General features: G+C 47.7%; 6 protein-coding genes, 2 long non-coding RNA genes and 1 other non-coding gene across 16 annotated transcripts; 4 read left to right on the top strand and 5 right to left on the bottom strand.

The window, feature by feature from the left end:
- The first annotated feature begins 18,391 nt into the window (after positions 1-18,391).
- On the top strand, positions 18,392-20,186 carry LOC123632720. The gene is made up of 3 exons (XR_006733449.1): positions 18,392-18,407; positions 19,084-19,167; positions 20,146-20,186. It is a non-coding gene; the product is annotated as an uncharacterized LOC123632720 (long non-coding RNA).
- A 3,265-nt stretch (positions 20,187-23,451) lies between these two features.
- On the top strand, positions 23,452-32,677 carry LOC123632719. The gene is made up of 3 exons (XR_006733448.1): positions 23,452-23,576; positions 29,801-29,892; positions 32,268-32,677. It is a non-coding gene; the product is annotated as an uncharacterized LOC123632719 (long non-coding RNA).
- Positions 29,205-59,458, bottom strand: RNF40 (ring finger protein 40). 5 transcript variants are annotated; one of them, XR_006733445.1, is made up of 21 exons: positions 59,356-59,458; positions 59,065-59,267; positions 58,476-58,643; positions 58,202-58,343; positions 57,360-57,566; positions 56,679-56,800; positions 56,414-56,560; positions 56,244-56,318; positions 55,487-55,606; positions 55,212-55,391; positions 54,911-55,046; positions 53,948-54,069; positions 53,436-53,860; positions 53,231-53,348; positions 52,966-53,115; positions 52,556-52,768; positions 52,353-52,478; positions 51,016-51,156; positions 50,800-50,901; positions 42,380-42,476; positions 29,205-30,734 (listed from the first exon to the last, which is right to left on the bottom strand). XR_006733445.1 is itself a non-coding variant. In XM_045543304.1 (20 exons), the coding sequence occupies exons 2-20, from the start codon at positions 59,194-59,196 to the stop codon at positions 42,465-42,467; spliced, it is 2,838 nt and encodes a 945-aa protein (XP_045399260.1). In that variant the 5' UTR covers positions 59,197-59,267; positions 59,356-59,458; the 3' UTR covers positions 42,203-42,464. The 5 variants fall into 5 exon arrangements, 3 of the variants coding, with proteins under 3 accessions (XP_045399260.1, XP_045399259.1, XP_045399262.1); XR_006733444.1 differs by lacking the exon at positions 29,205-30,734 and adding an exon at positions 41,617-42,177; XM_045543304.1 differs by lacking the exon at positions 29,205-30,734 and having other exon boundaries at positions 42,203-42,476.
- ZNF629 (zinc finger protein 629) lies at positions 35,379-44,124 on the top strand. Its single transcript, XM_045543307.1, has 3 exons — positions 35,379-35,565; positions 38,064-38,171; positions 38,321-44,124. The coding sequence occupies exons 2-3, from the start codon at positions 38,099-38,101 to the stop codon at positions 40,837-40,839; spliced, it is 2,592 nt and encodes an 863-aa protein (XP_045399263.1). The 5' UTR covers positions 35,379-35,565; positions 38,064-38,098; the 3' UTR covers positions 40,840-44,124.
- Positions 59,459-59,587: 129 nt separating the features above from the next.
- CFAP119 (cilia and flagella associated protein 119) lies at positions 59,588-64,056 on the top strand. The gene is made up of 9 exons (XM_045543315.1): positions 59,588-60,107; positions 60,438-60,469; positions 61,017-61,082; positions 61,237-61,406; positions 61,992-62,062; positions 62,266-62,382; positions 62,473-62,533; positions 62,615-62,704; positions 63,630-64,056. The coding sequence occupies exons 1-9, from the start codon at positions 59,898-59,900 to the stop codon at positions 63,806-63,808; spliced, it is 996 nt and encodes a 331-aa protein (XP_045399271.1). The 5' UTR covers positions 59,588-59,897; the 3' UTR covers positions 63,809-64,056.
- On the bottom strand, positions 63,927-85,104 carry PHKG2 (phosphorylase kinase catalytic subunit gamma 2). 2 transcript variants are annotated; one of them, XM_045543314.1, is made up of 11 exons: positions 85,016-85,104; positions 75,718-75,991; positions 75,202-75,314; positions 68,922-69,097; positions 68,593-68,647; positions 67,187-67,252; positions 66,937-67,100; positions 65,047-65,137; positions 64,796-64,949; positions 64,597-64,722; positions 63,927-64,496 (listed from the first exon to the last, which is right to left on the bottom strand). In XM_045543314.1, exons 3-11 carry the CDS (start codon positions 75,294-75,296, stop codon positions 64,203-64,205), a joined length of 1,221 nt encoding a protein of 406 aa, XP_045399270.1. In that variant the 5' UTR covers positions 75,297-75,314; positions 75,718-75,991; positions 85,016-85,104; the 3' UTR covers positions 63,927-64,202. The 2 variants fall into 2 exon arrangements, with proteins under 2 accessions (XP_045399270.1, XP_045399269.1); XM_045543313.1 differs by having other exon boundaries at positions 75,642-75,991.
- Positions 83,375-86,748, bottom strand: TMEM265 (transmembrane protein 265). Its single transcript, XM_045543322.1, has 3 exons — positions 86,222-86,748; positions 85,016-85,186; positions 83,375-83,873 (listed from the first exon to the last, which is right to left on the bottom strand). The coding sequence occupies exons 2-3, from the start codon at positions 85,181-85,183 to the stop codon at positions 83,712-83,714; spliced, it is 330 nt and encodes a 109-aa protein (XP_045399278.1). The 5' UTR covers positions 85,184-85,186; positions 86,222-86,748; the 3' UTR covers positions 83,375-83,711.
- Positions 86,749-86,796: 48 nt separating this feature from the next.
- On the bottom strand, positions 86,797-120,705 carry LOC123632705 (Snf2 related CREBBP activator protein). Of its 3 annotated transcripts, XM_045543298.1 has the most exons (34): positions 120,433-120,705; positions 118,870-118,943; positions 117,973-118,235; positions 116,531-116,782; positions 115,158-115,343; positions 114,794-114,934; positions 113,484-113,706; positions 113,100-113,368; positions 112,344-112,437; positions 112,110-112,199; positions 111,415-111,606; positions 110,997-111,325; positions 110,716-110,893; positions 110,305-110,441; positions 109,911-110,080; positions 109,577-109,769; positions 107,763-107,899; positions 107,486-107,672; positions 104,930-105,099; positions 104,321-104,586; positions 103,823-104,110; positions 103,151-103,315; positions 102,655-102,840; positions 102,173-102,439; positions 100,321-101,810; positions 96,291-96,556; positions 95,948-96,150; positions 93,125-93,294; positions 92,779-92,975; positions 92,571-92,685; positions 92,233-92,352; positions 90,231-90,425; positions 89,994-90,077; positions 86,797-89,885 (listed from the first exon to the last, which is right to left on the bottom strand). In XM_045543298.1, the coding sequence occupies exons 3-34, from the start codon at positions 118,024-118,026 to the stop codon at positions 87,213-87,215; spliced, it is 9,687 nt and encodes a 3,228-aa protein (XP_045399254.1). In that variant the 5' UTR covers positions 118,027-118,235; positions 118,870-118,943; positions 120,433-120,705; the 3' UTR covers positions 86,797-87,212. The 3 variants fall into 3 exon arrangements, with proteins under 3 accessions (XP_045399254.1, XP_045399252.1, XP_045399253.1); XM_045543296.1 differs by lacking the exon at positions 102,655-102,840 and having other exon boundaries at positions 120,433-120,704; XM_045543297.1 differs by lacking the exons at positions 102,655-102,840; positions 120,433-120,705 and adding an exon at positions 120,144-120,291.
- Positions 112,532-112,660, bottom strand: LOC123633770. Its single transcript, XR_006733775.1, has one exon. It is a non-coding gene; the product is annotated as a small nucleolar RNA SNORA30/SNORA37 family (small nucleolar RNA).
- Positions 120,706-137,981: the final 17,276 nt, after the last annotated feature.

Raw genomic sequence — 137,981 nt, forward strand, 5'->3', positions numbered from 1 at the left:
CTGGACGCGGTGCCCCCAACCTGCCTCTCCAAGGGGGACTTCCACCCAGGGCGGGGTGTGGACGTACAGAAGGCTCCTTCGCTCTCAAGCAGCACAAACGCCAAGGTGGCGTCTATATTCCAGAGCTCCTCCCAGGATGCGGCTGAGGCTGGGACTTTGGCTGAGGCCGCACAGGTGCAGGGCTCCTTCTCGGGCTTGCTGTCCTGCCTACTTCACTCCCTGACTGGTTTTTCTGGACAGACTTCTTTAATAAATCACGTCCACACTAATCCTTGGCCCAGGGTCAGTTTCAGGGAGAATCCAAGCTAAAACAGTCCATTTCGCTGTCTCCTGACTAGGAAGAATTCTGGTGTGGAGTTTGGTAGTCAGGACTGTTTCGGTTGCAGGGACATAAACCCCAAAAGGACTTGCTTAGATAAGAACTCAGGGGGTGGGGATGGGGGCTAGAAGGATGCTGGAGTATCTCAAGTAATCACAGGAAGGAAAGGAGTACACTGGGGCCACACAGAGGCATCTAGAACGAGGCCCTTAAGCAGAACCTGTACTTTGTGCTTTACTCATGTCTGCTGCATGCCCTGAGAGTGGTACCTCCACGTGGCTGGAAACAAGGCTCCAGACAGCATCTCCACTTCACTTTCCTCAGCTCTGCCCTGGACTCGTTCAGTGTAGGACCAGATGGCCACAATGAGGGCACGGGAGCCATATGGCACAATTGGGGCCCCCATGAGCCTCTTGCATTCTTAGTGAAGGAGAGGCTGTGGCAAGCAGAAAGGAGAAGTGCTGGACACAGACAAACTAGATGCCCACCACATCATTCTTTTGGTGAAAAGGGCAGTGAACTTAAAAAGCCCTGGTTACTTGTACACACATGCTCACAGCGGCACTATTCGCAACAGCCAAAAGGCGGAAACATGTAAATGTCCATCAGCAGATGAGTGAATGAACAAAATGTGGTAATCATATAAATAGAATATTATTCAGCCTTTTTTTAAAGTTATGTTTACACTATGCTGTAGTCTATTAAGTATGAAATAGCAGTATGTCTAAAAAGACAATGTATAAACCTTAATTTAAAAATACCTATTGCCAAAAAATGCTAACAATTATCTGAGCCTTCAGTGAGTCATAATCTTTTTGCTGGTGGAGGGTCTTCCCTCAATGGTGATGGCTTCTGAATGATCAGGGTGGTGGTTGCCAAAGGTTGGGGTGGGCATGGCAATTTCTTAACATAAGACAACACGCTGGGTGCAGCTCACACCTGTAAACTCCAGCACCTTGGGAGGCCAAGGTAGGAGAATTGCTTGGGACCAAGAGTTTGAGAGCAACCTAGGCAACATAGCGAGGACCTTCTTTCTACAAAAAATTTAAAAATTAGCTGGGCATGTTGGCACACAGGTGTAGTCCCAGTTACTCAGGAGGCTGAGACAGGAGGATGGATTGCTTGAGCCCAGGAATTTACGGTTGCAGTAAGCTATGATGATGCCACTGTACTCTAGCTTAGGCAACAGAAGAAGACCTTGTCTCAGAAAAGAAAAAAAAAACCCCACTATCTTTACTCACCCATAAGAAACAATTCCTCATCCATTAAAGTTTTATCATGAGATTGCAGCAAATCAGTCACATCTTCAGGCTCCACTTCTAGTTCTCTCTTTCTACCGCATCTGTAGTTGTTTCCTCCACTGAAGTCTTGAACCCCCCCCAAAGTCATCCATAAGAGTCGGAATCAACTTCTTCCAGTGTCAACTCCTGTTAACATTGATATGTTGACCCGTTCCCATGAATCATGAATGTTTTTTATTTTATTTTTTTTTTTTTGAGACAGAGTCTCACACTGTTGCCCGGGCTAGAGTGCCATGGCATCAGCCTAGCTCACAGCAACCTCAAACTCTGGGCTCAAGCAATCCTCCTGCCTCAGCCTCCCAAGTAGCTGGGACTACAGGCATGCGCCACCATGCCTGGCTAATTTTTTCTATACATATTTTTAGCTGTCCATATAATTTCTTTCTATTTTTAGTAGAGACGAGGTCTTGCTGTTGCTCAGGCTGGTCTCAAATTCCTGAGCTCAAACGATCCTCCCACCTCAGCCTCCCAGAGTGCTAGGATTACAGGTGTGAGCCACTGCGCCTGGCCATGAATGTTCTTAATGGCATCTAGAATGTTGAATCCTTTCCAGAAGGTTTTCAATTTACTTTGCCCACATTCATCAGAGGAATCATTATCTATGGCAGCTATAGCCCCACAAAATGTATTTCTTAAATAATAAGACTTGAAAGTTGAAATTACTGCTTGATCCATGGACTGCAGAATGGATGTCATGTTGGCAAGCATGAAAACACATTAATCTCCTTGTACATCTCCATCAGAGCTCTTGAGTGATGAGATGTATTGTCAGTGAGCTGTAATATTTTGAAAGGAATCTTTTTTCCTGAGCAGTAAGTCTCAACAATGGGCTTAAGATATTCAGTAAACCACGGTGTAAATAGATGTGCTGTCATTCAGGATTTGTTGTTCTATTTATAGAGCACAAGCAGAGCAGAATTAGCATAATTCTTAAGAGTTCTAGGATTTTCAGAATAGTAAATGAGCATAGGCTTTTTTCTAATTTTCTAATTTTTTCTAATTTTCATTATATTAGTAATTTCTTCTTTGATCCATTGGTTATTTAAGAGTGTGTGGGCCGGGCACGATGGCTCACGCCTGTAATCCTAGCACTCTGGGAGGCCAAGGTGGGTGGATTGTTTAAGCTCAGGAGTTCGAGACCAGCCTGAGCAACAGCGAGACCCCCGTGTCTACTAAAAAATAGAAAGCAATTAACTGGACAACTAAAAGTATATATAAAAACAATTAGCTGGGCATGGTGGTGCATGCCTGTAGTCCCAGCTACTCGGGAGGCTGAGGCAGGAGGATTGCTTGAGCCCAGGAGTTTGAGGTTGCTGTGAGCTAGGCTGACGCCGCAGCACTCTAGCCTGGGCAACAGAGTGAGACTCTGTCTCAAAAAATAAAAGAGCGTGTGGCTTAATTTCCACATATTTTTGAATTTCTCAAGTTTTTCAAATTTCCTTATGTTATTTATATTTAATTTCATTTTTTGTTGTAAAGTTATACAAATTTAATCCTTTTAAATTTACTAAGACATGTTTTATGGTCCAACACATAGTCTGGTTGCTTTATCGTGAGTAAGTTTTTTATTTCCTTGTTGATCTTCTTTCTAGTAGGTCTACCTATTACTGATAGTGGGGTATTGAAATCTACAACTATTATGGTTGAATTGTCTATTTGTCCCTTCATTTTGTCAAAAAAAAAACCTATCAACCAAGAATTCTATATCTGACAAAAGTATCCTTCTTCAAGAATGAAAAAATTGAGACATGTCCACATAAACAAAAGCTCAAGGAGTTCACTACCAATAGACCTGCTCTTCAAGAAATGCTAAAGGGAATCCTTTGGATTGCAATGAAAAGACACTAGACAGTAACTTGAAACCATAAGAAAAAAATAAAGAACACTAGTAAAGGTAATTACATAGGTAAATATAAAGCCAGTATCATTGTGCTTTTGGTTTGGTTTGTAACTTCTCTCTTTTTCCTATATGATCTAAAAGGAAAATGCATTACAAAATGATAAATCTATGTCATGGAAATACAATGCATAAATATATAAACTGTGACAACAGCAGTATAAAGACAGAGGAATAAAGAGCTATGGGAGTAGAGTATGTGTATAGTATTAAAACTAAGTTGGTATTTTTTAAATGAGATTGTTATGATTTTGAGATGGTAATTGTAACCCCAAGTTAACCACTAAGAAAATAACCAAAAAATATACATGAAAGAAAACAAAATGGCATACCACAAAAAAAAAACTAAATGCACAAAAAATAGTAATAAAGGAACAAAAAACATATAAGATACACATAAAACAAACAGCAAAATGGTAGAAGTAAATCCTTTTTCAGCAATCACATTAAATGTAAGTGGACTAAACTCTCTTATTAAAAGGAAGAGATGGGCAGATTGGCAAAAAACCAGAACAACCAGAATCTCTCCATATGCTGTCTACAAGAGATTCACTTTAGATGTAAAGATACAAAGAGGCCTGGCATGGTAGCTCACACCTGTAATCTGAGCACTTTTGAAGGCTGATGTGGAAGGATCACTTGAGGCCAGGAGGTCAAGACCAGCCTTGGCAACATAATGAGAGCCCATCTCCACAAAAAATTTTAAAAGTTAGCCAGGTACAGTGGCTACCACCTGTAATCCTAGCTACTTGGGAGGCTGAAGCAGGAGGATCACTTGAGCCAAGAGTTCAAGGCTGCAGTGAGTTATGCACACACCATTGCACTCCAGCCTGGGTGACAGAGCAAGACCCTGTCTCAATAAAAACCCAAAAAACAAATAACAAAACAAGACAAAACAAAAAACAAAGAGGTTGAAAGTAAAAGGGTGGATAAAGGTATTCCATGAAAATAGTAAAAACAGAGCTAGAGTGACTGTCTTCCTTCCTTCCTTCTTCCTTCCTTCTTCCCTTCCTTTCTTTTAGAGATGGGGTCTTGCTATGTTACCCAGGCTGGTCTCAAACTCCTGGGCTCAAGGGATCCTCCTACCTCAGCCTCCCAAGCAGTTGGGACTACAGGTGCAGACCACCACACTTGGCCTGAAATGGCTATATTATTATCAAACAACATAGACTTTAAATTTTAAAATGTAGCACGGCCAAGCATGGTGGCTCATGCCTGTAGTCCTAGCACTTTGAGAGGCCACAGTGGGAGGATAGCTTGAGACCAAGAGTTCAAGACCAGCCTGAGCAAAAGCAAGACCACATCTCTACAAAAGAAAGAAAGAAAGAAAGAAAGAAAGAAAGAAAGGAAGGAAGGAAGGAAGGAAGGAAGGAAGGAAGGAAGGAAGGAAGGAAGGAAGGAAGGAAGGAAGGAAGGAAGGAAGGAAGGAAGGAAGGAAGGAAGGAAGGAAGGAAGGAAAGAAAGAAAGAAAGAAAGAAAGAAAGAAAGAAAGAAAGAAAGAAAGAAAGAAAGAAAGAAAGAAAGAAAGAAAGAAAGAAATTAGCCAGGTGTGGTGGCGCATGCCTGTAGTCTCAGCTACTCGGAAGGCTGAGGCAGGAGGATTGCTTGAGCCCAGGAACTTGAGGTTGCAGTGAGCTATGATGTTGCACTCTAGCCTAGGTAACAGAGTGAGATCCTGTCTCAAAAAAAAATGTATAAAGGCAACAAGAGACAAAGAAGTACATTACATATTGGTAAAGGTTCAATACAATAAGAAGATAAAGCAATTATAAACATATACATACCTAACAAAAGAGCCCCAAAATATATGAAGCAAATATTGGTAGAATTAAAGGGTGAAACACAGTTGTACAATAATAGTTGGAGATATTAATATCCCACTTTCAATAATGAATACAAATATAGAAGATCAACAGAGAAATAGAGGACTTAGCACTATACACTAGGTAGACCTAATAGACATATAGAGAACACTACACCCAACAACAGCAGAATACATATTTTTGTCAAGTGCACATGGACATCCTGCAGTTAGATCATATGATAGGCCACAAAACAGTCTTCACAAATTAAATCTTTGTAATATTTAAATCTTACAAAGTAACTCTTCTGAAAAGTAGATATGAATAACAGAAGTAATATGGGAAAAGTCATAAATATGTGGAAATTAAAGAACACACTCTTAAATAACTGATGTGTCAAAGAAAAAAATTACAAGGGAAATTAGAAAATAACACAAATACCAAAACTATGGGATGCAGTGAAAGCAATGCTTGGGGAAATTTATAGCTATAAATGGATACATTACAAAAGAAGAAAAATCTCAAATCAATAACCTAACTATATATGTAAAGGAACTAGAGAATTGGCCAGGCTCAGTGGCTTATTCTCAGCATTTTGGGAGGCCAAGGCGGTAGGATCACTTGAGGTCAGGTGTTCAAATCCAGCCTGGGCAACATAGCGAGACCCCATCGCCATAAAAAAAAAATTTAAAAACTAGCTGGGCATAGTGGCATGCATCTGTATAGTCCTAACTACTGGGGAGGCTGAGGTGGGAGGATTGCTTGAGTCCAGGACTTTGAGGTTGCAATGCGCTATGATTGCACCACTGCACTCCAAAAAAAAAAAAAAAAAAGGGAACTAGAGAAACAAGAGTAAACGAGACTTAGATGCAACAAAGGGAAGAAAATAACAGAGATTAGAGTGAAAATAAATAAAATAGAGAATAGAAAACTACAGGCAGGGCACAGTGGCTCATGCCTGTAATCCTAGCACTCTGGAAGGCTGAGGCAGGAGGATTGCTTGAGGTCAGGAATTTGAGACCAGCCTGAGCAACAGCAAGACCCCATTTCTACTAAAAATAGAGAAATTAGCCAGGCGTGGTGGCATGCACTTGTAATCCCAGCTACTCAGGAGGCTGAGGCAGGAGGATTGCTTGAGCCCAGGAGTTTGAGGTTGCTGTGAGCTAGGCTGATGCCACGGCACTCTAGCCCATGTGACAGAGCAAGACTGTCTCAAAAAAAAAAAAAAGGAAAAGCTATAGAGAAAACAAACAAACCCAAAAGTTGATCTTCAAAAAGATCAACAAAATTGACAAAACTTTAGCTAACTACAAAAAAAAGAAAGGGCTGAAATTAATAAAATGAGAATGGAGACATCACTACTGATTTTACAGAAATAAAAGAGGATTATAACTATGAACAATTGTACTCCAACAAATTTTATAACCTAAATGAAATGGAAAAATACACAATTTACCAAAACTGACTCAGGAAGAAATAGAAAAATCTGAAATATACCTATAACTAGTAAGAAGATTGCATCATCAAAAAGTCAGTCACCAAAAAGAAAAACCCAGGGCCAAATAGCTTCACTGGTGAATTCTACTGAACATTTAAAGAAATTAATACCAATTCTTCTCAAACTCTTCCAAAGGATTTGAAGTTGAGGGACACTTTCTAGTCCATTCTATGAAGACAGCGTTACCCTGATAACAATGCCAAACAAAGACTCTGCAAGAAAAGAAAACTACAGGCCAATTCCCTTGTGAATGTACATGCAAAAATTATCAACAAAACACTAGCTAATTCAGTAGCTATTAAAAGTATTAGAAATCGTGACCAAGTGGCATTTGTTCTTGGAATGCAAGAATTGTTCAAGTTGTGAAATCAATGAATGTAATTAATAGAATGAATTAATATTATATATTTATAAAATTACAATAAAATTAGCATTAATAGAGTGAAGAAAAATAACATGAACATCTCATTGATGTTGAAAAAGCATTTAACATAATTCAGAACTCTTTTATGATAAAAAAACACTCAGCACACTAGGAATATAAGGGACTTTTCTATATGATAAAGCTCATTTATGAAAAGCCTGCAGCTAACATCATCCTAAATGGTGAAAGACTGAGAGCTTTTCCTCTAAGATCACAAATAAGACAAGAATGCCTGCTTTCACTACTTTTATTCAACAGAGTACTGGGAGTTTTAGCCAGAGCAAATAGGCAAGAAAAAAATAAATGACATCCAAATTGGAAAGTAAGAAGTAAAATTCTCTCTTCACAGAAGACATCTTTTATGTAGAAAACTCTAAAGAATCCACCCAAAAAAATTGTCAAGTATTAAAAGGTGAATTGGGCAAAGTTACAGGATACAAAATCAATACAAAAAACTCAGTTGTATTTCTATACATTTTCAGTGAACAATCCAAAAAAGGGAAATTTAAAAACAATTCCAACTATGGTAGCATGAAAGAGAATAAAATACTAAGAAATAAATTTAGATAAGGAGGCAAAAGACTTGTACATTGAAATCTCCAAAACATTACTAAATCAAAATAAAGACAGTCTAAATAAATGGAAAGACATTTCATGTTTATGGATGGGAAGACTTAATATTATTAAGGTGACAGTACTACCTGAAGCAATCTACAGATGATTCAATACAACTGCTATCAAAATCCCTATGATGTTTTTTTTAATTCAGGATATTTTGGGGGTACAAACATTTTGGTTACATGTAATGCATCTGTCTCACCCAAACCAAGGCTACAAGCATGTCCTTCCCCCATACAGTATGCTCTGCTTCCATTAGCTGTGGGTTTATCCCCTACTCCACCACCCCACCTGACCGGTCCCCAGTGGGTATTACTACCATGTGAGCACCTTAGTGTTGATCAGTTAGTACCAATTTGATGGCGAGTACATGTGGTGCATGTTTGTCCATGCTTGTGATACCTCACTTCGAAGGATGGGCTCAATCTCTATCCAGGATAATATGAGAGGTGCTAGTTCACCATTGTTTTTTGTAGTTGAGTGGTATTCCATGGTATACATATATCACATTTTATTAATCCACTCATGTATTGATGGGCACTTGGGTTGTTTCTACATCTTTGCAATTGTGAACTGTGCTGCTATAAACATTCTAGTGCAGATGTCTTTATTATAGAATGTCTTTTTTCCCTTTGGATGGATGCCTAGTAGTGGCATTGCTGGATTAAATGGTGTTTCTATTTTTAGCTCTTTGAGGTATCTCCAAATTACATTCTTTACAGATTTAGAAAAAATAATTCTACCCTTCCTCTGGAACCAGAGAAGGTCTCGTATAGCCAAAACAACAAATTGGGAGGCATCAGTCTGCCAGACTTCAAACTTTGCTACAAGGCTATAGTAACCAAAACAGCATGGTACTGGCACAAGAACAGAGATATAGACCTTTGGAATAGAACAGAGATCCCAGATATAAAACCATCCTCATATTGTTATCTAATCTTTGACAAAGCAGACAAAAGTATACATTGGGGAAAAGAATCTCTATTCAATAAGTGGTGCTGGCAAAACTGGATATCCACATGCAGAAGATTGAAACTGGGTACCCACCTCTCACAAAAATCAACTCATGATGGATAGCAGACTTAAACCTAAGGCATGAAACCTTAAGAATTCTGGAAGAAAATGATGGGAAGACTCTTTCAGACATCAACCTAGGTAAAGAATTTATGAGGAAGACCCCCAAAGCAATCACAGCAGCAACAAAAATAAACAAATGAGACCTGATCAAATTAAAAAACTTCTGCACAGCCAAGGGAACTATCATTAGAGCGAATAGACAACCTACAGAATGGGAGAAAATATTTGTTTGTACACATCCGATAAAGGGTTGATAACAAGAATCTATATAGAACTTAACAAAATCAACAAGAAAAAATCAAACAACTCAATGATGTTTTTTATAGAAATAGAAAAACCCACCCTAAAATTTATATGGAATTTTAATAATCCCAAATAGCCAAAACTATCTCAGAGAAGAACAAAGTTAGAGGACTCACACTTCCTGATTTCAAATCTTACTACACAAAGCTACAGTAATCAAAACCGTGTGATACAGTTAAAAGGACAGACATATAGACCAATTAAACAAAAAGGAGAACCTAGATATAAGTCCTCATTTATATGTTCAATTGACTTTGACAAGGGTGCTATAATCATTCAATGCAGAAAGGACAGTATTTTCAACAAATGGTGCTTGGAAAACTGGACATTCACATGTGAAAGAATGAAGTTGGACCCTTGTCTTAAACCATATTCAAAATGGATCAAAGACCTAAATGTAAGAGCTAAAAATATAAAACTCTTGGAAGAAAATGAGAGGAAATCTTCATGACATTCGATTTTGCAATGATTTTTTGATATGACACTAAAAGCACAGTCAAAAGCAATAAAAAAGACAAGATAGATAAACTGTATTTCATCAAAATTAAAAACTTTTGTGGCTGGGCGTTGTGGCTCACACCTGTAATCCTAGCACTGGGAGGCCGAGGTGGGAGGATCGCTTGAGATCAGGTGTTCGAGACCAGCCTGAGCAAGAGCAAGACCCCGTCTTTACTAAAAATAGAAAGAAAGTAACTGGACAACTAAAAATATATAGAAAAAATTAGCTGGGCATGGTGGCGCATGCCTGTAGTCCCAGCAACTCAGGAGGCTGAGGCAGAAGGATTGCTTGAGCCCAGCAGTTTGAGGTTGCTGTGAGCTAGGCTGATGCCACGGCACTCTAGCCCGTGCAACAGAGCGAGACTCTGTCTCAAAAAAAAAAAAAAAAAAAAAAAACCCAAAAAAGTTTTGTGCATCAAAGGACACTACCAAGAGATTGAAAACCCAACTCACTAAATGGGAGAAAATATTTTTCAAATCATATATCTGGTAAGGGATTAATGTCCACAATGTATATATTTTTAAAAAACTCCTACAACTCAATAACCATGAAACAAACAACCCAGTTTAAACATGGGCAAAGAATTTGAATAGACACCATCTCTCCCAAGAGGTTATACAAATGTCCAATAAGCACACAAAAAGATACTCAACATCACTAGTCATTGGAGGAATGCAAATAAAAACCACAGTGAGCTACCAATTCACACACTATTATAAAAAAAAAAAAACAAAAACCAAAACCAAAAATACAAAAGTAAGTGTTAGCAAGGATAGGGATAAACTGAAACCTTCATACATTGCTGGTGGGAATGTAAAATGGTGCAGCCACTATGGAAAGCGGTTTGGTGGTTCCTCAAAAAAATAAATATCCATATGATCCAAAAATTCCACTCCAAGGGGATTGAAAACAAGGACTTGAACAGATAAACATATGCCAATGTACATGTAGCATTATTCACAATAGCCAAAGGGTGGAAACAACCCAATTGTTCATCAACAGATGAACGGATAAACAATATGTGGTATATACAGTACACACAATGGGATATTTTTTTCATAAAAGTAACGAAGTTCTGATACATGCTTGTGATATTTTGAGGTATGTATATTGGTTTTCTTTCTTTCTTTCTTTCTTTCTTTTTGTTTTTTGAGACAGAGTCTCGCTCTGTTGCCCAGGCTAGAGTGAGTGCCGTGGCATCAGCCTAGCTCACAGCAACCTCAAACTCCTGAGCTTAAGCAATCCTACTGCCTCAGCCTCTCGAGTAGCTGGGACTACAGGCATGCGCCACCATGCCCGGCTAATTTTTTCTATATATATTTTTAGTTGGCCAGATAATTTCTTTCTATTTTTAGTAGAGACGAAGTCTTGCTCTTGCTCAGGCTGGTCTCGAACTCCTGACCTTGAGTGATCCACCCACCTCGGCCTCCCAGAGTGCTACGATTATAGGCGTGAGCCACTGCGCCTGGCCATATATTGGTTTTCTTCTGTGGTTCCTGGCTCATAATGCCCATAGCCCTTGTTGAGGCACAGCCTCAAAAAAACAGAATCTCTCTGACCTTCTCCTGTCCCTTCATTGACTCATTTTTCTCACCAAGGCAGGAATCTTCCCCTGCCTCTCTGTCTTGAAGCTAACCATAAAGCAAAATTCTTTGATCTACCCTGTCTGGTTGTAGGTCGTTAAGATCCCCCATTTCAAGAGGAGTCCTGCCCCATACCAAAGAGGAAGGAATGCTGCACAGAGAGGCCAAAAAGAATCTCAACAGACAGGCCTTGCTGGGTTTCCCCACTTAGCCTGTTAGTATTAGATCATACCCTTTTTGTCCAATCACATTTCTACGTGGTTGCCCATGCTTCAATCATGCCTAACTAATGAAGTCTCCAAGGCCTGCAAGGACACGGTGTGGAGAGCTTCCAGACAGTTGAACACATGGAGGACCCCGGAGGGTGGTGCACCTGGAGAGGGCATGGAAGCTCCACATCCCTTCTCACATGCCTTGATCACGCATCTCTTCATCTGTATCTTTTGTAATATTCTTTATGATAAATTGTAAATGTGTTTCCGAGTTCGGGGAGCCATCCTAGCAAATAAATCAAGCCCAAGGAGGGGGTTGTGGGAGCCCCGATTTATAGCCAGTGAGTCAGAAGCACAGGCAAAACAACCTGGGGCTTCTGATTGACATCAGAAGTCGGGGGTAGTCTTGTGGGACTGAGGCCTCAACCCGTGGGATCTGATGTTATCTCTGGGTAGATGGTGTCAGAACTGAGTTGGGGGACACCCAGCTGGTGTCCCTGCAGAATTTATTGCTTGCTTGATGTGTGAGAGAAACTCCCCACATACTGTGATGTGAGAGCACAGAAAAAAACTCTTTTTTCTACACAATGCTATAACATGGATGAACCTTGAAATCATGTTGCTCAGTGAAATAAGTCAGACGTAAAAGCTGTCTGTATGTTTTGACTTATACGAGGTACCTAGAATAAGTAAATTCATAGAGACAGAAAGTATTGATAGTTTAGAGGTCACCAGCGGGTAAGCTATTCCCAGGGGCAGGGGAAAATGGGAGTTTTTGCTTAATGGTTACAGATTGTCTTAATCCATTTGTGCTGCTATAACAGAATACTTACGGCTGTGTAATTTATAAAGAACAGAAATTTATTTATCACAGTTCTGGAGGCTGGGAAGTCCAAGATTAAGGCAGCAGCAACTGGTGAGAGCTGCTTCTAAGACAGTGCCTTGAGCTGCGTCCTTCGGAGGGGAGGAGCAGATTATCCTCACGTAGTAGGAGGCGGAAGGGCAGACAGGGAGGAGCTCCTCCCATCAAGTGCTTTCACAGGGACACCCAGTGCCATTCACAAGGGGAGGAGCCCTCATGACCTAATCGCCTCTTACAGGTTCCACCTTTTAATACCATCTTATTGACCATTCAGTTTCAATACCTGAAATTGGGAGGAGAGATATTCGAACTCTAGCACAGAGTTTCCGTCTGGGATGATGAAAAAGTTTTGGAAATAGATAGTGGTGATGGTTGCACAACATTGTGAATGTAATTAATGATATCGAATTGTACACTTAAAAATAGTTAAAATGGCAAACTTTGTTTTATTTTATGACAACTTTTAAAAATCAATAATATATTATAACCATTGAACTGTACACTTCAGATGGATAAATTATATGGTATGTGAATTATATCTCAATAAAACTGTTTTTAAGGTTTCTAATTTTTAGCCTGAGCAAAAGTGAAACCCTGTCTCCACAAAAAAATTAAAAAATTAGCCAGGCATGGTGAGGCTCGCCTGTAGTCCCAGCTACTTGAGGGCTGAGGCAGGAGGATCACTGGAGTGCAGGAGTTTGAAGTTGCAGTGAGCTGATATGACGGTTCTGCACTCTAACCTGGGTGACATAGAGAGACCATCTCAAAAAAAGTTTCTAGTTTTGATTAAGTTTACTGTATGATTTTTTCTTTTATGAATTGTGTTTCATGTGCCAAGTCTAAGAACTCTTTGTCTACCCTTAGATCCTGAACATTTTCCTGTTTTTTTTCTAAAAGTTTTATAGTTTTTACATTTTACATCTGTAATTCATTTTGAGTTAATTTTTGTATAAAGTTGGGCGTTTTTGTTTTTGCTTTTGTTTTTGCCTATGGTTGTCTAATTACTCCAATACCATCTGTTGAAAAAGCACCATTGACTTGCTTTTGCAACTTTGTAAAAAATGGTAATATTTGCATGGATCTACTGCTAGGTTCTCTATTCTGTTCCATTGATCTATTCTTCTGCCAATACAGTCTTCATTACTCTAGCTATATAACAAATCTTGAAGTCTAGTGATTGATTCCTTCCAGTTTATTATTCTTTTTCAAAATTGTTTTAGCTATTCTAGTTCCTTTGTCTTTTCATATAAATTTTAGAATGATCTTCTCTATATCTACAAAAAAATCTTGCTTGGATTTTGGTAGGAATTCTATTAAACCTATATATCAATTTAGGGAGAAGTGATATCTTTATTATGTTGAGTCTTTTGATCCATGAACTCCATTTCTCTCCATTTTTATAAATTCTCTTTGATTTCTTTCATCAGTATTGTGTAGTTTTTAGCATAGAAGTCTTGTACATGTTTTGTTAGATTTACACTTACATATTTCTTTTTCTTGTTTTGAGAGATTATAAATGATATTATATTTTTAATTTCAGTGTCCACATATTCATTGTTAGTATATAGAAGTACAACCCATTTTTTTGAATGTTTACCTTTTATCCTGAGATCTTGCTGAACTCACTTATTAGTTCCAGGAGTTCTTTGGTAGGTTCTTTCATATTTTCTCTGTAGACAATCATGTCATCTACAAGTAGTGACAGTTTAGTTTCTTCCTTTCCATTCTGCATACATTTATTTTCTTGCACTATTTCACTAAAACTTGAGCACTTTGTTGAATAAGAGTAGTAAGAATAGACATCCTTTAAATTTTATTTTCCAATTGTTGCTAATAGTATACAAAATTTACAACTGGAAAGAATATAACTTATTTTTGTATATTGACCTTGAATCCTAGACAGAGCTAAATTCATTTATTAGTTGTTTTATATATTCCTTAGTATTTTTCTATGTAAGTAATCCTGTCACATGCAAATGGAGACAATTTTGCTTCTTCCTTTCTGATCTTTATTCCTTTCCTTTTTATTGCCTTATTGCTCTGGCTAAGAACTCCTTTATAATGTTGAATAAGAGTAGTGAGAGGGGACATCCTTGACTTGTTTACAATCTTAGAATGAAAGTATTCAACAATTAAGAATGATCCAGGCTGTAGTTTTTTTGTATATACCTTTTATCAGATAAAGAAGTTCCATTCCGTTGAGTTTTTAATTTCAGTTATTGTATTTTTAATTTCTAAAAGTTTTATTTGGTTCTTTTTGAATGGAATTTTTTTTTTTTTTTTGAGACAGAGTCTTGCTCTGTTGCCCAGGCTAGAGTGCCATGGCATCAGCCTAGCTCACAGCAATCTGAAACTCTTGGGCTCAAGCGATCCTTCTGCCTCAGCCTCCCTGGGACTATAGGCATGTGCCACCATGCCTGGCTAATTTTTTCTATAGTTGTCCAGCTAATTTCTTTCTATTTTTAGTAGAAACAGGCGTCTTGCTCTTGCTCAGGCTGGTCTCAAACTCCTGAGCTCAAACAATGCACCCACCTCGGCCTCCCAGAGTGCTAGGATTACAGGCATGAGCCACCACGCGCGGCATCTTTTTGGATCTGATAGGTCATTTGTTGCTTCCTGCTCCTTGCAAATATTTTTCAAGCCCATGTTTTATTTCTTTAAACATATACTCAGAGATATTTTATAATTTTGGTATGATAATTCCAATATATCATTTGGGTTTCTGCTTTCTTTTATTCCTCTGTGTACTTGGATATTTTTGATTGTATATTCTCCTTGAAAATTTATTTGAGGAGATTTGTGTTTGCTTCTTCCAGTTTCTGCAGATTAAAAAGGCACTTTTTAAGGCACTTTAAACTAAATTTACAGCTTAAAGATATTTTTCAACCACACAAGTGATATAATTTGAAGCTACATGTCCACCCCAGGGCTGGTTTGCCATCACAACATCTCAAACAATTTCTTCCCTATGCTCTGCTTAGCACCAAGAAACTTTCTTTGCAATCCCTTAGGGTGGCAAGGAGCCTGGGCCAGGTTACTCCTGGTTTACTCCCTTTGGGTAAACTCCTGGTTTACCCACCTTGGTCAGGGGACATCTCTTCTTAATCACTGGGCAGACCCAGGGCTTGGATTTTGTTCTGTGAGGTCTGTTCACATTTACCTGGTTTAGCAAATGCTCTGAGGGTAAAAACAGCTTCAATGCTCAGGTTCCTCTCTGGGTTTACATTTTCCCCTAGATTTAGCCTGATAATTCCTTACTACTTGCTTGCTCTTCAGTAATTTTAAGATGTTTTAAAATATGTATATATGTCTATATGTATATGTGCATATATATACATGCATGTATGTATATACATGTATATTTTTTATCCTGCAGTTTTATTGTTTTCAGTGAGTGGATACCATATTTACCAGAAAGGATTCTCTGCTTTCAAGCTTCAACAATATTATTTATCTCTTGTGAGTTCCCATTTCCTCTCTACTTCTCTTTGTGTACTTAAGCCTGTTAAAAAATTCCTTTACTCTCATTCTAAAGGAGTTTCAAAAAAGTTAGAGATAAATAACTGATTGCAAACCAACATATTTAACCAGAAGTCTCCTGTTAATATCATTTTTACAAATAAAAATGTGATTAAAAGAACAAGTCTGGAAGCTGAATAAGACACTTCCCTAGGCTGGGCATGGTGGCTCCCGCCTATAATCCTAGCATTTTGGAAGGCCAAGGTGGGAGGATCAGTTGAGCCCAGGAATTCAAAACCAGGCTTGGCAACATAGACTTTTCTACAGAAAAATTTTAAAATTAGCTGGGTGTGGTGGTGCAGGCCTGTAGTCCCAGCTACTTAGGAGGCTGAGGCAGGAAGATCGCTTGAGCCCAGGAGTTCAAGGCTACAGTGAGTTATGATCCGGCCACTGCAAGACAGAGCAAGATCCTGTCTCTTAAAAAAAAGAAAAAGAAAAAAAAACCAAAAACCATTTCTCTCTTGTCCTGTCACTTGATGGCTGATTTCCAACTTGGAGAAAATAGTTGTTCCACAAGATAAGCCCTTTACTAGAGAGGACATACGCTTCCTTCCCTCCTTACCAACCTCAGTCTTCCTTGCTGCCCTGACTGCAGCACAGTGCGGCAGCCAGAGCTCTCACCACCCCCTTCCCTTACCCCCTGCCATAATCAAGATCTGGGAGAATAGAGATTGCCTCGGTGGTTCAGACTGAAGACATCTCCCAAGTGATTCCACTGTGCCTGTCCCTCATTAGAGAATCACTGAGGTAGCTCTTCACCCTTGGTTGGGGGGTGGTGAGAAAGCCTACTCGACCCTGAAGTTAACAGATCATGTTATGTGCTCTGGTCCCATCTGTGCTTCTCTGACTGAAACATTCTATTTGTAAAGATTGTAAATATTGATTTTCCGGAGACCCCAAACTAGCTCCACCTCTAGCCTTTTCCACCTCAGTTGATGGCAACTCCCCCTTCAGCTGCTCAGGCCAAAAATCTTACACAGATTCTTATCTCCTCTCTTTATCTCATACCCCATTCCCAATATCTTTGGGGAAATCCTGTGGGCTCTACCTTCAAAATATATCCAGAACCTAACCACTTTCCACCACTTCCACCGCCACCACCCTTGTCCAAACTACCATCGCCTCCTGCACACTGTGGCATGTATGACTGCAATAACCTTCCAGCCCGCCTCCCTGCTTCCATCTTGCCCCCTGCCATTAGTTCTCAACACAGCAGCACGAGTGACTACTTTAAAACAGAAGTCAGATGGTGTCACTTTTCTGCTCAAAACCCTGCAGTGGCTCCTCATTTCTGAGTGAAAGCCAAGCATGCAAGCCCCTACAAGATCTGCATTCTTCCCCACATCCTGAACACTCTCTCCTTTCTCCTGATGATCTGACCGCCCTCCCCTAATGTTCTTCATTAACATCAGTCAGCTGTTCCCTCTGCCTGGAATGCTCTTTTCCTAGATGTCCCATTGACGTCTTGCCTCTTTCAATTCTTTATTCCACTCTCACTTTCTCAATGGTGTCTAACCTATTTAATGATGTAACTTGCTCTCCTTTTTAATCATTTTTTTTAGAGACTGGGTCTCGCTCTGTTGTCCAGACTGGAGTGCAGTGGCATCATCAGAGCTCACTGCAGCCTCAAACTCCTGGGCTCAAACGACTCTCCCACCTCAGACTCTGGAGTAGCTGGGACTACAGGCATGCGCCACCACGCCCGGCTCTCTACTCTCCCCTCTCCCCATAGCTTTGTAACAACCTTCTAACACACTACATAATGTAGTGTCTCCCCTTGTTAGATTATAAGCTCCAAGCAGGCAGGAATCTTTGTTCATTGAGTCCAGGCACTTAGAATAATGTCTGGCACACGGCTGGCGCTCAATAAATGTTAAACGCATGCATAATTAACAATATTGGGTGGTGAGACCTGGACGCTTGGGACTCTCATAGCTTCACCCGCACGTCGGAGAGCAGCTGCTTTGAATTGGAAACACCGAATTTTCTGCCCGCCTAAGCCGGTTTACCTGCTGAGCTTGAACGTTTGCGTTCCATGCTCACCACACCCAATCTGGGCAAGGCCCCATCCAACCAACCAATCAAAATCCACGTCCTTTTTGCCCCTTAAGGGACCTTCGCTTTCAGAACAGTTGTGCCCAGAGGCAGGTCGCAGCGGATTTATCCGCTGGGCGGTAGAGCTGTGACGGTTGCCTAGGTCACCGCACAACTTCCGCCGCGGAGAGCAAAAGGGGAGGGGCGGGCAAGCGGACGTCCCGCCCCTAGCCACGGTGCGGCGTGGGATTGGCTCGCCACTGTAAGGCCACGCCCCCAACCGCGGCTCGCGCCGCCGGCCTAGCGGTTGGTTGCGCCCGCGAGGTTCCGACCAGGACCAAGACCGGGAGGGGGCGGCTTGCGGGTCCAGGCCGTTGCTCCTGCCTGGGAAGGGGAGCTCAATAGTCCGGACACTTAAATTCCGCCCCGAGTAATCGTCCAGGCCTGGCGCGGGGAGAGGTGCTTCTGCCCCTGGGGACTCTTGCGACCACAGGTTCCCCGGTGGTTTATTCGGGCTGCAGTGCGAGCCCTGAGGTCTGGATCCAGGACCCGCAAATTCCAAGAAACCTCAGCCCAGGGCCGGGCCCTCGTTTAAGCCACAGGGATTAGGAGGGATTGGACTCACTATATGATCTCCAAGGAGCCTGTCCCGTCTGACAGGCCCTATTTCTCATGCAAGTCCCTGGGCTTCTCTGGGTTTTGGCTTCCTCAAGGGTAAATGAATAGGCACGAAGATCAGAACTGGCCCTGGCTCTGGCATTCACTCACTGGGTGGCCTTGAGCAAGTCACATCCTATTTCTGGGCTTGTTTCCTCATCTTACTGTGAAGGAATTGGACTAGATGTCCTCAGAGGTCGCTTCTAGTTCTTAGCTATGAAACAGCCTGATAATATGTGCAGAGGTTCTTGGTAAATCTTTGGCATGATATACAAACTGTAAGCAATTCACATTGCTGTCTTCGCAGCCACCTTCACTCTGTACCCCAAAGTTCTAGGAAAGGGGGGGAAAGTCTGTGTTGGCACCTAAAAATAAAATAGGGACTGGCAACAGATACCTGAAAGTCGGAGTGCCTCAGGGGATGATGCTGGAGAGGATAGTGGAGTGTGGACTACACTTTAATCCCCTCATTTTACAGAACAGGAAACTTTGAGAGCAGCTAAGTCACACTGCAAGGGAGAACCCGGGTTTTCCCACTTTTCCATCAGTTCCTTTACAGAAGGTTAGCAAATAGAAGGCATAAATATGTAAAAACAGGAAAAGAAAATTGTCCACAGAAATAAAAGGAAACAATTTATAGCACTTCCTACTTTCATTTACTTAGGGTTTCTATCCTGCCTACATTTGCAGTGACTTACAAAGCAAAAAGAGAGCAATAAAAAATAAAACAGAAGCAAGTTATCTCTCTTCTGCTTTTCTATTCTGTCACCCTTATCCCCTCCAGAAAAGCTTCTCAAGTTCTAATGTTCCAAACCCACCTTTGGGCCGGGCTTGGTGGCTCATGCCTGTAATCCTAGCACTCTGGGAGGCCGAGGCAGGAGGATCACTTGAGGTCAGGAGTTCAAAACCAGCCTGAGCAAGAGTGAGACCCTGTCTATACTGAAAATAGAAAAAAATTAGCTAGGCCTGGTAGCAAGCACTTGTAGTCCCAGCTACTCGGGAGGCTGAGGCAGGAGGATCGCTGGGAGCCCAGGAGTTTGAGGTTGCTGTGAGCTAGGCTGATGCCACGGCACTCTAGCCCGGGAGACAGAGTGAGACTCTGTCTCAAAAAAACAAAACAAAACACCTTTGCAGTCTTCTTCAGTTGTCATCTATCCACCTTCCAAAAAAAGAAAAGAAAAAGCAACTAATACCAAAAAAAAAAGTGTCATTTATGTGAAATGTCCAGACTAGGCAAATCCATAGAGACAGAAAGTACATTAGCGGTTGCCTGGGGCTGTGGGGTTGTGGGGTGGCAGGTTTAGGGGAAACAAGAATTAACTGCTAATAGATACAAAGTTTATTTTGGGATGATGAAAATCTTCTAAAATTGATTATAGTGATAGTTGCACAATTCTGTGAATATACTAAAAATCACTGAATTGTACATTTTAAGTAGATGAAGTGCATGGTATGTGAATATCTCAACAAAGCTGTTATATCAAAAGAGACATACCAGAAAGCAAATACAAAATAACATGTGCCTTTGTTTCTCCCATAGGTTCTCTGCATTTACATCTTCTTACTCTTGGGAGATCTGGGGTGCTGTTCTGGGCCATCTGCTGCTTCCAGCATTTTGTGACTCTCCCAGTATGTCACCCCAGGGTCCCCATCTCCTGTTCAGCCACCACTTTACACTCCACCTGGCTCCATGAAATTGAAGGAAGCATGCTAGTTCCCCTGATCACCTGGTTGCCTGCCTCGGCTGCTGCCACATTTCTTGGCTACCCTGGACGGAACTGGGATGGAGAAGGGAAGAACAGAAATGGCAGAAGAGAGGTGAGTCTTTCAGGAGTCTGTTGAGGTGAGAAACTTGCCATGGCAAAATTGGAAAGAACAAAGGGAATGTTGAAAAGGAAAGAACCTTAATCTGTTGTGATTTTTCCCTTTCTGGACTGCTTCAAGGGTGGCATATAGTGTTTGAGTAGCGTTCTTTGTGGCTTCTTCTGGAGGTGTTCTTGGAGGGAGTATCATTTTAATAGTTTATTTATGCAACTGGGTATTAAACATCTACTTCCTTTATGTCTTTACTAAAAGTCCACCTCTTAGGGAAGTCTCCCCTGGCAACCTATCCAAAATTTCAACATCTTCCCCGACCCCAACACTTCCGATTCCCCTTCCATGCTTTATTTTTCTCATTATTCTCTTCATTATCTGTCATCCTTAGTAGAATTTAATCTCTGTAAGGGCAGGAATTTTTGTGTTTTTAAAAATTTTTATCTGTTTTGTTCACAACTGTATCTACAATGCCTAGGAGAGCCCAGAATAAGCACCCAGTATTTATTGAATGAATGAGCAAATGAATGAATGAACAAACCTACTATGTGCTGGGCACTGCTGTGATAAAGGAAAGTCTCAAAAGAGTATTTTGTAAACCTGACAGATCTGTGGCTGGGAGGCAGGGGAGATAAAGAAGCCTTCTTTTACCCTCATGCAGACCCACATAAAAGAACTCTGGAGTACAAGGAGAGAAAGTCTAGAATGACATTTGGGCAGTGAGGGCTTAGGGTGATGGACCCATAACTCAGGTTAACAGCTTCTCTGATTGGACCATCTCACAGAGAGACACAGAAGAGAAGACGAGGTCTCCACACCTTCCTGATGTCAGCGCTGGTTTCTGATCCAAGCTCTAGCCTCAGTAGCAGTTTAACTTCTGCAAAATCACATACTATTTTAAAGCTTCACTTCCCTCTTCTGTAAAAGAGGATGATTATACCCTCCTATTTGTGAGGATTCAGAGAGAGAAGATGTGAAAGTATCTGTCAGTCCCTGGCACACAGTAGGTATTCAATAATTATTGGTTTCCCTCTCTGTACTTTCTTTGGGAAGCTACTTCTCCCTCCTGTGAATACAGGCTTGTTGTGAAGAGTCTGAAGCTACATTGTCTGTCAGTTTGATAAGAAAAAAAAATGAAGTTTTCTTTTTGGATTTTTTAAGGTTTTATTGGTTCTGATGATGTATATTCTAATCCCTTAGGTGGAGAGTTAAGGAAGAATGTTAGAGAAAATTGGCGAAAATGAGTTAGGAGTTGGCATTTATTTGGGTTTACTATTTGGCACATAACCCAGAACCTGAACAAGCTGCCGTCTGAGTCTCTGGGTCCTGCCCAGTGTCCCTCTTCGGCCCCAGATGTGTGAAAGGAGTGCACTGCTGAGTGCAGGGCCCTGCGATCAGCCTGTGTGGATCTGAAACCCTGGCTCTGCGCGTTACTGTGTGGCCTCAGGGAAGGTACTCAGGTGCTGGAAACTTCTCATCGGCAAAGTGGAGAGACACCCATGGCAGTGGTGAGGCTAGAGGTGCCCAGCAGATAAAGCACGTGGCAAGTGCTTGGCTCAGAGAGCGCCTCATGCATGTTAACCACTGCTGTTATTCTAGAGTTCGGAATTCAGAATCAGAATCAGGTTGGGTTTTTCGCTCACAAGGTTGCATGGATACAGCTGGCTCCTAGATGTGTTAATAGCTTTGGCCGAATCCTGAGCAGAGCCCTCAGGTCGAGGGGTTTGTGAAGTGCTCCCAGCTTTCAGGACTGAGTAAGGCCTGTGTCTCTGTTCTCTGGGGCTGCCTCGCCATTCCTCTGAACCACTACGGCGTGGGGGGAGGGTCGCTGCTTCCAGCCATGGGACCGGACCAGAGGTGGGTACCTACTGCTTGTGTGGGGCACCTCCTTGCGGCACCTTTCCTTAGATGCTACTGAATGTCTCCTCTGGGCCAGGCACTGTGCCAGTTGCTAGGGCAGGGCGAAGATAGATACAAAGACCTTACAATCTAACTGGGGGCATAAGACATGTGACACGTGACTATGCTATTGTGCCCAGTTGATAATTATTTACTGATCACCTGCCATCCGCAGGACATTATTGAAGACATTGGTTTAGGCACACACAGAAATCCAGAGGAGACGCAGGTGGTGGCGGCTTGGACATACCCACCTAACCAGCGCCTAGCCTCCAAAAATGCTGAGGAGCTGGAGAGACGGCCGGTTGGTTGGTGGGATGGCTGGTTGTCAGGGAAGGCTTCACAGAGCAGGAGAACTAGCCCTGGACCTCACCGAATAGAATTTACTCACTGGAGAAGGTGGTGCAAAGATACGCTCGTCAGGTGCACTGGAGAAGCTGTGTGCGGGTGTCCCTGTGGGGCCTGAGTGGAAGACTCAAATGGCTGCGAGGTCCAAGAAAGGAAAGGAAATGAGTTGAAAGGCTAGCTGCATACACTCTCATTTGTCTTTTACACACGCATTCCTCTTGGCCAACCTTCCACTTGTGGACTTCTGATAGAGACACAGGCCCCCAAAACCTAGTTCACTATTGCATGAAAAACATCAGTGCAAGCACAACAGCTGCTCCTCAGGCTCAGAGTCAGGGAGGTACCGGGGAGTGACAGGGACTCTGACACTGGGGGACACAGCCCCATCTAAAAGGGGCAGCCAGTCCTTGGTTCAAGCCAGTTGCTGAATGAAAGAACATGGGCCAAGTATTTCCAGCTCTAACTGATATTTCAAAAGAAGCTAGAAATCTGTTTTTTTTTTAATGAAATCTCCCAATTTTAAAACAAATATTGGCTCAAATTTTAAAAAGAAACTGCTGGCCAGTTGAAACACATTTTCCAGTTGCATCTGCCAGTCTGTGACCTCTGCTTAGGCAACCAAGAAAGATCAGGTTAGAAAGCTTGGCCGGAACCAGGTTTCAAATGGCCTTGAATGCCAAGCTAAGAGTTTTGACTTGAACTTACAGTGAGTTATCAGTGAAAGGTTGTTCTTTGAACAGGGAGTGGCTTGATGCCAGGGGGAGTAGTAGAGCGGGATGTGGAATAAAGGGAGAGGCAGGCAGGGTTGCGGGTTATGCAGTGACACCGGTTTGTGACAGTGAGGTCCAGAGATGGTGGCAGCAGGACTGGAAAGACAGGTTGGATGAAAAATGTGAAGACTAAAGTATGGTAAGAAGAGGATGAGGGAAGTGGTGGGGAAGGCAGGCGCAAAAGATAACTGAGTTTGCGATTTGACGGTGACAGAACGAGAGGGGCCAGCCACTTGGTTTCGGGCCTGCTGAGGGCAGAGAAGCTGGCCCAGGGGTCTGGTCAACACCGCGCCGAGGGGCCTAAACACTTTGCGTCCTGGCTTGGCTACTCGCTAGCTCAGCGACCTTGGACAAGCCCGTTTCTAAAACAGACTTTATAAACAAGTCGCCTATAACCTGCAGACGGGACCACCTCCTTCCCAGGGTGGGGAGAGGGTTTAGGGGCGGCCCTGAGCGTCCTACCGAGGGGGGGTCTGGTGAAGCTCAAGGTCTTCCCTACAGGAGGGACGGGGAGGGGCCCGCGGCTGGGGACAAGGCCCTTCCAGGAGAGGGCCCGCCGCTGCCTGGGCCACCCGAGGGTCCGCAGGGGACGCACCCTGCTCCCCAGGGGGGCGGCCGGCCCTCCCCTCCCCAGCCCCCCGCTCTCCCTTTCTGGAGCTCAGGTGGGCAGGGACGCCTTCAGGGAACGCGTCCCTCCGTCCCCTGCGCAGCCCGCGGGGCCGCGGAGCCCGCACGCCGGCGGAATCCCGGCCGGGCGCGGGCGGGCGGCGCAGGCTCCTCCCGCCGCCGGCAGGGCCGCTCTAGGAGCCCCGGGCGCCGCGTCTCAGTGGGAATAACCCCTTCAGCTCCGGCGGCGAAATCAATCCCTGGAGGAACTCCGTCACTGTCTTCCTGAGAAGGGCTGAGTTGTCTTCTGGGTTCACTTTGGGAAAGGTTTTGGTGATTTTAGTGCCTGTCTCTACAGAGCAGGGCACAACTGCTCGGGTTTCTGTCCACCGTCGGTCACCTTGCTGGGCTCCTTGGACGTGTCATTCAACCTCTCTGAGCCTCTGCTCTTATCTATAAAATAATCGTATCCACTGCAAAGGGCTACTGTAAGGATTCGATGAATTAATATATGTAAAGCACTTAGAAGAGTATCTGGCACATGATAAAGTGCTCAATAACTGCTAGATATCATTCTTTCCATCATTTTTACTGTTACAAAAGGATTGTTGGTGGAGGGTCAGTTTTGTGATATGAGAATAAAAAACATGGTAGAAGTGACGGTAAGAGCTGCTGTTTATTGAGGTTCTTTCATGTGCTAGGTCCCTTACATACTTTATCTCTGTGACCTCAGGGTGATTCTTGAAGGGAGTGTTACAATATTCCTATCTTAGGAAGAAACTGGGCTTAATAGCTGAGTGCATGTCAGAGTCTGACTGCACTCAAGGCCGCCTGATTGCAGGGTCCATGCCTCTGCCTCTCCTCTGCACCGCGTCTCCATCTGAGAAACTTTTTCTGGGAATTCCAAACTAAAGCAACAAATCCATGGTGCTGTCACAGACATACCTGTCTAGTCAGTCCAGAGCCGGGGAGGCTGTGCAAAATCACCTAATTCCAACAACAGGATAAAAATCAGTCATGAATGGTGCTGCCCCAGAACAGACACCAACCTTGCTTAAAGTAGAGGATTCTTGTGACCTTGAAAAGAAGCAGTTGTAGACAAAGACAGAAAGGCATTGAGTGTATGTTTTCAGGATAAAATAAAACCATGTTTTTATGTGCAAGAGCAATTACCTGTCCCGACCTTCCACAAAACCTGTGGAGACCTTGGAAGAGCAGACGTTCCCAACTGGACATTCTTCCTGCTTCTGCGGCTCAGGGGCCCTCTGGATGGTTTCCACTCTAGTGTTTAGGACCAAGGGTCCTTGATTAGAGTTTGTGGAGGCCTGGAGAACATAGTCAGGCCGTCCTTTCTTCTTTTCATTCCCTGTGATGCTTGGACCCTGGAGCTTTAGCGACTAGACAATCATTGAAGGGGGCAGGCCCAGTAGAGTATGGGGGCTGTGAGGTGAGGAGTTTCTCACCTCCATGCCCTTGGCCATGCTGCTTCCTCTGCCTGGTTTAAGCTTTGAGAGGGTGGGGCCCTGCCCGTCCTATCGTCTCTGCATCCTAACCCTGAGGAGAGTGTGGGGCTTTGCCAGGATGACTCCAGAAGTTCGTGGTTTGGTAAGAACCGGTTCCTAACCTCCTGGCTGCGCGCTTCATGATGTGCCAGGGTCTCTCTGGTCTGCACAGCCAGGGCAGCGAGCGTCCCACAGAATGTACACAAAGGCACCAGGAGGAGTATGGACTATCCCTGGGTTCAAAGACCATGCACATTTTCTCCATCAAGGAAAATCATGTCCATTCAATACAGGGAATGTATTTTCTAATGAGATTTCTTTCACATTTTTCTTTTTCATTTTTTATATTTTGAAAAAAAAATTCACATTGTTAAAAGAAATTCAAATGAAATATTCATAAAAGGTAAATGTGAAAAGCAAGTCCCCCTCCTGCCTCTGCCCGCCCCATCCTATTTCCACTCCTGAACTGAGCACTGTTACTAGTGTTTTGTGCATCTTTCTTGACAGTCTATGCACATGCACACATCTCCTTTTAGAAAACACAAAACAGTAACACATTGCAAATGCTTGATTTTCCCCTTGCTTTTTTCATATAACAACCTATTTTGGAGAATGTTTTGTGTCACTTTATACATAGCTGCTGCTTTTATTTTCACAGCTGCTGAGTATTCCGTTATATGGATATGCCATGATTTATTATTATTATTATTATTTTTTTTAGGGATAGGGTCTCACTCTATCACCCAGCTAGAGTACAGTGGCACAGTCACAGCTCACTGCAACCTCAAGCTTCTGGGCTCAAGCGATCTCCTGCCTCAGCCTCTCGAGTAGATGGGACTATAGGCATGTACCACCATGCCCAGCTAATTTTTAAAAAATTTTTTTTAGAGATGGGGTCTTGCTATGTTGCCTAGGGTAGTCTCGAATTCCTGGCCTCAAGTGATCCTCTCACCTCAGCCTCCCAAAGTGCTGGAATTACAGATGTGAGCCACCATGACTGGCTTGCCATGATTTATTTAATCAACTCCTCTGTGATGGACTTTTAGGTTATTTTCAGTCTTTTGGTATAAAAATATTTCAATGAATATCATAGTACATACATCTTTGTGCACATGTTTAACCAGGCCTGTAGACTCTAGAAGTGGAATTGTTGTGTGAAAGGGTATGGATATTTTGAATTTTGATCACTGTAGCCAAATTTTCCTCCAAAGAGGCAGGGTGGATGTGTATTCTTACTAATAATGTTCGAGAGTGCCTCATTCTCCACATAACAAAACAAACAAACAAAAACCAAAACCTCCAAATACTGCCCCTTGCAGTATGAAACAAAAACTGTCTTCTTACCAGTTGGATATTTCTAGGGCCAGCACGATTCATTCTCCCTGAGCAAGGAGGAGATACTGTGTATCTATCTTACAAGATACATGTGGTACCTAGTTTTTCATAGACTTCACAGTGCTTAAAGTTGGACATTCTGTGGCAGCTGTCCCCAACCTTTTTGGCACCAGGGACCGGTTTCCTGGAAGACAATTTTTCCACAGACGGAGGGGGTATGGTTTCAGGATGAGTCAAATGCATTACAATTATTGTGCAGTCAAACCTCTCTGCTAATGAGAATCTGTGTTTGCAGCCGCTCCCCAGCGCTAGCATCACCGCCTCGGGTCCACACAGATCATCGGGCATTAGAGTCTCATGAGGAGCCGCAGCCTGGATCCCGCCATGCGCGGTTTGCAGTAGGGCCCGCGCTCCTGTGAGAATCCAGGTGGCGATGCGGGCGGTGGGGGGCAGCTGTACATACAGAGGAGCTCTGCTCTCTCACCCGATGCCCACCTCCTGCTGCGCGGCCTGGTTCCTAGCAGGCGCCGACCAGGACATGTGTGTGGCCCGGGAGTTGGGGACCACAGTTCTATGGATCCCTTATTGGGATTGTTTAAGGCTGTGATGTGTGATTTGTAACCGCGGCTTTAAAAGCGTGACTACCAACCTTACCGCAGCCGCACTCGTACACCACTGGGGCTTTGCTTGCCTCTTTCTCTGTGTTGGGCTGGGTGCAGAACTGCAAGATGGGATTGAAGACACAGCCCTCTGCATCACAAAGTATCGTCTTGATGAGGATCCACAGGAGAAATTTCCCCATACCTCACATGCATTATGGAACTAATATTCGCCTCTAGAAAGCTCAGCAAATGCAGAAGCCACTTTGAGCAATTGTATAAACAGAACTTTATACCGTATGTTTTGTGTACCAACACTAGCTTCATGTTATCATTCCCCGCCTAATTTCCCTTTGCCTTTTTGTTTTTTATCTTGTTCATGCTCCTACGTACTCTGTTACCATCAGTAACAAAGGCCAACATTTAGCAGCTGCGAGTCTTACTAGATGCCAGGCACCTGCTGTATAGTATGTGACTCTGTAAATGCTGCATGTCCTCTTTGAAACCAAGCAAGATGTAAACAAAGAAACAAACAACCTCAGCTGCAAAATTTCCTCCTCTCTCTTATGGCACCCACTCTTTTTTTTTTTTTAAAATATCTGAAGCCTTATATATTACAGAAAGCCTGCAGATCTTTGACTTCATAGTTCTCATGAACCTATGTTTGAAATAAACAAACCTACAAAGCAAAAACAAACACACAAAACAAAACAAAAAACCACACCTCTCTTAGCAATCAGAAGCCCTTAGTCTGGTGATAACAACATTATAAAACTCAATCCCTAAGACCCTAGTAAAGGAAGTGGTGATCACTGGAGTTCACAAAGAATCCCAGCACTAGACTGACCTCACGTCCTTGGTAGAGTGACAACAAGCACAGTCACTGGTGCGGACTGAGCACTTGCTCCATGCCAGGCACTGTTGTAAGAGCTTTCATGCATCAACACATTTAATCCTAATGGCCACTTTATCAAGTAGTGGACTTCAGCAAGGCGTGTTATCAAGTCTTTCCTCACATCCCTTAGACAAGATGGAGAGATTTAGGCTGAATGTCCTGCATTTAGAGTCACAACTAATTACAAGATTATGCATCACCAAAGCCAGAGAAATGTTCATAGATTTAACACGATATTTCTATTTCTGGGACTATATATTAAGAAAACATTCAAAATTTGGGAGACATATATTCTCAAGGATGTTCATTAAAGTTTTATTTATAAGAGCAAAAAATGGAGACAGTTGTAAATATTCAACAACAGGGAAATGGCTTGGCAAAATATGGTATCTGTGGTGTGTGTGGAGGGAACTGTGTACAGCCATTACGATTATGGCTGTGAAGACAATGAAGCAACAAAAACTGACAACTATGTAAAAAAAAAAAGCTTTAAAAATACAGGGCGCGGTGGCTCACGCCTGTAATCCTAGCACTCTGGGAGGCCGAGGCAGGTGGATCACTGGAGGTCAGGAGTTCGAGACCAGCCTGAGCAAGAGCGAGACCCCATCTCTACTAAAAAAATAGAAAGAAATTATCTGGACAACTAAAAATATATAGAAAAAAATTAGCTGGGCATGGTGGTGCATGCCTGTAGTCCCAGCTACTCGGGAGGCTGAGGCAGTAGGATTGGTTGAGCCCAGGAGTTTGAGGTTGCTGTGAGCTAGGCTGACTCCACGGCACTCACTCTAGCCCGGGCAACACAGCCAGACTCTGTCTCCAAAAAAAAAAAAAAAGAATACAGGAGATACCATAATTTGTTTATCCACTGATGGACATTTGGGTGGTTTCCACCTTTTGGCTATTGGGAATGGTGCTGGCAGCAATCTGCATGAACAAGTTTTTGTGTGGACATAGGTCTCCATATCTTCTTCGTATATCTTCTTTGGAGAAATGTCCATTCACATCCTTTGCCTGTTGTTAATTGAGTTGTCTTTCTGTTGTTCTGTTTAAGAGTTCTTTATACAGTCAGGATCCCAGACCCTGGTCAGATATGTGGTTTGCTAATATTTCCTCCCATTCTTGGGTTGACTTGTCACTTTCTTGATAATTTCCCTTAATATACAAAATTGTTTAATTTTGATGAAGTCTAGTTTATCTACTTTTTTCTTCAGTTGCTTGTTTTTGTATCATATCTAAGGAACCATTTCCAAATCTAAGGTCATAAAGATTTACCCCTATGTTTTATCCTAAAATTGTATAGTTTTAAGTCTTAAATTTAGGTCTTAAATCAATTTTAAGTTAATTTAGCATTGTACTTATTTTTATAATCATCATTTATAACGAGCAATTTTCTGTTTATCATACTGATATTGAGTTTCCTTCTTAGATATGTTTCTCTCAGTTGAGAAAAATGAGTCCAAATGAAGAAAAATGTCAAATAAATAACAGCACAGAATGTACCCAGATGTGGCAAAGATGGTGAGTAAGACTTGGGAATCCTGCAGTCAGACCATGGCAAAGATGAGAACGGTTATCTAGGAGACTCTGTAGTCAGGGAAGGCTTCATGGAAGAAGTAGGACTCAGCTGGATTTTGAAGGCAGGGAAAGCCCCAGACCTGGAATCAAAAAATCCAAGACCCCCAGAGCCTAAGGTTTTACAGTTGCTCTGTGACCTCAGACGTGTTATCTGACCTGTCTGAAGTCCTATTTCCTCATGAGTCAAAAGAGGATGATACTACTGGCCTCTTGGAGGTGCCAAGAGAAACAAGTGCCTTAATATGTATGGAAGTACATTATAAGCTGTAAAACATTTATACAATGTGAGTGAATACCAGGGCCTAGACTTAAGTTGGCTGGCATTTGAGCAGGACCTTGAAAGACAAACAAGACTTGCCTAAGCAGAGAGCAGAAGAGGAAGTGCTCTAGAGGAGGTAGAGGGAGGCATGGCTCAGTTAAAGGCCCAGAAGCAGGATGGTCCTCGCTGTGACAGGGGTGGGGCGGTGTAGACTGCTGTGGTACCATGTGAGAATGCGAGAACCTTGTGCAGGGGGCAGAAAGGCTGGTTTTCCATAGGGCCAGGCCCTCTGGGAGTTTGGACCTCACTGTTTTACAGGCACAATTTAGGTTCTTTGTGTTACGCCAGTGGTGGACTCAGGCTTCAAGTGTTTTGAAAGGTTACCGGGTTTGTTTATGTGTTTTAACTAGTGTGACAATATAATACTTCCCTCCCTCGGTCTTCACCTCCTTTCCCAGCCTGAGGCTACAGGAGAGCACTTGTTCCCAGGGGTGATCTGGTACCTCTCCAGGTTGGTCCATGTGTCCTGTGTGAGCAGAAAATCAGTCGCATTTATTTTAATGTGACTTGGACCAATTCAAGCCTGTAAAGGAAATCAACAGGTTGTTTTAATCCCACAATCTCCATTCCCAACCTTATGCTCCAAATATTTACCATTCAAAAATTATTTTTCAAAATTGGAAATCATCAAACAGAACAAAAGCTTATGAAATGAAGTCTCCCTCTTAACTGGGGTCCTCAGTCCTTCCTCCCCAGAGGCAGCTACTGTTCCTAGGCACTTAGGTCTTCCCCACAAATTAGTCAGAATATACCGAAAACTATCCATAGAGTCACAGACTCTTAGAGTCAGAGAACATCTCATCTGACCCTGTCATTTTCCAGATGAGGAAACTGAGGCCCAGAAAGGTAACTTGAGTTATTTCAGATCACACCTTGATGCAAATATTTGGTTACAAAATTATACACATATTTTTATGTTTATATTTTAGTTAACATATACAAATCTACTTATGTATACATTTATTTTATTTACCCAATTATATTAATATATTTTTTCTATAGCCTAAAGTTATTCTGACTTTTTAAAAATATAAAAATTCCGTAATTTCCCAGAAAAGCCCTCTATCGATAATGAGGCCCGCGGACGCGTTCTGAAGGTGAACACGGCAGTGCTTTCAGGAAGATGCCCGATGGGCAGGGAGACGTGGGGGGCTGGAGGCTGCAGTGATTCAGGAAGGAGGGGCTCAGGGCTATAGTGGCCTGGGGAGAGGGGCGAGGGACAGAAGCAGTGGGCAGAGTCAGTGGAGGAGTCACAGGCTTGAGCACCCACTAGTTAAGGGGGTGCAGATGAGGGCACCCCCTGCAAGGCCTTGGGGAGCAGGATGACTAGGTGTGGTGTAGGGAAATGCAGCTGGTGACCCGGGATGACTGCTGAGTGGAACAGGCTGTTAGGAAAATGGAGAGAAAGAAGAAGGAGAGGAGAGGGGCAGGGCTGGGCAGCTGACACCTGGAGTGGGCCACACTGGGTGGGAGATTTTGAGGAAGAGAATATAAGGAGACTTAGGTCTGAGCCGTAGGAAAGGCAGCAGTTAGGACACTTTGGGAGACTAGAACATAATGTGAGAAGCCTCAGGGAACCACTGGAAGTTCTTGAACAGAGGAGTGACTGATCCTGGAATCCTTACCTCAGAGGTGGAAGTGACTTCCCAGGTCCTGGGACCCAGTTCTTGTCCCACATTTGAGGACCACATTCCTGAAAAGCAGCCCTCAACACCCCCTGTGGGCACGCATGTCCCCATCCTTCCCTGATGACAGCCTCCCCTGCCTGCAGCTAGACAGCTCTCCTGGTGAGACGACACTGCAGGTGGTGGACAGCATCAGCCCCTCCAGCCTCACTTGGTCTTTGCATCCCACCCCCCAGAGTGTCCCTAGAGTGTCCCCAGCCATAGAGCAGAGGGTTGGAGTGAATGATCATGGGCCCCTAAGTCCTCCCAGGTTAAACCTTCCCCGTGTTGTCTCAGGACATGGCTTTGAGACTCCTTGCTCTCTTGCCTACCAGGCCGAGGGCTGCGAACTTTGAGAAAGAAGACCAGAAGGCCAGAGTTGGTCACCTCCTTTGGGAAAGGGAACAAATTCTTGCCAAGGGCACAGACATGCATTATCTCATTTAACCCTCCTGTCCATTGGGAACCAAGGCTCATCCTCTTTCCAAAGAAAAGGAAACTGCATCTCCAAGAGGCAAAAGCAGTTGCCCAAGACCACACCGGCCTGTGAGGATGGTGCAAGGTTTGGACCAGGGTCTACCTCCGGGACCTCACTGTTATCACAGCAACCTGGGCCTTGGGGCACAAGGGCCTGTATTGAGGGGCCATGTGGGAGACTGGTGAGCCATGATCAAGAAGAGCATGGCAGGCCGGGTGCGGTGGCTCATGCCTATAATCCTAGCCCTCTGGGAGGCTGAGACGGGTGGATCGCTCGAGGTCAGCAGTTTGAGACCAGCCTGAGCGAGACCCCGTCTCTACTAAAAATAGAAATAAAAAAATTATCTGGCCAACTAAAAATATATATAGAAAAAATTATCCGGGCATGGTGGCGCATGCCTGTAGTCCCAGCTACTCGGGAGGCTGAGGCAGGAGGATCGCTTAAGCCCAGGAGTTTGAGGTTGCTGTGAGCTAGGCTGACGCCACGGCACTCACTCTAGCCCGGGCAACAGAGTGAGACTCTGTCTCAAAAAAAAAAAAAAAAGAAGAGCATGGCAGTGGGCTGTTCGTCAGAGGCATGGCGGGGATCATCTTCATCCTTCCAAGAGCTCCCCTGCCTGGTGGTCATCCTCATGGCTGCTATGCCAGGTGACTACAGGCAAGAGAACATCACATTGGTGCATACAGAGTACCCTTTGCCTCCATAGGAGCAGGACACCCAAACTGTTCCTGGACAGTGGTTCAGCCCAAATGGAAATGCCCTTCCCTTCCCAACTCCTGGATCAAGATGAGAGAGAAGATGGAGGGGTTGAGAGCCTCACCCTTTGGTCCCCGACACACTGGAGCCAATCTGGGCAGCAGCATTGTGGTTAGGAGCCACAGTGACTCTGAAGCCAGGGTGCCTGGGTTTAAATCCAGCTCTGCCACTAGTAAGATGTGTGCAAGTGACTTACCCTCTCTATCCTTGGGATATAATAACACTGGTGTCATGAGTTGTGAAGGTTCAAGAATTTACTGCATGCAAACTCTTGGAACAGTGCCTAGCACATAATAAGTACTCAATAAGTATAACTCTGTCAGAAGACATCACCCTCCTATTAGTCCTCTGAACCGGGGGGACATAGACTAAGGGGTGCAGGATCAATACCTGCAGTTAAACAGGTGTGGAAACATCAATAGTGACAGACTATTGATACTAATATAATGAAACCACCTCTCAGTCTCAGGATGGAGCACATAGTAGGAGCAATAAGGACTGTGACAAAAAGGAAAGTCAAAGTGCCCAGTGAAGAAGGAAGCCACTGCCCAGCTATAGCCAGTTATTGACATGTGAAAATGTGGGTCATGTAGCCACATCTTTGGATTTTCCAAAGAGGCAGAAAATTCAAATTTTTATGTGAAATGTACTGATTTTTAAGTATGGCAATTCATTCAGTTAAAAAACAACAACAACAACAAGCAAACAAAAGCTGTGTAGGCCAAAATGAACTCTTCTGCAAGCCTCCAGCGTGCAACTTCCCTACGGACTCGCCGCCCCAGGGCCAGGCCAGGCTTTGGCAGCCCAGGGCTGCACGCTCCTTACTGTCACTGTCGCAGACACTGGGGATACAGAGGCCAATACAAGAGCCGAAGCCCCTGCCAGGCGGAGCTGACCTTAGGGCTTGTGCTGAGGCAGGTGCAGGTTGTGGAGGGAGGGAGAGTGAACATGTAAAGATCCTGGCAGAGGCTGTGAGAAACGGCAGGGCAGGGGTGCCAGGAGGGCCAAGACCCCAAGGCAAGAGTAAGGGGTCCACGGGTCAGAGCCAGGGACAGCATGGAGATGTGCCCGGATGGGAGAGTGGGTGAAGGGAGCTGGCGTGGGGAAGTGAGCAGGGGCAGGGCCTGGCTGGGCCTCTCCTGCTGGTGGCCACACTCTGAGCCCTAGATGCGGGCCCAAGGGAGCTGCCTCCCCTTTGGCAATTTCTGATGTTTGCTGCCCCTTCCACTGCTCCCTCACACCTCTGCACACAGAGCCCTTTGCACGCTGCCAGGACTCCTCTGTGGAACACACACACACAATATCAAACTTCGTGAGGGCAGAAAGCACATCCTATGCAACTCTGGGTCATCCCCACCTCTATGTTCGCCACAGTGCTCAGAAATAATACAAACACACAGTGTCAGTGAGTCGAACTGAAAGAATAATGTGGCCTGAAGCACGTTACTTGCTTCTCATGCCTTGCCTTGGTTTCCTTGCCTGTAAAATGGGGATAATAAACAGTTCTGTCTCACCGGATTGTGTTGAGGAGAAAATGAGATAAAGGCCATACAAACGGGGAGCCCACAGTGTTCCTGGGTTTTAGGGGTTTCCCCTGCTATGAGCTGGGTGCCCCCCCCCTCGGCTGGGAAAGATGCTCTCCCTCCTAGGCCAGGGGAACCCCCACTGGGCTCCCTCCTGCCACCGTGGGCCTCAGATTCCTCCTCTGAGGAGAGCTGATGGGGGAAGAGGGGCTGGGAGCACAGGCTGTCACAAATAGTTCCTGACAGTCCTTGTCCCCTCAGCCCAAACCCTTGTTGCCGTGATTTATTTCATTTAAGCCATTTTTAGTCTGCAGGGTGGTCCCTCTCCGGGTCTTCCCTGCAAGCCCCTGCTCCCACCCCAGAACCCAGAGCCCCATCCCAGGGTGAGTCCAAACAAAGGGGACCCCCAGGGGACCAGCAGCCCCAAATCTGAGATTGGGCTTTCGCTGCACGGCTAGCTGAGCCCTGCGATACGGAGAGAGGCCAGAAATCCAGAGCTCCTTGCTGGCATCTGGGTTCCCCCAGATGACCATCTCGCCTGTCCGCTCCCACCTGAGACAGGGTCAGGGGCATCGTCTCAGCCTCCTCTCTGCTCCCACTGCTGTCCCCTTTTTTCCCAGGCTGTGGGAAGCAAAGGGTTAAATCCCATAGAGCTGATGATCTGACTCCAGGCTAGAGGGGCCCGGGAAGCTGGGGTCACTTCCTGCTCCGTCCCAGTCACCCTGAACTGGTCCCCGGGTCCTCAGCCTGGAATCACCCCTTGAGGAGGACCCCAGAGTCCTCGGCATCTAGCCCGCCCCCCGAGGCAGGACACTTAAAGGGTTAAGTCCCCTGGGGCAGGATTCTGCCTTCCGGCTTTTCCCAGACCCCAGAGCCGTGAGTTGGGGACGCCTGGGTTCCCGGGGGGGTGGCCTGGAGGGCCCGGGACGGCCGCGGGGGAACAATGGGGCCCGGGAGGCGGCGGCCGGCCCGGGCCCGAGCCCCCCGCCCCCGCCCCGAGTGCCGGGCAGGGTGGGGGCCGGGGCGGGGGCCGCGTGGCCGGAGGATTCTGGGAAGAGCGCGAGGGTCGGGCCGGGGGGAGGGGGCGGGGGAGGGGAGGGCGTGAGCATTCTGGGAAGAGCGAGCGCGCCCGGCGGGCCGGGCCGGCGCCGCGAGCCGCACTGCTGGAAGGAGCCGGCGCCGGGGAGAGCCGGGGGGCCGGGGGGCCGGGGGCCGGGAGGATGCCCAGGCTCTGGATTGGGAGCCGGAAAGAGGGTCGCTGCTCAGGTGGAGCAGGACTCCAGGGTCTGGCCCGGAGCGGGCGCGGCGTGGGGAGCCAGGGGCGAGGGTGGCTGCATTCCAGCTGCCTCCATGTCAGGGTCACCCTGGGCCGCTGCTCACACCTCTCCCGGAGGCAGGCTCCTCCTTCCTCCCTCCAGCGTGGGGCCACCGGGAGGTCTGCGGCTGGTGCTCTGAGCTCCAGGCACTTCATGCCTCCATCGGTCTCCATGTTGGCCTTGTCATTAACCCTCTCCCTTCTCCTCTGGACCACCGAGTTTGAGTTTTCCAATCACGGTACACAAGCTCCTACCTGTCCTCAGCAAACAGGGCAGGGCACCCTTCCCAGCCTCCTCAGAGCAGTCAGGCAGCCCCCACGGTGAAAGAGGTTCCTGCATCCACCTCCCCAAAGACACTTACGGATGGGGGAAGGGGAATTCGCAGAGGTGAATTCCTAAGTAGCTGCAGAGGTGAAGAAATGAATTTACCTCCTAAAATCTAACTTCTGTTCCTCCTACTGCTCTTCAGCCGGGTGCACCTGGCTCTTGCTTCACCTTGGTCACCTCCAAGCTGCCTCCTCATGAGTCCTTACATGTCTCCCTTGCACTGTCACCCCTGTGAGCACAATGCCCATCCCACACGGCCACCCAAAGCCCAGGCCCTAACCAGGGATTCTCTGGAGGGTCTAGATGTTATAGGAAGTCCTTCTTCTCTTGTGGCCCTGTTCCATTATCCTGGAATCGTTTCTGAAGTGACAGCTGGCTGTGTTTTACAGGGGCGCCACTCGGCGGAACTCCTGTTCCCTTGCTGCCATCCTCTTGCAAACTGATGTCTAAAGGCATTGGACCAAAGGGGTTTTCCAGGAGCAGGGGGCATCTCATTCAGTCAGTCAATTCAACAAAATTTCTGGGGCACCTATTATGTGCTAGGCACTATCCTAGGCTTGGGATACGGCCTCAACAAAACAGAAAAGGAGTAGAAGGAGGAGTCCCAGGGTGGGACTAATTGATAACGGAGGGCTTCAATGGGGACTACTGCTCCGAGCTCATGGATGCAGATGGTCAGGCCCAGTCACAGGTCCCACCCCTCCCTTTTACAGCCAAGGAAACTTCTTGGTCCCAGGAATTTCCCCAGCCTGTTCTCACAGGCAGCAGGCCTGGAGCTTTCCTTATCACCTGTCTCCGCCAGCCTCCCATGAGCATGAGTCTCACATGACTCCCAAGGTCACTGTGTGCTCTCAGAGACAGGGTCAAGCCAGACAAAGAACCATACATTTCTGGTCTTAGCTCTGCCACTTCCCAGCCTGTGACCTTGAAGAAGTCTCCCCAGGCATTGATTCACTAATCTGCAAAATGGACAGACAACCCGACTCCTGGGCGTCCTCACGGGGTTGTGGGAGGACTGGGTGAGAGAAGGGATACCCTGGCAGGCACTGTGGCAGCTGCGGGTGTTCTTCACACTCCATTCTCTTTTTCCCGTTTCCCTTTCTTGCAGCTGCAGGAGCTGCTGAGGCTTTAAACCACCCCTCCTCCCCGCCTCTGGCCTGACCCTCTCTCTGTGTTTGGTTAAAGGGAAAGCACCCTAGTCCTTCAGGAGGGCCTCTGTCCCCTCTGGGAAATTGGGATGGTTTCTTTTTCTTTCTTTTTTTTTTTTTTTAACCCCTTTAGTGTCCCAAACAGCCTCAGTTCTCTCTAGGGCACATAAGGGAAAAGTTTATTGGTCTCAATTAGCAGCTCCATTAAGGAGGAAAATTAGAGTCTTAATGAGTTTCCTCTGATGAGCAAAATAACAGGTTTCCCAGCCTCTGGGCATCAGAGGTGTGGAGTGAAAACCTCCCTTCCCTGTGGCTGTCAGATACCTCTCCAGCCCCCTGTCTGGGTTCAAAGGGTTAAGGGTAATGAGTTTTTAATTACACTCTTAAATTCACCTCCTTGCTGAGTTGTGATCTTAAGGTCTGGAGCAGGAATCAGGCCTGCAGGGGCCACAGTGAGAACCAGAAAGTGGGGTGAGGGGACACTGAAGCTCACATAAGGAGGAATGGGCGGAATGAGGTTCGGGGAGTAAAGAAAAGTGCAAAATCAGCTCTCATTGTGTGCTCATCTCTCTCTTCCCCTCAGGGTCCCTGGAACCCTCTGCAGTCCTGAGCTCTGGGATGGAGCCTGAGGCTGCGCTGTGGGGCCCAGATTCACAGGGCCCTGAACAGAGCCCCAACGATGTTCGCAGAGGTGAGGGGCACAAGAGGTGGTCCTGCCAAGACAACGGCCCTGGTTCAGGGAGGGGCCCAGACTCTGGGGGAAATCCAGGGGAGGGAAGAGAGACCAGACCCCGTGTTCTGAAAGGAGATGGGGGCTGGAGACTCCCTTTCTCTCTGTAGGTGCCGAGAGTGGGAATGAAGAGGAGAGCCCTCAGCAGGAAAGTTCTGGGGAGGAGATCATCTTGGGAGATCCAGCTCAGAGTCCAGAATTCAAGGACCCTCCAGAGATGCCCCTGGAGAGACCCTCCCAGGATCCCTCAGTTCCCCAGGACCCCCCAGCCCCACTAGGTCACTCCAGCCCCTTGGACCCCCCAGCCCCCGAGGTAGTCCCTGCTGCATCTGACTGGACCAAGGCCTGTGAGGCCAGTTGGCAGTGGGGGACCCTCACCACATGGAACAGTCCCCCCGTGGTCCCGGCCAATGAGCCCAGCCTGCGGGAGCTGGTGCAGGGCCGCCCGTCTGGGGCGGAGAAGCCCTACATCTGCAACGAGTGCGGCAAGAGTTTCAGCCAGTGGTCCAAGCTGCTGCGGCACCAGCGCATCCACACGGGCGAGCGGCCCAACACCTGCTCCGAGTGCGGCAAGAGCTTCACGCAGAGCTCCCACCTGGTGCAGCACCAGCGCACGCACACGGGCGAGAAGCCCTACAAGTGCCCCGACTGCGGCAAGTGCTTCAGCTGGAGCTCCAACCTGGTGCAGCACCAGCGCACGCACACGGGCGAGAAGCCCTACAAGTGCACGGAGTGCGAGAAGGCCTTCACGCAGAGCACCAACCTCATCAAGCACCAGCGGTCCCACACGGGCGAGAAGCCCTACAAGTGCGGCGAGTGCCGCCGGGCTTTCTACCGCAGCTCGGACCTCATTCAGCACCAGGCCACCCACACGGGCGAGAAGCCCTACAAGTGCCCCGAGTGCGGCAAGCGCTTCGGCCAGAACCACAACCTCCTCAAGCACCAGAAGATCCACGCCGGCGAGAAGCCGTACCGCTGCACCGAGTGCGGCAAGAGCTTCATCCAGAGCTCGGAGCTGACCCAGCACCAGCGCACGCACACCGGCGAGAAGCCCTACGAGTGCCTCGAGTGCGGCAAGAGCTTCGGCCACAGCTCCACCCTCATCAAGCACCAGCGGACTCACCTGCGCGAGGACCCCTTCAAGTGCCCGGTGTGCGGCAAGACCTTCACCCTGAGTGCCACGCTGCTGCGGCACCAGCGAACGCACACGGGCGAGCGGCCCTACAAGTGCCCCGAGTGTGGCAAGAGCTTCAGCGTCAGCTCCAATCTCATCAACCACCAGCGCATCCACCGCGGGGAGCGGCCCTATATCTGCGCCGACTGCGGCAAGAGCTTCATCATGAGCTCCACCCTCATCCGCCACCAGCGCATCCACACGGGCGAGAAGCCCTACAAGTGCTCCGACTGCGGCAAGAGTTTCATCCGCAGCTCCCACCTCATCCAGCACCGACGCACCCACACGGGCGAGAAGCCCTACAAGTGCCCGGAGTGCGGCAAGAGCTTCAGCCAGAGCTCAAACCTCATCACCCACGTCCGCACGCACATGGATGAGAACCTCTTCGTGTGCTCCGACTGTGGGAAGGCCTTCTTGGAGGCGCACGAGCTGGAGCAGCACCGGGTGATCCACGAGAGGGGGAAGGCCCCGGCCCGAAGAGCTCAGGGCGACACCCTTCTGGGGCTTGGGGATCCGGCCCTGCTGACCCCGCCGCCTGGAGCCAAACCACACAAGTGTCTGGTCTGTGGCAAAGGCTTCAATGACGAGGGCATCTTCATGCAGCATCAGAGGATCCATATTGGAGAAAACCCCTACAAAAATGCAGACGGTCTCCTGGCACACCCAGCCCCTAAACCTCCTCAGTTCCGACCCCCCAGGCTCCCTTTTGGAGGGAATTCCTACCCAGGTGCTGCAGAGGGCAGAGCCGATGCCCCAGGACAGACCTTTAAAATGCCCGAGGGCCAGGAGAGCTTCAGCCAAAGGCTGGGGCTGCTCTCCTCCAAGTCCTACATCTGTTCCCACTGTGGAGAAAGCTTCCTGGATCGCTCTGTGCTCCTCCAACATCAGCTCACCCATGGCAACGAAAAGCCCTTTCTCTTTCCGGATTACAGGATTGGCCTAGGGGAAGGGGCAGGGCCCAGTCCCTTCCTAAGTGGGAAGCCCTTTAAATGCCCTGAATGCAAAAAAAGCTTTGGCCTCAGCTCTGAGCTGCTGCTGCACCAGAAAGTCCATGCAGGCGGGAAGAGCTCCCAGAAGAGCTCGGAGCTGGGGAAGAGCTCTTCCGTCCTCCTGGAGCACCTCAGGAGCCCCCTGGGGGCCAGACCCTACAGCTGCTCTGATTGCGGGGCCTCCTTCCTTGATCGCCTGGCCCTCATCCGGCACCAAGAAACCCACACCCAAGAAAAGTCCCCCAGACCTGAGGATCCCCTTCCAGAGCCAGCCACCTTGTCCACAAGCCAGGAAGGTGAGGGAGAGGGCCCTGCCCCCACAGGGAGCAGCCCCCAGAGGCCAGACGAAAGCCCCAAAGCCCTCTTGGAAGAAAAGCCCTATTTGTGCCCTGAGTGTGGAGATGGCTTCGCAGAGGTCGCAGCCCTCCTGCTCCATAGGAGCTGCCACCCAGGTGTCTCCCTGTGAGATGGGTCTGGAGGCCGGGGGCCTCTCCCAAGAGGAACACTGGATCCCCGAAAACATTATGTGGGGACAGGAGGACAACCCTACCAGATTGTAGAGAAGTGGAAGATGAAGAACCCTGGGCAAAAATAGTTCTTTGACATCAGTGGTGAGAAACCCTATAAAATTGTTGGTGGGAGCCATTTATGAGGCAGTAGAGAAAAACTGTTGGGTTAGAAACCCTATAAATATGTAGGAAAAAAAAAAGCCCTGTAAGTCTGTAGCAGAAAAACCATATAAACCATAGTGGATAAAAGCCCTATTAATTGTAGGAAGAGGTCCCAATATGTCTTTAGACAACCCTGTAAAACTATCAAAATCCTTATCAAAATCCTATAGGGTCGGGGAAATGCAGGAAATAGCGCGACGGCGTTGGCGTGGAGGAGTGGCCCTCAGGTGGCGCAGCAGACACCTGTCGGATGCTTGTCCACAGTGTTCTCTCCCGTGGGAGCGTGGGAGGGGCCTCCCCTCAGCAGCCTGGGACAGTTACACTGAGGACAATGCCCGGCCGGGGAGTAGCATGGGAACTGGGCGGAAGTGGAAAAGGAAGAAAACAGAGGAGGAAAATAAGTGACAAGGAGCTCCCAAGCCCACACAGGAGATAGGACCCAGGGACTAGCACAAGAAAGGCCAGCTCACCGCACCCGGTTCCCTGGAGTAGGAGGCCAATCTTAGCTGAATTGTGTGTGTTAGGGGGAGAGGCCTGTGGAATCCCTTATCAAAAAGAACCCAAAGACAGGGAATTGTCAAGCCTTCCTAAAGGCTTAAGTTTGGGGTGCATAAAAACTTTGAGTATAACAATACTGAGAAACCAACACAAAAATTAGGGGAAAGAATGGGGGGATTTCTTTTAAAGGGTTTTGAGGGAAGCAAACCAAGGTGGACAAACTGTTCAGATGGTACCCAGCAAACTCCAGGCCATTTCTCCTGTTCCCGGGAGCTTGTTAAACTGCAAGTAGAAGCAGATCCCAGCTCGGGCTGCCAGGGTTCTCCCCAAGCCAGGCAGGACTGCCCTTTCCCCAGCCTAGCCGGAGACTTCTACTCCGTGAGGCCTCCGGGGATCGGGGGTGCCTCCTGCCACATTCTCAGGTCTCACCGTCAGGAGGTTTTTCCTGAAATCTAACTGCCACCAGTCTTGCTGCAGTGGCAGCCCATTTGCTCGAATTCTGTCCTCAGTGGAGAGGGAGAACCGCTGCTAGTCGACCTCCAAAGAATAAAACCCTTCAGAGACTCAAGGCCTGTGTGCAGTTGTCCTCCCTAGACTTCTCTTCTCCAAGTCAGCATGAGCCACACGTGGGTTCTCTGTGGCAACAACGGACAGCAAGTCAACAGAATAAAAAGGCTTTTGTATTTTAAACCTCAGCCCTTCATCTGAGCTGGGAGCAAGGCTGCCCGCAGGACAAGCCGACCCTAACGCGGTGGTGGGTGTGTACACACCCCACAGACTGGACCATAGGTCCCTGCAGAGTCTGCGAAGGCCTGGCCACCCTCCTCACCCCAGTACCTGGAGCCCTCTGAGGTTGGATGACACCGCCCAATCTTGGCCTTGGGAAGGGCTGGATTCCACCCACTGGGCTCCTCTCTCCTCTTCAGCCAGAAACCTTCAGAGGGAAACAGAAGAATGAGAAATGCTCCCCTGCCAGGCCCACCTCCTCTCCTCACACACGCAGTCACACGCTTCCACAGACCCAGCCAGACTTGCTCACGTGACCGATGTGTGGCAGGGGAGAGACTGTTACCCTGTGAGATGGTGGAAGAGAGAAAGCTCTTGAGAAACATCTGTAACAAGAATCCCGGTCCCTAACCCTGGAGACCCTTATCAAAGGAGAGGACTCTGCTCAGTGCTGGGTCAGAAAGCAAGTGCTCGCTGACCCCACGCTGGCACCAGAAATGCGCTATCCTGGAGTCAGAGGACTGAGATGCCAGGTGAGGTGGCCCTTCAGGAGTTGAATCCCTGGAGAAGCGTGACCTGGATTCCTACAAAGCTGTGGAAGAGACCTCTAATTCCATGACCTAAAAGTTCAAAAGGTGAAAATCCTTCACCCTTCATCTATCCTGTCCCCAAAGGGATGACCCTCTTAAAATGATCGAAATCTAGAACACTGTGGGAGAAAAAACACAGGCCTGCTGGGGATAGGGAGAAGGCGGGCCTCATGATTGTGGGGTGAAACCTTGGTCACATCTGCATCCAGCCCGCCCCACCCAAGTGCCAGCTAGGACAGCGCTGCTCCGAAGGGAGGAGCTGCCTGCAGATCTTTCTGACAGAAATGTCAACAAGGGGGGTGTCCCTGTAAGACTGAGGAGATAACTCCTCCAATCCCAAGCAGATTCCCACCCCCTCTAAGATGGTAGCAGAAAGAAACTTACGTTGTAGAGACAAACCCTTTGTAAAGCTAGAAGCAGATTCCCCCGGAAACAGGTCTGAGGAATCTGCCTGCAGGAGAGTCCTGGGAGCAGCTTTTGGGGCTCAGAAGCCAGCCTTGGGGGAGGTGGTGAGTGTAGTTGGAGGCCAGCCGTAGGCCCATCGAGGACTAGGGTGTAGCAGACGTAGTAGGATGCTCGCATGTTGTAGGGACGGTGAAGGGCTCAGGGCCTTGGCTCTGGCACTGAATGATGTGGACATGACTTGTGGGGTCTGGCGTTTCACAGCAGGGAAGGGGCAGAGTCAGCAACCTCTGGGGTGTGGCCCTGTTCTGCCCACCTTCCCCAACTCCTTTAACCAGATGCTTCCTTCCCAGAGTGAGCTACCTCTTGGGAGGAACCCAGCAGGGAGGTGGCAGCACCCAGAGTCCCTTTGACTGGCTCTGGCACAGGCCCAGGGGTCGAGGCATTTGCCCATCAGAATGCAGTTTGGAAGACATAGTGGCCAGGCCCCTCAGCAGTGCCGGTGGAGGAGCCCGGCAGTCAGGGCTCACCGGGGAGCGCCGAGGGGAGAGCAGAGGCTGATCTGGGCTGAGGGTGAAACCTGAAGCCGCCCGTGGCTGTGGAGGTCAGATGGGAACTGGGAAGAACTGGGCATGAATCCTGAATGGTGGGGAAACGCGAAACCATCACAACCAAGAGGCGGGTTCGTGACACTGCCCTGAGGTGAGCAGTCCCAGACTCCTTTGCCCCCAGTAGGGAAGCCCCACTCACTTGACTGGTCCCTGCGAAGAGAGGCCCCACTTTTGAGTGTTGTGTGTCAATAACAGTGTTGTGTCACTGGTGGTCATGTTGATTAGTTGAAGAGAATAAAGGGAATATGATTTCCCTGGTGTTTTTCGTCTTTTCTCTTCCAGCCTACAGCGAGCTGAAGCCACTTGTCCTCTCCCAGAGCCAGGGCCCATGAGTGACTGCAAAAGCTCGGCCCAGCCCCAGGCCCACCCTTTACCCAGGGGCCCTAAAGTCCCTGTCCAGTGCTTGCTGGTGGGATTTATGAAGTTTTAAAATCCACACTCCGGGGAGTGGGGAGAAATCTGATGAGATGGTGGCAGAGCCAAGTAGCTCGCCGGCGTCTGGCTTCCACACCAGCATAACGTGCTGACTGCTGAGTGGCTACCTGGTGACTCTGGCACTGGCCAGCTCAGGCACAGCTGTGCAGCCCCAGGGAGGCCTCTCTAGCCACAACACTCACACCCTCCCCAGGGTGCCAGAGGGGAAAGCTCGTGGATCTCATTTCAGAAGCTGGCAGCCACCTCTCCCGGTTCACCTGGACCCTGGGCCTGGCTCAGCCCCTCCTCTGGACCAGGGCCTCCTACATCGTGAGGAGAGGTGGGTGGAGATCTGGCCTGTCATCTCACTCAGGATGTTAGCCCATAGGCCCACATCATGTGGAGAGGCTCCGAGAACAGCCACTTGCCTAGGAGCCACAGCAAGTCAGCAAGGGAAACCAGAATGGCCAGGAGCTCGAACCTTTCCTCCCCGGGCCTGCCTGGGCCCGGCCTGGGCTCCACACTGTCTGTGCCTGTCAGGGCTGCTCCCAGGAATTACGACGGCCAGGCCTGCCAGTGCTGTGTCTTCTGGGACTAGGCCTGGCCACGGCCCCTGAGCAGCTGCCTGAGGTCGGCACTTACTCTAGCCTGTCACCTGCCTCTGCTGCTGTCTGCTGGGGGAATCCTGCCCCAACCGGGAAGGTGTCCCCCACCTTTCCTGTGCCTCTGTCAACCAGACCCCAGGGCAGGCTGTCTCCTTCCCTTTCCTCACCTGGAAAGGAGCACCAATGTAAGGAGGGACTTGCCTTTCATGGAGAGGTGAGTAATGAAGGCTACTCCACATTCCCTATGTTCCCAGCGCTGGGGACACTGAGGTACATCAGAACTAGTCCCGGTGCTGAAGCAGTCCTCAGTAAAGTGAAGGGACTACAGGGACAAAGCAAGCACTGGAACGACTGGTCCAGAGACTTAACAGAAGGGCTGTGGACCTAGAGATGCTGCCTGCCACAGCAGAGGCCGAGAAGCTTGCTGGAGGAAGTGACCTGAGGGATGAGGGTTGCAGGAACAGGGAAGAGTGCATAGGGCCAGAGTAGGATGGGGGGGTTAGAGGGTGTTTAACAGTTGGGTATGGGCTTAGAGCACAGAGGGGACTGAGGGAAAGTAACAGTAGAGAAACTAGAGTGTGGAGCATCTTGAGCTAGGAAAAGGGGTGCCATTGGGGGATTTTTAAGAGTGATGTGATTTTCTGATCCTCCTCTCCTCCCCCGGAGTGAATGGTGGTGATTTTCCAGGTCTGGAGCTCGGAAAAGAGAACTGGACTGGAGAAATTGGGTCTTAGCAGCTTAGCTGTAGCCATGGCCATGAATAAACACTTCCAGGGAGAGTGGCAAAGTAGAAAGAGGGTCTAGCTTAGGGGTGGAGGAAAAGCAAAAGACCAACAAAAGACAGCATGAGAAAAATCAGGAGTGTAGCATCACAGGACCTAAGGGAAGTTTTCAGAAGATCATGGTCAATGTTACGTGCTCCATTGGCCAACAGGCAGTAGCCCTGGTTCTGGCTGAAACAGGCATGTCCACCATTGATACCAACATCTGTTCACCTCAGAGAAGCTGGCCAAGGTCAAGGCTGGCCCAGAAGTTGGTTGGCCCATCCCTGGGCAGTGGCCCAGGGTACCACTGCCACTGAGACCACTGGGACTACCGGGGGTAATAAGGGGTCGAATTTCCTGGTGGAGGGGCCTGACCAGCCATTAAGGCAGACCCTCCGAGCACCCACAGGCTCATGGGAAACCAACCCTTGAGTCTCCTCTGTTCCTGCCACCTTATCAGTGCTTGCATAGATCACTAAGATCTTGGAAGTTTTATCCCATTCCCTTGGGATTGACCTTGAGAAAGTGGTTTGACGCCTGCTTTACTATTAGGTATGAGGACTCACAGGAGGTTTTAGCTCCTCTGACGTGGAGACCGGCCTTAACAGAAGGTTTCTAGGGAGGCGATGTACAGTTACTTGCATTTACTTAAGGAGCCTGTGCGAAGGTGATTCCCAGGAAAGAGGATCGTGCTCACAGAGGATTGGCTGACCTCCACCCATGCCCCGGGTAGCAGCGCTCCTCTGAGACTCATCCGCTCCAGGGGCGCAGGTGGCTGCATCTCTATGATGCAATGTCCTGCGTTTTTCCCACCCCTGCCACCACTGCCTCCCGGCCACGGACGCTTCCTTGGCGGCCCGATGTCATCTCCCGCCGCAGCCCGTGCTTCAGTGAGTGTGCCCACCACCGCCAGCCCTCTGCCCGAGGTCACCGCAGCCCGCGTCTCCATCTCTAGTCCGAACAGGTCCAGCTGCTGCGGCCCCGCCGAAACCCCGGGCGCCAGGTGGGGCCCGAAAGCGGACAAAGCCGCTAGTCCCCGCGAAGGTGCGACTGCTGACAAGGGTGCGGGGCCCCGCAAAGACATGACTGCTGACAAGCCCGCGGCCTCTACCATGGCCCCGACACCTCCTGCGGCACCAACGGCACCAACCTCGGTCAGCACCGGCTGTGGCACCAGCCCCGGTACGACCTCGGTGACGGGTCCGTCCGAGGCGCCCGCAGCGTACTGAACTGGGGCCGCCCGGCACGCGGCGTACGGTTCCGAGGACCGGGGCCGGGGGCTGAAGCAGGTTGCAATGAAGGAAGTCACCCCGCTGAGGTGTCCCGATCTGTGCGTCCGAGGGGTAGGGGCGGGTGAAGCCGTTGTGGAACGGCCCGCGGGACTGGGTTCAGGCCCGCCTTTGCCCAGCACAACCGGGGAACCAGTTCTCCCCTCCGAGAACCTTCTCGCCACGTGCTAACAAGGGACTACATTTCCCAGGATGCAGCTCGACACGGCCCTGCATCCCAAGGGCCAATGACTGCCGGGGGCGTGGCCAGCCCAGACCAAGGGGGCCGGTAGTCCGTCCCTGCGAGGGAAGCTCAGGCAGGCCCCAGAGTTGACCACGACGCTTTCTCCCTGCAGACGCGCTCCCCCCACAGGCCCAGTCTGGGATCCCTGACGGCCATTAGGTCTACGCGTAACAGCCTTTAGGGTGGGCAGGAGTGGGGCCTCCTATTGGCACAGGACCCTCCCAGGCTCACACCAAGCCAGGGAAGTGCTGGGCAGGCCTAGCAGCTGAAAACCTGGGACTACGATTGGGGCATGAAGCCTGGCTACTCTGGCCATAGGCCAAGGGTTGGATGTTTTTATTCATAACAATTAATAGCCTATACAACAGATCTCTAGAGCAGAGGCTGTGGGTCCAAACAGGCCCCTGCACCTGTCAGCAGTTCCACCTCCCAGGCCTCTCTGGGTGCTGCCTTCACAGCCCATGGAGCATTTGTGGGCAGGCGGCACACGAAGCATCAGGGGTACAGGCTCAGTCACAGGGTGTTGGGTGAAGCTCTACTACCTGGAATGATTGGAAGTTGGCCCAGCAGCTGGGGCTGGTCTGTCCCTTCCCTTCCTGGGAAGTTCCACCTCCACAGTAGTTAAGGCCACCAGCATGAAAGCAGGGTTAGGGCCAAGGGCCTAGTGGAGCTTTGGGATGCATGAGGTGGGGGTAGTGGGCTTGGGAGAGAGGAGGCGATTCAGGAGGGGCCCAATTAGAATAGAAACTGATGGTCTTGGTTCAGCACTCCCAAGATGAGGCAGTGACTGTAACCTTAAGAGCTTCCCAGAGGAAGCAGGTGGTACCTCCTAGGGGGGTACCTCCTTCAGCCCTTGGCACAAAAGCCAAAGTGTCCAGGGAACTCCACAGGACAGAAGCCCTGCCTGTGCCAGCAGGGTGGTGGCTGAAGAAAATCTCCCCAGGGCCCGGTCTCAAACAAGGTGCTGGGGTCCTGGTCCAGCCCTGTCCTCACTTGTGAGTGTGCAGGCAGGTAGTGAGCCTCCTCTAAGGTAGGTCACAACCTGGGGAATTTTCCCCTTAGGGCTACAATGGGTCCGTGGAAACAGATGAAGAAAGGTTAGGGCCAGCTCCTGGGAAGCTCAGTTCAGTGTTTCTGGGCCCCTCAGGCCTCTCATGGCAGACCTTTCCTGTAGAACGGTGCTCCCTAAGCTGCAGCTCAGATCTTCAGGAAAAGATGGAACTGAGCTTGGCTAATCCCACTCCCACTAGCATGCACCAGGGCCCCCAAACCAACTAGGTGGGCAAGGGCTGGACCCCTGGGGTCCGGAATGGAGGGTGGGGCCACTGGACCTGGGCTGGGGAGGGGCTGGGGGAACAGCCCCCAGGGTCCATGGGTGTTCCAAAGTCCCCTGAGTTTCAGGTTCAGCTGATGTAGATACGGTGGAAGTCGTGGGCACCAAAGGCTGCGTTGCACTTGGGGCACTTCCTCTGGCGGGCCTCATATCGGCCCCGCACACATTCGAAGCAGAAAACGTGGAAGCACTTGGTAAGGACTGCATCCTTCTTGCGGGTGTTACAGCAGGGGCAGGTCAACCGCGCCTGGGCCAGGCAAAGGCATCAGCTTGGGAACAATTCTGATGGTTCCCAGACCCCAAGATGAGAGCAGGAGGTGGTCCAGGCTAAGCCCACCACACAGCAGACTGCATCTAATCCTCACCATAACCATGGGAGGTAGGGATGAGCACTCTATGAATGAGGAAACTGAGGCTCAGTGGCCAAAGTCTCAAAACTAGAAAGTAGCAGAGTCCGGATTCTATCCTGGGCACTGCTGGGTATCCCATGTGTCCCTCCTCTGAAGGACAAGGATCTACCAGCGCAGCTTAGACTCTTCTGCCCTGAGGCTTCATCTCTTGCGCCACTGGTCGTCTCTGGCTAAAAGCCCATCCTGTCTACCTTCTCTTCATCTGCATCGGCTAAGTCACAGCTGGGCATGGCAGTACCACTAGAAATCTGCTATGTCTACCCTCAACGGGGCCCAGCCCTCGTGCTGCCTAGAGACCCTACTGTGGGTCCTCTCTTAGCCTGAGACCTCCCATCTGCCACCAGGAGGGTCTCACGGGCAAGTCCAGGCAGGAATTTCCTCAACTCGGCATTCCCAACGTTCCTCTTCTGGCCTGCCTGAAAGGCCAGCCCAGCCCACCCCTCAGCAACTTCCCAGCACCCTTCCTGCCTCTCTCAGGACCCCACCCATCAGCGTGAACAGGCTCCCAAGGCTGCCGCCTCCAGCTACCTCTGCCCTTCAAGGCCCAACTGCTTCAAAGGGTTGTCTGATTACTGACTCACCCACACCCCCTCCTCACTCCAGTGGGTGAGGGTGCAGGTGACCTCACCTGTACCCTCACCCCTGCACAAGAACCATTCCCACCAGTACTGCCAAGTCCAAGGGGCACCTCTCATGGCTCCATCCATTTGCCTTCTCCCCCATCAGCTCCTTCAACATCACTCTCCTTCCTCCCAACCCACAGGCTCCTCTTCCTCTGCCTGTCACTTAAACTTTGAGGTTCCTAAGGGAGAATGAACCCTACCCCTTCTTGTGCCACAGGCCGTCCTTGGGTGACCACAGTCGTATGTGGCTTCCATCTCTGCCTCTACTGACACTCCCCAAGGCTTCTGCCCTGAGTGGCTTCCCACACAGCCTTGCAAGACGCCCCACAGGCACCTCCCTCTCAGCATCCTTGAACACTGTCCGCTGAAACCTGCTCCTGGCAGTCTTCCTAACCCACTAAATGGTAGTTGTCACCTGCCTACTTTCTCAAACCAGGATCCAGGAGTACTCCTAGTTCCTGTTCCCTCCCTCTCTACATTCAATCTATCCCCGAGTCCAAGCAATTCTGCTTCCAAAATATCTGCTGAACCTACCCACTTGCCTCCAATACCTCAGGCCACCAAAATACCAGTTTTTGCTTCAATGACTGCAATAGCTTAACCGTTTCCCTGCCCCTAGCCTTTAACCTCTTCTAATGCAGACCCAACAGCAAATCTGCATCACTCTCCTGCTTAAAACCCTCTGAAGTCTCTACACTGCCCATGGGATGAGTGGAGCTTCTCAACCTGGCTTACCACCCGCTTCACGATGTGACACTCCAACCACATGCCTGGCTCACTGTCCTTCCAGCATACCTCTCAACTCAGGGCCTCCACACCCGCCTTTCCCTTTACCTGAACTCTCCTTCTTCAGTCTGCCTTGGGTGACATTCTTTCCAGGAAGCCTGCTGGCCACCCACCCCCCCAGGCCTGCTTTCAGGGCCTCCTCTGAGTTTCCACAGTCCCTCTGGCCTCTGCCATCACATTACACCTCTGGAATGAGAGAATTACTTGGCTGCCTCCCCTGACTGACGGTCAGCTTGAACAGGTCAGAGACCAGGTCTAGCTCTTAGCTCTCCCGCCCCACATCTGGACAGGCACTGTGGCTGGCACATGGTATGTGTACAATAAATACTTGATCAGTTGTCTGACTCTACAACCAGCATTCTGCCCACTTTTTGCTGTCCTACCTGATTTCTAGGGTGCCCAGATTATCCACTATGACTCTCACCAACCCCTCATCTAGTATTCCTGGGTTGATAGGGCACAACTCAGCCCCCGGCCCCACCTTGTACTCCTTGATCTCCTCCTGGAGGATTTCATCAGCATCTGCATAAACCTCCACCTTCCTCTGCTTCTCCAGCTTGCGCCGCAGCCGTGAGATGTCCTCCTGGGGCAGGAGAGGTTAGGCTAAGTGCAAGGGTCCTCACCCTTGAACTGCCTGCCCCCAGCCCATGTCAGTGACCCTGGACTACCCTGGCCTACTCCCACCCCCACAACACACCTGAGCCCTCTTGAGGTTGAAGCTCTCTTTTTCACGAGCAGCCCGACTCTCTGCTAGGCAGGGCTGAATCTCTCGTAGTCGAGTCTGCACATGCTCCAGCTGTACCTTCAGGTCCTCGGCCAGCTGGGCTGCTTCAACAGCCTGAGATGGGTGGGAGAAGGAGGAGGGGCATCACTGGTCTGAGGCTAGAGACTCAGGCACATGGAGCCTTGGTCCAGTGATGCTTGTGTCAAAGGTTCCAGCGCTATCTGCACTGAGCTGGTCTTGCCTCCTTCCCTTTAGCGCTCGCCTCCTTCTACACACACTCTCGAGTTCCTCCCCTGCACAATGCTCTCTCTGGTTTTTGAGCCTTCACTGGGCTCTTCTCTCTGTTCCCCTCAACTTCCTTAACACATATGCAACTCCCCCAGGGCTCAGCAAAAATGTCACCTACTGAGAGGTTCCCCTGTTTGTCTTTCACAGCACCTTAGTTTCCTTCACAAGACTTACTGAGATCTGTTATAGCATTATTTTATTTGTGGGATTACTGGCTGACTCTGCCTCTCAAGACTCTGCCACTTCCAGCCTTGACTGGAAGGCAGAGATCCTCTTGTCTCCACAGTGATCAGCAGCACAAGACCTAGCACACAGCAGGGGCGTGAAAAATACTACCGAAATGAATGCATTAACTGGAAAAGAAAATAGTCCAACAGAGAAAATAAGATGAAAACCAATGTTAATCTTGAGCATCTGCCATAACCTAGATAATATTTATGTTTAATAAACTACGTGACAAGGACCATCATCCCATTTTACAGCCAATGAAGGGTGAGGATGGAGGTCCTGGAGCCAAAATCCCAGCACCACTCTTTCTTAAGCAAGTCAACTGACCTCCTTGAGCCTCAGTTTCCTTACAAAGACAAAAACCAGGTCAGGTGTGGTGGCTCATCCCTCTGGGAGGCCAAGGAGGAAGGATCGCTTGAGCTCAGTAGTTCAAGACCAGCCTGAGCAAGAGTGAGACCCTGTCTCTACAAAAAAAAAAAATAGAAAAATTAGCCAGGTATGGTGGCTTGTGCCTGTAATCCCGGCTACTTGGGAGGCTGAGGCAGGAGGATCCCTGGAGCCCAGGAATTTGAGGTTGCAGTGAGACGCCACTGCACTCTAGCTGAGGCTACAAAAAAGAAAAGACAAAAACCATCTTGGTAGGATTACTGTGAGAATGAAATGTGACCAAGCACAGGGTCTGGCACATAGTAAACATTCAATACATGCGAACTGTCCTGGGAGAAGCAGCAGAGCCTAGCATAGACCCAGGCCAGCCCCAGAAGTGGGCGTGTTCCCCACCAGCCCAGCCTCACCTTCCTCTTGTTGAGCTCCAGGGCTTGGCTGCGCAGCGTCAGCTCCTTCTCCACACCCCCGAGGCTGCCCTGCAAGGCCCGCTCTTTTTCCTCCAGCTTCTGCACGGTCAGCAGCTGGGCATCCACCTGAGGATGGCAGAAGACTCAGTGCTGGGGAGCCCCCGCTTCTCCAGCTCCACCCTGCATGCCAGGGACTGCCATACCTGGGACTTGAGGCCAAGAACCTGCTCGCCCAGCTCATCCTTCTCCTCCCGCAGTAGCTTGTGAATCTGGTTGGCCTTGATCCGCTCTGACATCAGCTTAAAGTTGGCATCATCTTTTTCCCGCAACTGCTGCAGCAGCCGCCCGTTTTGCTCCTGCATGTCCTCAAAAGCCTGACCTGTGACATCCATCTCCGACAGCAAAGCCTCCTCCTCCTGCAGCAAGCGGGCAAGGACAAGATGGAATGTGGTAGGTGGACAGGATGGCCATGGGGAACCATAGGAAAATGTGGCAAATCAAAGAACCATAGAGTGGATGCGGCCACCTAGATGCCACACCTGCCAGAGGCACCTAACAAAGTGTTCAGGGAATCCCAATGCTCAGAAATAAGGGGACCAAAAGGGGGCTGCACCTGCTTGGTGGCACCCAACTTGCGCTGTAGGTGTTCTATCTGCTCCTCTGCCTGACGAATGCGCCGCAGGGCATCCTCATCTGCAATCTTCTTGCTCTCCCTTCGATCCCTCTCCTCCAATTCCCGGATTCGGCTTCGTAGCTCATCAACCTGTAGCCACAAGAAGCTCTCTTGTCACTGCTTCCTGCAGACCTTGGGCTCTGCTCTGGTCAGAATCCCGCAGGGCAGCCTCCGTACATGCCCCACAAGCCCTACCTGCCCTCACCTCAGCCTTGGCCTTGCGTTCTGCTGCCATGAGCTGCACCTTATCCCGCTGTTCCTTGGGCGCTGACTTGTACATATCCAGCAGGAGCTTCATCTCCTTCTGGCTTTCCTGGGCCTTCCTGGGAGAGGGTACAGGAGGAAGTCTTGGTGAGTAGGGCTGGAGGCCACTTGGCAAGTGTAGGAAGGAGACAGGAATAGGGCCTCACTTGAGCTCTGCTCGGAGACCCTTGAGGAGTTCTGACTCCTTCCTCTTGACCTCTTCCACCTTGGCCTTCTCCCGATCAGCCCTTGAGAGAGTTGAGGCTACAGGTGGGGGTCCCAGGCCAGGTCCTTCTCGTTCCCGAAGCTCCCGCTTCGGCCTGGCTTCAGGTTCTCGGCCCCGGGAGGAAGGGCCCTGGGCCCCAGGGGTTAATGCCCCATCCTCTTCGGAGGGGACCAGCTCCTCCTTCTTCACTGAGGAAGGAGTAGTGGTGGTGCCAGGCATTGAAGCCACCTCCTTTCTGCTTTCGGGGGTACCAACAGGGCATGGCCCACCCTCCTCTTTCCCTGGGGCTGAGGCACTGAGGCCAGAGTCTTCTGGGTGTCCCAGGTTGGGGATGGAGTGGGCAGAGCCACTAGCCTGGGCTCGGAGCTGCAAAGACAGAAAGGAACAGGGATGAGGTGAGACAGGCCTCACTGGAGTACAGCCAAGGCTTTTCCCAGGCAGCCTTTTCCTCACCTTGCCAATCTCAGCCTGCACTTCTCGAAGCTTCCGCTTATATCGCTGGGCATCCCCCTTCAGCTGGTGGTTGTGGTTTTGGAGACTACTAATCAGGTGGCGCATCTCACGGTTTATGGGCCCTAGGAGAGCGTCATGAAGTAAGGGTGTCAGAAGTAGTCCCTGGGTGAGGGCCCCAACCTCTGAGTGGGGAAAGAGGCTAAGCCAGGGACATCATTCCCATTATCCAGGAGGGGGAAACTAAGGCCTTATACTGAGTGTGACCTCATCAAAGTCAATAATGCAGACTCGACAGAAACTCACCCGAAAGTAACCTGACATTGCCTATTTGTATTATGTTTGCTAATGTAGGTTTTTTCCCCCCAATATCTCCAAATTTCCTTTAAAGGAATAGATAACTAACATTCACAAAAGTTAGTCAACTTTTTTTAGATTCTTAAGTATCACCTTCTTAGTTACGTTCCCTGGTCTCCCATCCGAAATTGCAACGCCTTTCTCCTGGTAGCTCCTATCTTCCTTTCTTGCTTTACTTTTCTTGGTATATTTATCACTATCTGAGGTACATGTTCTATTTTTGTCTTTATTGTTTGTCTTCCCCTGCTAGAATGTTGCTCCACATGGCAGGAATTCTTTGTTTTGTTCACTGGCACAACCCCAAAGATCAGAGCAGAGCCTGGCTCATAGGTGGTGGTCAATAAATCTTTGTAAAACAAATACCTCAAAGAGAGAGACACCACAGGACCAGAGGACCACAAATGGGGCCAAGAGCTCACGTTCTGGTTGTTCCTGTGTCATCAGCCACTTCAACTGGTTATGACCCTCACTGCCTGTGAGCCAGGCAGTGCAGTTCGCTTTCCACGGGGAGCTGAGGCTTCATCTCTTGCATCTGGACAAGCAGCAGCCCACACCAGGGCCCAGCACTCCCAGATAAGGACCCACCTCCACCCTGTCCTCACCACATACCCGCCTGCTCGTTGGCTGCCAGGTTCTGCTCAAACTCGATGCGCAGCATCTCGTACTCCTTGCGTACCTGGGCCAGCGTGTCCTCCAGCTGGATGACCTCTGTGCGCAGCTTCTTCTGCAGCCCTAGCTCGTCACTCTGTGGGTTGAGACATTAAGGATCCATACAACCCCTCAGGACTCAGCGTCTTAGGAACAATCTGTTCCCAAGAGACACTGGGCAGGCACACCGGGCCTCTGAAGCCCAGGAACGCCTTCACACTAAGGGTTTGGCTCTTACCCCCACCCCGTCCCAGGGCCGTACCTCCATGTGCTCAATGTGTCTCAGGTGGGAGTTCTTGGTGGCCAACAGTAGCCCCCGAGCCTCATCCAGCTGGGTCTTCACTTGCAGAGACTCATTGTAGAGCAGCGAGAACTGGGCCTGCAGCATGCGGTACTCCCCCGTCTCCCGCACCACCTCCTCAGGAAGGCTCCGCAGAGCCACCTAGGGGTTGGGATGCCAAAAAGAGATCAGCAAGAGAATTCAGGGCTCAGCCCCTACCTATAGGTGCAGGCCTTCTCAGCCCAACCACAGCCCACCTTGAGATGCTCATTGGTCCGCACAGCACCCTGAAGTTCAGCCTGCAGCTTCTCCAGTTCTGCCATGCGGCTGTTGGCCAATTCCTGGTTTTCCTCCAACTCTGCATTCAGCATCTCAAACTAAGAAGTGGGAGGTGCTGTGGTAGGCACGGCCAAGTCCAACAGCATGCTTCCCTCACATCCCCACATGTATTCTACCCAAGCTCCCCTGTGTAGGGCAGTGATCAATTCCGAAGCCCCAAACCAAGGGCTTTCCTAAGGGTTCCCAGGCAAGTGGAAGAAAATGCAACATTACACAGACAGTGCTGGGATCTAAGGCTCTTAACTAACAGGGAGTCAGGGAAGCATTCCTGGAAGGCCTAAATAGCCAGTAAAGGTAAAACAGTGCACAGTGACCCCCAGAATGCCAATCAGCTCTAACATACTCCCATTTCTCTCTCTCCTGTGCTTCTTTGTGGTACTCATAACCAACTGATGTACTATTTTACTTTCCTGTTCCCCCAACTAGAACCTAAGCACCATGGAAGCTTTGGTTTTTGTCTATCTTGTTCTTTCCAATATGCCTAGTACTTATTTCTAGCATTTAGTGTTCAGAAATTATTTACTAAACAAGTACACGAATGTATAAAAGAAAGAACAGCAGGAATGACAGGGAAGGGCCTTGGAGATGGATGTTTATCCTTCATCTTTAGGGGAATTTCAAGTGTGCAAGCGAGAAAAGGTCATGGGAGGGATGAGGAGGAATGCCGCTGCTCACCTTCTGCATGCTGAGTGTGATCTGGCCCCCCTGGAAGCCGGAGGAGCTCCCAGAGACATAGTAGCCAGAGTTAAGCTGTGGAGAGAAGACAGTTGATGGCTATGAAGGGGAGAAGATAGGGCCCCGAGTACCCAGCCCTGGCTTCATGTGCCCCAGAACCCCAACTCTACCTGCTCCAAGGCTTCTGCCAGGTGCTTATTGAGCTTTTGCTCCCGCTTGCGCAGCTTCTCAATGTCCCACTGCAGGTCCTCCACTGTCGTCTCCATCTCCAGCACCTTGGTCTCTGCTGATGTCACTTTATCCTGGAGCTCGGAGTACTGGGGGGAATGAAGGGAAAGGATGCTTGGATGGAAGGATCCCTGAGATCCTTGGGTGCCCATCTAACCGAAACCCTGCCCTGGTTCTAATCCCACCCCCAAACTCCCTGACTCCTACCTCCAAGGAGATGCGGTGATGCTTCTCCTGCAGCTGGGTGGCCAAGTCCTGTAGCCGCCGGTTCTCACGGCCCAGCTCTCGGGTGCGTGCCCGAGCCACCTCACCAAGGGGCTCATTTTCCCCTGGGAAGGCAGGGCTCAGGTAAGAGACAAGCTCAGGGAAATGGGGCCAAGTACTAACTCATAATGGAGTCTGCTATGTGTCCAGTGTGATCCACTAGATATTTTGCCAGTTTTTCATGACAAAGCCAGGAGTCTTTATCCCCACTGTACAGAGGACAAAACCAGCTGAGAGAGGGGAACCATTTGCCCAGAATGCCCCAGGTAGGGTAGCAGAACTAAGACTGGGAGAAGACTGTCAACCTACAAAGCCTGAGCACTTGCTACTATGCCTTGTGGATCAGCTACTTGCAAACAGTGCTCGAGAGTGGTCTCTAGCTAGTAGGGGGAGGCCCTACCAGCATCAGCTTGTCCAACTCATCTCTCTGGGGTTCAACTCCAGGAATCAAACGCCCATCTAACCCCTATCTAACTAACCCATTCCCCCAAGAACATGGCTGAATTATTCCTTGGGGAATTCTGGCTGTCTATGGGCTCAGAGAATTAGAGGAATTGGGGAGGCAGTGCCACAAAGATGTAGACGGGAATGGACACCCCTGGGGTGAGGGTACAGAGAACCAACCTCGACTGTATACTCGCTGACAGAGTTCCTCCACGCGGCGCTGTAGGCGGTCTGAGGCCTCTACCACACGGGACACAGCTGCCTTGGAGAACTCCATACGGCCTTGCAGCTGCAGCTCCACCTCCTCACTGCTGCTGGCACCCAATGCTACCACAAAAGCCAAGGCTGGCTCACTGAGAGGGGGCCGCAGCTGCATTGGCAGAGGCTCTGGGAGGGACGGACAGATCCTTGTAAGGATAACAGCAGCAGTTACCACCACTCGTTACCAAGTTCCAGACTTCCACATTCGTGGGTTAACCAACACAACCTGTGGTGCAGTTATCCCCATCTTGAAAGTGAAACAACTGGAATTCAGAGAGGTAATGCCCTCAAAGCTACGGAGCTGCCAAATCACCTCCTCAGGGAAGCCTCGTCTACCTTCCCAGTCTAAATTAGAAACACACACACACACGTGCACACACATTTATTCCCTTTCAGGGGCCCCAACACTTTTTATATATTATAGTTTATAATCATTTCCTCCCTGATAGCACGAACAATATTTCTTTCTGCTTATCTTTGATTTCTCTAAATCTAGAACAGTGCCAAATACACAGGCAACATTCCATAGTAATACTTTCGTGAACAAAATGGGTGTCAAAACATGAACTGCACTATGAACCTAGTCAGATTCCAAAACCTGTGTCCTTACTCACCGTACTTTGTCACCCAAACAAGAAATCAGTGGTGGGCGGGGGGTGTAGAGTAAGGCAGGAAATTCTGGCGCCCAGTGTCAAAGTCCTCTTCTCCCCAGGACTTTTCTCAAAACTTAAGCTCCCCATATCCTAGGGCTGTGGTCCTACCCCTCAGCTCTGATGTCCCTGGCTCTATGAGAGGGGTCCCATCACGTGCTGGCCCCTCCTGGGTCCCAGGCGCCTCTGTCCCCGAAGACAGTTCTCCCTGGCTCTCATGGCATCGGAGAAGGGCTTCCACAGTTTCATCCAGCTGAAAAGAGAAAGCATCAAAAATGTTATGAATCCCTCAGTGCTTCCCAGCGTGATATTTCTTTCCCAGCAGGGGAATCTGAAGATTGGCACCTGAATCAAGGCCAGGTCTTGGAAAGCACAGGGCACCCACCTGGGCCCAGTATCGATTTACAATAAGGAGTGTGGCATCATCTGTGGCCTGCCGCTTCTCCAACTTCTCAATTCGCTCTCGGAGTTCATCTTCACAGGCCTGTCGCTGTTCCAACCGCTCTGCCAGCTTCTTATTCTTGAACTGCAGTACCTTCAGGTCCATCTCTTCCTATCAAAGGAAACAAAGGGACTGGGAGAAGGGTCAAGCAGGGCCCAGAAACCAGTCATTGAGAGAGACAGAGAAGGAGAGCAACTGGAATGGATGGAAGATGGGGGAATTCCCAGGTTAACTCCTAAAAGAATTTAAAGAAGCTCAGACACCCCAGCAAAAGTGAGGAAGTTCATGTTCTGCTTCTACCCGGCCCTTTCTAACTCCTTAGTCTTTGACAAGTCACTTGCCCCCTGGGAAAATGTTTTCCTATCTGCAAAGAGAAGGGCAGACGTCATGTTTTCGGTTTCCCCCAACAGAGTGTTCTGTAAATCGGACCTTGCTAAGCTTGGGGAACTGGGAGTAAGACTCCGGACAGTTGGGCGGAGAACAGAAACAAAAGTCCGACAAGTTCTAAGGCATACGGCAAGAGCCCACGAACCGTGGAAGAGATGCCTCCAAGACGAATGGGCTCTATAAGAGTGGTTGTGGTCTTCTCCTCGCGACTCAGCTTCTTCTCCGGGGGCCCTGAGCCCCCGTCGCCGGCGGCGCGTTTGTTGCCGGGCCCAGACATGGCCGCGGCAGCGAGGAGCGGCGCAGGGTCCCCCAGGGACGTCAGGCGGTAGGAGACGGCGCTTCCGTCACCTGCAGAAGACAGAGGGCAGAGATGTGGAAGCGGCTGGCGCTCCACAGCCCCCAACAGCGCCCACCCCCTCCGGCCCCGGGCCCTCACCCGCAGGAGGGTCAGCCTAGCGCCGCCATCTTCGATTTCCCCGGACGTCACCGGCCTCCCGGGCACAGGGCGCAGGCGCCAGAGGCAGAGCCGGATGTGGCGAAACCTCCTTATCTCCTTATCCTATTGGTCGCGCTTGGTCCCACCTCCTGGGCCGTCTGGTTTCCTCCCGAACACCGCCTTTTCCTTTCGGTGATTGGCCAGCAGACAGTTCCCATGGTAACTGACACCGCACACCCACTTCCCAGCTCAGGGGACAGCGCCTGCCTCCCGTTAGCAACTTCGAAGACGGGGCAACCAGGTGGGCACTCGCAACTTATTACGAATGCGCGTTCTCTTCTCACTGATTGGCGCGCGCCTGCACTTTCTGCATTCCTTCACAAGCGCCTTAGCAACCGTCACCGTTGAGACGCAGGCAGACGCGCCCCGCGGATTGGCTGCGCGGACCCCTCTGCCGCGCGCATTGGCTGCGGCGCGGCTGGCCCTCGCGGTCGCTGCGGGAGCACCGGCTGCCCCAGACCCGCGGCACGAAGAGCGACAAAATGATCAGCCAGAGAACCAGCCAATGCCTGCGAGTCAGCGTGCAGGTGGAGCCTGAACAGCGCTCCGAACTGCGGCGGGAACCGGGGAAGGTCAGCTCCGTGTGTGGGCCGGCCACACGGACCGGAACAAGTGTGCGGACTGAGTCGGCAACGGCCTCGGCCTCGGCCTCCGGGGAAATGGATGAAGATCCTGGAGCCAACCTGTTCCCGGTGAGGACGGGACAAACTGGTCCGCTCGTGAATATTTATAAAAGGGTTTCCCTGCATGGCGCCATCGTCATCATGTTTATTAACATACGAGACATTTCCCGGGCTGCCTAGGTGAAAAGAGGTAGGGGGTGTGTGGCCCTGATTGTTGATACGCTTATAAATAGCACTCAGGGCCTGCTGACGCCCAGCCCCGCCCGAGTTGCTCGTGTGTAGTCCTCGAGATGACTGGCAAGTTATAGCGCGTTATCAGGCCCGCTGGACCTTCGCGACGGGCCGGGGACAGCACAGCTCTGCCTTCCCCAATCGCCCCAATCCGCTTTCTCTCCGCAGCCGCCGCTGCCCCGACCCGGGATCTGCATGTGGTGAGTGTGAAGAGACTTGAGGAACGTTACACTTTACACTTGCATTATTCCTTAGTTCCCCCCTAACAGTCCTGTCCTGTAGCCAGGGCATGCCCACTTTACAGATAAAGGAGACTGAGGCCTAGACATGCAATTACTCAAGGTGGCTAGAAGCCAGCTTTCCAGCCTCTCTCGTCCAAAGAGGAGGCCAGAGTCTGAGGTGTAAATTGAATATTATAGCCACTATGGATTAATGTACAAATGGGGACACTGAGGCCCACTGGGCGGGGGGGACTTGACCAAGGTCATACAGCAATGTAGTGGCAGACCAGGGAAAAGAACTCCAGATTCCTCGCCCTAGGCTTTGTAAGTGGAGAGGATCGTAGGAGTTCATTTAGGTTCAGAGAGGTAAGCAGTTTCCCTGAGGTTACACAGCAAGTTGGTGAAAAAGCCAAGCTTCAAACTCAGATCTCCTGATTCCCAGTCAGATGCCCTAGCCATCACAGCCCTGTCATGAGACTAATGTGTAAAGATCACTGATACTTTTTCTTTTTTTTTCATATGACAGGAAGTACCTGGACATCCACTCTATGCACCGGCTGGAGAAGACGGCCAATGTTGAGGAGATGAGGGAGTAGGGACTGAGCAGGGAGAAGAGTTCTTGGGGGAGGCTGAAGGGGGTGGGTTGAGAAGACATGAGGAATGGCAGGCTCCAAAGCATGTGCTGGGTGTGGGGTGATGTAAGGAGGCTCCCGTTGTCATTCACTCCTTCCTCTCTCTCTCCTAAGGGTGCTGGTTGAGCTGTTAGAGCTGGGCCGTCCTGCACAGAGCCTGCGGGATGCTATCACCCTGGACCTCTTCTCCCATGCACTCATCTTCTGCCGCCAGCAGCGCTTCTCACTGGAGCAGACATCAACGGCTTGTGCCCTGCTCCAAGATCTTCACAAGGCCTGTGTTGGTGAGAGGGAGGCAGCTACCAGAAGGTTTGAGCCCCAGGGAGAGGAGGAGGTTGGGCTGGCACAAGTGACCATGGGAAGCAGAAGTAGTGAGAATACCACCTGGGACCTTTGTCATTACTAGTAGCATTATCACACACAAGTTATCACCTTTAAAATCCTGTTTCCATATCCATAAATTAAGGATACAGCACTAATGTTATAGGACTGTTCTTAGAAATAATATATGTAAACATATGCCCAGTGCTTAATAAAATTGCTCCTGCTTCCCCTCCCCTACGATTTTCATTCTCCATCTGATTTTATTCATGTTTAACAATAGCTGAAATTATACATTTCTTGGTTTACTGTATGTCACTTTCACTAAAAGAAAGCTTCATAAAGGTAGGACCTTGTCTGTCTTGTTCAGTGCCTAAAACAGTATACAGTGGTTACTCAGTATTTGTTAAATGAATTAATGTAACTAGCCAAGAATTAAACCTACATCTGTCCACCTTGGAAGCTCATGCTCCATAGGTAGCTGTTGAGTGAGTGAAATGAATGAATGAATGAGAGGACTCACTGCTGCATCTTGCTTTCCCTACCAGCAACCCCCTTGGGCAACGTGGAGGAATGCTACCGCTACTTTACCAGTGTTCTTTTTTGCCATGGAGTCAGGGTCAGTTCCCCTGGAACATTCCAAAACCTTCACCCTCCCCCAGGCAAGGTCTAGCCCAATCCCCCCGCACTCTCACACTCATCACCCTCATCTTCCTCTGAAGGCCACAGTAGGCTCTCCTTGATCCTAGATTGTTGGGCTCTTGGAGAAAGGCCAGGGCTTCAGGAGGTAGTCAGCACTGTAACACCCAGTCATCACCACAGCGGCCCCCCTTCAGCATTGACCTCTTTAAGGAGGAACAGCTGCTGGCCCTGGCAGACTACGTGGTCAACACCTACTTTCGCCACTTCAAGCTCTACAAATATGTCTTCACACCCCAGGTAATGGACCACGGACTGCAAGAGGCCTCTCCTCATCTCCTTTCCCTCAGTGCAGGTGCCCTCCTCTCAGCCTCCCTCCTCTTTTCCCAGGTGCGGCTGGATCTATCTTTGACTTACATGGGGCTACAGCCACCCAAGCTCTGGCCAGAGGGTAAGATGGGTAAGGAAGAGTGCCAGGGCTAGGGCGGGGCTGAGGTCGGAGCCAAGGCCTCTTCCTGCTTCTGGCTTGCAGACAAAGAAGAAAGCAAGGAGATGGAGGAGCAGGCAGTCACCCCACTGGAAGAGGAACTGGAGACAGTGGCCCTGCCAGAGCAAGAGCCAAGTGAGGATCTAGAGGGGTTATGGTACCTGGTGACTCTAGACAGGGGTAAAATGAAGGGTTTAGATTACATCAGGGCTTTGGAATTTTTGCTTTTAGTCATGGTGTCCCTTCTCCAAACAATTCCTTATGCAGAGGTCCAAGATGACAAATAGCTTAAAGCACAGCTGCTAAGGGTGGGGCAGAGGTGGCTCCAGAAAGAGGATAATTAGAAAACCAACAACAATAATAGCCAACACATACTTGGCAACAGGTGCACCAGGCATGCCTTGTTTTAAGCATTTTACATATATTAATTTATTTAATCCTCTTTCAATACTATGCACTAGGTGTTATTACTGTCCACATTTTACACAAGAAAACTGAGGCACGGAAAGGTTAAATAAGCTGCCTAAGGTCATATAGCTACTAAGTGGCAATCAGAATTTGAATCCAGAAAGTCCAGCATAGCTACTCTGCCCAACTGTCTGTCACAGAAGGGGCGGCTGACATTTCCTAATTTTTTTTTTTTTACTTTTTAAGAGACAAGCTCTCACTCTGTCACCCAAGCTCTGGAGTGCAATAACTCAATTATAGTTTACTGCAACCTTGAACTCCTGGGCTCAAGGGATCCTCCCACCTCAGCCTCCCGAGTAGCTAGGACTATAGATGTGTACTACCACCATGCTTGGCTAATTTTATTTATTTATTTTTGTAGCGATAGGGTCCTGCTATGTTGCCCAGGCTGGTCTCAAACTCCTGGCCTCAAACGATCCTCCTGCCTCAGCCTCCCAAAGGGGTGGAATTATAGGTGTGATCCACCACACCTAGTCAACATTTCCTAAATTGAAACTTGGCCACCTGCGTATCGCCCCAGGGGCACTTTGGGGGTTGGGCACACTCATCCCCTCACAGCATCTCTCCTGACCTGCCCTTTTTTACCCTGCAGGCCAGATCCACATCCTCCAAACCTATATCAAGACCCAACTGAACAAGGAGCTGGGGCAGCTCCAACAGCTGGTAGAGGAGAGGCTCAAGGCCAGCGAGGAAAGACTCAGCAGCAAGTTGACTGCGCTAGAGCGGCCTTTCCAGCTACCTCTGGCCAAAGGCAAGAACAAGACTAAGTGATCCTCAGCATTTTCCCCAATAAAGGCCTGGGCCAGAGTGGCCCCATCCCTGTCCCCACTCCTGAGTACCTTCTGGGCTTCCCTGACCTAGCCAGACACCAGACACAGGGCACCCACTCTCCCTGGCATGCAGCAGATTTATTTCATATACAGCACAGGCAGCACTGACAGAACCAGGCATGGAAATTGGACTGGCTCCCTTCCACCCCAATTCTGATCTCAAAGCCCTGGCTGGCAGGGGGAAGAGTACAGGGCTGGTCTGTATGATAGTAGCATGATCAGCGGTGGGCCTGGTTAGGCAGAGGAGCCTGAGGCCAGAGCCAAGAGGGGCTGGAATGATTAAAATCCTTCTCCTGGAGAGTCCTGCTTTCTGGGATTCCCCAAGGGCTGAGGTCCTAGCCCAGCACCACTGCAGCTTCGTCCTCGGTTATGGTAGTTGAGTCCCCCTCCTCTTCGGGGCCCGTGATGGGGAAAGGCCCAGGAGGCCGGTGCTGAAAGAGGGCCGCTCGGTTCTGCTGCTCACCCTTCTTCACCCAGTGCCCATAGAGCCGGAAGGCACAGTTGTCGATGAGGCGACGCACTGACCGCAGTGCGTAAGGATCCCTCAACAGTGCACTTTTGGTCAGTGGCCGTACACGATGGGTGCTTAAGGCCACTCGTCCAGCAGCCAGCACTGTCCACACTGCCACCTGGGAAGGGGGACAGTGTGAGCTCCAGTGGAGCATTCAGCACAGGGGAAAGATCACAGGACAGAGGCCCAAAGCCAGACCCTGACACTATCAGGCATACCCGGAACCGCTGGCGGGGGGTGAGGTTCCAGGGTTGGCTGCCTTCACAACGCTCAAAGAAGGGGTGCTGTAGGGCCTGGTCAGCTGTCAGGCGTTCCTCAGGATCCACCTGCAGCAGCCTGGAGATCTAGGGGGAAACCCCAAAGCATGAGGGGCGACTCTTGGGCCTCCCCCATGGTCCTCTCACAGCGCCAGCTCACCAGGTCTTTGACAGTGCTCGAACGGTCGTCCCACTCGGGTGAACTAAACTGGTACCGGCCCTCCATGATCATGCGTAACATCAGGATCTGGCGCCGGTGCCAGAAGGGTGGTGAGCCAGCCAGGAGTGTGAACAAGATCACCCCGCAGGCCCAGCTGAGAAAGAGAGCAGAGTCAGGCAGGACGAGTGATGAGCAAACACACTGAAGGACAGTAAACACAGAAGGAGGGAGCGGGGAGACCAGAAACTCACAGGTCAACCTCCTTGCCATAGCCTGGGTGGGTTTCATCCATCGAGCATTTAAGGATCTCTGGTGCCAGGTACCCTGGGGTGCCACACAACTCTGGGGAAAGAGGGCCGAGACTGAGGGGATGTCCCCAGTCCCCTGCAGGGCTCTTAGCACCTGATCTTTGCTGGAGTCTCCTCAACACTGCCAGGGCCACCAGTGTTGCCATTCTGTTCCTACCTGCCTTCTGCCAAGTCTCAGGACTAGACACCGTCCCTGCTAAACAACTCAAATATCCACGAAGGCTCCTGGTGGCCTTCCTAGGAAAACCTGGTTTGTGGATTGATTTCAAGGTCCTACCCAACCCTATCACTTGCCTCCTCCAACCCTCCAGCCAAGCCAGCCTACTCACTCCTCACACAACTTACCTCATTTTTACACACATGATACATATGGAAAACAAAATTTAAATCTTTCCTGCATTCCTTTCTGCCCAAACCTATTCCTCCTCCTATATCTCCACTCTGGTTAGTGGAACCACCACTCAACCCAACGGGAACAGTAGAAATACAGGATTTCTTACAGTGCATACTGGGAAGTCCCCTCCCTCATTCCCGATCATGGCATTAGGGCCAAGTCTAGACTCCTCCAGCACAGAGCCCTCAGTAACCTGACCCAAGTCTATGTTTTTAGTTTCTTCTACCACTTCAGGCACCAATTCTTTCATCCCAGCAATCTCCAAACTGTGTTTCATGGCATACTTCCAGGAGATTTTAATAGGCCTGAATTGAAACTGACTCTCTGGGAAATTCATTTCTACAACACATATTTACTGAATGCCAAGCACCATATTAGACACAGTGGTGAATCAGATGTGCCCCTACCAGGCTCACTGTCTACCAGAAAGCAAATGAGAAACAATAGAGCAAGACATGTCATGAAGGGAGAAGATATAAGAACAAAAAGCAGGGGGACCTAACCTGTCCTGGAGGTTTGAAGTGAAATCTTAACTACCCAAGCCAAGGGAGAGGACAGCGTGGGCAGGAGAAAGATGATACCGGAAAGACGAGACATGTATGTGAAGCCCAAAAAGAAATAAGGCATAACATCCACAAGACATGTGAGTCCACAGGTTAAGAACACGAGCTTCGGAGTCAGACTGCCCAAGTTCAAATCCTGGCAAAATGACCTTGGACAAGTCATCTCACCTCTTTAAGCCCATCTATTAAAAGGAGACACAAATACTATCTATCTCATAGGACTGTTGAGAGGATTTGGAGAAATAAGCTATATGAAGACCATATAGTACCTGCCTCATAGTAAGTGCCCAGTGAACGTTAGCTATTAAGTCCTGTGCAAAGCCACTGAAGGAGAGACAGTAGCATATTAAAAGCTCTGAAGAATCCCACAGTTACACTTTAAAGTTTCCCATTTGCACTAGAAATATTTCTGTCACAACAAAGGTATTAACATTGGGTGAGCCTGAGTCCCAGGGCCCCAGGTGAGAAGCGCTGTACAGACACATCAGGCTCCTTAGAGCACCTAAGAGGCACACTGTGGTCCTGCCTCCTCCAGCCCCTAAGTACACTGCAGAGCCCTGCTCTCCCCCACTCACTCTCTCTCCTCCTGGGACAAGCCCAGTCCCAGAGGCCCCTCCTCCCTGGTCTCCCAGGCTGAATCACCTCCTGGCTTCCCTGGCATGCCCCCTGCCTGCTGTGTGCTCATGTGTCTGTCTCCTCCCCGTGGGGAGGCCACTCTGACACAAGGGTTTGCATCCAGAGAGTACTTGGCAAGTGCTCACTGACTGCTCCCTTCTCCTTGGTACCTGGGACTCAGTACTCAGACCCGGGCAATCAACCTCATCATGCCTGGGTCTCCTTCCCTCCCTAGTCTGTTAGGGTACTAGATCCCCTCACCTCGAAGCTTCTCGCCAGGTTCCAAGTGACAGGAGAACCCAAAATCTGAAAGTCGGATCTGCATATTGTCATCTAGGAGAATATTCTCAGGCTTCAAGTCTCGGTGCACAATGTTGTTGGCATGGAGAAAGCTCACTGCTTCCAGCAGAGACCTCATGATGGACCTGGGGGAGGTGCAGTCTCCTTGTCTGTTCTTCTCTGTTCCACCCCACTCCTTGCTCACCCCAGGGGCTGCAGGCTCAGCCATTACCTGGTTTCCTTTTCTGAGAGGGCCACCTTCTCTGTCAGATAGTCAAACAGTTCTCCCTTCCGCATCCTAAGGGACAGGAGGGGCATAGGAGGTAGATGCACCCCACACCAGGGGCTGAGAAAATAAGCCAGTGCTCACATAAAATATCATGGAAGAGGCCAGTGAAGAGAAATTCCTCTCCATCTCAAGACAATGCACTCCAAGAGTAAATCAGATGCCAGGAGCAATTTGGCCCAGAGGGTTGGCAATTGAAATCTCTGTACTGTGCCATGATGGGGCAAGTTTAGCAAGACTAAGTAATTTTTTTTTAAGAGATGGCGTCTCACTCTGTCACCCAGGCTGGAGTGCAGTGGCACCATCACAGCTCACTGCAGCCGTGAATGCCTGGGCTCAAGTGATCCTCCCACCTCAGCCTCCTGAGTAGCTGGGAGTAGTTGGGATTATAGGTGCAAGCCACTGTGCCCCATGGTGACTTCTTATGACAATAATTTACAGGAAGTCCTTGTTATCTGAGAATAACTATACCTGAAAAGGGCCTCTGAAAGTGGATCTATTGAGAACATGGACCAAAATTTCAGTTAATAGTGGCAAAAACGTTAAATAGGACTTTATTTTGAAATTTTATATTGTTTTTAAACATTGAGGTTATAATTACGTGTCCATTAAAAATAAAGCTTTTCAAAAATTGAGGTTATTGTGACTCTGCATCAATCCTCAAAATAAAGAATACATGTTTTGGGGGAGTGTCACTATTTCTGCAAAGGGGTGTGATCGTGTAACGAACACTCCTTACTTCCCCTCTGACTTCTGTGGATTGTCATTTCAATAAATACATTGAAGCCTTCATGAATTTCTTCCAAGGGCGTCTCTTAAATCTTTGGTATTCAAATAATTCTTTTTTGAAATATCTTTGCAACTTGTTTGCATAACATCTGACATTGATTCAGTCTGACCAGAAAAAGAACTGATGGGCAGAGACTGACACCAGTGTAGGGTGTTAAACCACAAGAGAGACTGGAGAGAGAGGATGGGTTTTACAAGTGGTCAGTTCACTGCTGAACACTCTCCTCTTAAAAGAGCTCCCACCCCCACCCCCCTCAGCCCACCCCCCCATTCACCTTATAACCTTGGGGAACACTGGGACAGTGACCCCTTGGGTCATACGAACTCTTTGTATTTGACTGGTCACTATTACTCTTGAAGAACTTGCCTCAACCATGGCACCTAGGGAGTGGGCCAGAGCCATGGGCTGGCAGGCAGGCCAAAGTGACAGAGAGAGTCCCAGCTGGAGCAGAGGAAGGTGTGAGCAGGGTGGGTCTGGCCCACTGTGCTGTGAGGCTCCATGGATGGAGCCGTACATGGAGGTGGGGAGGAGGCTTCTTGGATCAGGGCAAGGAGATACTCACAGGTCAAACACCAGGAACATGAAGCTAGAAGACTCGTAGGAATCGATGAGAGTGACTGGGGAAAGAGGTAGAAAGGCAGAGAGACAGAGATGGAAAGGAGCAGGTACATTTCATAGGGGCTTTGCCACCCTGAGGCGGCCTCGGGCTGTTACGGGGAAGGAAGGAGAACCAGAGGAGGCAGCAGGGACCCACAGGCTGGCCACTCCCTGAGGTGGAACAGAGCCAGAAGGGAGGAGAGGCGTGGAGGCAATGCGGGGGGAAATGGGCTGTGGGCAGGGTCAGCAGGTGGTGGGCTTGTCATCTAACAGGAGCAGGGAATGCAGCCTCACTGATGTGGGGGTGGCCAGCGACCTGGCGAAGGATGTGTGTCTCTCGCCGTGTGGCTTCCCGCACCTCCTCCAGCTGCTCAGGACTCAGCCGCTCAGCTGTCACTTCCATGATCTTCACTGCAAACTCATGGCCAGTAGCTCGATGAACACAACGACGGACCACAGAGCTCACTCCTCTGCCAGAGCCAGACAACAGCACAAGTCAAGGCCTTCTGAACTCTCATTTCTGCACAGACTAGAGCCCATTGTGCCAGACTCTGAAGACCCATCTGGACAACAGGCAACCCCAGGAACTCACCATGGCTTCACAGTAGCCTCAGGAACTTGGGCACTTGGCAAGGAAACATACGTGCTCCTTTCCATCTCTGTCTCCCTGCCTCTCTGCTTCTCTCCCCAGTCACTCTCACTGATTCCTACGGGTCTCCTACAGTTGCTCACAGGGCAGGCAGGCAGGGGACCTGGGTGTGAATCCAGGCTCTGCCACTTCCTCCATGGGTAATCCTGGCAAGTTCTTCCCACACTATGCCCCAGAACCTGCCCCTTGCAGGAAGTGGGAAAAAACAATCTAAGTTTCCCTCCATATTTCACTCACACTTCCCTGATGACTCTATACAAATCCCAAAGTTCTCCTACAACACCTCAAGTATAGAAGGCTCCAAATAAATATGGAGCTATTGACTGGAAAACCAAAGTTGAGAATTAGACCTTGGTTTAGGTCCCAAATTTGCCACCAATTAACCTCCAAGTGGCCCACTCACATAAGATCTCTGGGTTTTAGCTTCTGCAACTCTGAAATGTGGCTGAACAATTTTGAAAGGACGTTGGAAGGCATGAATGAGGTAGAGAAAGGAGAGCCTGTTTGGCTTTCCTAAGAGAATGCCCTAGAGAAGGAATTCCTTGCTTAGGCTCTTTCCCCAATTCCATGTGACCCTACAAATACCTCAGGCTAAGATGCAAGTCGCTCCAGGATATGGCCTCAAACCATATTTCTTTCTTTCTCTCTTTGTTTAAATAGAGACGGGGTCTCACTCTGATGCCCACGATGGAGTGCAGTGGCACGATCATACATCACCGCAGATTTGAACTCCTGGGCACAAGCGATCATCCTGCCACAACCTCCCATCAAACCCCATTTCTGATGCTGGTTCGCTGGGTGCCCCTCAAAGAGGCTTATTGCCTGTGCTCTCATGGGCCTCCTTGGCCTCAATCACATAACTCCCTTTGTTTGGAATTCTATCACCCACACCTCTGGTTAAATCAAGGAATGTAAACTATTGATCCTCAGGCCAAACACAGCCCACAGATGCATTATGTTTTGCCAGGCACATGTTTTTTGACAAATCTGAATTCACATGTCTTTGGTGAGACAAGAACCCTTCCAGCTGCCACAGTGCTCACCACTTCTACTGTCTTACTCTTGGCCACGTTATAGTTTTGTTTTATTTTTTTGAGACGACGTCTCACTATGTTGCCCAGGCTGGTCTTGAAATCCTGGGCTCAGGTGAGCCTTCTGCCTCACCCTTTCAAGTAGCCAGGATTATAGGTGTGCACCACTACGCTCAGCTACAGTTTTATTTCCTGTCCAACCACTAAGCGCATCCAAGTTTGAGGCTCATGTTCTAATTATGACTCATCTTTAATGAACCTCTTTAAGAATCTGATGAAAGCTGGAGACCTCTACCACATACATATATTTCTATAATTTCATGGGTTCAAAGACCCCCTGAAGCCATCCAGCTAAGAATCCCTGCTTTAAAGCCCAAACTCAATGCTACCTCCACCAACTCTTTGTTTACTCTCCCATGGGAAGGAAGCACTCCCTCCTCTGGTATCTCACAACATTTAACCCCCAAGAGCATTTACTCTTAATCAATTAAGCCTTCCTATTCCATACAGTGTGGGAAACCCAGGTCTTTAAGCTAAAAGTCCAAATTCTTTCCACTGGTACATTCAGTGCCTTCTCTCCTCACTACTTCTTTTTTTTAAAGACAGGGCTGTAGTACAATAGTGTGATCATACCTCACTGCAGCTTCGAACTCCTGGGCTTCAAGCAATCCTCCTGCCTCACTCTCCTGAGTAGCTGAAGTAGCTGAGAATACAGGTGCATGCCACCATGCCTAAGTTTTTGAAATTTTTTGGTAGAGATGGGGTCTTGCGATGTTGCCCAGGCTGGTCTCAAGCTCCTAGGCTCAAGTGATCCTCCTGCCTCAGCCTCCCAAAGTGCTGTGATTATAGATGTGAGTCACCATGTTCAGCTACTGCCCACTTTTTTTTCCCCTGAGACAGAGTCTTGCTCTGTTGCCCGGGCTAGAGTGCCATGGCGTCAGCCTAGCTCACAGCAACCTCAAACTCCTGGGCTCAAGCAATCCTTCTGCCTCAGCCTCCTGAGTAGCTGGGACTACAGGAATGTGCCACCATGCCCGGCTAATTTTTTTCTGTATATATATTTTTTAGTTGTCCAGATCATTTCTTTCTATTTTTAGTAGAGACGGGGTCTCACTCTTGCTCAGGCTTGTCTCGAACTCCTGAGCTCAAACGATCCTCCGGCCTCAGCCTCCCAGAGTGCTAGGATTACAGGCATGAGTCACCATGCCCGGCCCCTGCCCACTTCTTAAATGTCAGACTTCCCCAAGGTCCCATCCTCAGCCCTGTTCTCAGGCTATATACACCCTCTCTCAGTAATCCTGTGTACCTCCATGACATCCACCTTCATGCACAGATGTCTCTCTTAAGTGTCAGGCCAACAAGTCTCACTGGACATCTCTTCCTGAGGATCCTGGAGACATTTCACATGCATCGTGACCACTGAACATCTCATCTTCCCCTGAAACCAGCTCCCCTCACCATATTCCTGATCTCAATTAATGGTGTTGCCATCCAATTAGACTTCCAAGCTAGAAACCTTGGTGCCATTCTTGGCTTCTCCCTCTTTCACAATCCACATCCGACCATCTAGTCCATTCTGCATAGCGCTCAAATCTATGCCCCACCCAATGCCCCACTCCCACTGCCACTGCCTTGGCTCAGGCCCTTATCTTTTTCACCTGGGCAACTGCAATAGCTTCCTCACTGATCTCTTTGCTAACAAGCTCAGCCCCTGCAACCCATCTGCCACACTGCTTCTAGAATTAGCTTCCTAAAACAGCCCCAATCATGTCACTCACTGTTCTAAAACTTCCCAGCTTAAATTCTTTACCAAATTCTAAGTGTTCCCTTATTCCTCAGCAGGGCTCCTAGAGTGACTGTGTTATTAATGATACCTAATATTTTCAATCTTACAGGTAACTGTGGCATGCACACAAAGTTCTTGTCATTTTTCCACACCACCTCCCTAATACCTACGAGATAAAAATCAAATCCTAATTGCTTCACTGGTCACTCAAGGCCTTCACCAATGGTCTGTCTCTTTTCAGCCTCATCTCTGGCTAAAGTCCTGCGACAGTCTAGCTACAATCTTTACTTCAGTGACTTATAACGTGTCACTAATTTCCAGAATGTGCCAAGCTCTTTTAAAGCGCCAAGATTTATGAAGAAACTGGCATTCTGGGGAAAGTAATTTCGTAAGAGTATGCAAGTAATTTACCGTACAGGAAAAACAAAAGGGAAAAGAAAGAGGACAAAGACAAGGGATGATGCTACCATAGTAATCTTGGGAAGAGACAATAAAGACCCTATCCTCTGATCTCCCTCCCCCAAAACTGGTTTTTCTGCTCCCCTTGGCAGTAGAGTCACTGGTTCTTTCCTACAGGCTCTTGTCCATCTTGTTGCATCCTCCCTTACCTGGTCTTGAAACCCTGCAGTGCCTCAGGACTTGGGCCTGGGCTCTCTTCTTTTCCCAATACTCTCTCTCCCCTAGTGACCTTTACCTAGTCTCTGGGGCTTTAAATACCTATTATGTGCACATGACTCCTGCTACACTGTCTCAGCCTTGATTTCTCTCCAAAATTCCTGATTCCGACTGCCTCATTGACATCTTCACGTGATATCTAAAAGGAGCCTAGCCAAATCTGATGGTCACACCACTGTCTGCTTTCCTGGCCTCAGCAGCAATAGACACAGCACACCATGCCAACCTTCCAGAAGCACATTCTTCTTGTATTTTTCTAACTCACAGATGGCATCTCCTCAGTCTCCCATGCTGGCTCCTTTTTCTCTAACTGACCCCTAAATAGTGACATGCCCCAGGGTCTGATGCTAAGCCCTTCCACCTCTCTTGCTAATGCCTCCCAAGTTTATAGCTCTAGCCCAGCTCTCTCCCTCATATTCTCACTTGGACATCTCAAACTTAACATTTCTAAAACAGAACTCTTGATTTGCTCTCTCCCCACCCCCGAATCCGACCCTCTCTTAGTCTTCTTCATTTCCAGAAATCATACTTAAGTGCTCAAATCCAAACCCTAGAACTTACCCTTGTTTTTTTCCCTTTTCCCTCAGGGTCCATATCCAATCCTTCAGGAAGTTGTACCAAATTGCCCTCTAAACCATCACCTAAATCTATCCCTTCTCTCCATCTCTACTTGCCACCACCCTAATCTTTTTTTTTTTTTTTTGAGACAGAGTCTGCTCTGTTGCTCGGGCTAGAGTGCAATGGCATCAGCCTAGCTCACAGCAACCTCAAACTCCTGGGCTCATGCGATCCCCCTGCCTCAGCCTCCCAAGTAGCTGGGACTACAGGTGCACGCCACCATGCCCAGTTAATTTCCAGTTAATTTTTCTATTTTTAGTAGAGATGGGGGGGGGTGGTCTCACTCTTGCTCAGGCTGGTCTCAAACTCCTGACCTCAAGCTATCCTCTCGCCTTGGCCTCCCAGAGTGCTAGGATTATGGGCGTGAGCCACCACGCGCAGCCCCACCACTCTAATCTAAACCATCACCATCTCTAACCTGAATAAATCAATAGCTTTCTAACTGGTCTCTATGAGTGTCCATTCTCACCTCTCCTATCCATTCTTTACACAACAGGTGCTTAACATGTGCTAAAAAGTGTTCTAAAGGTATCATATTAACTCATTACATCCTCACAGTAGCCTATAAGGTAGGTTCTATTTATATTCCAAACTTACAATGGAGAAACTAAGGCACAGACAAAGGTTAAGTTCCTTTTTCCCAAATCACAGAACTATACATCATATCATGTTACGACCCGGTTTGAAACTATCCGGTTTCACTAGAATTTAAATTCCTTATTGTGGTTAAGGCCCTACGTAATCTAATCTCTACTCACCACTCCAACTTAATTTCTCCCACCTTTTCCCACTCTTACTACATTCTAGCCACTATAATCATCTTTTTCTTCCTTTCTTTTCTTTCTTTTTTTTTGAGACAGAGTCTCGCTCTGTCACCCGGGCTAGAGTACAGTGATGTCATCATAGCTCACTGCAACCTCAAACTCCTGAGATCAAGCAATCTGTCTGAGTCTCCCAAAGTGCTAGGATTACAGGCATGAGCCACCATGCCAGGCCCATGATCTTCCATATGTTGCATGAACAGGGCCTTTTCTGCCTTGAGGCTTTTAACTTACTGTTCCCTCTGCCCAGAATATATCCTGCCTCAGCTCATGACCCACTCACTCTCATCCTTCAGGTCTCAGTTCAAAACTCATTTCCTCAGAGAAGCTCTCCCAGGCCTTCCTATGGCCTTCATTAATCACTCTTATTCCACTGTCCTGTTTATTTTCTCCCTAGCACTTACACTGATCTTTATCTTGTTTTTGTCTTTACTGTCTGTCTCTGCCACCCAAATATAAACTCCAGAAGGACAGGAACCTTACAGGTCTCGTACCTCCAGCGCCTGACATAATGTACTTGGCACATTGTGCTTAGGAAACCTTTGATAAATAAATGTATCTGCCACTGTCTCTACAGGTAAGGCCTTTCTTCTATTCTCCATATGCTGAACTCCTACTCATACTTCCAGACTCAGCCCAAAGATCACTCCTTTGGGGAAACCATGGTTTTCTGAAATCCCACAGCACTTTATACAGTCCTCTACCTATCTAGCCTGATACCTTTTTAACGTTCAGGTGCCTCTTTCAGCCACTTCACTTCCAGGGCATGGATATCTTTATACCCTCTCCGTGTTTAGCTTTGTGTCAGGCACACAGTAGGTGCTTCAACCATGTTTGTTGAACGCATTGACCCAAAATAAGAGTCTACTCAACAAATACTCTCCACTGACCACTGTCCCTTCCAATTTAGAACTATCCAGCCCTCAAATGGAACCATGTATGCTGGTTAGAGCCCGATCTCTCTGGACCACCGTTTCCCTGGCCGCAGCCTCACCTGCCAATGACGTCCTTAGGGTCGTACTTCTGGTAAAACTCCTTGGCTGCGGCCCAGTCGGGCAGCTCATCCTCCGGCCCCACGTCCAGCGTCATTCTGAAGGAAGCGGGGGCCTGTGCGGAGGAAACAGAGGGCAGTGAGGGCAGAGAGGCCCACTGGCTCAGAGACGATGCACATCGCGGCTCCCGGAGGCGCAGCCCTTGCGGCTGGGGCGCCAGGGTCCTGGGGGATAGGGGCGGGCTAGGGGAAGGCCTGGGACTGGGAAAAGCCCGCAGAAGGGCCTAGGAGTCGGGAGGGGTTGCGGGGCAGGGAGGGGGACGGGGGAAGGGAAGGAAAAAGGTGCCCAGGAAGGAGGAACGGGCACAAGGGTAGGCGGCTGTTGCCGCGCACGCGCACTTGGACGGGCGCTGGGAGAGGACGGTGGTCTCGCGCAGGCTCACCTGCGGGGACAGGCAGAGAGGCCCCAGGCTCGACGCGAGGAAGCTGTGTTACGGCGTTAGCCTTATCGTCCCTTACCTTACCCCCGGCGGCGCCGGCGACGACCTAAGACTCCTCCTCCTTCCTGTCCACCAATGGCCAGCGCCGCCCTGAGATTGAGGTTCAGAGGCCCTTCCGATTGGAAACTGACAGTCCAATAGGAAGCCGAGAGTCCTGGGGCTGGAGCGGGCGTTGGGGCTCAAAGTTATCTAAGGCCGCGACGCCAAGACAGGGCTTCAAGTACGGCCAATCAGCGCGTGGCTTCTGCCGGGGCCCGCAGAGGGCGGAGCTTGTTGTCAAGCGGGCTGGAGGCCTGCAATGGGACCCGGAAGTTAGGTTTATCCGGAAGCGTGACCTCTGGGCAGCCGGGATGCTAGACTTTATGGCGCGTCCAGTTCTTGGACTTGGGCAAGGCCCCCCTCAGTGTCCTCCCAGAATTCCCTCTCTGAATTCAGCTCTTTTTTATATTAGCAACCTGGTGAAAAGTGTCTGCCTTGAGGGGCAGATTCTAGCCCTGAAAATGCTTGGGCTCACGCAGCTTGGACCCCACTTACGCCACTTGATGGGACTTAAACGGTCAGAAGAGACCTCCTCTTGTGGCGGCTCCAAATCCTCTTGAATACCTCCAAAGCTCTAGTGCTTACCACCTGAGATTGTACACTTTCCCAGTCTTCCACTCCCTCCCAAAAGCACTGGGGTGTTTCACAATCTGTTCTAAATCCACCAAATTGTGAGACGGCTAGGAGCAACTTCGTAAGCCTTCTCAGGGCATAGCTCATACCTGGCATTCACTGATTCATTCAACAAATATTTGTTGAACATCTAAGACCTAGGTGCTAGACTAACACCAGCTGAAAAAACAACATACTTTTGTGGAGGTTATGTTCCAGCAAAACAGGAACAATAAATTAATCTTCCAACAGCTATCTTAGATATGATACTTTGGGATCACAACCATATAAGGGGAGAAAAATGAATCCAAGTAATTTTAACGGAGTGCTTTCACTTTATACTATCAAAGACAAAGGAACTGTAAAGAAATCTTGAACTTTACTTAGGTTTGTTATTTGGTAGTATATATTAAGCCATTAACTATGAAATGTCTGATTTTGAATCAAAAGTATAGTTTATTATATCTCAAACGAAGCAGTACAATTAATCAAAGTATGCGCCTAAACTATCAACACAGTTTTGTCATTTTAATAGTAGCTTGTTTATGCCAGCAGCAAAGAAGCCTGGAGAAGGAGTGGTGATGAAATCGTGAAAGGCATTTTCCACAGCTTGTTGAGAATTGAATATTTTGCCTTGCAAGAAGTGGTCCAAAGCCTGGAAGAAGTGGTAGTCAGTTGGTGCAAGGTCTCGTGAATATGGTGGATGACAGAGAGTTTCCAAGTCCAGCTGCTGTAGTTTGAGTAGCGTTGTTTGTACAACAGGTGGTAGAGCATTGTCTCGTAAGAGGATTGGCCTGTCTCTATTGACCAATCTCAGCTGCTTAATCAAAAGCATCCTCATCATTTCATCCAATTGGTTCCAGTAGATGTCCGCTGTAATCAACGGACTAGGTTTCATAAAGCTGTAGTGGATAATACCAGTGCCAGACTACCAAACAGACACCATTAGCTTTTTTTTGAAGAATATTCTGTTTTGGACTGTTTCGGCACTTCATCTTTATCCAACCATTGTGCCAAACACTTGCAATTGTCAAAAAGAATCTATTTTTCATCACACGTAACAGTACAGTATAGAAATGGTTTGCCTTTATGTCGTGACAGTAAAGAAAGGCAAGCTTTTAGACAATTTCTCTTCTTACACTTGTTTAATTGATGTGGAACCCATCTATCCAGCTTCTTTACCTTGCCAATTTGTTTCAAGTGGTCCAACATTGTTGGAATAGTACATCAAACTTTGCTGCTAATTCATGCATAGGTTGAGATGGATTTGCTTCCACTACAGCTTTCAGCTCATCATTATCCACCTTGGTCTCAGGTCACCCACGTGGCTTATTTTTAAGATTAAAATCACCAGAACAGATCATATCACTAACATACTGTGCATTCATTAGCCACATCCTTCCCAAACACTTCATTGATATTTCAAGCTGTCTGTGCTGCATTGGTTCCACAACAGAACTCATATTCGAAAATAACACGAATTTTTTTTTTTTTTTGAGACAGTCTCGCTCTATCGCACAGGCTAGAGTGCTGTGGCATCAGGCTAGCTCGCAGCAACCTCAAACTCCTGGGCTCAAGTGATCCTCCTGCCTCAGCCTCCCAAGTAGCTGGGACTATAGGCATGCACCACCACGGGTGGCTAATTTTTTCTGTTTTTAGTAGCGACAGGGTCTTGCTCTTCTCAGGCTGGTCTGGAACTGCTGACCTCAAGCGATCCCCTGCCTTTGCCTCCCTGAGTGATGGGATTACAGGCATCAGCCACCTCGCCCAGCCACGAATTTTTTACTTTTCCATGGTTTCACAAAAATTGCTCTTAAAAACAATTTGAAAGATAATCACAAGCCAAAAAGTGTGTTTGAAAGACTGAGGTTGTACCTTCACAATACAAATAAGTGTCAAAGTGAAATGTCAGAGATATCAACTGTCAAACTTAAGGAAATTGGATATTTCATACTTAATAACCTAATGTAATGGGATAATTATTCTGGAATTGAGTAAGTTTGTAAACATATTGATGTATTCATGAGCCAAGGTTCTTCGTGTGGGATATGGAATCTGGAATGGGGGAAGGCGATGAAGAACCCTATAACTGAAATTGAAGGAATGAATAAAAATAGATTTAAAATAGATAAAATTAGGTATTTTCTAGCTCTGACCTCTGAAAGGGCCCAGAAGCAAAAACATCCCAGTAGAATGAGTACATCTAGTGTCGACATACTGATTTCTAAATAACGGTCCCCAGTAAAAGTAATGTAGGGATAAAGCAGAAAAGAAAGGTGGAGCGCTCCCGAGTGCAGCCATTTTGACCCATCCCAGACCCTAACCACCCTGAATAGGGATGTAGTAAGCAGGCTGCCAGCCCAGGACCATCTGAGGATGCCTTACAGTTTGTACTTACCTTTCTGTGACAGCAATTTATGATTGACCTTTATGGCCTAAGACAATGATGGTCACATATGACTATTCTTTAACAGGATTTTTGAACACATAAAAACATTACCATTGCTCCATAAGGGGTTCCCCTGCTGCTCAGGAGAGGACCCCTACTCTGTGGAATAGAATCTATTGACTGTCTCTATCTCAATAAACCTTCTGTGCTAGTTGGCTCACTCTCTAATTCATTCCTGCGTGAAGCCAGGAACTCACTTGGCACGTTCAGGGGGCTTTCCTCCCTTTATTGGGGCACACCCTGCATCAAAAGGAACCACAGCGCCTTGAGAGAAATGGCCAATTTCCAGGGTTCAGCAGGGAAAGTACAAGATGAGTCTGGAGCAATTTGTGCCAGAAAGTAAAGAATGATGGGGTACTTATCAAAAGGACACAGGAGGCCGGACAAGGTGGCTCATGCCTGTAATTCTAGCACTCTGGGAGGCTGAGGCGGGAGGATCACTTGAGCTCTCAGGAGTTTGAGACCAGCATGAGCAAAGAGGGAGACCACCCCCCATCTCTACAAAAAAAAATAGAAAAAATTACCCAGGCGTGATGGTGCATGCCTGTAGTCCCAGCTACTCAGGAGGCTAAGGCAGGAGGATCCTTTGAGCCCAGGAGTTCAAGGTTGCAGTGAGTTATGATGATGCCACTGCACTCTACGCAGAGTGACAGAGTGAGACTCTCTGTCTTTAAAAAAAAAAAGGACACCGGAACTGGGTTTCCACTGGTCAAAACCAGGGACAAAAATAATGAGAGGAGGGAGCCTTCTATGTACTGCAAATGTTCTATTCACCTAGATGGTGATTACTCTGGTATTTTTACATAAAAATAGTCATCAAGCTGCACACTTAAGATCTGTGTGTTTTACTGTATGTAAATTATACCTCAACAAAACACTTTAAGGATAATGACAGTCATGGATATAATCGAACAATCTGAGACCAAACTGACGCTAAAAATTTTAATGAAGGAGAAAAAGACCTTCTTTATAGTATGATGCTAACTTAAAAATGTAGAAAGTATAGTAGGTAGAACATCAACATTTGCAAGCCTCACAGTAATAAGCGATTTGGGCAAAATTAATAGGCATTAAAATTTGCTCAGGAGCAGGATATTTATAGATTACTTTTTAATTAAAAAGGAATAAAAGCATCTTTAACTAGCAGAAATATGACAGAAACTACCTTAACCAAGTTGTCAATGCTAACATTACCAATAAGAGGATAAAACAACATCATATGCATCCTGATGGATGGGGACTGAAGATATACAACTTATGTAGTGTTTCTGCCAAAAAATACATAACCTGAATCTAATCATAACCTAAACTGAGGGATATCCTATTTGTTTTTATTTTTTAATTTTAATTTTGCTTTAGAGACGGAGTCTCACTCTACCACCCAGGCTAGAGTACAATAGTGTGATCATATTTCATTATAATCTTGAACTCCAGGGCTAAAGCCATCCTCCCAAAGTGCTAGGATTATAGGCATGAGCCATTGTGCCCAACCTAAATTGAGGGATAGTCCAAAAACAACTGGCCTTGCTTCAGAAATGTCAATAAAAGCCAGGCACAGTGGCTTGTAGTCCCAGCTACTTGGGAGACTGAGGTAGGAGGATTGCTTGAAGCCAGGAGTTCAAGGCCTCAGCGTGCTATGACTGCACCACTGCACTCCAGTCTGGGCAACATAGCAAGCTCCATCTCTAAAATAAATAAATAAAATTCTTTAAAAATTTTTAAATGTCATAAAAGACAAGAAAGAATGGGAACTATTCAAAATTGAAGAAGACTAAAGAGACATGAAAACTAAATACAATGAGTGTTACTAGACCCTAAAAGAGAAAAGAAATTCTATAAAGGATGTTATTGGGACAACTGGCAAATTTGAATATGGACTATATATCTGAAAACATCTTATCAATGCTAACTTCTCTAAAGTACATAATTGTATTGTAGTTACATGAGCAAATGTAGTCGTTTTTAGTAAATCATCAAATTAGAAATTATTTAGGGATGAAGAGCCTGTAAATTACCCCTAAATGGTTCAGCAATAAAGCAAATGTGGTGACATATTAAAAATTATAAATCTCAGTGAAGAATATACATGAGTTTACTGTACTACTGTTATCATTTTGAAATGCTTTCAAAATAAAGAGTTAAAAAACAGCAAGAGGCCAGGTATGGTGGCTCACACCCATAATCCCAGCACTTCGGGAGGACGAGGCAGGAGGATTGCCTGAGTCCAGGAGTTTGAGACCAGCCTGGGCAACATAGTGATACCTCATTTCCACAAACAACAACAACAACAAAATTAGCTGGGTGTGGTGGTGTGCACCTGTAGTCCTAGCTGCTCAGGAGGCTGAGGCAGGAGAATCAGGTAGAACTCACGATTTTGCAGCTGCAGTGCACTATGATCACATCACTGCACTCTAGCCTGAGCAACAGAGTGAGATCCCATCTCAAAACAAACCAAACCCCAAGAACTCATTTAATCAGTTTGGGGGAATGGGATAGTCTCTTCTAGTAAACTGAAGGTGCTGATTAATCAAACATTGGCTCATAAAAAATTTCCATAAAAATTTCTCTAAAATGTGTTCCCGTCTTTCATGATTTAGGAATTAGTAGAGTGAATCCAATAAAATCATATCTAAGGAGCAGTAGTTCTTAAACTATGTGCACTAGAATGAACTGAAAAATTTTGAGAAATATTGATGCGCAAGGCAGCACCTTATACCAAGTAAATCAGAATCTGTGGGAAGTAAAGCTCAGGCATAACTTTTTTTTTTTTTTTTTTTAAAGAGACTGGGTCTCACTCTGTCACCCAGACTGGAGTTCAGTGGCTTGATCACAGCTCACTGCAACCTGTAACTCCCAGGCTCAAGTGATCGTTAGCTTTCCAAGTAGCTAGGACTACAGGTATGTGCCACTACACCCAGCTAATTTTTAATTTTTTTGCGGAGACGGGGTCTTGCTATGTTGCCCAGGATTACAGGCGTGAGTCACCATGCCCAGCCCATGACTACTTTTTAAGGCTTCCCAGTGGATTCCATTGTGAAGCCAAGGTCAAGAACACTGCCCTGTATACGGCTTCTAGAGAACCAGCAATGCACTCTCTTCACTTTTTCTTCTTAGAGCACTTTGGAACCCCTTTAATCTTCTCTCTTCAGTTTGCAACATCTCTAATTCCTTTTGGTGTTGTGCTGGGCTCTGAATTATGGTGAGGTAAACCAAAAATCCCATCTCCAGGGCACATGTATTTTTTTTTTTTTTTTTGACAGAGTCTCACTCTGTTGCCCGAGCTAGAGTGCCATGGCGTCAGCCTAGCTCACAGCAACCTCAAACTCCTGGGCTCAAGCAATCCTCCTGCCTCAGCCTCCCGAGTAGCTGGGACTACAGGCATGCGCCACCATGCCCGGCTAATTTTTCTATATATTTTTAGCTGTCCATATAATTTCTTTCTATTTTTTTTCAGTAGAGATGGGGTCTCGCTCTTGCTCAGGCTGGTCTCGAACTCCTGAGCTCAAATAATCCACCCGCCTTGGCCTCCCAGAGTGCTAGGAGTACAGGCGTGAGCCACCACGCCCGGCCAGGGCACATGTATTTCAAGAGGCATGTACAAGAATGTCCATGGCAGTATGACTCATAATATCCCCAAACTGGAAATATCCCACAGTCCATTAACAGAAAATGGATAAAGTGTGATATAGTCATAACAGAATACTATACAGCAGTGAAAACTACAGCTATACCAAATATTGATGAATTTCAATGTTAAGAAGCCAGGAATAGGAAGAATACTTGATACTTGGTTGTGTTATGTAAAGTTCAAATACAGACAAAATTAAACTACATTGTTAGAAGTAGAAAATGGTAGTTACCTATAGGATGAAAGGAGGCAGTGTTTGGGAGGGTTATAAAAGAAGCTTGGAGTGATGGCAATGTTCAATTTCTTGACTGGTGATTATTCAGATGTTTGCTTTGTGTTAATTTATTGAAATGTATACTTGTTTTAGGTACTTTCCTGTGTATGTTATAATTCACAAGTTTTAAAAATGTTTAAATGTTATGAGGCCCAAGATAAAGAATGTGAAAATTCATTATAATCATACAAATCTCCACATACAGGGTGGTTGTTGCTGTTATCCAACTCTTTCACTCCTCTCTCAGCTCTGGAACCAAACTGTTTAAGTTCAATCTCAGCTCTGCATTTACTAGCTGAGCTTGGGCAAATCTGGCTCTGTTTCCTCCACTATAAATGAGAACAATGGTCTCTACTATTGAATGGTTGTGAAGACTGAAGGAAGTTAAGAAATATAAAGTGCTTAGAATAGCCTAGAATACAGTAAGTACTCAATAAATACTAGCTGCTGCTACTACTCTTCATCTCAGGCCTCAGGGTCTCTGTTGATGTATAAGGGAGGAGCTGGAGTCTTTCCAAGAAGGGAAACTTCCAGAAGAAAACTAATAAAATCATTTCCTCCACTTGAAGCTCCTAGGTGAGGTGAGATGCAGGCTTCTGCCATCAGTCAGATGTCCAGTCTGGCTCTCACCAAGGGCCCAAGGGAAAGCAGGGAAGAACAATTAGACAGGAGAATTTCACCACTAAAAAAGGCTTTTATTACCAAACAAATTCTAATAAAATTAGACCTGGTCTTCAACCCCTCCTTTGGGTGGAGGCCCCTAGGAGGGGGTGGGGTGGGGTGGGGGGATGGGGGTAGCGGGCATGGAAAAAACAGAGCAGGCTGAGCTCCCCTCATCAGTCTCTGCTGCTGCTCTCCTTTTATAAAGGGCCAGAAGAGCTCTTCCACAGCCCCTTGAGAGAGACCCCATCCTTCCAGCCAGAGAGGACCACTACTGTCACCGGACCCTAGCAATGCCACATTGCAGGATCCGGGAGGTCTTGGTTGGCTCTCAGCAGAGGCCAGCCAGGGTCACTCAGCCTGAGCGATGGCATAGGAGAGCAGCCACAGCAGCATGGGGCCCAGAATGAGAACAGCAAACCAGACAGCAAAGCTGGCAAGGATGAGCCTCCGGGCCCGGGCCCCCCAGTGCACTGCCTCCTCGGACCGGCCTGCCTTATGCCGCTCTTCCGCCTGTGGGGGCAGGTTCTTAGTTAGGTTCTCTCCCTGCTTCTGGCCCAAAGTGCCCATTGTCCCACTTTACTCCCTTATCCCTGTCACAGCTCAAAACCTCACACTCAAACCCTCCACATCCCTCCCTTTATGTCTCTCACCCCTCATCTGCAAAGTGAGGTACCTGTCTCTGTCCTACTTTTCAGTGTGGCCATGGGTAGCTTACAAGATCACATATGGGAAAGTACTTTCCAATTCTTTTATTCTCCATTCTTTCCTACACATCCCACATTGAAATAGTGAGCCTGAAGTATTTCCCTCACATCCAGTCAAACACCACCTCATTCTCATAGCCCAGTGGGCCTCTTTTTTTTCATCATTAAGGAGCCTTTTTATGATTTTGCCCTAATGAAGCCCAGAAAAATATGTGTAGGGTTAAGAAAATTCCAACATGATGTTTAAGTTAATCTGTGAAGAGATTGCTCTCATCACTGCTTGCTGCCTCCAGTCTTGCCCCCTCCAATTCACCCTCCGTGTGTAGGCCTTGAGTGGATCTTTCTAAAACTTTCAAAGTTTTGGCCATGTCACCCCACCCCCTGCAAAAACCCTTCAGTGTCTCCCCAGTACTTTCAAGACGAAGTCAAAACTCTTAAGCACAGAATTGGAGGCCCTTGGAAATCTGAGTCGTCCGGCTTCACCTCTCACTATTCTTCATTGGTCCAGCCGTGCTGAATAGTACAGGCCTTGTATACACTGCTCCCTTTTCCTGGAATACCCTTTCACCCTTATTCACTCATCCTTTAAGGTTACTTTATTGTCACCTCCCCTAGGATGCCTTTCCAGTTACCTACTCCACCATAGATACATAATCACACATATATACCCTCCTGGGCTCCCAGAGTCCCCTGTGCTTCCTCTACTATGGCACTGACAAACCACATTCTAGTAATTACCCATTTTCACTGCCATCTCTTTCACTAGACTATGGGTCCTTCCATGGCAAGAACTATATCTTACTCTTATTTCTGGCACTAGGCCCAGAGCCAAGCAATGATAGGTATTTATTTAGCAACTGTTTATCAGTGTAGACAGATCAGATATAGGAAACCATTGCCTTACACCCACTCCCCCAAACCCCCTCCTATAGGAATTGCATTCCTCACCTTGATGGCAAATACAAGAGCCATGACTCCCAGGCAAGAGCAGCCACAGATAATGCTAGTAGCTGCCAAGTAGCGGAGGCGGAGCCAGCAGCAGCGGATGGGGGATGGGGAATGAGCAGCTTCTGAGTTCCCCACCAAGGTCTCCACTGCCTTCTCCTCGTCCGCCATCACCTGTGGGCGACACAGTCAGGGTACTCATAAGCCCAACAGCTGAGCCCTTGGCCTGGCTTGCTCAGACTCCACCCCTCTGTCTTCCTGGCCGAGCCCAACTCTCCAGAATGCTGCCTTACTGGGGAATTCCTCTAGTGACTCATAGACCAGGAGAGGAAATGTGTGGCTAGAATCCTTTTTCCTGAGCTTAAGGTTCTGAGTCTTTGAAGGCAAGCCAGTGTGAACATAGCATTATCTGCATTATTTACTGTTTCAACAAATAGGAAGAAGCAAAAGGACAGGGGCACACTAAGAAGCAGGAGAGACATACAGAATCTCCAAAGCTGCTATGAATCTGAGACTAAGTGATTTTAACTTGTATTTCAAAAGGCCCTAAAATTCCCTTAAATTCCCCAGAGGTTGCCGCATGGGTATTGAAGGGTCAGAGAACAGGCCCTAGGCCCTGTACCCCACTTCAGCCAGAGTAGCTGTTTCACACAAGAACAGTTCTGGTGGTGGAGGAAAGAAAGGAAAAAGGGCCCTTTTTTTACAGTTGAAACTGAACATCAGAAAGATTTTACTTCCCCAGATTGGGGCTTCCTTTGCTATCCTATCTCCGTGCTGCCTCCTCTCTTCATTTTAACCTAGGCCACACAACACAATCAGATTAACACATTGGACATGAGGTCCAAATGACCTCATTACCCACATAGAAACCTGAATAATGATGCCCTACCTATTTCTCATCTACCCTATTTCTCGGGTCCTCTAAGCTCTGGCATCAAACCACCTTTACACCCTCATCTCCAACCATTCCCCTACAACCTAGACAAAATTGAACCACCTGTGGTTCCCTGAACACAAGTTAACGAAGGATAGAAAGAGGGAAAGAGGCAAGACGGGCAGAGACGCAAGAATGATGTATGCCAAAAAGCTGCAGGTGAGTATACATGAAGAAATAGATGAGATAAACAGGACATAGTTAGCAAGGGGAGAACACAAGGAGAGAGCCCAAGGAGTTGGTCAGAAAATGTAAACATGAACAGGGGCTCTTACCTGGCTATAGGCCTTGAGGGACTGTGAGTTTCGGCTCCTGCCTCAGGTTTGATTTAGCTTGGGTGGTGTGAGGGAGCTGACTCAGGGCTCTGAGCCAAGCCCAGGGGTGGGGTTGGGTGGCCAGCCACCTGAAGAACCCCAGGAGCTGGGAAAGGAGGTGTGGCTGACTGAAACCAGTCTGACTAGATGGAGAGCAGGGGAGGGCCGAAGGATGGAGCAACTGGAGGTAGGATGCCTGCCCTCTGGAAGAGTGAAAGGAAGCACCTGAGCAAGAGGGGAAATTGGAAAAGTCTGAGGCATCTGAGAGCTCGTGAGGGAAAGTCCAGGAACCAAAGGAATAGGAGGAAGAAGAAATGTCTCAGTGCCTTAAAACCGAAACTAGGGAAAGGCACTCTACTAGATCAGATTTGCCAATCTTCCCTCTTCTTGGGCAGAGATTTCTGCCTTAAAGGTATATAATCTCAGGTTACAGATCAGGTACTGGAGTCTCTGCAAGATTGAGAGGAGGAAAATGATGCCCAAGTTCCCACCCAACCCTCCACCAGACCAGAAAATCAGAAGCCTCCTTACACGGATGCTCGTACAGAAACTAAGTTTATTATTTTTTCTTCTTAAAAAAAAAAAAAAAAAAAAAAAAAAAAAAGAAAAGAAAAACCTCATTGTAGAGAAGCCCCGCCCCCTTCCCCTAAGGGTGGTGGGCTGTGAAAGATAGCTGGGGAATCAAGTACAAGGGGGTGGGGACAGAGACTATCTTGCCACCCTTAACACTGCCCAGCCATGTGGGGTGGAAAGGAAGGGGAATTGTGATGAGCCCCATTTCCATGACAACCAGTTGCCTACCCCCTACTTTGGTGGAAAGAAGGGAGAAGGCCCCTATGTCTCCCTGGAGGTTTTTCCCCTCAAAAGACTTCAAGTAGTGGTTAACAGAGTCAGGCCTGGTCATGGAGGGAGAGCGGCCATGGTGGAAAGCCTAGGTGGAGGGGCAGCCCACTCACGTCTTGGCCTTGCGGCCTCTGTGACTAATAGTAGGGCCAGCCAGGTGGGGAAGGGCACTGCTGCGCAGGATACGCTGGTCCCCTTGGTTGGTGGTCCCAACAAGCCTGCGGGGGCCAGGCCGTCGCCGTGGGGTCCCATCCCCTTCCTCTTCCTCGCCTGAGGCTTCAGCCTCAGACTCTTCTACTGAACCCTCAGGGCCCAGGGGACTTGGGGGCTGTAGGCGGCCCCGCTTTGTCAGCCCAGGACCCCCACCAATTGGGGTCCCTGCCCGTTTGCGAGGCACCTTCTCAGTCTCTAGTGGGGGGACTAGAGACCCTGGACGCAGCCGGGTTGAACGCAGTTTTGGGGCCAATGAGACCACAGGAGGTGTCAATTCCATCCCGCCTGGCCCACTATCTGCTAAATCCAGGTCATCTTGAATAACAGCCACCACCATGGACCCTTCACTCTTTCGTCCTCGCATTCCCTCTGCTTCAAGCCGAAGGCGGGCCAGGCGGGTGAGGGGGCGGCTTCCATCTTCATCAGAGGAACTACCCTCACTTTCCCCCTGGCCCTGGGGTTGCCGCTGCCTCCCCAGTCCACAGCTTTCGAGGACAGAAGTGCTGTCACGGTCCAAGACAGGGAGCTGGCTAGGCCGAGGTGATGGTGGATTCTTGGGAGGTCGGCCCCTCTTCCGCTTAGGTGGGGATGTTGAAATGGTGACAGTGGTGACAGTGTTGGTAACAGTAGCTGTGGGACAGGCTAGCAGTGGTGGGAGTGGTGGCAGGGGTGGTGGTAATGGAAGTGACTGCGTCCGGCTCTCTAAGTTGCCATCCCCTGGAGAGGAAATGGTCCCAGGCATGGGCAAATCTCGTGCCTTAGGGGGCCGCCCTCGCCTTCTTTTCTCCACAGGTGACAGGATGATGGGCTTGGGTCTGTGAACTGGCTGGGGTCCAAGAGCCTGGGGCCCAGGAATAAGCTGGGGTCCCAGGACAGGCTCTGCAACAATCAGGGTTTCAGCCCCAGGGACTTTGTCAGCCCCATTGGTTTTTCCCTTGGAGGTGGATGAGGATGCCTCATCCACACCTCTCCCAGCATCTGCTGGAGACCTGTTCTTCTTGGGGGGCCTCCCCCTCCGACGTTTCACAGCAGGTGGGGTGATGGCAAGCAGTGGCCCTTCTCCATTCTCTGAGCTGCCCCCACCAGTCACCCCCAGCTCAATGTGACGACGAGCTATGAAGGGCTGCTGGGTTGGAGTGGGCAGTGAGGATGGAGGAGCAGCTTCACAGAGCCCACCGATGGGAGGTGAAGATTCTGGCCCAGACACGCTGCGGGTAGATGGGCTTCCCGGGCTGGCACTAGTCTCAGAGACCCCAGGCACTAGGGTGCTGGTGGTTCCCCGCTGTTGTCGCCGTCGCCTCACCAGTTCCTTTTCCTCTACCACAGTTACTAGCCGTCCTGGCAGCTTGCGGAGCACTTTAGGGCCTGGAGGTTGCCCTGGCCGACCAGCCCCCTGACCCCTAATTTCTACATCAGCACTGGTGCGACGCCGAGGCGGTCGGGCAGGTGAAGGACCCTCAGGTGAGGAAGTGGTCGAAGATGAGGTTGATGGGGCTGCAACCTCAGCTGTAACAAGTTCCTGTGGCTTTTCTGGGCTGGAGGTTGGGGTCTGGGCCTCCACCAGCTCTTCTGAGTTCCTGTCAGCTTCCAATGCCTCCTGAAGTGGCTCATCATATGCTGCTGAGGGTGGGAGCTCCAGCCCATTGCTCTCACTCAGACACATGGGCAACTCCTCACCTTCAGGCAACACTGTGAGGATGGTCCCCTCAGCAGAATCTGGGATCTCCTGCTCTTGACCATTAGGGACGTTGCCAGCCTCGAGGGTTGGGCTAGGTGCAGAAGGGACAAGTGAAAGGTTCTTCTCTGATACAGGTAGGATCTCAACAGCAACTGGCAATAGATCCTTAGGCGGCACAAGAGTAAGCGAGGAGGTCTCAGGACTGGCCATGCCAGCCAGCTTCGAAGACTCTGTAGATGACAACGCCTGTGCACACAGTTCTGCCTCAGGCCCCAAGCCCAAGGGCAGGTTGGTGACTGAAGGAGAGAAGGGGACAGGAGGTGGACCAAGCAAGAGAGGAGATGAAGCAGTTAAGAGAGAGGTTTGGGCTGGTGGTGGGGTATGAGCTGGTGGAGGAGTACAGGCAGGAGGAGGGGTACAGGCAGGAGAACAAGAGGGAGGAATCTGCAAAGGAGGAGGTGGAGGAGAAGGCAAGATATGGACAGGAAGAATAGTTATTGGATTTGGGGCTGAAATGGGTATCGGGACACAGACTGGCACAGGGATAGGAGCTGAAGCTGGAGTGGGTCGAGGCCTAGGCACTGGCCTGGGAACACGTTCCCTGGCAGGGCTGCAGCGGGGGGTCATGGTGGTGTTGCGGGTATGATGGGCTGATGTGATAGGAGTGTGGTTTGCCCCTTGAGTTTCAGCCCGGGCTCCACGAAGACGCTCACTAACACGAGTTCCTGGCCTCTCAGGGGCCTTGGCCTTCTTACTTCGTCGGTGGCTGCCTCCAACAGTCCCACAGGAAATCTCATCCCCAGCCCCTGGCCCCTCCTCCTCCTCTTGTGGTAGGCGGAACACCTCCTCCTTGGCTTGGTCCAGATCTTTGCGGGCAGCTTCCACTTGCTCCTACCAACAACAGAGCCCAGAGGTGGTAAGGAAGAGGTAAGCAGGGCAGGGATTGAGTAGAAATTTGCAGCTTTCCACTGCCAGCTCCACGCTCCCCAAATTACTCACTTCTGCCTGCTTGAGCTCCTCTCGGCTCACTTCCTCCAGTGAGGCTTCCAGGAATTTCATGGCATAGCGCTCAATGGGGGTCAGCTGTAGGGAGAAGCAGTGGTGATGAACATAGGTTCCTGGAGTTCAGGGCCCCATCACCCTTGTTTATCACCAGGGAAGACAGAAGGATGGCTATGAGCCCAGGGGAAGCAGATAAGGAGGGTGAGGTCGAGAACTAGTGGGTCCAACACTGACCTGTTCTACAAGAGCAGCAATTTCCTGTTCAGCCCGGGACATCTCCTCATCTTCAGCCCCAGGCCGACCAGCCTCCTCTCCCTCTCCAGCAGGAAACCCATCATTCTCATTAAATTCTGCAAGCTCAGCCACCTGTTCAGCCTTGGCCTGGGTGGCTGCACGGATATCCTCTTCATCCTCTGCACGACACAATGCCTGCAAGGGTACATGAGGAAAAAATAATGTGAGACTTAAAGAACTTAACATTCTTTTTTTTAGAGACAAGGTCTCTGTTGCCTGCACTAGAGTGCAGTGGCAACATCACTGCAGCCTCCAACTCCTGGGCTCAAGTGATCCTCCTGCCTTGACCTCCCAAAGTGCTAGCATTACAGACATGAGCCACCATGCCTGACCTTATATTCTGTGATTTGATTCTGGCATAAATGTGAGACAAAGTTAACACCAAACCAGGTTTGCAACAGAACTTAACAACCTTCTGAGCCCCCAGAGTTACCGAAGCAACTCAGTGGTTCACATAGGATGTAATGGATTTCAGCAGGACTCTCACTAGGGACAAAATGACTGCTTTAGAGATCCTTAGCTCTACTTCCTTTCCTTTACAGTCAGCCTTAGATCTCTTGGGGGGACAGTCACAAAGATTTGAATATCTAAAAATCTGTAATTCATTTTTGCACTGAGATGCCTCAGGACAACATACCAACCACACCTGGTCTTTCCTTGAGAAATGAATAGCCAGGGAGCTCACAACAAAGCCACTGAGGGAAGTTGACTAGAGCACACTCAACAATGAGTTGAGAAAAACATCTCCATGTTGTGCTACACCTGTAGTTCCTAAACACCTGTCTATATCTGGAGCTTTGAAGGAATACAAAAGCTCAGATCCAAAACCCAAAAATTATGATTAAGGAGATTTTTGAGAAGAAGCCCAGGAATCATTCATTTTAAAACCATTCCAAGTGATTCTATCATGCACCAATGTTTAGAATAGTGTTTTACATCATTTACGAAGTATTTCTTATATTGATTTTACTATTTAATCCTGAGTCATTTCCTTCTCATTAGTATTTCAAAGAAGCGGAAAGTCAGACTCAGAAAAGTAATAAATAAGTTTGTAACTTGGCTTAACGAACACTTTTTTTTTTGTTTTGGAACAGGGTATTGCTCTAGAGTCCAGTGGCATGATCAGAGATCACTACAGCCTCAAATCCCTGGGCTCAAGTGATCCTCCTGCCTTGGCCTCCTGAGTAGCTAGAATTACAGGCATGTACCACCACACCTGGTTAATTTTTTAAATTTTTTGTAGAGACTGGGTCTCACTACATTTCCCAGGCTGTTCTTGAACTCCTAGCCTCAAGCGATCCTCCTGCTTCAGCCTCTCAAAGTGCTGGGATTACAGGGATGAGACACTTCACCTGGCCAACAAACACAATTATTAAGAAGCACTGATAGAATTCAAACCTAGAAGTGTGAACTTCAAATCATCTTTTTTTCCTACTAAATCATGTGAACAAATAAGCAATGTACTTACAACTATTAAAGGGTGACTGTAATCTGAAAAGAAGTAGAAACAGTTCTTTCCCCCAGATAAGCTCAATGGACTAATGAAAGACAAAATATACTATAAACATTAGCTCTACTTTAGAGATTGCCCACTTTTTTTTTTTTTGAGACAGAGTCTCACTCTGTTGCCCAGGCTAGAGTGCCGTGGCGTCAGCCTAGCTCACAGCAACCTCAGGCTCCTGGGTTCAAGCAATCCTTCTGCCTCAGCCTCCCGAGTAGCTGGGACTACAGGCATGTGCCAACATATCTGGCTAATTTTTTCTATATATTTTTAGTTGTCCAGCTAATTTCTTTCTATTTTTAGTAGAGATGGGGTCTCGCTCTTGCTCAGGCTGGTCTCTAACTCCTGACCTCAAGCGATCCACCTGCCTCGGCCTCCCAGACTGCTAGGATTACAGCCGTGAGCCACCATGCCTGGCCTGGATTGCCCATTTTTTTTCACCTGTTCCAGAATATGGGTCTGCTTGCTGGCCACAGTCTCTTCTTCCTCTTCAGGGGCAGAGGGAACAGATGAGCCAGATGGCTCCTCCAGGGGCATATCAAACAGCTCTCGGATGGTCTGCTATTGGATAGAACAGAGAGAAAAGTGTCAGAACCAGTGGAATGCTAGTCCTACGACTATGGCAGTGAGGCTCATAGCCCTTAGAAGTATTAGAGGTGCCACTGGTTAAAGAAGGAGGTTTGCGGAGGCCAAAGCAGCTCCTCTTTAGTAAGCAGGAGGAACTTCCACAGGCATAGCAGTTTTCTTCTGCACAGGCTGAAAGATCTTAATTTTAGTACCTGTTTAAAATAGGCTGTGGTGAAGTTGCCTCCCTCAATGGCCATGTCTCCCAACATTCTCTTCTGATTTGCCTTTTTTAGGATGTTCTCCTCCACTGTCCGTTCACTGATAAGCCTAGGGGGTGAGGGAGGCCATGTGTAAACAGCCAAAAATCAAGGAATCCCTATCAGTAAAGGTAAAGTAACAGAAGGGAAGACTAAGCAATACCTATAGATGTGAACATCTCGGGTCTGGCCAATTCGGTGACAGCGATCCTGGGCCTGAGCATCCATGGTGGGATTCCAGTCGCTGTCATAAAAAACAACAGTGTCTGCTCCTGTCAGGTTCACGCCCACACCCCCACTCCGAGTTGAAAGGATGAAGCAGAATATGCGTTTGTCTGCATTGAACCGTTCCATCAAGGCCTAGAAAGAAAAGAAGAAACATAGTATTGGGAAACTTATCTCCAAAAATAGGTCCAAGGCTTAGTGGGGTCCCTTTTGGAAGCCCAAGGCCTGGGAAAAAGAGACAGAAGCTGAGGTGAGCCTCTAAAGGCTGCAGATGCCTGGGTTACCTGTCTCTGCTCAACTCTAGTAGACCCATCCAGACGCAAGTACAGATGGCCATGGTAAGTGAGAAACTGCTCCAATACATCCAGCATTCGGGTCATCTGGGTGAAGATGAGCACTCGGTGGCCCTCCGCTTTGAGCTGCCGCAACAGCACTGCCAACGTTTGCAACTTTCCTGAAGAGATATGAAGGGGTGCAGGGAGCTAGCTACAAGCTGGAATTGGTAAAACACTTAGCACTTAGCAACTAGAAGGTTATGGTTGAAAGGCAACCAAGGATTTAAACTAAGGTTTCAATTAACCTAGGAGATCAAAATATTTAATGCCATACATTTTCTTCCCTTATGGTTTCCCCTCTTGTCTGCTCCTGCCTGGGATCTAACTTCTCGGAGATGAACTAGGGTTAGGGGAATATAGACCATCAGAGGGGAAAACAGAATCCTTAACAGTTTATAAGAGAATTTTTTTTTTTTTTTTTTTGCAACGGGGGTCTCACTCTATCACCCAGGCTGGAGTGCAGTGGCATAATCATAGCTCACTGCAGCCTCAAACTCCTGGAGCTCAAGTGACCCCCCACATCTCAGCCTCCCCAGTAGCTGGGACTACAGGTGCACACCACCAAGCCCAGCTAATGAGTAAGAGATCTTTAAGTACTACAATAATCATACTTGCTGAAATATAGAACAGATTCACAGGACAGACATCAACAAATCCATGGTCATGGCTTACAGATAGGGATTTAAAGTCACAGATCAGAACTACAGAGTCAGATAGGATCTTAGGAGGTTATCTAGTTCAACCTCCCATTAAACACAGAAATAACATCTACAACATTTCTGATAAGTCAATTTGAACATTCTTAATGATTTCAATTCATCTACTCTGGTTTCAAAAGTTATAAAATTTATTTTTTATTAAAATATTTATTGAACACACATGAATAAAAATTCTTATATTCTAGGACATCTAGGACATCTCTAAACATGTTACTATAGAAATGTCTACACAGGGTTGTGGCAGAAACTGGTCACTCTTGTCCAATAGCCATTCTTGGGTAATAGAACCTGATTAACACTGTGGACACCTCGAAGAGATCCCTTGCTCCCAGGAGAGACAGGCCACAACCCAACCCCAGAAAATGAATCAAGATTGGTCTAAATAAGCCACAGTTCTTCTTTGCTGTTCCCCTTTTTCGGTGATTGCTCTAGCAATGGGCATATATGGCCAAGTCTGAGCCAATGAGTTATGAAGCAAACTCATCTGGAAGGGCTTAATTTTCCAAACATTAAAAAAAGGAAAAAAACTTATTAAGTGTTTTGTCTCAACCTATTGTTTCCTGCTTAGAAGACTGGTGTGCTCCCTGGAACTATGGCTGCCATCTTAACACTATGAAGAAATAAACATGGGAACAAAAAGATAAAAGCTGGCCTGGCGCAGGTGGCTCATGCCAGTAATTCCAGCATTTTGGGAGGCAGAGGCAGGAGGATCGCTTGAGGCCAAGAGTTAGAGACCAGCCTGAGCAACGTAACAAGACCCTGTCTCTACAAAAAAAAAAAAAACAAAAGAAAAGAAAAGAAAAGAAAAGAAAATTAGCTAGGCATGGTGGCACATGCCTACAGTACCTACTACTCAGGAAGCTGAGGCAGGCCAATCGCTTGAGCTCAGGAGTTCAAAGTTGCAGTGAGCTATGATGACATCACTGCACTCTAACCTGGAAACAGAGCGAAACTCTGTCTCAAAAGGAAGAGGTTAAAAAAAAAAAAAAAAAAGATAAAACCAAAGATGGTATGGTGGCTGTGCACGACGGATTGCACCTGTAATCCCAGCACTTTGGGAGGCCAAGGCAGGAGGACTGCTTAAACCCAGGAGTTCAAGACCAGCCTGGACAACACCGAGACACCCCACCTCTAAAAAAAAAAAAAAAAAAATGCTAAATAAAGATGGTATGGCAAGGTAAAAAGATAAGGTCCTGGGTGCATGAAAATATTAAGCTGCTGAACAAGTCACACACCACTATTCCCAGAATTTCTCATTAAGGAAACAATAAATGCTCTTGTGGTTTAAGCCTGTGGTCCCCAACCCCCGGGTGTCAGACCAGAACCGGTCCAAGGCCTGTTAGAGACTGGGCTACAGAGCTCCACTGTCCCCTGCCCGGCCCCCATGGAAAAACTCTTTTCCATGAAACTTAGGAAGGTGCGGGCACAGAGCAGGAAGTGAGCAGCTGGTGAAGCTTCATCTGTGTTTACTGTTGCTCCCTTCCTCATCCTCCTCTCCATGGCTGGCTTCACCACCTGAGCTCCACGGCCTCCCCGTTACCCCCTGGAAAAACTGTCTTCCATGAAACTGGTCCTTGGTGCCAAAAAAGGTTGGAGACTGCTGGTTTAAGCCACTGTTAGCTAGTTTACTGTTACTTGCAGCCAAATACATTCTAACCAATACAAAGGTCCCCATCTTTTCTCAGAGCAAAATTTATATTTACTGTGCAGTCTTATACCACCACACATCTTTTCCCATAAATCTAAAAACTGTGCTGCCTTGCTTGCTATTGTATCCCAAATCATTAGCAAAATATGAAAGATGTTCACAAAATGATCACTGAATGAATAAATGAATTAGCAGCACGTATTTTCAACTTTCATGAAAGTTAAATTCATAAATGCCAAGAATCCATCAAAAGGCATACATTTCTCCATCTTGCCCACTAGCATAACCTAAAAAGACTGCCTAATTCTTTACAGAAATCCCTGGAGACCTTATGTGCAGCATCCCTCTGATATACCAGGCTTGCTACTAAGAAAAGAAGAGTCCTACACTGGCCATTGAACTCACCGCAATCATACTGGATGAGTCTCAAGTCAGGGAACTGGGTGCGCATGTTACACACAATACGGTGCAAAGGACGAGCCCTGGGCCAGAGCTCACAGGCCAATTGTTCCTGGAAGGCTGCCTGACGTGGGGCCAGCCAAGGAGGTGGGTGGCAGGCATGTAGGGAAGGGGGAGGTGCCTCCACAGGAGGCATGACAAAGATGAACCTGTGAAAGGAAGAAGGCCAGGAGTGTAAAAGATGTGACTCTGAAATGCCCCAGAAGTTAGCACCTTCACCAGCCGTAAGCACTAACATCCACTCTAAGGCCCCAAGACCCACTCCCCATTAGCACTTAGCCCTGCCAACCTCTCAATGATTTCTGACAGCTGGTCTAGTCGTTGCTGGGGAAACAGTACAGCCCGGTGGGCAGCCTCGGTGTAAGTCCAAAAGGTGGGGTCGCTGGGGCCAGGAGAACGAGGGCCGATGGGGCTGGCAACAGGTTGGGGCAGGGTACAGAAATCCAGGACTTCAGTCCCATACACGGGTGCCAGGGCCCCATGAGCCTCACTAAGCTGGAAAATCCGTTCCAGGCGTTCAGACCGCTGCCGCTTTCGCTTTTCCTCCAGAGAATCCTAGAGATGAGAGAAAAAAACAAAGTAACTAATGTCAAAGGTCCACATCAAAGCCTTAGAGAAAATTCAACCTCTTCCCGAGATTCAAAAATATACTATGCTTTTTGTAGTTTTCCAAGTTTTCATGAAATGTTAAATGAAATAGCTTCTGTGCAAGAGAAAATTGATCTTCCCCTGTATGTTAACAAAACACAATGCCTTGAATATTCAAAATTAAGGTCTGCATATCCAACAATTTCATAGAATGGATGATTGTGGGAATTTTGCTATATGACACTCAACTCCAGAACATCTAATGTATCTTCTTGTGGTAGAGCCAAAACAACTATCACAAGCCTTCTTCAAATTGCTGACCACGATACAGAGGGGTTAATCAAATCCCCAGCTGGAATGGAATGGGTTAGGATTGAACAGCTAACCAGATATGTAAGTATCATCACCCCAAGAAAGAAAAAGGACAATCTAATAGGAAATCTGTGTGACTCTGACTTAGTGCTTTCCTATCTCTGTGCTTCCAGTTTCAGTCTATAAAACCACCTAACTCTCCTTTGTAGCACTTATCACATTTGTAGTTTTATATGTGTATGGTTATTGATTGACATCCTCTACTCACTACACTGTACGCCCCATATAACCTGAACAGTATCTAACCTCGCTCAGTATCATCACCCAGTATCCAGCTCAGTATCTAGCACAAAGCAGGCTCTCAATAAATGTATCTGTTAATACAATGAACAAATGAAGGAGACCAGATCCCAGGAGATGGTCCTGAAATACCTCTTGGCTTGAGGTGCTCTAAGTGAGAGAGAAAAAAGGCATTCTAGAAGAAGGATAACCAATATGGGCCAGCCCTCAACAGTAGCAAAAGAGAAAATATTTGTAGAGAATTCTTACAACTCAATAACAAAAAGACAGCCCATTTTTTAAAAAGAGCAAAGGGGTGGCCAGGCATGGAGGTTCATGCCTATAATCCTAGCATTTGGGGAGGCTGAGGTAGCAGCATTGTTCAAGGCCAGGAGTTCGAGACCAACATGAGCAAGAACAAGACCCCGTCTCTACAAAAAATAGAAAAACTGGGGCCAGGCGCAGTGGCTCACGCCTGTAATCCTAGCACTCTGGGAGGCCAGGGTGGGAGGATCACTCGAGGTCAGGAGTTTGAGATCAGCCTGAGCAAGAGCGAGACCCCATCTCTACTAAAAATAGAAAGAAATGATCTGGACAGCTAAAAATATATAGAAAAAATTAGCCAGGCATGGTGGTGCATGCCTGTAGTCCCAGCTACTTGGGAGGCTGAGGCAGTAGGATTGGTTGAGCCCAGGAGTTTGAGGTTGCTGTGAGCTAGGCTGACTCCACGGCACTACAGCCCAGGCAATAGAGCGAGACTCTGCCTCAAAAAAAAAAAAGAAAAGAAGAAAGAAAAACTAGCTGGGCATGGTGGTGCACATCATGTAGCTAGCAGTCCCAGCTATTCAGGAGGCTGAGACAAGAGGATTGCTTGAGCCCAGAAGTTGGAGGCTGCAGTGAGGTATGATGATGCTACTGCACTCTGGCCTAGGCAACAAAGAAAGACCCTGTCTCAAATAAATAAATAAATGAAACAAAGAATGTGAACAGATATTTTTTTAAAGAAGATACCCAAATGACCAATAACCACATGAAAAAATGTTCAACAACACTAGCCAACAGGAAAATGTAAATCAAAACCATAATAAAATACCACTTCACACCCACCAGGACAGCTACAATCAAAAAGACAAATAAGTGTTGGCAAAAACGTGCAGAAACTGGAATCCTCACAAACTGCTGGTGGGATTGTCAAATGGTGTAGCCACTTTGGAAAAGTTTGGCAGTTCCTCAAACAGTTAAACATAGTTACCATATGACGCAGCAATTCTTCTCCTTGGTATATATCTAAGAGAAGTTAATAATGTACATCCACACAAAAACTTGTACATGAAATGTTCATAACACCATTATTCTTAAGAACCAAAAAATAGAAATAACCCAAATGTCTTCATCAACTAACGGATACATAAAATGCGGTACATCCATACAATGACATATTATTCAACATAAAAAGAAATGAAGTACTGATACATGCTATACCACAATGAACCTCAAAAACCATTATGCTAAGTGAAAGAAGCCAGTCACAAAAGCCCGTATATTATGACTTCACAGGCAAATCTAAAAAGACAAAAAAAATAGATCAGTGATCATCTAGAACTAGGAGGGATGGAGGGATCAGGGGATGATGGCTAAGGGGTACAGGGTTTCTTTCTGGGGCCATGGAAAGGCTCCAAAATTGATTGTGGTAATGGCTGCACAACTCTATGAATATACTAAGAAGCCACTGAAATGTACACTTCAAATGGGTAAATTGTATTCAGCACTCCCCAACCTTTTTGGTATCAGGGACTGGTTTCATTGAAGACAGTTTTTCCACAGACTGGGGAAGGGGAGGGGGGTGGGCAGAGCTCAGGCAGTGATGCGAGTGATGGGGAGTGGCTGCAGGAGCTGTAAATACAGATGAAGCTTTCCTGGTTGGGCCTACAGCTCACCTGCTGTGTGGCCCGGTTCCTAAGTTTCATGGAAGACAATTTTTCCGGGGTGGGGGCTGGGGGGCGAGCTCAGGCAGTGATGGACTGGTATCGGGCCATAGCCTGGGGGTTGGGGACCACAGCAGTATGATATATACATCAAAATGTTTAAGGAAAAACAGTAGCAAAAAGCTATTACCTACTTGCAGAGCAATCAAAATTAAGCACAGACCATGGGTTGCCACCCTTGGGTTAGGATCTAGGCCCTTCCCCCTCTACTATCTACTCCCAAAAAGCCAGGACCAACCTAGCCACATCAGGAACAGACCAAAGCTGGAGTCAATGGTACTGGTAGAGAGTAGGGGACTAGGGCTGAGGCAAAGAATAAGCAGCAGCTCTGATAACAGAGAAATAGAGGGCCTAAAGGAACTCACTGGATCTGTCTTCTCCTTAGTTCCTGGGTTATTTACTCTAAGATGAGCTGTGAGTTTAACTTAACCATGTTATACAAAGACCTACACAGATAGTAGAGGAGAAAAATGACTACCAGAAAGCACATGAAGGGAGACGGAACAGAGTTCCTTTTAGCGTCTGTCCGCTTATCACCATGAAGGTAAAAAACTGGAAGAGATGAATAACTGGCAAAATCAGAAGTTCATGATCTTTAGAAAACTATATTCCCATGGTTGCATCTACCCCTTAGAAGTTCAAACAGTTGATGACAATGATGGTTTTAGCAACTGAGAAGTCTTCCTGTCTCTGAGGACTGCCTCTTGTGGGGAAGAGGAAAAAGCAGTAGAATCAGCACATCTGTGTTCTCACAAATTACATAACCTTTAGAATATCATTTAGTGGGCTAGTTTCCGTATCTGTAAAATTGGGCAATTAGATGCCAACACTAATTCAAAAGAGTAGGCAAGAACCAGAGACAACTGATAACTAAAAAGCCTTGAACACATCAGTGATTAATACTTATAAAAGCACATTTGGTCCTCAATGACCCCAGTGACAAAGGTAGAACATGGATTATTATTCCCATTTTACAGATGAGGGTACAAGCCCAGGGAAGAGACTTGTCCAAATGTCATTCAAACACTTGGTCCATAACACTAGACTTTGTAATTTGCCAAATTATAAGTGACAATATTCTGTTCCCTCCACTCTACCAACACACCAAAGAAACTCAACTTCCTGTTCCCTCTCCTTTAAGGAAGTAAAACTTACCAGATAGAAAGGGGAACGAGGTGGTGGGGGGGGCTGGCGTCGAGGCCGGGGGCCACTGAACGAGGTAGCAGTGGAGGGAGGGCTGGGGGGACCAGAGCGCAATGTCAGTGTCTCAGGTTCATCCTTGGGAACAGGAAGCCGGGATACCATGGTGACAGGCAAGGGAGTGGCACCAGATGCCTGGGAAGCCGGGGCCTGTGTTGATGCTGGGGCCAGAGCCAGGGTTTGAGCTGTAGCCGGGCCCAGGGTGGGCACCGGAATAGGGGCAGGACTCAAGGTCAGCGTTTGCACTGAAGCTGGGGCCAGGAGTGAAGCAGATGATGATGCTGGAGCCAAAGTCAGCGTGTGAGCTGGGACCGGGCCCACTGGAGAAGCTGGAGCCAGAGGGGGTGCTGGAGCCAGAGACAGCATCTGAGTTGGACCCAGTGGTGGTCCTGGTGCCAAAGACAGTGTCTGGGCTGGAGTTGGTACCAGGGATGATGCTGGAGTCAATGATAACGTCTGAGTTGGAAAGGGGCCCTGGGGGTTCCCTGTTCCCAAAGAGAGTGTCTGAGATGGAGACGAGCCGCCAAGAGTGGGTGCTAAAGCTGGGGCTAGGGCCAGTGTCTGTGTAGAAGCCGGGCTCAGAAGAGGTGATGGAACTGGGGCTGGTACCATAGTTTGAGTTGATGATGGAGCCAACACAGGAGTTGGAGCTGGCACCACTGAGGAAGCTGAGGCTAAAGGGGTTCCTGGAGTAGATGATGGAGCCATAACTGGAACTGGAGTCTGCGATGGAGCCAGGACAGGAGCAGGACCTGGCGATGGTGCCAGGACTGGAAGAGGAGCCAGAGTAGGAGCTGGAGAAGGAGCCAGGATTGCTGTCTGTGGAGCCGCCATAGGAGCCAGAGAAGTGGCTAGAGCCTGAGATACAGAAGGCGCTGGAGCCAGAAGGGAAGCCTGAGCTGGAGCTGGATTTGGCGCTGCTGGAAAAGGACTGGCCAGAGCTGAAGCTGGCACCAGGACAGGTGAGCATGCTGGGGCCACAGTTGAGTTCAACCCTGGAACATGTGAAGAGGTGGGAGCCAACAACAGAGGGTGACCAGGTGGTGTCTGAGATGAGGACAGGGACGGAGCTGTGGCCAAACCTAGAGTCAAGGCTGATGCTGACGGCGAAGCCCCAGCTGGTGCCAAAGAGGGGGGTCCAGGAGCCGCTGAGACAACAGGTGCCAGTGTTGGAGTCACATTGGTCAACAGAGCTGGGCCCGAAGCCGAAACAGGTAAGGGGGCTGAGATGGGGATGGTGAGTGGAACTGAGGCTGGGGCAGGAAGCGTGGTGGGGACAGAGATGGGGAGTGAAGATGACACTGGGACTGAGACTGTAGAGCACACAGGACTAGCAAGGGGAGAGGAGTTGGGAATTGGCATCGGAGAAGAGGCTGGCCCAGGGAGTGAGGATGGCACATGGAGAGGAGAAGAGATGGTCAAGGGAGCAGTTCCAGGTGTTGAAGCTGTGGAGACAGAGGATGAGTTAGCCCCAGAATTCTTTTCCTGATCTTTCTACTACTCTGTCCCACCCTTTCCCTTATCCCCCCAATAAGCTTCCCTTATTTCCCAGACAGTATTTGCTCCCAGAACATGAGGCCAAAACTCCAAGGAATCTAACAAGTTAACATTTTCTTCTCCTTCAAAATTCCAACAAATGTACTTTGGAATTAGGTCAGGGCTCAGGCAGCCCAGTTCTGGGGCTCACTGCAAATCGAGGCAGTGTGCTGATAATGAAGGGATCTGTTTTAACTAAGAAACCCCTCAAGATACCCCAACTCATCTCCATTCCTAGGAAAAATTTCTGGCCTTAGCCACCTGGACTCACCACTGACTTCAGGTGAAGGATTGTGGACCAGCTTGAGAAGAGGCCTCACCAGAGTGGGCGTGGGTATGGGGGCCCGGGCAGTACCCAGAGTAGGTGTGGGTAGCCGGCCAGGGGTTAACGTGGGGCGTGGAGTCAACACAGCTGGAAGCCCAGAGCTCGGAGGCCGCGGTGCTGGGGCCAGTGGAGGAACGGGAGTCAGTCCATCCCGAGGGGCTTGTCTCACCACAATCTTCACCACGCCTGTATTATTCACCATGGTTGGTGGCACTGCAAGAGAAAGCTACATTGAGAGGAGGGTAGAAAAGAAACAAGAAACCCAAACGATGGAAAAAGACCAGGGGCAGGAGGTGGCAGACAGGTATCAGAGATACTAGCAAGGGAAAACTCTTAGAGAAGGCTGGACAGACAGTAGCCCCCAAGGGCCTGCCTGGAAGGACCAAGGCCAGCAAGGGCTAAGTAAGTAGGAAGGCCAGGAGCCTCACCCTGGTTAGCAGCAAGCGGAAGGCTGAGGCCAGTGGGGGCAGGGGTGGTGCTGGGGGTCGAAGAAGGCAGCACAGAGACAGGGGTAGGGCCAGGGGTCGGGGCCACGGCCTGGATGAGGGCCACATGGGCAGGCTGGCTGATGAAGTGGTGCTGCCCCCCTGCTGACACCAGGTGCACCACATTCCCTGGGTTAAGGAAGAGAGAGAGAGAGAGAGAGAGAGAGAGAGAGAGAGAGAGAGAGAGAGAGAGACACGCAGCTATCAGCCAGAGGAGGGGAGAAGCAAGGCAAGAGAGGGAAAGAACAGACAGGAAATAACTTCTCTAGAATGACCTCTTCCTTATCTTTATCAAAAGACTCCTCCAACCATTCCCCTTGGCCCTGCCCACCAAAAGTTAGAGAAAGAAACATAAAGGCTGACATCTAAAAAGAGCCACAAAAACAAAGGGACAGGGAAGAGGAGGAAAAAGACAGGACAGGGGGTGGGTTTTACCTACTTTGCAGCGGGCGGGGCTGCCCCACGGCAAGTTGGCGCACCTGGGCACCAGTCAAAGTCAGCTTGTTGCCCTGGATTTGGAAGGTGAGAGGTTTGCTTCCCCCTGCATTAGCTACTGGACGTTGTGCCAATGAGGCCAGCTGCCCAATGCTGACCACTTCACCTGCTACAAACAGAGAAAGCCTCACTGTACACAGGTCACCCTGCCTGATGCCACCTCAAAGATCCCCAGGAAAGGCACACCTCTCCCCGAAGTGTCCAATTCCTCCAAGCCTTTCCCACAATTTACCATATCCCAGCAAACTCAGCCTTTATCTACAGCCTCTGAGCGTTTGATGTGCTACTCCTTCCAATCATACTGGTTTGTTTAGCAATCTCCTTTCCATCCTCTAAGTACCCACCATCAGACCGAGCTAACCACCACCCCCTCCTCCATACTGCCCTTTTACTCCAAGTAATTTTCTATTGCTGGGCTTACCACTACTTACTCATCTATGTGTCACCTCTCTGTGTGAATTCCTTCAGGGCTCTTAATTACAATTTACCAATGTTTTGCAAAACACCTGCCTAGAATTTGATACTTTCATGTTCCTGAATTTTTCTTCTCCAACTCTCTGGCATATAAACCTTCCTCCCAACTCAAGTCCCTCACCACGGAGCCCTGGGAACTCACAGGGCAGGCGAGCCTGCATTTCGGGAGACAGAATGAGGCGCTGTGGTGCAGGAGTCGGAGCTGGCACTGCTGTGGTGGTAGCAGTCACCGTGGTGGTAGAGGTGGTGGTGGCAGCAGCAGGAGGGAAGGTATAGCCTGGTGGCACCGTTAGAGGCTTCAACAGGCTAGAGGAGCCTGGAGGTGGGGCGGGGCTCAGGCGAACTGGGGCAGGTGGCATTGGCTTCAGGGACAGGGTTGGTGTGGGAGGCCGTGAGGTCCCACTCAGGACCCCCAGGGGGGATGGCAACACTGCAGACACAAAGCAAACACCTGTCAGATATACCCTGACTAAAGCCTTAGCCTGGTCCCAAAAGCCTCCATACTCCTTTCTAGCCCATCAAACACCATACCCCTATTTCCAACCCAGCTCCTCCAATCCTTTAATTTCACTACTACTTCCCCAATCTGAACAACCTTCTGAAACACCACCCATAATCTTTGGCTCCCATTTCAACTTACCTTGGGGGAGAGGACCACTGTTTGGCTGCAGTGGAGGCAAGAGAACAGGGCCCGGGGGCCTGGATGCAGGAATAAGTGGGGGCCCGGCAGGTGAGGCTGACACCATCAGTGGTGCTGGTAGAACTGGGGGGGATGGGCCAGGGGTGGGCTGGGCTGAAAGCTCAAGGCCTGGAGGGGGTCGGACTGGGACAGGGCCCAGGGGTGTCCGTGGGCTGTTCACCACCACCACTGTTCGCCCTTCTTGCTTAGACACTGGCTGCAACATTCTATGAGGAAAAATCAAGGGGGTGGATAGGGAGGGAAGGAGAATAAGGAGTAGCAAGAGAAAGGAAGAAAGAAAATGAAGCAAAAAGATTATAAAGGCAAAGGGGGGTAAAGAAAAGAGACCCAAAGGACAAAGAGGGAAAAAAAATTAGTGACAAATACAAGAGCCTGTCCCAGAACCCTTTTCTAGTTACTTTCTCCCCCAATCCCTTCATACTATTTGCACCCATCCCCTATAAACATTCTAGCCTAGCCTCCAACTCTTTCCTTGACACCCTAATCCCCTCCAGCCAGCTGTAGCCACTTTTTCTAGGAACCCATCCTCTTATTCCTTAGTTCTGGTACCTGTTGACCTTCATCTTGACTGGCTTGGGCCGGGGTGGGGGGTCAGGAGCAGTAGCCACCTCTAGTAGTACCCGGCGGGAGAGGCGGTGCCGGGGCAGAAATGTGTCTGCCTCATATCGTGAAACACGACCCTCCAGGCCAATAAGGTCAAACCGATCCATGTCTATCCGCTGCCACAAGAAAGAACACAAAGCAGGGTGTCAAAGATACCAACTTTGCAATGATTTCTTGGAGATGACACAAAACCATAAGCAATGAAAGAAACAGATAAACTGGAACACACCAAAATTTAAAACTTTTGTGCATCAAAGAACACTATCAACAGAGTGAAAAGCCAACCCATGAAACGGGACAAGATATTTGCAAAGCATACATCTGATAAGGGGTTAATTTCCAAAGCATATAAAAACTCCAACTCAACAACAAAAAACCCTATTTTTAAAAATTTAGGCCGAGCACGGTGGCTCACGCCTGTAATCCTAGCACTTTGGGAGGCCGAGGCAGGAGGATCGCTCGAGGTCAGGAGTTTGAGATCAGTCTGAGCAAGAGTGAAACACCATCTCTACTAAAAATAGAAATGATATGGACAGCTAAAAATATATATAGAAAAACTTAGCTGGGCATGGTGGCTCATGCCTGTAGTCCCAGCTACTCGGGAAGCTGAGGCAGGAGGATCACTTGAGCCCAGGAGTTTGAGGTTGCTGTGAGCTAGGCTAACGCCACAGCACTCACTCTAGCCCAGGCAACAAAGCGAGACTCTGTCTCAAAAAAAAAAAAAAATTCAGCAAGTCTGCAATAGATATTTCTCCAAAGAAGATAATACAGGCCAGGGGCTATGGCTCATGCCTGTGCTCCTAGCATGTTGGGAGGCCAAGGCAGGAGGATCACTTGAGGTCAAGAGTTCAAGACCAGCCTCAGCAAGAGTGAGACCCCCACCTCTACTAAAAATAGAAAAAATTTGCTGGGCATGGTGGTACAGGCCTATAATCTCAGCTACTCAGGAGGCTGAGGCAGGATTGGTGACCCTAGCAGTTTGAGGTCGCTGTGAGCTGTGCTGACGCCACGGCACTCTACTCAGGGCAAAAAAAGGCATTATGCTAAGTGAAATAAGTCATTCTCAAAGGACAAATATTTCATAATTCCATTTGTATGAAGTATCTAGAAGAGTCAAATTCCTAGAAACAGAAGTAGAATGGCAGATACCAGAGGCTAGGAGGAACAGGAAATGGGCAGTTATTTTTCAATGGGTATAGAGCTTTAGTTTGGGAAGATGAAAAAGTTCTGGAGACAGATGATGATGACAATTGCACAACAATGTAAATGTACTCGATGCCACTGAACTGTACACCTAAAAGTGGTTAAAACAGTAAATTTTGTTACATGTATTGTACCACAATAAAAAAAAACCTTAGGTGGGAAAAAACTGGTCAAAAAGACAGGAGTAGGAAAAACAAAATATTTACAAAGTAACTACAAATATGTCAGGCATAGGTCTAACTTCCAAAAATATTAACTTAATTTTCAAACACACTGCAGAACAGACTTTATGATGTCTGTTTTGAAGGGCAAAGAAACAAAGGCTATTTTTCTTTCTCTTTTTTTTTTTTTTTAAGAGACAGACTCTCACTCTGTCACCCAGGCTGGAGTGCAGTGGCATGCACAATCACAGCTCACTGCAGCCTTGAATTCCTAGGGTCAAGTGATCCTCCTGCCTCAACCTCCTGAGAAGCTGGGACACAAGTGTATGCCACCATACTCAGCTAATTTTTAAAAAATTTTTTGTAGATCAACAAGAAATTAGAGTATACTGTACAATCACTAGAAAATTAGAATTGAAATGTTTCTAACAGAAAGAAATGTAAAGTGCCTAAAGTAATGGATACCTCAATTACCCTGATTTGATTAATTCACCCTGTATGCCTGTATCAAAGCATCACATGTACCCTACAAAGATACATAATGTAATATTATACACTCATAATGATTGAAAATTAAAATAAAAAATTTTTTTTAGAGACAGGGTCTTGCTATGTTGCCTAGGCTTAGAGATTAATAATTAACTTGGTAAAAGTCACATGGCTGGCCGGCACAGTGGCTCACGCCTATAATCCTAGCACTCTGGGAGGCCGAGGTGGGAGGATTGCTCGAGGTCAGGAGATCAAGATCAGCCTGAGCAAGAGCAAGACCCCGTTTCTACTAAAAATAGAAAGAAATTAGCTGGACAACTAAAAATATATAGAAAAAAATTAGCCGGGTGTGGTGGCCCATGCCTATAGTCCCAGCTACTAGGGAGGCTGAGGCAGGAGGATCGCTTGAGCCCAGGAGTTTGAGGTTGCTGTGAGCCAAAGTGACGCCATGGTACTCTAGCCCGGGCAAGAGTCAGGCTCTGTCTCAAAAAAAAGTCACATGGGTAGAAAACAATGAAACCAGGGGAATAGGGTTGAAATAGGGGAACAGTATTGAGGGTAGTAAGGATCCAAAAGGTCGGACCTTAGTCAAAACAAAAGAGGTATGGGATTGGGGTACGGACCAATAACCTTGGAAACAACTACTTACCTGGAGGGGATGGATATCAGTGGCCCTTAGCACCAGAGAGGCGGTGCTGAAGCAGATGCCTGGGGTGATGAAGGGAGAGGTAACAGGTCGAGGGTCAAAAAGATTTGGATGATTGCAGACTTTTCGCAACTGCATCAAAATGTTGATGACACTCATGAAATGCCCTGTGGCTAATGTCTCCTTAGTTCTGGGGAAAGAGAAAAAATAAACAGGACATTCTGACAGCCACCTCCGCTACAATCTATGATCCCAAGGCCCACCCTCAGTCCTCCCTTACGTGGTCTGTGCCATGAAGTCATCATAGAGACAGCGCTGGCGCTTGGAGAGCCGGCAACGGATAACATGCTCATACTTTTTGGGCATCTGCTTCTCAACATCCACCTTAACTCGGCGCAGCAAAAAAGGCCGCAAAACCTAGAAGCAAGTAAGCGGAGGCTGACAGGAGAACGTGGGCACTGAGTCCCAGCTTAGCCCCTCTAGCTGGGTCTTGGCCTGGTAAGCGCTGGCTTAGCCCATCAGCAAACGCTCATGGAGCCATGCAGAATACCATGCCAGATACCAATCACACAAAGATGAGTCAACTGAAATCCCTCTTTTTCAAGGAACTTACTATTGCTATCTGCTGAAGGAGACAGACACAGAGATAAAGATATCACAACATATAAAGTGATACAAGGAAGCACTGAGGACAGGCCAACGATGTAGAAGAGATGACTCAAACTACATTTTGAAAAGTTGACTGTAAATTTTTAAGATTATGAAAATAAATCCAGGAGAGAGGCTAAGAACAAAAATTGTGGCCTTTGCTGGGCATGGTGGCTCACGCATGTAATCCTAGCACTCTGGGAGGCCGAGGCAGAAGGATCACTTGAGCCCAGGAGTCTGAGGTTGCCGTGAGCTAAGCTGACATCACAGCACTCTACTCGGGGCAACAGAACGAGACTCTGTCTAAATAAATAAACAATTATGGCCTTGACAGGAGAGAAAACACAAGGCAAATCTGTAATCTCAGTTATCAATATCTATAGTGACATAGAAGTGAAGGAACAGAGAGAAATGAAGGAAGAGTAATAAGTAAGGAAGACTTCTTGATTTCCAGTTTGGTTTACCAAATGATAGTGTGATTGATCAAGATGAAGAGGCAGTAGAGCAGGCTACAAGGCCAGAGATGTTTGGCTTAGAACAGAGTGAGCTCAAGGGGAACTTTCAATTAAAGACAGGAAACCAAAAATTTAAATGTAGGTCTAGTGATCTAGAAACTCAAGGGATTAAAAATACAGATTAGAGAGTCATTATCTCACAGGAAAATCAAAACCTTATGAATGAGTATGCCAGAGAAATATGCAGACTAAGACAAAAAAGTAAAGATCAGAATGTTCAAAGACATTGTCATTTAAAAGCTGGGCAGGCCGGGCGCAGTGGCTCACGCCTGTACTCCTAGCACTCCAAGAGGCCGAGGCGGGCAGATCATTTGAGCTCAGGAGTTCAAGACCAGCCTGAGCAAGAGTGAGACCCCATCTCTACTAAAAATAGAAAGAAATTAGCTGGACAACTAAAAATATATATATATAAAAAAAATTAGCTGGGCATGGTGGTGCATATCTGTAGTCCCAGCTACTCAGAGGGCTGAGGCAGGAGGATTGCTTGAGCCCTGGAGTTTGAGGTTGCTGTGAGCTAGCCTGATGCCATGGCACTCTTGTCTCAAAAAAAAAAAAAAAAAAAAAAAAAGCTGGGCAATGGGCAAAGGAGGAGGAGCTAAGGAAGACCAAAGGGTTGGAGGAAGAGATGAACACACATCAAAACCATAAAGTTGAAGAAGCCCAGGTGCAGAGAAATCCAAGCAGGGACTGATCAGCAATATCATTCTACTCAAAAAAAAAAAAAACAAAAACATCATTCAAGAAAACAAGTGGAATAATGACTAAGATGAGGTTGCTCAACTTGGCAATGGACTAGTCATCAGAACACTGCAGTTTGACAGCGGGGGTGAGTTCAGCCTAGCTCTGACTGCCCTCTCCCCACGGATTTTCTGGGTATTGCCCTTAGTTCCTTGCCATTCCCAATACCTTGACAAAGTGCTGCAGGCCCTACCTTGTGGAGGCGTTTGACTAGACCTTCATTATACTCTTGGCTGCCCTCAATCATGCCAGTTAGGGGGTTAGAGAACCATTCCTTGAACTCGCGATGAGACTGGAAGACATGGGGCATCAAAAAGTGCATCAAGGACCACAGCTCCATGAGGCTGTTCTGCAAGGGAGTTCCTGTCAGTAGCAGGCGCCTCTGGCTGCAATGAGACAGAGGGAATCAGAGGAAGGATGGTCAGTAAGGGCATGACCCTGCAAGCCTTCTGATATACTCCTCAACCCAGGCAGTCTGCCTTTCAGGCTGAGTCAACCCTCCCACGAATCCCCATCTCCATCTCTACCTGTTGAAGTTCAGCAGCGACTGCCAGCGCTGTGACTTGAAATTCTTGATGTTCTGAGCTTCATCCAGAATGAGATAGCGCCAGTTCTTACGGCGGAAGGCCTGGTGGTCCTGCAGCACCAGCTTGTAAGACGTGATACACACATGGAAGGCATTGGGCTTAGTCCAGCCCTGAGGGAGCAAAGAGAAAAAGTAAGCAGATGGTGTGATGAGAAGAAAAGAACAAAGGGAAGACATGCTAAGGTCCTCCAGGGACAGAAATCAGGTTGAAAGAAAAAAAGTCCCGGTAGGAGAATGGAGCAACAGAAAAAGGAGAGAAAAGAACTCATCTGAAGAAAGGGCCTAAAAATAAAGGAGGCATCAATGAGGGGAAGTGACCACATGGAAGATCGAACCTGCCGCTTGAGCTTCCTCTCTTTCTGGGCTCCATAGTAAGTGAGGATTTTAAAGCTGGGGCACCAACGTTTCAGCTCCATCTCCCAGTTCAACATCACGCTGGTGGGAACAATGATTAAATGGGGACCCCAGTTACCTGTTCAGCAGAAGAATGACAGATGGTAAAGAAATGTAAACTTCACGGTTCTGATTCCTCAGTATAACCCCGACCACCCTCTGTCCTTCAACTGGCCCTTCCTGAGTCCTAGCACATATGCTGTCCTCTCTATACAATTACTGACCAGAGTCAGCGAAGCTACTAAGACAGCACAAGACAGCAAGTATTTCGCCTTCCTGCAGCTGAAGTCACCACTAAACAAGCTGCCTGGGGACCTGCCCAAGAGACCCCAAGAAGGGCCCTGCCTAGTTACCTTTCTCACAAGCCAAGTGGGCAAGCAGGGAGATGGTCTGGATTGTCTTCCCAAGCCCCATCTCATCAGCAAGAATGCCATTAAGCTTCTTCTCATACATGGTAACCAGCCAGTCCAGCCCAATGTGTTGGTACTCCCGGAGCTGGCCTCGCAGAAGCAGGGGGATGGGCGTCTTCACCTGGCAGGGAGGAAAGGAGATATCATGGTGGAACTTAGGCATCTGCTACTGGGAAACAAGAAAGTCAAGATACAAGAAAGCAGAGGCTAGGGCCTGGAGATACCTGGGTAGTGGCCAAGGTGTAACCCTTGGGCTGGAGACTTTCCGCTGCTGCAGCGATGTCAGTAATTTCCTTCTTAGGGCCTAAACTGGTGGTGGGCCCTGGGGTGGGAGGTCCACTGCCCCCATCTGCCTCACTCTGCTCTTCGTCCCGGGCAAGCAAGTACTCCACCCCAAAATCATCATCTTCCTCCTCTTCCTCATCTGCTTGGTTCTGTGACTGGGCATCCTCAGACTCATCAGACTCAGATTCCTCTGATTCTGAACTCCCACTTGTTTCTTCCTCCTCTGAATGCTCATCTTCCTCATCCTCACTCTGGTCCTCAGCAGAGTCTACAGCAGAAGACCAAGGGTTAGTGCTCACACATCTGCTCCTCCAATGCCTGCCCTCCCCAGCTCCTGCCTCACAACCACACATTCACCTGACTGACTACTACTATCCTCTTGAGGAGCCTCTTCAGCTTCTGCAGTCTCCTCCGGTTCACAATCAGAGCTGTTAGCATCAACCTCCTCATCTTCAGCTTCTTCTTCACTGCTCCCGGAGCCTGGGGCAGACGCATCAGATACATAGGCTCCTGCATACTGCTGCAGTAGCTCCTCCATAGATAGCTCACCTACAGAAGAAATGAAGGATAAGCTTTTGGTTGCTCTGAGGGGAGAGAAAGAAGGGAAGATTTGAGTGCTGTGAGTTCATTTTACCTAGAACGCAGACACTGCTAGGCCCAGGCCTGAGTGAAGGCAACAAGTTTACTTTTAGCACCAGCTACCAAAGCCAAGCCCCACAACCTTGGCTAAAATCATGGCAGATGCTGTCTCTTGCTGGGAAGGACATCATCAACCTGGTGAACCTCCCTTTTAAGGTTCAGGTCAAATATTGCCAATATCCTCTTACATTAGCTTTTCCTTCCTCCATGCTCCCATATCACTTTGTTCAAACTTCCATCATAAGCGCTCATCACTTTCTACTCAGGATTATCCCTAAGTCTGTTTTTTATCATTAGACCTGGAGTTTCTCCAGGGCAGATGAAAAGGTGTCTTATTCATCTCTTTATCCCTGGTACTCTGCACAGGGGAAACACCAAGGGGGTTCCTCAGGAAAATGTGTCGTGAACGTCACCTTCTCGAGCCAACTCGCTCAGCTCCATGGCATGATCCACCTCGCCTTCCAGCTGCTCCTCAGCTGCTATGGTGTCCTCTTCATCCTCCGCTAGGAGAGAAAATGAAGCAGGATTAATAGGGATAGAGGCCCAAGACACAGTCCAAATGGAAGAAATGAGAAAGCCTAAAAGGTTAGATCCAGACAATTAATTCAATGAGTAAGAGGCAACAGGACAAAAAGAACAGGCCTGACCTTCATCCTCATTGGCAGTAAACTCTTCATCATCTTCATCTGGATGCCAAGGCTGTTTGTTTCGCTGTGTGACAGAGGAAGGTGGGGGCTTTACCTGTATGGTGAAAGATAAAAAGGGGGAAGGGGGGGCCCTAAGGTTAAAGTTACAGGAGAAAGACATAAAGATGAGTAAGAAGTCACAGAATGGTCTCTGTCCCACTCAGTGACAGTTGCCACTGGTACAATCCCAAGGCAAGGATGCAATCAAGGGTTTTCTCTCAGCACCAGCTACCAAATCCTAGCCCCATTGCCAGGGGAAGGACCTGTGAAAGTACTAGGTAAGAAATAAAGCTCCCCAACACCATCCCCATGCACTCAGACATATAGACAAACAGAGCACTTAAGTCCAGAAGAGACTGCAAGGTTACCACCCCTGCTCCCAAACTACAAGCCAGTAAGAGAATCTTATGGCCATTTCACAGAAGTGGCAAGTAATGGCCAGAGCAAGTACTCTTTCAAGATCACACAGCAATTTAGAGAATAAAGTATAATATACTCTTCCACTACAGCACCAGAAACTGCCAGTTACAGAATTCAAAGTGCCCCAAGCCCAGATTCTTCCCTAGCTATCCCCAAATGAGAGCCTGATTGTCCTTGACTAGGGATAACTCCCAAAAACCACAACCAACCTCATAGCCCAGGACTGAGACCCTGAATCTCTCCCTCTGCTTCCACTGCGAACTCTCCCTCCACCCCTTCTGTCTGTACCTCCAATACCTGACAGGGCTCTTCTTCAGCACCTTCTTCAGGCCCATCTCTGGTGTCACTATCACGAGATGAGGGGGTGTGAAAGGGGCTGGAAGGCCCTCCCAGCAGCTGAGGGGGGAGGGAACGGAGCAGCTCTTCCAGTGGCAGTTCTCCCTCATGTCGAAGCAGCTCAATCTCACGCCTCTGGGTCTCTGCATCATTGCCTTCTTGTTGTTCTTCAACCTCAATCGTCTCCTCATCATCCTCTTCTTCTTCCTCTTGGGGCTGGAAGTCCCCATCTATAGCAGGAGAACAAGGTCACAAAGTCCACGGGCCCTGCAAGCCACAGGGTGGGTTTTTCAGCTCTGGAAAGGGTACACGGGGAAGACTAACAGGGCCAAAGAGAATACACACCTTCATCATCCAGCCGGGAGGCAGGGGGTGGAGGACTAGAGGCAGCTGAGGAAGAGCCGAGGCATGGGGAAGAGCCCGCTTTGCTAGAGGCTAATGGCTGGTTGAGGCTCTGAGACAGAAGGTCCGAGTACTTTTCAGTTTGCCCCACAATGAAGTCCAAGTGCAAATCCAGGGCTTTTTTTCGCTTTTCCTCAAGCCGGGATTGTTGCTTGAATTGCACCACCTGCCACAGTTGTGAAAGTGACTGGTTATCAAAAAAAGCATTTATTTATGTACTCTTTTACCCAACATTTAGGGAAGTCTCCTTTACGCCAGACCTTGGGCTGGCCTTTGAGGAGGGAAGAGTCAAATAACCTTAAGGGGTTCATAATTTAATGGGATAGTACTGAGGAAAGCATAAAGGGAGCAAAGGGGAGAAAAGAGTCAGCTTAGCCTCAGGCAGCTGAGGAAAATTTGCGATCTGGAGCTGGATCTTTTTTTCCCTTAAGAGATGGGGTCTTCTGCTCGCTTTGGCAGCACATAAAATTGGAACGATACAGAGAAGATTAGCCAAAAAAATTTTTAGTATTAAAACAAATTTAAAAAAAAAGAGAGAGATGGGGCCTGGCTACGTTGACAAGCCCTCAAAGTCCTGGGCTCAAAGCAGTCCTCCCACCTCGACCTCCAAGTAGCTAGGACTCCAGGCATATGCCATGGTGCCCAGCTAGAGCTAGATCTTAAAAGACAGGTAGGTGTTCCTTAAGTGCAAGTGAGGAGAGAAGCATTCCCAGCAGCAGAAAAAGCATGTGTGAATGGCCAAGGATGTACAAAGAGAAGATAGGTTTGAAGTGGAAGGGAAGAGGAAAGGAACTGGCAAGAGGCAAAACTGAAAATATTGACAACCCAGGTAATACTTGAGAATTACAACTTAATATATGGGCAATAGGAATTCTGATGGTATTTAAGCAGGTAAATAGCATAAATACGTTTTAGAAAACACATGCTAAATCCCCTGCATAGGACAGATGGCCTAATGGTGTCAAGGAGTACTGTTAACAACCCCAAAGGCAGGGCCCATATTTTACCACTATGCTTTTTCTTCCACACAGCACTCAATGCCAAATATAGATATTTACATTTATATAAATGCACAATATAAGTATAATTAGAGTTGCTTGAAATTACAATATTCATTCCTGCAGATACTGGGCAAAAAACAAAAAGAATGAAATTATAACATTCATTCTCTCAAGGAGTTGATCATTTCCACTACCATGCCATCCAGCAATCTAATCCCAGGCCATTTCCATTTTCCAATTCCTGCTGCCTACCTTCTCCACATTGCTCCAGAACTGCCTGACATCCTTGGCCATGGTGGAAGCGATTCGGCGCAGCTTGGCCTGCTCCTCCCTCCGGGCCCGTTCCTCTTTCTGCCGCTGCTCCTCATGGTGTCGGATCACCATGCGAACCACCTATGGGAATGAGGACCCAGTATGAAAACACGCAAAGCCAGACCTCCCAACCCACCCACCCAACCAAAGGCAAAGAAAATAAACAAGACCAAGAAATCAAGGAAGTCAGAGTTTGCCTCTTAACACCTATGTCGTTCTGTTCGATTCCCTTCCAACTCACTCATTCACCAAGAGAAAACAAACCTGAAAAGAAAATGGAAAATGGAGCCACTTGAGGACATACCTTACGAGCCACACCCCGTTTCCAACGGCGCTCCTGAGCAAAATCAGCAGAGAGCCACTGCATCTCTTCACATAGATAGTCCCAGTGGCCTTTGGGGCGAGGGGGCTCTGGCACCTTAGGCAGCCTCTTCAGTGACCAGAAACCCTCCTTCCGCAGCTCAGCAATCCGAGTCTCAATCTCAGCCTCCTAATGAGGGATATATACAGGGTCATTCAACAATTCCTGGACACATACTCCACCTCACTACCAGGGCTGAATTCCTGAGCCCTGACTGAGCTAAGTGTTTTATGCTTGTGTTTCAGTCCACATACCAATCCTACAACTAGGTTTTATACTCTCTGCAGATGAGGGAAAAAAGATCAGAGAGATTAAGTGATTTGCCTGAAATCACAGCTAGAAATCAGAGCTAAGAATCAAAAACAGGTCTGAGGACTCCAGACACCAGATTTCATGCTCTTTCCATTATTTCACACCATCTCCACACCTCATAAACATAAGTGAGACTTGGGAAAATATACCTTAAGAGGAGCTCCCCAAAGAAGCAGGGAACGCATGCTTCCTTCTTGACTCTAGATACAAGGGGTCATCATCACTGTAGAATTCTACTTACTTTGAGTACATTCATGCTGAATTTAAGCTTAGAAATATGCTATAAAGCCAATTTACACAATCTTGTTTCTATTTTAATAAATACTATTTTTGTAAAAGTACATATTGTGTAAAAAATACTAAAAAGTTTAACAGCAGTTAGGTACAACAAAAAGACAAGTTGGTCATTTTTACTAAAATTTCTACATTGATTATATTTTATGATAAGAAAAAATAAAAGCATTTTTCTTTAATGGAGGTGACTTAAAAAACTCAGGATAACTTCTCATCAAACAAGCACCAGAATCATCTGGAGGGCTTCTTAGAACAGACTGCTAGGTCCCAAGCCCCAGAGTTTTACAATGGTAGCTTAGAGGAGAGTACCAAGAATTTACATTTCTAACAAGTTCCCAGCTGATGCTGATGCTGTTGGCCCAAGAACCACATTTATCACTGAATAAATGTAACACAAACTGCAGGATAGAAATCATAAGTAGAAATCAGTAAATTTTAAGAATATCATAATTTACAAAGCACTTTCATGTCTATTTGCTCCTTTAAACTTCATAACCGCCTACATACTATCATAACATCCCTTTTTGTTTATTTAAAGCAAAGTAAAGTGAGGCACAGTGTTTAAGCAATTTGCTCAAAGACATGTAAGTTAAGGCAGAGCCTAAACTCTAAGCCCATGACAAAAAAGGAAAGAAACACAAAATATCCATGGGATGTGGGAGCTCAGGGAACAATTCCCAAGAATCCTCACAGGCCTTCCCAAAACGTACGTGCTTGGCCTGCTCTGCAATTTCAGCATGGCTCTTCTCCCACTTTGGGCCTTTGTTAGTCAGGTCAGAAGCCTGGGGTAAGCTGAGCCCCTCCAGGGGTACTGTGGCACCATCCGGGGGGCCTGGAGGTCCATCCAGAGAGGAATCTTGAGCTATGTGCTGGGGGGAGATGCCGCCTGCCCCACTAGAGGCTGGGGAACTGGATGAGGCAGGGGACACAGGATTGCTGCCTGTCATGCCGTCCGACACCATCTAGAAAAGGGGAAAATGGAGAAAGCAAATGCTTAGCACTCTGCTAAATGTTTTAATTACGTTATTTTGTTCCATCTTCACAAGAAAAAACTGGAGAGTAAAGTATCAACCTTACATGTATAAACACAAACGTTCAGGATAAAGTTTAATATGGGACTCAAGATAGCAGAGCCAAATTTATAATAAATGCTTGACATGCAGGAATTAAATCCTGACATTTACACAGTTCCTAAATTCAAAAACACTACTATAAGATTTCAAATTCTGATCCTTTCAGAGCCTCAATTATTTCACTCATATAAATAACTCCTTATTTTCCCCCCATTTTCATAACAAGTATGGCAGATTCACCTATGGAATTAATCTGAACTACCACTAAATTCAACAGACACCAAAAAACCCCAAGCCACTCAAAATCTCTTCATTGGAGAGGTAGAGGTTGGGGAAATGGTCACTGTTCTCACACACCCACACATCACCTTAAAAGGTACTGCACAAGCAATAACAAGTAAAGAGCAAATCCTACTGAAATATCAGGGTACTCAGGAAATTCACGAAATTCATTCCAGGACATAAGCCTCACATCACACCACTCAAATTCCCACCTCAGCTAAATGACAAAAGACTATCCATCACAAATTTTCCTAGTTGCTCAGAAAATTATAAATATCAAATCTATAGACATCAAAAACCTCCCATACATAAACCTAGATCTGTCAGTTCTGAAAGCCATGTTTCTCCTACCCCACACACTTCCTTGGTATGAGAAAATAATGAACGTTACACACCATCCATAAGGCCTATCCTGTTCCAGTTTTGAAAGAAACGAAACTATTCTCAAAGTATATAGTCTTAGAAGCATCTTGCCCCAACGTCCATTTCTAACCTGAACTAATTCAACCTTTTTTTAGGTAATAAGAAGTCTTTGTACTCTTGGAAACCAATATTACATTAATGTCAAATAAAATGTGAGCATCAAACAGGCATGACATACTACAGCCCAGCCCACGTAAGTACCAAAGATTCTCTAGACTCAGCTACCCAATAGCTAGAAACTGCCACATTTCTTCCACCTCAGATCCAACAATCTACACAGCAGAAGCAAAGAAACCCTCCCCACTTTCAAACCTGCATCAGACCTGGTCTTGATTATTGCAGGAAAAAGAAAAAGAAAAAAAACAAAAACAAACCTGTGTCTGTAGGATTGGGAGCTGCGGGTGAGCAGGGGAGGGGCTGCTCTGCATGGTCCCACTCCCAGGCTCCTTGTTGGATGCCTGAAGAATGACTGGGTCGTTATCACCACTGCTGCTGGCCGAGGGGCTGGCGTCCGGCTGCAGGGCATGCTGGGAGCTGGCCTCATTCTGGGCCACCGGCCACCGGGACCCACCTTCCAGGGCCCGGGGCCCACCAGGGCGTCCCAGCCTCCGCTCAGGTCCACCAGCTTCTGGAGCACCTAAAGTAGGATTTTAAAAAAGGGTATAAATTGGATTAGAAGAAATTAAAGAATTCTTTGGAAAAAAACAGGAATTACATTAGAGAATAAAGATGAACAGTGATTATAGCCTACATACCTTAAGCATTTACTATGAGTCAGATACTTGTGTTCTACAACCTTCACATCTATCTACTTTATGAATCAGGTACTTTTCACACCACAACAAATATTTATTTAGTTCCTTCTACACATTGAGGATAGAACCACGTAGAAAAGATCCCTGACCTAAATGAAGCTTACATTCTTATGTTATCTCTACTTTTTAAGTTAGGAAATCAAGACCTTACGACATACAGAAGGTCACACAGTAAGGAAATGGTAGAGGGAAGACTTAACACCAGATAGCCTGATGCTAAAACCACGGAGAACCTGCTACTCTCCCTGGGAGAGCCAGGTTGACCAAATATTCCTCTATCCACAGCCCCAGTTATGTTGCACTACTATAAACAAAACCTCTACAGAAAAACACATGCAAATATTCCCATAGCTCTCCAGAGTGAAAAATCCACAAGTGCTGACCTGTAATTTTTCTCATTATCTCAAACATATTTCCCATTAGCATCAATACAAAAAATGGCATCAAACTCCTCACCTGTGTGAGCTGAGACCACACCCCCTGTGAAAGTCTGCACTTCCACGGTGCCGCCGTACTGAGAGGAATCAGGCCTGAAACAGAAGAGGTGGAAAACAGCAGTGAGGAACTAATCCACATTTGAACATCCATCCAAGTTTACTACTTACTTCAGCTTGAGACTTTTAAATATACCCAAATCAGCTCAAAGGCTAAGAAAAGAAAAGCTATAGTAGAAGCTCACATTTCAAAATAAAAACAACCATGCTTTGTAAAAAAAAAAAAAAGAATTCCGTAAAGACACAGGATTCTGCCTGGGAAGAGGAGAAGGGGAGAAGTGAAGCAAAAAGAAAGTTCAAAAACCTAAAGTGTAAAGGGCGCCAATCACTGAATGAAGGACAAGTAATATAGCAAAAAAAGCTGTCACATCCAGAAACTCAAAAAGGTGCTGGCTGCCTGCTTACCTTTCCAGTGACAACCGAACACAGTCAGAAATAAGACCGGAATTCCCAGGAAAAACAAAACAAAACACGCTGGTCACAGGAGAATCCACCCAGGATTCAGGGTAGGGCCCTGTGAATCCTATACCTGCGCCATGAGCCACTTCCCCAAACACAAGAACTACAGCAACAGACATTAGGGAGCAGTCAAATGTGAGGGAGGCCGCACTGCCAAGAACCATGCGCCGGAAAAAGGCAGGGTTAACCCACACAAGGCCCGGAAGTGTTTCCCCAGTGTTTAAGGAAATTACTTAACCATGGTGCCGCCTTTGATGCACTCCCTCCACAACATATTCCCGGGAGCCGAGCTAGCCAGAAACCAAGAAGCCTGAACTCTTGACCTCAGTCTTCATTACTGTCTCCCAACCACTCCCAGCCAACTGACCTGGCGTGACCCCTGACCTCTGCCCAAGTTGCCGCTAGCCCTAAGATAGCCCCGCCCCCTCCTAGACTCCCACCCCACCCAACGTGCGCGCCCGGCTGGGGGAGGGGCCCGCGCGTGCGCGGCTGGAGGCGGAGTGAGCCGGCTGCGCGCACGGCCCGGGGGCTCCCGCCAGAACCCAAACCCAGACACCCAAGGGTCACAGGCTGGGAAGCCCCTCATCCAAGCCCGCCAGGAAGCACCCTCATCACCAGACCGCGAAAGGCTGAAAGAGGCAGAGTGCGTGCCGCCAGTTCCTGGTCCTCTGACTGGACATGGTGGGCGCGTGCCCCGACTACTCGTCCCACGCCCCCCTTCCTCTTCCCGCGCGCCCCTGGGAAGGGACTGGGGTTGGTGGGCGGGCAAGAGCGCACCTGGGTCTGTCCTCTCAGGGCTCCCTCGCTCGCTCAGGCACGCGTGCGCAGAAGGGCGGGAGAGGAGACGCGCCGGGGCCCAGTGCCGGCCGGCCTGACCCCTTCAGTCTGTCTCTATGGGCGCGCGCCGACAGCCTCACGCACCGGCCCCGGGGCCCCGGCTGAAGGTGCGCGCGCAGCACCCCGGGAAGGTGGGAGGGGGAGGCGGTGGCGGAAAGATGCGCGCGCAGCCACCCGTCAGGGGAGGGGGAACTGTGGAGTGTCCGCCATCTTGTCTCCCTCTCCTTACCTGCGTCCTCGGGGGCGTGCGCACCACCCCCCCTCCCGGCGAGGAGGGGGGAGGGCCCCCTCTTGGCCGCCGCCTTCACGGCCTTTAACTCCCCTGGGGACCGCGGCTACTGCCACCGCCTTGGTGCCACTGCTTCCTCTCACGGCACAGAGATTAGGACGGTGGGCGGGAAAACGAGACGCTACTCCCAGCGAACAGCCGCCGCCGTTCCCGAGGCCTCACCAAAATGGCCGCCGCCGTCTCGGCCGCCACCACCACAACCACCACAGCTCGCTATCGCTACCGCCGGCGCGGCCCGTCCTCTCGCGAGAGACAGTAACTGGAGGTCGGGCGGGGAGGCTCGCGTGCTAGAGTAGGGTGCCTCCCAAGCGCAAAGCAGGCTGGGAGAGGTAGTCCGCCTGGAGGCTCCGCGCCTGCCCCGCAGCGGAGCGTCTTTACCCTCTGCCGCTGAAGCTACCTCGGGCTGCATTGCGGCTGCCAACTCGGACCACCACCACCTCTCTCTCTCTTTTTTTTTTTTTACCAATCAACCAGTGAGCTGAAGTAAGTTAGTAGTGGAGCCTGGACCCTCTGCTTCTCATGGCAGCCTACTTCGGCAGCGCTGCCTCGTTTTACATGAGGGTGGTTTCCCCGATAGCTTTGCAAATACCTGTGCTATCTATTCGCAAACTTTGTAGGTTAAGAATCTCTTAGAGCTGCGGTCCCCAATCCCCGGGCCCCGGACCGGTTCCGTGTGGCCTCTTAGGGCCTGTTAGGGACCGGCCACATCCCACCCCACCCCCGTCCGTGGAAAAATTATCTTCCATTAAATTTAGGGACGGAGTGTCGCACAGCAGGGGTGAGTAGGGGGGTGAGCAAGCGAAGTTTCATCTGTATGTATAGCCTCTCCCCATCGTTCGCATCACCACCTGAGCTCCTGAGCTCCCTCCCGCGTTGTCCGTGGAAAAATTGTCTCCCATGAAACCAGTCCCTGGTGCCAAAAAGGTTGGGGACCGCTGCCTTAGAGAATCTGATACCCTCACCCCAGAATAGAGCAATAAATAACAACTACCTTCTACAGAGGCTACTTTGTGCATTGATTATCTCTTTTAACCCTAACAGTGTTTCATTTTACAAACGAATTAAGATTCAGAGATTAAACAGTGACGGAGTCCAAAGCCAAGATTCATAGCCGAGCAGACTAAGGCACAAGAATGCACATGCTTTCACAAATTTTGCTACCTAAAGCCATAGGAGACCAGGTTAGGAAGCCCCGATACAGCTTTATTTCTTTTCGAAACAGTGTCTCTGTTGTCCTGGCTATAGTGCACTGGCATGATTTTAGCTCACTGTAACCTCAAACTCCTGGGCTCGAGGGATCCTCCTGCCTCAGCCTCCCATGTAGCTGGGACTACAGGTGTGAGCCATTGCACCCTTGATTAAAGCTTTCATTCAGTTCTTTTTTATGATTTACAACTCACATTTCTCTAAATTTTTTTTTTTTTTGAGACAGAGTCTCGCTTTCTTGCCCTGGCTAGAGTACTGTGGCATCAGCCTAGCTTACAGCAACCTCAAACTCCTGGGCTCAAGCCATCCTCCTGCCTCAGCCTCCCAGTAGCTGAGTAGCTGGGACTACAGGCCTGGCCACCACACCTAGCTAATTTTTTCTGTTTTTAGTTCTGTTGCTAATTTCTTTCTATTTTTAGTAGAGACAGAGTCTCACTCTTGCTGAGGCTGGTCTCGAACTCTTGACCTCAAGCAATCCTCCTGCCTTGGCCTCCTAGAGTGCTAGGATTACAGGCGTGAGCCACTGCACCCGGCCCCATTCAGTTCTTCCCCTTGCTCCACACAGTTGAGCTCTTCCCTGTGAAGAAGGGATTTTTGGTCCCATTTTACAGTTGGAATTTGGGTTGAGTGAAAATTGATTGATGGCCATCTTTTTAGTCCCTCCTACCATAACCCTCAGAAGAGAGGAGGCAAGGCCAGAGTCTGAATAGGTTGCACATAGGCCTGTGCTACTAATTCCTTGCTATGTGACCTTGAGTAATTCACTTAGTTTTTCAAGCCTCAGTTTCCTCATCTCTAAAATGAGTTGCTGATGTAAAATTGCTTTGAAAGCTCTAAAGGACTATCTAAATACCGGATATACTTGGGTCTTAAACTTATGATTTAAAGGTCCAGTTTGGCCTTCAGATGTGCTTTACATAGTGGGCTTTTGTTTTGTTTGGAGTTTTTTAATTTTATTTTATTTTGAGATACGGTCTCACTCTGTCGCCCTGGCTAGAGTGCAGTAGCGTCATCTTAGCTCACTGCAACCTCAGACTCCTGAGCTCACAAGATCTTCCCACCACAGCCTCCCAAGTAGCTGGGATTACAGGTATGCACCACCATGCCTAGACAATTTTTTCAGTTTTTAGTATTATTAATACTTCAGGCAGGAGAATGAGGTCTCCAACTTGCCACAGTCCCCACCATTTCCAATTATCTTACTCTGGGCAACTTAGCACATTTGTCATATCTATTAATATCTGGCTCCTGAAGCAGTTAAATTTTTGATCTCTTATTCATACTCAAGAATGTCAGTGAGCATGCTCTCCTGAGCGGCATTCCCTCTGCCTGCCTCCTGCCTGTCCTGCTGGGTGCAGTGGGAGAAATAGGAGGGTCAAGATGGCACAGTCCCTGCTCTCAAGAATGTAATCTCAATTAGCCGGGTGTGGTGGCGCATGCCTGTAGTCCCAGCTACTCGGGAGGCTGAGGCAGGAGGATCGCTTGAGCCCAGGAGTTTGAGGTTGCTGTGAGCTAGGCTGACGCCACAGCACTCTAGCCAGGGCAAATGAGCGAGACTCTGTCTCCAAAAAAAGAAAAAAAATGTAATCTCATTGGGGATGTTGAGCTGTGAACTTGGTAAAAATCACCACAGAATGTTGTGATGCCTGAGGGAGAAGGGTAGTCAAAGAACTCACCAAGGGTCAGAGTGGATACCCAGTAGGGTATGGGAGAAGGCTTCCTAGAGAAAGTATCATTTGAGCTTGGCCTTGAAAAATTTAGATACGAAGGTAGGCACTCCAGGAAGATGACCCAGCCTCAACAAGGTCACAGGGTGGGGAAAATTGAATAGATCAGCTTGTCTTCTTTATGAGGGAGCAGGTTGCATTGCTGTTGGAGAGGTCACCTGCATGCAAGTGGCTAAAGGCTAGGTATGGGGCATTAGTTCAGACGTGACAGGGAGCTATGGAAAGTTTTTGGGCGGGGGATTGGCATAGTCTAGGCTCCACTTTACAAAGAGTGATATAACAGGATGCATGGATGGTGTGGCTGTAACAGGAGCTGCAAGGTGGAGATAAGGAGGATATGAGCAATCATCCAGGTATAAGGGAGCCACTGGCCAGGAGGTGGCAGTGGAGATGGGGGGCAGAGACACTGAAAAGGAAGAATTAGCAGAACTTGGCAGAGTGTTGATTGCTAGTGATGATGATCCTTAAACAGCCATTCCTTCTGTGAAGCCAGCCTCTCTCAGGCTTCTCCTACCTCCAATCTCCCTGGCCTCTTCGTCTCAGTCTACCTTACAGGACATTTCTGGACCCCTCCATCAATTGTTGGTGCTCCTAAGGATCCTTTCCCCAACTGCCTTCTCTCATCCAATGTGTTCTCAAGGCCAGAAGCAGATACCATAAACCTGATGACACTTAAGTTTCCAGGACCCCTCCCTTGCATGGGCCTTTCACTGCTAGAAGTGGCTAGGGGTTATAGAACTATTGGGCATCTGGGTGAGGTTAGGGAGCCAGCTTGTAATCAGAAAGCATTTGCATGTAAGCATTTCTTTCTTTTCTTTCTTTCTTTTCTTTTTTTTTTTGGAGACAGGGTCCAGGGCCTCACTGTGTTGCACGGGCTAGAGCGCAGTGGCATCATCATAACTCACTGCAACCTCCAACTCCTGGGCTTAAGTGATCCTCCTGCCTTAGTCTTCCAAGTAGCTGGGACTGCAGGTGTGCACCACCACACCGGGTTAATTTTTTCTATTTTTTTGTAGAGATGGGGTCTTGCTGTTGCTCTGGCCAGTCTTGAATTCCTGAGCTCAAGCCATCCTCCCACCTCTGCCACCCAGAGTGCTAAGACTACAGGTGTGAGCCACCTTGCCCAGCCTGATTGGGACAATTGATGCTTCTCAGTCCTATGTAAAGTGCTATGCAAATGAGGGTTCCAGATGAACGGAATCCTCCAGCCTCCTACTCTCTTCTATCCCAACAGCTGCTCCAACCTTTCTGACAAGTAAAAATTCTGGATGCTTGGCAATCTGCACCAGCCTCCTAACTGATCTCCTTGTGGCCATTTTAGACAAGGGGGTCTCTGAGGAGGTGGCAGTTGAACAAAGACCTGAAGAACGTTTCTCCACACAGCAGCCCAGGGGAAACTTGTCTAAGTGCAAACCTGACTGTCACTCTCCTACTCCAAGTCCTTTCATGGCTCCTGTGAATCTCCTTTCTGAGACCCCTGACCCTGCATGGTGAGCCCCTGGCAAATTGTGCAGCTTCATCTCCCCCAGCCCTCTATGCTCCAGCCGCCATTGGCCCTTTCAAGGCTCTGTTCTCCACTCTGGGCTTTCTCATACATGCTTCTCTTTCCTTCCACCCAGTTACAGCCTACATATATCCTGAGTCTCAGCATCACATCTCTGCCTCCAGAAGGCTTCCCTGCCCTCAGACTGCATTGCGTCTCCTGTAACATGCTGTGCTTTTTTTGCTTCTCAGTGCATTAACACTAGGATTAATTCCTTGAGTTCACATCTGTCTTGTTTATTTCTGTGCACACCCATGTATGCCTATTATCTGCGGAGTGCTGGTAAGTATCAATAGCTAGGCTTTGCCTGATGCTTGCATATGTGCGTGATAGCAAAAACCCGCATACGTTAAATTCACTCCGAAAGTGTTAGGACGGGCACAGTGGCTCGTTCCTGTAATCCCAGCAATTTGGGAGACTGAGGCCAGAGGATTGCTTGAGGCCAGGAGTTTGAGACAAGCCTGGGCAATAGCCAGACCCCATCTCTGCAAAAGAAAAAAAAATTAGCTGTGTGTGGTGGCATGCACTTGTAGTTCCAGCTGCTCAGGAGACTGAGTCAGGAGGATCGCTTGCGCCCAGAGTTTGAAGTTGCAGATGCCACTGCACTCTAGCTGGCACAGCAGAGTGAGACCCTGTCTCAAAAATGTATATGTGTGTCTGTGTGTGTATATATATATAAAATAATGAGAAACAGTGAGCACCAGCCTGTGTTTTCACGCGAATGAATTCACTTAACTCTCACAATGACCCTATTAAATAGATTATCACCCCCCTTTTCCAGCTGGTAAAAGGGATGATTGAGTCACTTGTCCCAAGTTGCATGGCTAGAAAGGAGCAGAGCAGGGACTTGAATCCCCAGAGACAGACTCGACTCACGTCTGTGCTCTACTGCTGTGCAGTACAGCCTGTCAAATCCAAGTCTGCTGTGGTCAGGCATTATTCTAGAACTGGGGATATCATGTTGGAAAAACAAGTATTCAATAAAAAACTCAAGGTTCCAGCTTACATTCCTGATGGGGGAAGACAAAGAAAAAACCTATAAAGGTAAGAGTGTAAAACGATGGTGAGTAATATGCATGTGAAAAAGTAAAGTGGGGTGGAGGAAAGGGGGTGAGGGGTGGGGAAGATATTATTTTAGACCCAGAGTTGTCTGTGAAGTCCTCTCTAGTGTGGTGACATTTGAACAGAGATGCTTTGGGGGAAGAGCATTCTTTTTTTTTCCTTTTTTTTTTTGAGATAGGGTCTTTCTCTCTCTTTTGCCCCAGGCACTGCTACTGCAACCTCCAACTCCTGGGCTCACATGGTCCTCCTGCCTCAGCCTCTTCAGTATCTGGGACTACAGGCATGTGCCGCCATGCCTGGCTAATTTTTCTTATTTTTGTAGAGATGGGGTCTCACTATTGCCCAGACGGGAAGAAGAGCATTCTAAGCACAGGTAAATAAGTACCAAGACCTTGAAGCTGGGTCCAGTTTGTCCTGCCAGGAAGCCACCAGGAGGCTGCAGGGAACAGGGGAGGAGTAGGAAATGAGGTCTGAGAGGAAGGTCAGGCCTAGATCTGGCAGGGCTTTGAAGGCCAAGCTAAGGAGTTTAGATGGAGTCTTAAGTGTAGCAAGGAGGGCTTTGAGCAGAGGCCAGGAGCACTGTATTAAGAACGGACAGTAGGGATGAGATTTGAAGGCGATTGCTGTAGTCTAGGGAAGAGGTAATGGAGACTGAAAGCTTTAAGTAGAAAGGGAAGTGGGGATAGGGTTGCCAGATTTAGCAAATGACTCTTCTGGGGGACCTCTGGAAGGAAACTTTGGAAGGCAGCTATAGAGTGGCTGAGGTCCCAGGAGTCTAGGAGAAGGTAGGAAGCTGCTAGAATCTCTCTCCTCTCTGGGAGGACTGGGAACTCCTCAGAACACAGCCAAGCGCAGAGCCTTCACAGGTTGAACTTAGCACATCTTAAGCAAACATACCAATCAAAAACATCCTAAGGGGGGGGGGTAAACCCACAGCTAATGGAAACAGGGCACACTGTATGGGGGAGGGACACCCTTGTAACCATGGCTTGAGTGAGGCAAATGCATTTCATGTAACCAAAATGTTTGTACCCCCAGAATATTCCAAATTAAAAAAAAATCCTAATCCTAAAAAAAGGAAACTACAATTATGATACCCAGTTCTAGGAAGGGTGTGGGAAGCGAAGTGCTCACATGCTGCTGTAGGAACTGGAAGTGTGCCCAATCTTTTTGACTTAGGTTTTTTTTAAAAACTTTTCTTAAAAAAAGGGGGGGGGGACCCGGCGCAGTGGCTCACACCTGTAATCCTAGCACTCTGGGAGGCTGAGGTGGGTGGATCACTTGAGGTCAGGAGTTCGAGACCAGCCTGAGCAAGAGCAAGACCCCGTCTCTACTAAAAATAGAAAGAAATTATTTGGACAGCTAAAAATATATATATATATAAAAATTAGCTGGGCATGGTGGCACAGGCCTGTAGTCCCAGCTACGCAGGAGACTGAGGCAGAAGGATTGCTTGAGCCCAGGAGTTTGAGGTTGCTGTGAGCTAGGCTGACGCCACGGCACTCTAGCCTGGGCAACAGAGTGAGACTCTGTCTCAAAAAAACAAAACAAAACAAACAAAAAAACAACGAACCTACATTTAGAAATTTTTAAACATCCTGGCCAGGCCAGGTGGCTCATGCCTATAATCCTAGCACTCTGGGAGGCTGAGGCAGGAGGATCACTTGAGGCCAGGAGTTTGAGACCAGTGTGAGCAAAAGCCAGACCCTGTCTCTACAAAAAATGGAGAAATTAACCAGGCGTGGTGGCACACACTTGTAGTCCCAGATACTTGGGAGGCTGAGACAGGAGGATCACTTGAGCCCAGGAGTTTGAGGTTGCTGTGAGCTATGATGATGATGCCACTGCACGCCAGCTGGAGTGACAGAATGAAACTGGTGTGTCTCAAAAACATACATTTTTTAAAAATCCTTTGCCCCAGAAATTCCACTTTTAGGAATTTATCCTAAGGAAAAGATCAAATACATGAGCAAATGTACATGTGCAAAGATGTTCATCACAGCAGTGTTTATAAAAACAAAAAATTTGAACATGACATAAAGGTTCAACAAAAGAAAAATGGACAAAGAAATGAAGTAGTTGAGAAACAAGGAAACTCAAGTGGCCAATAAATCCGATTGAAAAGATGATCACCCTCGTGAATAATCAGGGAAATGTAAAAGTCATGATATAACCATTTCACAGAGTAAAAAAGATTTCAGCTTTATCTGTAAAGTTGCATTTTATTTGACAGTTCGGCACCCCTACATGGCACCTTAGCACCCAGTTTATGGTCTCTAAAAGAAACTAAGGATGAGGCCGGGCGCGGTGGCTCACGTCTGTAATCCTAGCACTCTGGGAGGCCAAGGCGGGTGGATCGCTTGAGGTCAGGAGCTCGAGACCAGCAAGAGCGAGACCCCGTCTCTACTAAAAATAGAAAGAAATTATCTGGCCAACTAAAATATATATAGAAAAAAAAATTAGCCGGGCATGGTGGCACATGCCTGTAGTCCCAGCTATTCGGGAGGCTGAGGCAGGAGGATCGCTTGAGCCCAGGAGTTTGAGGTTGCTGTGAGCTAGGCTGACGCCACGGCACTCACTCTAGCCCGGGCAACAAAGTGAGACTCTGTCTCAAAAAAAAAAGAAAAAAAGAAACTAAGGATGGTTGCAGAAAAGCCTGAGTCTGAGTCTAGGGCTAGAAGGTACAAGATGAGCCTGGAACATCTTGTTGAGCCAGGAAACAAGGAATCTTTCTGAGATTAATGAAGTCTTGTTGCAAAGACACAGGAACCATCCCACTGGCCAGCTAAGACCACTTACACATCAAAAGGGGAGATACCGGCTGACGCCGATTGACATACATTAAATAACAAAAGCCTCAGTCCATTTGATTCACAAAGGAATGAACAAAGTACTGTATTTTTAAAAATGTGAATAGAATAAAATACCTTCTATTTCATTGCCTTATTAGTTAAAAAAAATAAGGCAAGCAAAACAATAACAGAATGTGTTTACTAGTTTTAAGGGAGTGGTACACAGGTGTCATACTTATTTTTTAAACTTAAAACAACTAAAAATGTTTCTAGGGTAGAAATAACACAAATGTTTGCTTTATAGTTGTTTTTTAAAATGCATGTATTTTATACATTCTTCTGATGTGTGTTATATTTTACAATTTAAAAAATTTTTTTAACTGCAACAGGTCAGGTGTGGTAGCTCATGCCTGTAATCCTAACACTTTTGGAAGCTGAGGTGGGAGGATTGCTCAAGGCCAAGGGTTTGAGACCAGCCTGGGCAACATAGTGAGACCACACACACACACACACACACACACACACACACACACACACACACACACGCGCCAGTTTCTACCAGTCTCTACAAAAAAACAGAAGAAAATTAGCCATGACTGGTGGCTCACACCTGTAATCCTAGCACTCTGGGAGGCTGAGGTGGCAGGATCGCTTGAGCCCAGGAGTTTGAGGTTGCTGTGAGTTAGGCTGATGCCACGGCACTCTACCCTGGGCAACGGAGTGAGACTCTGTCTCAAAAAAAAAGTATGTGCATTTAAGATTTCCATAGACACTGTAAATATTGCCCTCCAAATTGCATGTGCTATTTCTAGTGCCACAAACAGGGTATAAAGAGTATCAGTTGTCTTTTCCTCATTAATACCACTAATTAGCAGACTCTTAAAATACCTGCTGCAAAACATCAACTGTACTGAATAAAAAGCTTCATTTTAATTCTTTATCTTAATATTTAAACTCTTTTTTTTTATTTTGAGACAGAGTCTCACTCTCTTGTCTGGGCTAGAGTGCAGTGGTGTCATCATATTAATAGCTCATTGCAACCTCCAACTTCTGGGCTCAAGCTATGCTCCTGCCTCAGCCTCCAGAGTAGTTGGGACTACAATTGCGTGCCACCACACCCAGCTAATTTTTTCTATTTTTAGGAAAGATGGAGTCTCACTCTCGCTCGAGCTGGTCTCCAACTCCTGAGCTCAAATGATTCTGCCACCTCAGGCTTCCAGAGTGCTAGGATTACAGGCATGAGCCACCGTGCCCAGCCTTAAACTTTTTTAGATAAGATATTTTGCACAAGGTAAAACAAAACAAAGCAAAAATTCCAAACCATACACAAACGTATGTAAAAGGAAGTCTCCCTATCCATGACCTCCACTCCATCCAGCCCCCAGTGTTCTATGAATATAGAATTTTATGTGTATGGACAGTGGGCATTTTCCCCACTAATATTTTTTATACAAATAGTAGCATATGGTACACACTTCTTTTTGAGAAAAGGCCTCAGGTACAAAGAATTGAATTAACTAAAATCCTTAATCTGTAACACATTGTTATTTTCTGTTCATGGTCTTCTATTTATTTGTTTTATCCGAGTTTCGTTTATTTATTTCTATATTTACTTATTGATATTACAATAATTTTGACAATAATTCACATCTTCACATGGGCTCCACCTCTATCCCATTCAAGCTGCTTCCTCCATCCCTAGCCAGGAAACCACTTATCTTAAACTTTGTGTTTATTATTATTTCCTTGCCTTTAGTTTTGTATTTTTGTCCTCTGTATGATGATTAAACAATATTTTGTTATTAATTGTTTCTGAATTTTATAAAAAGGGTTTATGTAATCAGTTTCTTGCGTTCTTTTTTTACACTCAATATTAATAAAAATCATCCATACATTTATGTGTGGCTGTGGTTCATTCAAATTTCACTGTTATGTAATATTTTCATTTTGTCAAGGTGCCCCAGTGTATCTGCGCATTCTACCACCCAAGGGTGTTTGGGATTCTTTCTGGGTTTTTTGCCATATGTTCAGTGCAGTTATGAATGTTCATGTACCTGTCTCTTCGAACACTTGACAAGACTTGCTCCTGGATATTTGCCCAGGAGTGGAATTGCTGGGTTTTAAGGCATGTAAATGTTGAATTTCACCAGAAATTGACAGTATTTTTTCAAAATGGCTATATGGATATGTACTCCCCCCAAAATGTATAGAAGACTTTTTTTTTTTTTTTGAGACAGAGTCTCACTTTGTTGCCCGGGCTAGAGTGAGTGCCATGGCGTCAGCCTAGCTCACAGCAACCTCAAACTCCTGGGCTTAAGCGATCCTACTTGCCTCAGCCTCCCGAGTAGCTGGGACTACAGGCATACGCCACCATGCCCGGCTAATTTTTTTTCTATATATATTTTTAGTTGTCCAGATAATTTCTTTCTATTTTTAGTAGAGACGGCGTCTCGCTCAGGCTGGTCTCGAACTCCTGACCTCAAGCGATCCACCCGCCTCGGCCTCCCAGAGGGCTGGGATTACAGGTGTGAGCCACCGCGCCCGGCCTAGAAGACCTATTGATCGTCTCCAGTATTTGGTATTATCTGACTTCTTAATTTTTGCCATACACTGGGTACAGAATGTTATCTCATTGTGATCTTGATTTGTATTTCTTTGATTACCAATGTTGAGTATCTCTTCATAAGCTTTTTATCCATGTTTCCTCTTTTTAGAATTGCATATTCAAGTCTTTTGCCCAATTTTCTACTGGTTTATTGTCCTTTATTGATTTTTAGAAAGCGTTTAGATTATTTCAATATATATTCTTGAATGGTTGTATGTGTTTGTACATATCTTCTTCAATTTGTAGTTTTAAGCTATTGATTGGCTATATGAAAAAAATTTGTAGCTCATAATTTCATTTTCTTTGAATATAGTTTCATTTATTACTAATTTCTTCTATAGTTAGTCTTTTGTGTTTTAAGAGATTCTTCATTACCCCGAGGTCAGAAAAAAATTTCTTTAGTTTCCTCCTAAAAGTTTAAGTTTTGCTTTTGATAATTAAGTCCTTATAGCTGGAGTTGATTTTTCTTTCTTTTTAGAGACAGGGTCTCACTTTGTCTCCCAGGCTGAAGTGCAGGGGTGTGATCATAGCTCCCTGCAGCCTGGAACTCCCGGGATCAAGCGATCCTCCTACCTCAGCCTCCCTAGTAGCCAGGACTACAGGCACACGCCACTATGCTCTCAGCTGATTTTGAAAAAAATATTTTGTAGAGACGGAGTCTCAGAGTCTCGCTATGTTGCCCAGACTGGTCTGGAACCCTTGGCCTCAAGCTATCCTCCCACCTCATGCTGGGATTATAGGCATGAGCCACTGCACCCAGCCTAGAAACAGTATTTTAATGGATACCTTTGTAATGAATATCTTCATGCATATGGAAAAACTGTGGGGTTTTAAAAGTCTCTGTTGCTTACTTAACTAGCCTGTTCTGCACCTAGCACGATGGCTCCAGGCATCCTCAGTCCTTAACCCACACCTCATTCCTCCCACCTTTCTTTGCCAGGAAACTGGCAGTGGCTCTGTGATCCCCAGTGTTAGGGCTCAGAGTCTAGGGGAGTCTACAATTGCTTCTCCTGAAGGAACGGTGGTGGCGGGGAGAGGTTTGGGGTAAAATTTAAACTGATTTCCTTCAGTAAGAAAAACTGCTTTGTTTCTTACCGAAGAAAATGCCAATCTCTTTCATACACATTTCACCGAATCCTCAAGAGGTTAGCATCATTACTGTCCTGTTTTTCCTGCATTAACCTGAAACACGGTGAGGGTAATACCAGGTCCCCATGCATACAGCATTCTAGACACCTCGCCTGGATTCCACGCTGGACTGTCCCAGAAGGCTTTGGGAAATGTTTATTGACAAGTAGAGCTGGGTGGGAGTATACCAACAAACTCTTGTTAAACTATCTCTCCTTTCAAAGTTCTAAACATTTCCATTGTGTACTTCAAGGGGCTCATTGTTTTGTTAATGAAAAGTCAGCATTCATTTGCATCACTGACAGCCTTGGCCACAGCGGGGCTTGGAGGAGCAGAAGCTGGTATTTCAGGGAAAGGGTTAGAGACCAGAAGACCCGCCTTGCCTGGTCTGAGCACCTAACAGCGTCTGACACCTGCTTCTGTAAACGTTAGCAGCTATTATTCAGAGCATTTACATAAGAATCACCCTAATGGCTATTATTTCTTGGACCTCTACCAGGCTCCCAGCGCTGTGGGAGGCCTTTTCCATTTACAGTAGCTTTTGATACTCACAGTCCTGTGAGGTCCGAGGCCTTGTCCTTTTTTGATAGGTTTGGCTGATCCTCTGGCCCAGAGAAGTCAACAAGCCTAAAATCACAGAGCAAATAGCAAAGCTGAGATTCAAACCCATATTTTGTCAGACCCTACACTCTGCCCTTCTTGAATCTTTTCACCAAATTTGAATGGGCCCTTTCGTCTTTGTGCCTCAGAATACTCATGTATAAAATAGAAATAGTCATGCCAGTCTTGCCTGCTTTGCTGTGTAATTGTGAGTACTATATACCCATTATTAAATAACTGACTCAAGCAAGTCAGTGCTGTAGGCAGACTAATAATAATAATTCTTCCCATTTATAAAATACCAATAATTCTTGCAACAACTCCATTCAGATAATTTTTATTATTACTGCCACTTTGCAGTAATAATAAGTGATTAAAAATTATGGTTTTATTTTAAACTTATAAATGTATGTTTTTTTAAAAAATAGAGATGGTAGAACATGATCGGTAAAAGTGAAACCCTCCTTATCCCCACTTCCTGGAAGTTCCTGTTATGAAATTCTCAAATATCTTTCTAGAAATATTCTATGTGCTCATTTATATGACCTTCTAATATAATTGGTAGCAAGTTATACTGGGGACACAGTTCTTTAGCTTAATTTTTTTCTCCTTTTCTTTCTTTTCTTTCTTTTTCTTAAGAGCCAGAGTCTCTTGCTGTCACCCAGGCTGGAGGACAGTGGCACAATCGCAACTCACTGTAAATTTGCACTCCTGGGCACAAGTGATCCTCCTGCCTCAGCCTCCTGAGTAGCTGGGACTACAGGTGTGTGCCACCATGCCCCACTAATTTTCTTTCTTTCTTTCTTTTTTTTCTTGGTGCAGACAGTACAGACAGGGTCTTGCTATATTGCCCAGACTGGTATCAAACTCCTGGTCTCAAGTGATAGATCCTTCTGCCTCTGCCTCTCAAAGTGCTAGGATTACAGGGTTAAGTAAGCCACTGCACCCAGCCTAGTTTATTATTTTTTTTAACTTACTACATCACAGAGAGCTTTCCATATCTTCCACATCTACAAATACAGACACATCTCGTTCTTTTTAACAGCTTCTATGTTTATCCATTGGTGGTTATACCAGTTTATTTAACAGATCCCTGTAGGTAGATATTTAGGTTGTTTCTGGTCTTTGTGCTATGACAAACAGGGTTTCTGGGACTATTCTTTTGTAATTATTATTGACATAAAATTCACATACCATAAGATGTACCTTATTAAAGTGTACAATTCAGTGGTTTTAGTATATTCACAAAGTCATACAGCCATTATCACTATCTAATTCTAGGAATATTTCTTTTTAATGGGGGGGGTCTCACTATGTTGCTGAGGCTGATCTTGAACTCCTAGGCTCAAGCAATGCTCCCAAGTAGCTGAGATTACAGGTGTGTGTCACTGTGACTGACCTCTGGGAACATTCTTTTTTGTTTGTTTGTTTGTTTTTTGAGATACAGTCTCACTCTGTTGCCTAGGCTAGAGTGCCGTGGCGTCAGCCTAGCTCGCAGCAACCTCAAACTCCTGGGCTCAAGTGATCCTCCTGCCTCAGCTTCCCGAGTAGCTGGGACTACAGGCGTGCACCACCATGCCCAGCTAATTTTTTCTATATATATATTTTAGCTGTCCAGCTAATTTCTTTCTATTTTCTTAGTAGAGATGGGGTCTCGCTCTTACTCAGGCTGGTCTTGAACTCCTGAGCTCAAATGATCTTCCTGCCTTGGCCTCCCAGAGTGCTAGGATTACAAGCATGAGCCACAGCACCTGGCCTTGGGAACATTCTTGAACACACATTTTTATGGCCTTGTGTGAATGTGTCTGCTGAAGGCACTTCAAGAAGTGCAGTTGGTGGGCTTTGGGGAGACGATTCCTTCTGATGGGAAAAATCTGGAGTGTATTCATCACCCAAAAGCAAAAATCCCGAGCCCATAGGACTGTCACCACATTACTGCTGCCACATTGAGCATTTTGCAATGACTGCCAGAACTTCGGAGAAAGTTAGGTCCATCTGGGTTTTCACACACTGGATTTGCTTAAAGCAGGCCAGGCCCCTAAATATCCCAGTTCAACAGATAATGATAGGAAATGCCCTACTGTAATGTCTCAACTCACAGACCTTGCTGTTGTGTGGTTTTTTTGTTTGATTCTTTTTTGAGACAGAGTCTCGCTCTGTTGCCTGGGCCAGAGTGCCATGGTGTCAGCCTAGCTCACAGCAACCTCAAACTCCTGGGCTCAAGCAATCCTCCTGCCTCAGCCTCCCGAGTAGCTGGGACTACAGGCATTTGGCACCATGCCCGGCTAATTTTTTTTTTCTACATATATTTTTAGTTGTCCATCTAATCTCTTTCTATTTTTAGTAGAGACAGGGTCTCGCTCTTGCTCAGGCTGTTCTTGAACTCCTGACCTCGAGCGATCCTCCCGCCTTGGCCTCCCAGAGTGCTAGGATTACAGGCGTGAGCCACAGCTCCTGGCCCAAAACTCTAAAAAAAAAAAGTGCAGCCAAAATGAACAACTTTTGCAATGGCTAGCGTCTCACTCACAGCAGAGGCCAAAGTCCTTGCAGAGGCCTGCGCAATCCACAGGATCTGGGCCCTGCATGCCTTTTGGATCCCCTCTCCCATCCTCTCGCTTCAATTATTCTGCTCCAGCCACTCTGGCCTCCTGGCGGGGCCTCCAGCTCACCCAAACTTGCTTGCCTTGGAACTTCACACTGCTGTCCCTCTGCCTTTCCGAGACAACTGCACTAGTCCCTCCTCACTTCATTCTCATCTCTGCTCAGCTGGTGTCCCTTCAGAGAAAACTTCTCTAAACCTCTATATAAAATGGCACCCCACAACTTTCTAGCCATACCTTGTTTTTTTGTTATATTTTGTTTTTGAGACAGGGTCTCACTGTTGCCCAGGCTGGAGGGCAGTGGCATGATCATAGCTCACTGTAACCTTTAATTCCTGGGCTCAAGCAATCCTCCTGGCTCAGCCTCCCAAGTAGCTGGGACTACAGCCATGTGCCACCATGCCCAGCTAATTTTTTCTTTTTTTTTAAATTTATTTTTTCTTTTTCTTTTTTGCCCCTTCCTCCCCCCACCCCCATCCCCAGCTAATTTTTAAAAAACTGTTTGGGCTGGGTGTGTTGCCTCATGCCTGTAATCCTACCACTCTGGGAGGCCGAGGCAGGAGGATCACTTGAGGTCAGGAGTTCAAGACCAGCCTGAGCAAGAGTGAGACCTGTCTCTACAAAAAAATTAGCCAGGTGATCAATAAATATTTGTTATTCATTGATGGAATAAATGAATTAGTAGCTTTCACTGAAGCACAAAACAAAGATTGTAAACAATTCAAAGGTGCAGGTGAGGTATGTGGGATGGGGTAGAATGGACAGAGGACCTGAAGAGACAGTTTAAATAAGGAAAACACAAATGATTTCTAAATGTATGTCAAGATGTTCAACTTCAGTCATAATAAAAGAAATGCAAATTAAAACTTCTATGAGTCACCATTTTTCACCTATCAGCTTGCCAAAGATCAAAAGCCTTGTTACTTCTCAGTGTTAGCAAGGGTGTGGGAAACATGTCCTCTCATACACTGTTGGTGAGAGTGAAAATTGGTGAAAGGTTTGTGGAGGACAATTTGGCAGCATCTGCTTCAATTTTGAAAGCATGTACTCTTTGGCTCTTGCAGTTCCATGTCTAGAAATTTATCCTATGGACTTATTTGCTCATGTGTACAAAGATGTGGGTATTCACTGCAGCACTCCTTGTTCTAGTAAAAGACTGGAGAGAGTGTAAATGTCTATTGATGGAGGTTGGTTAAGTATATTATGATATAGTCTTACAAAGGAATACTATGTAGAGGTTAAAAAGGAGGTAGATTTCTATGTGCTAAAATGCAAGTCCCCAAGAGATAGTTCCTTGAGAAAAGCAGTATACATAACAGTGTGTATTATGTGCAAACATTTGTTTGAAAGAAGAAAAAGGGCAAGGCACCATGGCTCACACCTGTAATCCCAGTGACTCGGAAGGCTGAAGCAGAAGGATCACTTGAGCCCAAGAGTTCAAGGCTATAGTGAGCTATGATTGCACCACTGCACTCCAGCCTGGGTGACAGAGCGAGACCCTGTCTCAAAAAAAGAAAAAAAAAAGGGGGGGGGGGGCGGGCATGGTGGCTCACGCCTGTAATCCTAGCACTCTGGGAGGCTGAGGCGGGTGGATCTCTCGAGGTCAGGAGTTCGAGACCAGCCTGACCAAGAGCGAGACCCCCGTCTCTACTAAAAATAGAAAGAAATTATCTGGCCAACTAAAAATATATATAGAAAAAATTAGCCGGGCATGGTGGCGCATGCCTGTAGTCCCAGCTACTAGGGAGGCTGAGGCAGGAGGATCAGCTTAAGCCCAGGAGTTCGAGGTTGCTGTGAGCTAGGCTGACGCCATGGCACTCACTCTAGCCCAGGCAACAGAGCGAGACTCTGTCTCAAAAAAAAAAAAAAAAAAAAAAGGTCTTAGTACTAAAAAGAAAAAAAAAAAAAAAAAACCCACAAAAAATCCCCAAAAAGCACCAGTGATGTAGGTATGTTATAGGACACAGGAGCCAACCGAAAACTGGAACAACTTGAGCATACTAAATACCCTGCTATAGAAGATAAATATCCATGAGTCCATAGTAATATAAATGCATGACTGAATAAATAAATAACTAAATAAATGGGGAGAAGAGACAAATCTCCTCTGTGGAGATAATCTATGCAGAAACTCTGCTCTCAAAGAGGTGGGACATAATTTCTTACTCCTTTGTACGGCCTGTGCATAATGACGTCCTTCCAAAGAATACAGTATGGAAAGAGCGG

The sequence above is a fragment of the Lemur catta genome, chromosome 2 (genome assembly GCF_020740605.2).
Source record: "Lemur catta isolate mLemCat1 chromosome 2, mLemCat1.pri, whole genome shotgun sequence".
In the NCBI taxonomy this organism is placed as follows: Eukaryota; Metazoa; Chordata; class Mammalia; order Primates; family Lemuridae; genus Lemur; species Lemur catta.

What these genes read in the sequence shown, in the direction of transcription:
- ZNF629 (XM_045543307.1), top strand. Translation starts at nt 38,099, where the DNA reads ATGGAGCCTGAGGCTGCGCTGTGGGGCCCAGATTCACAGGGCCCTGAA. An exon ending in CCCCAACGATGTTCGCAGAG is followed by an intron (nt 38,172 to 38,320) that starts GTGAGGGGCACA and finishes TTCTCTCTGTAG; the next exon opens with GTGCCGAGAGTGGGAATGAA.
- RNF40 (XM_045543303.1), bottom strand. Translation starts at nt 59,196, where the DNA reads ATGTCTGGGCCCGGCAACAAACGCGCCGCCGGCGACGGGGGCTCAGGG. An exon ending in TTCTTGGCCTCAAGTCCCAG is followed by an intron (nt 52,479 to 52,555) that starts GTATGGCAGTCC and finishes TGCCATCCTCAG; the next exon opens with GTGGATGCCCAGCTGCTGAC. An exon ending in AGGAGATCAAGGAGTACAAG is followed by an intron (nt 48,747 to 50,799) that starts GTGGGGCCGGGG and finishes TGCCTGGCCCAG; the next exon opens with GCGCGGTTGACCTGCCCCTG.
- CFAP119 (XM_045543315.1), top strand. Translation starts at nt 59,898, where the DNA reads ATGATCAGCCAGAGAACCAGCCAATGCCTGCGAGTCAGCGTGCAGGTG. An exon ending in CTGGAGCCAACCTGTTCCCG is followed by an intron (nt 60,108 to 60,437) that starts GTGAGGACGGGA and finishes TTCTCTCCGCAG; the next exon opens with CCGCCGCTGCCCCGACCCGG. An exon ending in AATATGTCTTCACACCCCAG is followed by an intron (nt 62,383 to 62,472) that starts GTAATGGACCAC and finishes CTCTTTTCCCAG; the next exon opens with GTGCGGCTGGATCTATCTTT.
- PHKG2 (XM_045543314.1), bottom strand. Translation starts at nt 75,296, where the DNA reads ATGACGCTGGACGTGGGGCCGGAGGATGAGCTGCCCGACTGGGCCGCA. An exon ending in CCTAAGGACGTCATTGGCAG is followed by an intron (nt 69,098 to 75,201) that starts GTGAGGCTGCGG and finishes TGGCTCTGGCAG; the next exon opens with AGGAGTGAGCTCTGTGGTCC. An exon ending in CGAGCACTGTCAAAGACCTG is followed by an intron (nt 64,723 to 64,795) that starts GTGAGCTGGCGC and finishes GTTTCCCCCTAG; the next exon opens with ATCTCCAGGCTGCTGCAGGT.
- TMEM265 (XM_045543322.1), bottom strand. Translation starts at nt 85,183, where the DNA reads ATGGCGGACGAGGAGAAGGCAGTGGAGACCTTGGTGGGGAACTCAGAA. An exon ending in CTCTTGTATTTGCCATCAAG is followed by an intron (nt 83,874 to 85,015) that starts GTGAGGAATGCA and finishes CTGCCCCCACAG; the next exon opens with GCGGAAGAGCGGCATAAGGC.
- LOC123632705 (XM_045543298.1), bottom strand. Translation starts at nt 118,026, where the DNA reads ATGCAGAGCAGCCCCTCCCCTGCTCACCCGCAGCTCCCAATCCTACAG. An exon ending in CTGTCAGAAATCATTGAGAG is followed by an intron (nt 96,151 to 96,290) that starts GTTGGCAGGGCT and finishes TTCCTTTCACAG; the next exon opens with GTTCATCTTTGTCATGCCTC. An exon ending in ACTCATCCAGTATGATTGCG is followed by an intron (nt 93,295 to 95,947) that starts GTGAGTTCAATG and finishes ATATCTCTTCAG; the next exon opens with GAAAGTTGCAAACGTTGGCA.